This window comes from Motacilla alba, chromosome Z, assembly GCF_015832195.1.
Source record: "Motacilla alba alba isolate MOTALB_02 chromosome Z, Motacilla_alba_V1.0_pri, whole genome shotgun sequence".
Classification (NCBI taxonomy): Eukaryota; Metazoa; Chordata; class Aves; order Passeriformes; family Motacillidae; genus Motacilla; species Motacilla alba.
The window spans coordinates 38,131,767-38,253,662 of record NC_052046.1 but is presented as its reverse complement, the minus strand read 5'-3'; the positions used below and the strand labels follow the sequence as shown (position 1 = coordinate 38,253,662).

At 37.1% G+C, this 121,896-nt stretch overlaps 1 long non-coding RNA gene across 1 annotated transcript; it reads right to left on the bottom strand.

Moving 5' to 3' along the window:
• Nucleotides 1-934: 934 nt before the first annotated feature.
• On the bottom strand, nucleotides 935-106,304 carry LOC119695843. The gene is made up of 4 exons (XR_005255408.1): nucleotides 106,189-106,304; nucleotides 42,626-42,749; nucleotides 29,286-29,374; nucleotides 935-1,089 (listed from the first exon to the last, which is right to left on the bottom strand). It is a non-coding gene; the product is annotated as an uncharacterized LOC119695843 (long non-coding RNA).
• Nucleotides 106,305-121,896: the final 15,592 nt, after the last annotated feature.

The following is a 121,896-nucleotide window of genomic DNA, read 5'->3' as shown; positions in this document are numbered from 1 at the left end:
GTCCACAAAAGCCCACCCTCCCAAGGATGAGTAGATTTTTATAGGTTTTAGGAAGTTAGCATAATTGATAAAAAACACCAATTAGGAGGACAAGTAGTGATGTAATTCCCGCCCCCGGGTCAAGCCCCTTCTCTGGAGTCCCCCCCTTGCACTAGGTGGGCTTTGTCCATGAAATTTGTCCCCAAAATTTGTTGTAGGCCTTGGTTCCCAGGAGGAACTAAGATAGCAGAGGGGCCCTGCACCTCCTAGGGTTTGGAGCTCTGGAAGTTATTTTGTCTTTCTGCCTAGGGAAAGACCATTGAAAAGTACTGGGAAAACTAGCCACTAGTACACTAGGCTTCAGAGCTACAAATATATGTGTGAAAAATACAGAAAACATATTGAAGTAAAAAGGCAAAAAACCAAATTTCTTCAGTAATAGACAAATAGTTCCATCAAACTCTCTTATATCTTTGCAATTTCCATATTGTGAAGGAGTAGCTTATGGCAGAGATGAGAAAGGACAGAAGCAAAAAGGCAAGAGAAGTCAGAGATCTGAGAGCTGGACTTCTGTGCTTAAAGAAGATTCTTATGATCAGAAGAGTTACTTCCTGGAAATTATATGAGGACCTAAAGATTTATTCTTCCTTACTGGCTGCGGTGAAAAGTTTGCTTCTGTTTTACAGGTTAGAGTCTCTCTTGACAGGTGTTCCCTCTCTGTTGCCTTTTGCTAGATCTGAAGGTCCTCCACTGTGCACCAGGCCATGATGTTGTTCTGAACCTAAATCTGTCAAACCATCTTGCTGATCACTATCAATTACATAGTTAGAACACTTGTAACATAAGAGTTTTTGTTAGAAATGTTACTGTGGCTGACACAAAATATTTACATTTGGGATTTCCCAGTGAAATGTTTAGGTTTTTACCTAATATATGTTTACCTAATAGACGAGGTCCATGCTCTTACTGTTCCTCCATGAGAAAAAATTCCTCAAAGACAGCAGACAACAGGAGGGAATTATGTCAGTATCTAAGTTACTGCAACTATAAATCGGAGTGCAGAATCTAGATGATTGGAAAGAGTCCTGGAGGTCTTAAACACTCTGCATCCTGAGAAAAGAGGGAAAAAAAAAGTGAATCATGCCATTTGTACGTTTACAGGTATTTAGACCTATTAAGTGACTCCTGCTCTTTTGCTCCTCTGTCCAACATTTCCTGGTGGGCCTGGCACTTGAACTGAACTGTTTCATGAATAAACAGATGGCCTCATCTTCATGTGCCTCCAGCCTAATTCTGAAGCAAAAAAATGGTGGTGTTCTTGGGTAGATATTAACATCTTTGTATATTTTGAGTAGAAATGCAAATTATTTGCTACCTTATGCAAGCTGTTAATAAAGAAGAAAATAGTACAAAGATAAAATAATTCAGTCAATGAAAAAATAAATTCATGTGAGCAAAAAAACCTCCTTGGCACTGGATTTATAAAAATAGTTAGCTGCTGCAGAAATGACTGCTGGTCAAAGAGAACCCTTTAGTATAAGGTCAGAGCTATACGCTTGCCTTTGATGAGTCTGTACACTAGGTACTCTCCCTCAAGAGCCTGCAGTGCCAAGGAGACTCAGTAAATCAGATTCAAAGAACATTTAGTTCTGAACTCTGAATAACTTGACCTTATGTCTTACTGAACTTAGTTGTGACTTACTAAAGCAGACTTGAAATAGCAAACAGCTACACAAAGCATTTTTGGCAACTGTCCTTCTGCAAAAGCAAATTCATCAGAGATTTCTGTGTGGATTTTGTTCTGTGTATTATTTGTTTGCTTGTTTCTTTTTTACTGGGGAAGGTAAAGTTTATTTCATTGTAAGAGTGAGCTGATAAGGAAGAGACCAGATGTAATTTTAAACATCCAATGCCCATCTATTCACTTTAACAGTGGATGTTGTCAAAATGACTTCAGAAACTACTCGGTGCTGAACTCCTCTGAAAATCTCATCCTTAGAAAGCATTTTTCCTATCAGTACTTGAAACAAAACTTCTTGTTAACATGTGTACTTTAAGTATTCAGTCTAACACTCAGTCTTTTCAGAAACTTCACTTTGCATCTGACTTTCCTGTAACCTCATTCACCATTCTCCAGTGTATGTTTGACATCATTCATATTTCATTGCGACAAGTTGTCTTAATTCTAATTCAGAATACTGCTTTAAAATGTCCTTCTATATGTGATGGTTATCAAGTTTGTGAATCCTCATTAATTTACTGTAACTTAATTTTTTAAGATGAATAATATATACTTTTTTTGGTAAATGACAGTGAAATATGTGGTCTTTTCCCAGGTGTTAATATTTCTCTAGTGTCAGTATATCTTTTGATACATATCATATTTATATTCCTATTCATTTTCCCTGGAAATCAATTGTACTAGATATGTTTGCTTTTAGTTCAGTACTCATTTGACTGGGTTGCACTAGAATGTCTTTCCTCAGATTATTTAAGCTCTTTCAGAATCAAATTGTATTTGGAAATTATATGTTCAGAGGCACAAATAAATTTCATTGGATTCTGACAGACAGAGACAAATGTAAATCATAATAAAGAGCTGCAATATTCATATTGAAAAATATTCCCAAGGTGGGCATTATTATCAGTTTCTTTTCTATATCATGAACTTCGTGTTGCAAGAAAGGTTTGTAATGTTTCCCTCATCCCACCCAAAACGAAGGAGTCCCGACTGTAGCTCTCCTGTTTTACTTCTCAGCCCACACTGTCATGCTTTGTGCATTGGAATGGAGATAGCATTTTTCAGTCCAATTACTTCAGTCCAATTACTGCTGCAGCAGCAGCAGTACAGTGAGTTACTCAAGAGCTCGACATGAAGTAGATGAGCAATTCAATTTTCCGCCTTCATTTTACTCTGACTCTTCTTTTGTCTGCAAACACTTTGTCACATCCTCTTTCTGTTGTGTAAACAGTAGCCACAGTCACTACTTTTCATTAATACCAGCATTAATTTGAGAAAAATATGTCAGTAAGGCTGAGTTTCCACTGCCAATCAACACCTGAGATAATAAAAATGTTGGCGAGGGAAATTTGAGCAGAAGACATTCCTAGACAGGAAACTTCGTATCATATTGAATCAGAAATAAATTCAGCCTGCAATAATAATAAGATGTTGGTGACTGAGGACTTCATCACTGCAGGTAAAAGTGAGTGAAGGTACTCCTCATTTGAAGTATGTACCTATCCTAGGAGGGGAAAGGGAAGCAAAAGACTGAAAGGTTGAAATGAGAAAGTGAGGTAGGGAGAAAGACAACCTAGCAGCTCCTGTAATGGAGACAGGGAGGATAGACACTGTGGCTTTCTGTAGAAAGGGTTATAAGGACTTTCCCTCTTCTCTAGCCTTAAATGGCACCAAATATGTGCTCATAATTTTCAGGGATATGAGCTCTTGACTTTTGGCATCAGTTCAAGTGTGTAATTTTCAGCACACAAAATTAGGTGTAATGAAGAGTGGTATCTTCAGAATATTGACTGGCAGATGACACAACCAGAGTAGGTACAGACATAATTTTATTAGTACTTTCAAGTCCATCTAATTCTGGCACCTTCATGACTATCACATTTCTCTTTCCAACTTCACTCTGTTCTGGTGCTTCCCAGTATTCAGAAAGCCAAGACCACTACGAAGTATGAAACTGGAAGAACACTAATGCAGCCCAGGTCCATGATCCAGATTCCCTCTCTAACAGTAGTTCAGTGGCAAGCAAAGACAGAAGAGGAGCATCCAGTTTTCAATGGCTCTGCAATGACTGCCTAATGCAGTTGCAAAACTGCATCCTCAGTGACTTATACTGACTTTTATTCAAAGTCCCTTGTTCTGAGCAGGATTTTCAAAGCAATCATAAGATACTAGCAGCTTCTGAATCTGTATTGGCCAGCACCAGGAAAATGACTGTGTAAAGTAGAAAGCAGAGGAGAATCTGGCTTTGTGCTTCCAAATTCACTATGTGCAATTTTTTTGCTTTCATTTTCCCCTCCTCCTCCATAGCTGCATGCACTGTCAACTGTTAAAATGATTTAAAACATTTAAAGAACCAAACTCAATAACTTTTCTAAGGGCTCATGATGGAAAAATGATCTTGTCCTGCAGACAACCTCTTACAATGAGATTCAACAAAAAGGCTACAACATTAGCACTGATGCAATAGAAATACAAGGAAAATGTCCTTGAAAATATCTGTTTCTGTATGGGGGATGTAAATGCAGCATCATTCTGAACTTATATAGTAGGAAATATCTAAGAAGAAACTCATTAACCAGAAAATAATTTAGATTTTTGGCTGGTACTCAGAGAAAGCTGAAGGATCCTGAACTCACTACATGATAAGGACATGACTTGCATCTTGCAGGAAAAATAGTGTGTGATTGCACCTGGTATGTAATACCATAAATAAATTTAAACAGAGATTGCACCAATTGTACAGAGAACTTGAATTCATTTAATTTAAAGATGAGTCAGCATTTCTGGAATGCAGGTTTAAAAATGTTTTCCTGACAAATATGTGATATTCTTGTGAAATATAATGCAGTTCTCAGAGCAGCTGTTTTTCCATTTCCCTGAAAAGGCTGCTTGCAGCTGTTCTCCGGAATGTCCTACACTGAGCAATGGTGTGGAACATGGTGCCGAATTCAGTTGCATTACAAAACTCCTTTCCTGGTGAGCTGTTGCATAACAAAACTCCACTTGCTCAGACAGCAAATGGAACAGTGCAAAGGCTTGTCCTCTGGACCACACCCAATCTGCAGGCAGCTTTCTCTCCAGACCACTATCATTTCATGCAAAGTTGTTACTGGGACTAGTTTCTGGCCTGTACTAAATCACTATCTGTGCTTGGGACCTGTTTCATCCACAGCTGAAACATTGTCAGGGCCCTACAATTGCTCCCACTATATTGTAGAACTATCACTGTCTGGAACAGTATTAACCAAAAAAGCACAGAATGGAAGTCCAGCTGATACACGATTTTCTCAGTAGCGATACCTTCAAATGAGCTGTAAACATCAGGAGTCATCTGAAAGCCCTAGTTTATATCTCAGCTGAAAAATGAGCCCTTCAATACTTTGCACTAAGCTGAATAATTCAGTCAATAAGAGTACCACCTATTGAATTACTAATGCTATTCCTAAAGGAACCTTTTTTCTCCCTTATTGCACTGACCATGATCGTCTTAGCTTTGGAAGTTACCTGAGCATGTGCTTAAGACTTTCGCAAAGCTAAGCACATGTTTAAGCACCCTTTCATATGCAGACATATGAAAGACATCTTGCAACTGAAAATCAAGATTCAGAGCTACAAATTTGTATACCAAAGTTGCATTGCTCCTAGCTATAATTTCATTATGTCAAAATGGCATATCAATAATTCAATTGTTCCATTAGTTTTGTGTTAAGACATTAATAGAGTTAACTGAGTTTAAACATGCATAATTTATCAGTCTATAAACTAAATAGTTTAAAATGCAATATTCAGACTTACTGTGGTTATGGCTTATAAAATGTGCTGTCTACAATAGCTTAAAAATGTGCTGCCTGCATTTGCTCTGGAGCAGCTGGAACATGGAGGTGCTATAAAGCAGCAGAGAGAGAAACTACCACACCCAGGGTCTGTAGACAAAAAGGGGGAGAATTGTTGAAGTCAGGTTGTAAGATGCTGGTTGGAAGTGTGGAAAATGCAGACAGAGTAGTATATCCCAACCTTGCTGTTGCACTACACTATTTTCAATTTAATCTTTTCCCCCATTTTATGTTCTTTAGGAAGAAATCACAGTTACACAGCGGAGCTATGAATTCCTTTTAATCTGAGAGAAGCACTAGCCAAAACCCAAAATAACCATAAATTCTGATGCAATGTGTACCTCCTACTAAGCAGTTCTGCACCTCACTGCACCATGTCTACAGAGGAAATGAATGAGACATATGAATCACACTTATGTCTTACACTAAGATAATTAAATTACATGTGAGCTGCTAGGGATAAATAATTCTGAAACCTGAGTGGTCATTGATTCCAAAGTCTGACGTAAGAGTTTAAGTATATGTTGTTTTTTTTTAAACAAGCACAATTCTGAATTTTAAAGGTAACTTTGAATCTGAATGTTCATTAGACTTAAAATTGTTTTGTCATATATTCTGGAACTTTACCCTATTTTCATATTTCAGATTCTGATCCTAGTTACTAAAACCAAAATATGGGGTAACAAAGCATTTCACAATCTTAAAAAGTTACATTCAAATTTAGTTTAAAAATGCAGGCTGACATTTTTAAGGTGTGAAAGATGTTTCTATGCAGTAGTAGGAACAAATATTCTATACACCCTCAATGTTTCTGTGGTTTAGTCCTACTGAAATCTCCTTCAGCCTTCTTTTTCTATCCCTCTTTCTTCCTCATTTTTTCTTTTTATATTTCCGAATTAAGCTTTCATCTATCCTTCAAGTAAACAAATCAGGTGGATATTTTGGGGTTGACAATACTAACAAGAAGCTGCTGTTTAACACAGACAAAATGAACCTGCTTTGTCTCTTTTCTGCTCATTTAAGTTGCTCTTGTTAGTTCAACTGGGGAAGCAATATATGAGACAAATCCATAAAAGAGGTGCTCCAGATGTCTCAGAATTTATATGGATGTCTTCTTGACTCACTGCAATGGGTTGATGTCCTTCTTATGCAGGGACCCCAGAGCTGGATGCAGGGTTCCAGGTGGGCTCTCACCAGAGCAGAGCAGAGGGGCAGAATCCCCTCCCTCCCCTGCTGCCCACACTGCTTTGGATGCAGCCCAGGACACGTTTGGCTTTGTGGGCTGGGAGTGCCCATGGCTGGGTCATGTCCAGCCTCTCACCCAGCACCACCCCCAAGTCCTTCCCACAGGTCTGCTCTCCATCTGTTCATCCCCAGCCTGTGCTGATACTGAGATTTACTGTGATTTAGGTACAGCACCTTGAACTTGGCCTTATTAAATCTCATATGGTTCCCATAAGTGCACGTCTGGAACTTAAGTCCCTTAGGACAGCATCATGACCTTCTGTCATCATACTGAATAATCAACTACTGCAAAGGAACACTTCATCATGCTGTTCAGACCGTTTTTCACCACTAAAATTTGTATTTGAATTTGAAACACCAAGATAACAAAAAACCCTAAAAACCAAACCCCAAAAACCTCCCCAAAACCCCCAAAAAATAACAACCAAAAAAAAGGGCAAACCAAACCACACTGTATCAAAAAACCCCACCAAACCAAACCAAAACAAAAAAAAACTAACTACCCAAACAAAAATCTCTATAATGAAATGACAGAGTAAGAAGTAAACTTCATTTTGATTTCTTCTGTATGTTTGTGTTCATGTTTCATCTAGAGTAAAGAAAAATATTCCATCCTTTTGCTGTTCCTGATGTCAAACATTTTCTAGACAATAATTAGTGAGAGTGATTTTCCATCGCTGCTTATGGTGAAGCAAAGTTTGTGTTTTACAGTGGAAATACTTTTGTATTTCCACTGTAAAGTGGAGTACTTTTTCTATGGCTACAAAATTCAACTTGTGCAAAGGAAACCCTTTAAAATACAAATCTGGGAAGGAATATGTCAAGCTGATCCCTAATATTGTGTTTTCTTAAGTTTTCCCTGGCTTCTTTGATACGAATTATTTCAAATGCAATGAGATCACCATCTTACATCAATTCAACTTCCCTGGTCACAAGCACCATGCTCCCACTTGGTAATGACTATTCAGCTGTTTTGGGCTGTACTTTAGTCAGTATGTATACCTTTTGAGCTGTTCACATGGGATCATTTAAAGATTTTCATACCACATCAAAACACTTTTTTCAGAAATCTGACATTTGGCATTTGGGTAGAGTTCTCCATTCAACTCAGTGATACCTTGCTCTTATACATGGAACACTGTAGATCTGTGTGCCATATTAGGAATTAGTTTGCCACTGGCAGATTTTCCTCTTCAAGAAAATTGTATTAAAATAACTTTATTTTGTCCATTTATGTAATGTAAAGTACATATATTGATAAGCATTTTCTGTTACATAATTAATATTTTTTATCCATTTAAAATCCAATTTTTCCCTACAGATTCAGTCAGAGGTTTCAAAATTACTCCTGAATTTGGACAGTCTGGTTGCTATTTCTGCGTCAGTCATGTTATACTAACATTAAATGTAACAGGCCCTGAGACAGGATTTTTAATTTAAAAAAATTACTGAAAAGTATGATGGAAAGCAGGCATGTTGACTTGGATACTTAATATTTTTTATCTGTGTCAGGTAGAAGTGGTACATAAGTAATATATTTCATTCAAAATAAATTAGAGTAATACTATTATAATTGCCTTCATTTTAGACATAAAAATGGGCAAGGATAAACATATGGAATCTGAGTATGAAGTAGAGGAGAAGTGACTCAATTACTGAAAATTGTATAATATAGAGAACATGGAGATTTTCTCAGACTCATCAAAGAGTCAGTACCCTCCAGGAAGTCTCTCAAGGATGCCTAGGCTGTGATACATCTGCTGTCTAAGGTTCCTGTGCTACGTTCAATATTCCTTGTGACTTTGTTGTTACTTTTGGAGCCTGCAATAGCGCAATATTTAATTTAGAATTGCAGCTTACGACATATGCTAAGAAGTTCTTGACTTTCATCTATAATCTTCTTCAGAAAAGCATTCGAAGGAACACCTTTAGTTGAACTTTTAGAGAATGAAATCACTAAGATTCATATATCCACAAGTTTTAATCCAGTTTGGAACATTGACTTTTATTTATTCAATTAGTAGGATTTCTCCTTCTTGAGCATGCCTGGCCACAAAAACTGTTCTTGTCTCTAACCTGGAGAAAAGTCATGCAAACTCTTTTTACTGCAACTTTCTAAATAGACATGAAGTCTAAACAAATTATTCCAGTGGGGAACCCTGCTTAGGCTATGTACGCCAAGACTTCCTAAGTCTTCATTCAGGCTTGGTTTGGGGCTTTGAGTCAGGCCCTGCTCATCCCTCAAGACAGCACCAAGACTGGCACCACAATGCATCAGAACAGGAAACACCTCCACTGGCAATTCAAGCTTCCAGGATTTCCACAAGATCAAAAAATTGTGGAGATGCCACTGAAGTTAGATATTGCACAAATCACGCAAAACATCATGTAGAAACCTTGATAACTTGACTACCTCTTCAAAATTCAGAGGACGCTGTTTAGAACCAGTCCATCAAACCTCCTGATTTACTTTTGCTATTGTGAAGACAAAATCAGAAATGTTGACTTGGTGATGATATTAATTATGATGAAAAGAGCTCTCTATAGTCTAGCTGAACTGTGATGTGTGCTGTTCATGCAGTACCATTAGCCAAGTTCAGTGAATGCCACAGCTCTTCACACAATGAAATTTTGCACTAACAGTTATATTTTCAATCAAATAATTTATTTCATCACCAAACCCAGAGGTAGCAGCTACCCAGAGTAAAGCAGTACAAGCTCAAATCATAATGCTAATTTCTAATAATAACTCACTTACTAAGATTATAAAAGATAGAAAGTAGAGAAGTAATACTAGAGCCAATATAAAACTTAGGGAATTTTTATATCCTTTTTTTTCATCAAAAGGTGTTGCAATTGGAAATTCTAATTTATAGCAATAGCTCTTTCTGGAAAGAAGTAATCACACCAAGTTAATAAATTTTTAACAAAGAGAGATTTATATGGCATCAATTTCAAAGAACTTAAACCAAAGAATCTGAGCAAAAAAAGCTTATTTTAGTGTAATACAACCTCTGGTCATAAACTAGGTCAGCATTGTTCACCCAAGGCTCTTTTCTCCATCAGTGCTTTAGATATCTGATTCTGTGGATGCTTGAATGGATGCAAACCAAAACAATCTCATCAAAACCTGTGAAAATCAGTAGTAAGAAAATAAAGCCAGGAATCAATGCAATGTCCTTTTAGAAGTCCGTCTACCGCTGTCTCATTGCCAAATTCTTTTTTACCTTCACTGCGACTCCTAGTAAATGTCTTAGTCTTTTCCTCTTGACTCCTAAATTCCTCTTTCTAAATGCCAAGAGGTCTCAGATGATTCCAGGAAATAATATAATTCACAGTCATTTTGTCTTCTAGTCATCCTTAAGGCCAGTTAAAAAAAGACCTTCTAGGTGTTTTATGGTTTTATTGTTGTTTGTTTGTTTGTTTTTAATGATTACAAGACGGCCTACACACAACACACAACTGCAATAATCATAGACTTCAAACCTTTGAGAACAGGCTTTCATAGCCTTCGAAGTCTCTCTACCATTTTCTTCATCTCATCAGAAAATGATCAGTGCTACTTTGCATCAAAAGTCTAAGACAAAGATCATGTTCTAGCCACCACCAGACTTATATGGGAGGATTTAAATTAAAACCTCAGAGAAAAAACAGCAATGGCAAAAAAAATATGTTGGTGGTGTACCTGATGTACCGTCTAAGAATACTATAGAACTAGAACGCTCTATATTTGCTCAAATATCTATGTATCTCTCTTTTTAAACTCATGGCATTTAATTTCAACTGTCTTTGGGCCAAACAACAAACCTAAGTGAGAAAAACAAGCATACACTGAGCTTAGTGTCTTGTGCTAAATCCATAGCATTTCTAACTCCCTGCAGCAACTCCTCTACAATCACTTTTCTGAACAAGCTTGTCTGATTTGTAACCTCCCTGGGCTCATGTTAAGGTCTAATAGCTGTCCTAATAGTATAATCCTTCTTCACAAGTCAGCCGCTTCACAAGTTCAAGGCTCCTTGCAGCAAATAAAGAGTTTCTTAAGTCTTATGAGTTTTTCAGTATTCAGCTGGCACTGCGTCTTTGTTTGGAAAGTGAGCATAACAGCCATGAGGTGTCTGTTCTGCTGAGGGAACAGTTGCTCACAGATCCTAGCTCAACAGCTGTGAACTTTTTGTGTCATAGTCCCCATCTGCTTTTTTCAGAGGTCACATCATTAAATGATGCCCCAAATGCATGCATCCACATAAAGGCTGAGCTGTAGTCATGGAACTTAATCAGATAGCATTTCCTGTTGCTAAACTTCAATGCCATACAAATAAGTCTTTCAGTTTGGAAAAGCATCAGCTTGCACTGTCTATACCACAACATTAAACATTTAATATCAGATATGTTGTTTTCATACCTCACAAATATGTCTATAGTAGCAATTTGAGGCACTCAGGGAATTTTAGCAGACCCATAGACCTATTTTAACAAATTGTATATTTCCTTTTATCAGTCTTCATATATACTGTTACTATTTACTGATTTTTAATTTTTTTTTTTTTGTAACAGGAATGACTCCAAGGAAAACCATCCTGAATTGATAACAGAATTTTTACAACATAAGAATGTATAGATTTAATAAATCAGCCTCAGTTGTTCATATGCACCATCCGTACTTGTAATGCCACAGAGAAAATAGAAATGCTGCAACACTTTATCCAGCAACTGTGTAAGCACAAAAGAAATGCAAATTATTAGATAAAAAATTAAACATATTCAAATTAAGTAATTTTTAATTATTCTGACTTATTTCCCACAATAATAATAAAGGTAGCACCTAGTTCAAATAATTTTTTAAACTTTGCTGTTTTCTTTACTAACTCTTCAAGGCACTCCCCCAATTTTACTGATGTATCATGTTCACTAATTTAGTGCCAACTGTAAAACTTTAGAAGATAAGCTCTGTTTAAAAGACAGGGTCAGAAGGGAAGAACATCCCTCCCTCCTGCTCCTTATAACAAAAGGGGAACCATTCAGAAGAGTCATTCCAAGGATGAGCATCACACCCAGCTTTTCTCAGCACAGAATGCAGAGAAGCTATGAGAGGCAGCATGCGCAAGCAGCTGGATCACATGTGCACCATGCCAGTCCTCTTTTTCCTGTCCAGTAGGTCAACTGCTTGCATCAACATGACCACAGAATATTTGGGTTGACTCTTTGTGTTTTGGAGGATGTCAGGCAGATTTCACTGGGGTAATGAACTGTCACTTAGACACAGGAAACTATTAAGAACTTGGTTGTCTTTTCAAACTTTAGGTTACTCTTTAGTACATAAACCATCCATCCTTCATTTTAAGTCAGACTATAATAAACTGTTAAAGAAATGTACTGATCTTTTTTTTTTGGAAGAGACTTTGTAAAATTTACAGTAACTATCTAACCATTTAAAATCCTGATTTATTTTTTCACGGATGAAAACGTGGCTGCTTCCTCCAGCCGTTCAGATGTTGTTGTGCCAGTGTAGTTCCTGACACACAAGAGAGTGCTGTCACACCTAATCATTGTAATTTATGTTCCACTTAATCTACATCAACCAGCAGAAATCCAGCCCAGTAAGAGGGGTCATGCTCACCCACTGACTGCTCCTCCACAGATTGCCTGTCCTGCTCATTGCCTGATACTGCCTGAAAACAAAGGAAAACAAAATTACATTTGCTCCTAGGTCATGTATCCGTATAGGGATGAATCACTATAAGGAGAACAGAGCTCTGCAGGGAATCTTGATTAGCTAACACCAGGTACCACCTAGATACTTACTTTTGTAAAAAAATGCAACACCTCACTCCCTGGGACCTGGATTTGACCCCACTTAAGAAAGAGAGGAAGTTAGCACCTACAACTGAAAATAATGAAGCAAAAATGTGGATCAGTGCCTACAGTCATTTGTCTTTGCTGGTTAACTGAAGCACCAGTCTTTTGTTCCAGAAAAGCAACTTTTCTGCAGAAAATTTTCTCTTGGTGCAAGATATTGGTGCCAAAGAAGTCTTCAAATATGGCAGGAAGAAATAGGAAGAAATGTGGAACATAAATGTGGAACAAAGCCTTTTGTTTATGTAATTTCAATAATAGCCTTCTTTCCCAGTCACCTCCAATATACATTTTCTTTACATTTGATTTTTTTTCTCAGTCCTAAAACTTTCTTTCTTTTAAAAAAATTCATTTGTACAAGATTATTTGAAAAAATTCTTGCAATGAGTACTCCCCATCTTTTTTTCTTGTTTCTTTCTTTTAATTTTGATTCGTTTCCCACATCTTTTTGTCCTTAATCTCATAAAAAGGCATAATAAATATTTGATGCAAGTAATACAAGCTTTTTTTTTACTTAGACCGAATGACTTTTTCCCCAAGTATCAATTTGTATTCTTTGTGATACTTGATTCTCTGCATACATGTAGGCTACATAGTTAAAAGTCAGTTTAAAATTTTCTGTTATTTCTGCTCAATTTATGAGAACTGCATAATGGTTACAGTCATCTAGTGGTCAGAAAAAATGCACCAGTATGTCCTTAGAGGTGATAGTCCACATTAGCTGCTCCTGTGTCTGTAAATACTTGTTTGCAAATGTTCAATTCCCATAAAAGCCCCACACACATGCCTGAGACAATGTTTTCTTTTGAATTACAGTTGTATCCCTGATATCTGAGAGCTTTTATCTAAAGCTTTTGCACTGTGGGCACATGGAATTTTGGGACATCAAGAAAGAGGCACTTGCATTTATTTATTTGATGTGTGGTTTTCAAAATCAGAGGAAAACTTCAGGTAATCCTCATTTAGCAGTGTTGTCAGGAAGATGACTGTCCACAGCCCTACAGCACAAAGAATTAGGTAACAGTTATCTGCTCCAGTATATTTTATAATTCCAGATTGTTATTATTATTATTGTTATTATTATCATCATCATCATCATCATCATCATCATCATTATCATCATCATAACTGTGAGGCATTCTAGCCCACGCGAACAACTGAAGCGTACAATTTCTACTTTTGCTTGGTAGAACAGGTAAAACGCTAAACATGTGGAATTCATTTTTCTATCATTCTTCTTTCCCCTTATGATACTTTGTCAGTTAGGGCCAGATACAGAATTTTAGATGGTTCTGAACACTTTTTGTGCCAGTTCTATTCATGGTGTGCTTGGCCTTCCACAATAAAAGACTTGAAGATTAGCAGCTAAATAGAGGTTGATAATTTGAAATAAAAGGTAATGAAAAATCAATGCTATTCAACCCCTGATATGTGTGTGCATGTGGCTTTTATTGTGGTTTTGTTTTGTTTGTGTGTTTTGTGTGTTTTGCTTAAAAGGCGTCACAAAATAACATTGGAAACAGTGTTATGGGATATTTTCATTTTCTAACTGCAGACACAGGTGACACATCGAAGTAAAGATAAACATTTAGATTCTCTGCAATGGCCCTGTGCAGCTATTGTGAAAGTAGGGGGCAGGAGGGAGAAGGCAGCATTAATGCTTTTTGAATTATTCTGAATTCAGACAGGGATTTCAGAGAGATTCAAGAAAGATTTCAGAAAGATTTAGGAAAACTGTTACCAATTACCAAAAAATTCCCCAAAACAACAAAAAAGCCCCCAAACAAACCCAGAGGTCTCACAGAACTCCTAAAACCTGTGGTTATGGGGGATCCTACTCTCCAAAATGTTGTTGTTCTGGAGTGGCAATGGGTGAAGTTCTTTGAATTTTCCATGTGATTTTTTTAGCCCAAATTTCAAATACAGAACATATTCAGGTGTTTAGAAACCACTGACTTTCAATGACATGTAGGCTTTTAAGTGCTTAAGTCACCTAAAAATATAGAGCTCTTAGGTATTTTACAGCTTCTCTGCAACTGAGTTGATTTATATGTTTGGAAGCAGTCTTTAAACTATACTTTTGCAAGTGACTTTTTGACTTCAGAAATCCATGTCAGTATCTATGTACTGTTCAGACTGATATTTCATTTTTCATTAATGTACACTGGACTATTGATTTTTTCTCTTTCATTTTACTCCTTGCTCAGATTCCCTAGAGAAACAAGTAAAAAATACAGGGAAAATGCCTGCTAAAAATGAGGGTATACTCCTCATTTATGGGGAGAATTACATCTGGAGGAGGACCAATGACTGCTGAATTTGAAATTTCAATACTTATTAAAAGCAGCCTTCATCATCTAAAAGGCATCAATGCAGGTAAATGGAGGTTGGGCAGCCTATAGCATACATATCAGAAGAGTAAATAACTTGCTCTTCTATTGAGTCACTGATGCAAAACAATTTTTCTGTTAATTTTTTGCAGAATTATCTGGCAGTAAGTCTGTGATGCGTGATTTTAAACTTAATATTTAGAAAAATAATTAATAGAAAAGAAACGACAAAAATGGTGTATTATTTCAAGAGAGAAATCTGGAGTTCAAAAGATTTTCCTTATTTAAATATTGAGTCATTCAATAAATAAAAAATAAATATTGTTGAACTATCACATCTGAATTAGGATTATGCTACCTGTAAAATCATTGAAAGCTTCTATTAACTGTCAGAAAGAAGAAAATAGGTTTGCTATCAATGACTAATTACCTAAGTGGAAAAAATGTAGAGCTACTTTAGCTGTCTTTCTGTTCTTGATAGGCAGAAATCTGGGCTATTATAAAAATTTACATTCTGTAAATATCATCACCTGTAATAGATTCATGTCCTTTGCCAATGATAGATTTTCTCCCAGAAAAACCCATTTCTTGTGATAGATTCCAAGTGGCAGTGGTCTGGCAGTCTTGTGACACAATCTTATATCAGCGTTTGCTTCATCTGCAGCTGCAGCTGACATCTGTCACTTCCACCTTGCTCATGTTGCTGTTCCAGGAAAGCTTGCAATTTTTATGCCCGGAGTGCGTAACTCCCAGGCAAAGCACATCCATGTCCACGCCTATGCACTGCAAAGGGGAGGACAGTGCAAGCCAGTTTCATCTGCTTGAATGCCAGGTCACTTTGTCCAGCCATCATCCTGCAGCAGCCATACAAAATACCACCGTGCCAGGTGCTGTGTGTACAGCCACCTCTGACCTCCAAAGGTGCACACAAGGTGCATTCTGCAATCCAAACACTTGCATGTGTTCTTGCCTCATTCAACATTTTTGAACTTAGCTTAATTACCCTGAAAATTACCCTGTATTGTAGTGAGTGGTTAGGTGTGTGTGGCATATCTGTTAGGTCAGGTTAAAATTGCCAGCTGTGGCTCAGTTCTGCTGGCTTTGCCTCTTAATTCATACACAAGGGCAGACGTCCAGCTTTGTAATAGATGAAGGTGAAAGACAGCCATTACATTTTTCTAAATTGGTGTGAAATTTGGTGTGCAGAGATATAAATATAACTTCTTTGTGACATTTCTGGAAATCATACCCAAAAGCTGCTCCTCAAGCCTTCCAGAAATTCACAGAACTGAAAAGAAACCCTTTACCCAATCAGCAAAGCAGCTGCAATGCAACCTTCCATTTGGAATTTAAAGTACAATTAAAGCACTTGTTTACTGAAGTAAATTTAAAGTACAATTAAAACAATTAGAGAATAATGCTTCAGCTTCAAGCACCATGACACAGTGAATCACCAATACATTAAAATTATGACCAATGCTTGAATTAGCTGAATCTGTCCTAAATGAATTGAGAATAAGTATGAACTAAAAAGCCCCTACCCTTAACTTCCTGGTGGCTACAGAATTTTATCTATCTTTCAAAATATTTTCCCAGAAATGGCTTTTCAGCATCTTCAGAAGAACAAAGTGTAGTTACATCACCGGTCTCTAAAATGAACATAGTAGATAGAAGCCATATCATTCTGTGAAAAATGTGTTAACAAAAATATTTTTGTTCAAGCCTTTTATAAACATATAGCTTTTATTTTAATTTTTTTTTTCTCCTCTAAGTTCAGTATCTTGTGTCTGTTTCTTTGTTCATGTGAGTCTTCTACAGTGAATTTGTGGCTGATAACAGCTAGTGTTTGTCTGACAAGTGTGGAAGGTAGGGTCATCTCGTTCATATGTACAGAAAGTCTGGAATGAAAGTCGTCATGGCGCTCTGTCACAGTGCTTCCCTCCGAATCATGGAACATAGTTCTTTGTGTTGAATTTTTTTTCTTCAATAACTAAGGGGACTAAATGGTATCCAGCATGTGTTTTAACCACAGGAAATATGCTACCAGATGATTTAAAAAGTCATTAAAAGTGGTTCATATTCCTGCTGACCCTTCATTAGGATAGAAAAAATAAAGAATTCTTAATGGAATTTTTTCTTAGGCAGAAATAAATTTACCTCTCATCATCTAAGAAACTGGGAAGAATGGGCTCTGTGTTCATGGATCAGAAACTTGGATCATGACTAGTCTGCAGCTGGACAGGTTGGCTAATGAAAGATATGAAATACCAGCAACGAGATACTTTTTTTTAATGCTTTGCACAGATTTGATTAAAAAAGAAAAAAAAAAAAAGAAAAAAAAAAAGTAAGATGCCCCCTGTAGTCTACTATAACTACAGATACTGTCTAAGTCCTTCCTGCTTGTGTAACTACTGCCCTGGTGTGCATTGCAGTCCATAACCAAAGCCTCATCTCTCTGCCAAGACTGTGAGCAAACGGGCAAATATAGTGACTAGGGAGTGTTCAGCTAAAGAGAAGAAGTTTCAGTAGTTTTTAAATGAGAAACGTTTATTCTGGGGAACAGAGAGGACTAAGAAATAGGAAAAGTAGGGACCAGCAGAAAAGTGAAAGCTTGAAACTGGAGCTATAATGCATTTCACATCAGTGCTTGTCTGGGAAAATAAGCAGAAACCTGGCAAACTAAAAGGGTACTGGGGAAATTTTGTAAGGTTTTCAATTTCAATAGATCAAAAACATTAAAGTAGCAGCTTACGTCAAACTAAAAAGCATTTTGTTTTGGTTCTGAATTATTTAATCTCCTTCAGACCTTATTGTTCTAATAAAGACAGCTTTTAAAAGGGGGGCTGCTAAATACAAAGTCAGAAGGGTGTGTTTCTCAAAATGTTTCATTTCACCATTTGTTTAATGAAGCATTTAATTTTGAAAATGTCAAAATATTTTACTTGCATGTTTTCTGAGTAAAAATGTTTTGACATTTTGAAATCTCCTTGTGTTTGACAAAAGCATTAGCTGAGTTCAATGCTAAATGAGATTTTTAACATCTAGCTTCTCTCCCATTCTGCTCCCAGAACCCATTTTGCAAAAATAAAAATAATCCCAGATCTTTCTGAGCAAAAAATAAATTGCTAATTTATCACACAGCAGCGATGAAACAGCAGCTTCTGACAAACAGGAATGGGAAATCCACGTTTGACCTGTAACATCACTGGACTCAGGGTAGTTCAGTAGGGCTGCAGGCAAATGTTCTGGGGCTGACAAAGGTGTGACCAAGATGGCAATGGTGATGCTGGGTAGCTCTAGTGGTGAGCATAAAGACCCACTCTCAGCCCACAACACTGCACAACTCTGTGTACTTCTCCACAAGCACCAAACCTGTGGGAAATGCAAAATGTAAAATCAGAGTACAAAACCCCTCTGAACTGGTGTTGAAAACAATCTCCTCCTGAGTATCTCATTTGCACAACAAAAGACATCTAAGAATATTACTTGAAGCAATTGATGCTTAAAATGTTTGGGCTGTTTTCTCTTGCAACTATTTTTCTTTTATATATTTATAAACATATTTGGATCTGTGAGCACTTTGAAGTTCCCACTGTGCTTTAACAATCTATTTTCATTGATTATGTACTTCTGTTGCTCTGACCATTTCATTGTGTCCTACATCATCTTGTTTCTTCAAACAAAAGTCTCATATTTTCCTTTAGAGCTATCTTTTTATATTTGTCTACAGAATTTGGAGGGGGAAGATGAAGTCCAGTTCTTAAAGGACCTCTGGAAGGCCCATCCAATAGTAAAGCTAAGTTGTTTTTTCTCCAACTTGCTCACTGTTGGTTCCACATAAAACGTCTCTACAGTTGCTGTAGTGTTGGTTCCATATTCCTTCCGATGTACTTGAGTTGCTGCCATGTAGCCGCAGCAGCAGCAGCAGCAGCAGCAGTAGCAGTAATAGTATTAGTAATAATAACGATAAAGATAATGATAATAATAATAATAATAAAAATAATAAATTATATTATTATTATTTAGAAAATTAGAAAAATAAGAAACAAAACCTATAAAGGCTTACTGTGCAATTTTTTTTTTTTTTTTAGAAATAAACTACTAACTAGGGTAAGAACTGCCACGTAAGCCCCTCTATGCTCCCTTTTATTTATGAGGATGAAAACATTGTGAACAACAGATACTCCCAGAAAGGCATAGTCATGGCTCATAACTCCTGAAAAAGAGCCGGGAAATGGATCTTCACCGTTATAATGGTGACCAAGGTGCAGGAAATGGGGAGGACACAGCTCTCCCTGCTGTTCTTTCACATGTCCAATGTGTAGTGCCTGCATCCTGCCACCCTGAGGCACTGCAGGTATTGCACAAGGAGACAAATGGATGACAGCGATGAGCCTGACTCTGTGAACATCAGTCTGTCTGCCCTGTTTTTTTCTGCTGAAGCACTGCCACAGCAGTCTTCTCAGTTAACACAGAATTAATTTGTAATGATTACTTCAACATTTTATAAATTATATTGAGTGAGATAATAAATGGTAACTTCACAGATTACAGAATGCGTTGATGTCTTTACAAAAAAAATGTCATGACATGGCAATTATACTACAGCAAAACAAATTATTGCAAAGTGGCTCAAACTGTATTTCTCTCTAGTAAATGAATCATAACACTTTAACGTCCTCAGATAATCTGCAATTCAATGAACAAAAATAGAACCCAAATGACAACACAGAGAAGTTAAAGAGCTCAGGACAAAAAGATGTGAAATGAAGACAGGGAAGAGAAAGAAATAATAGACTGAGAGACAAAACACTGTGCAGAGTTTAAGCAGGATCAAAGTTGCTGTGCACTTTTCTTTTTACTACTTTTTTGATTCATTGCCTATAAGTTATTTATTATACATTAATACTAGTACAATTAGTATTTATTATACATAAATACTAATACAATTGGTATTTACAAGAAAGTGAAACCACTACCATTTTTTACATTAACTATTACTGTAGATCTAGAAGTGTATTTTAATACCTGCCAATTAAACTTCAGTTCTCATCATGTTCTATTTTGCTCAACCTGAGCTTTCTGAGTTCTGCAAATTAGGTTAAAATGATTTAGGATTTCATGAGAATGTTACACTTTGTAACTCATTAATGACTTAGCATACTCTCAGTAGTCTATAATGTAGACAGGAGGGGAAAAAAAAAGTCTCCAGGAGTGAAATATAAACAGAATTAAATACAGTGATAGCATTTGAGAATGTGGAGATATTATAGTGCTTTGGTGTGACCCTGACCAGTACTGCTATTCGCTCAGCATGGAAAGAGCAGAGGAGGTGGCAGTGCATTGGCCTCCATTGTTATCTTCACCCTTCAGGGCACATAAGGACCATAAAGACTATTTTGCATGTGTTATAATGCAAAGACATGGGCACTGTATTTCTTTGCTGACATCTAGTACTTTGTGGGATCTTTCAAATATGTTCTTCAACCATTTTAAAGATGATTCTTATTCAAGTGAAAGAAACTTCTGTGAGACTTGTAAATTCACTAGTATTAGACTATTTCTAGGTCCATTAGAAAATCAGTCTAAGAAGTAACAACTTTCTATCAACTCCTGTTTTGAATGGAAAATTATTTCCATCATAGGATTTTTACCGGTTGTGTGTAGTGGCAGAATAATCACAGCATTTGGCATCTCTCTATACTCTTATGTACCAGAAGGAAAAGTAAAGATGCTGATCCTTAGGCTAATGCATTACCATGATAACAGATGCACAGCACACAAGTGATTGAAACAAGAAGTGATGTACAAAAGTGAGATGAGACTGCTGGATTGGTTTTGTCTGTGGGACAAATACAGTTCCATAGGGAGAAATCACCTGTTTTCATTTAAAATTTGGAATCCTGTCTGCCTGCTCTCCTCATTGCTTACATTAAACTCTGCATAATTACTATAATAATGTTTCAACAAATGCACTATAATGCAAGCCTCTTCAGAGTGAAGAAGAAAATCTTTAGATGAAGGAATGAATAGTCAAAAATTGTATTATGGTATTAACTTAGTCTTGCTTTTCAATTTGTTGTTATGGTAACAAGACATCCAAAAGTGTTATATACAAGACTTTGTATCAGAATAAAGCAGTTCTTTTATCTAGGATTTTACAAGTACCACACAGAGTATAAGATGTTCATTCCATGTTTCTGTTCCTTAATTATAGAGCAATAATAACACTGTAAAACCCTGTGCACCTCTATTTTATAAAAAAACAAAGCAAGAAAACAACAATGTAAGGAAAAAACTGTTCTATAGGATTTTCCATAAAGATCCCATCCTGGCAGAATGAAAAAAACAAAAACGGAGACAAATAATTTTATCATATGAATGTTGACTTTTGATATAAGTTCAGAAGTTGTCGGAACCCAGGACACCCCTCTGGGTGCCCTGGATGGCCTGAGCCGCTGGCAGGGGGCTCTGAGACCCTGGCATGCAGCCAAGGACACGTGGGGTTTTGATCTTAGCCCATGGAGCAAATTACCAACTCTGTATGAAGAATTACAAGCCACACAAGTTTAGGTATTATAGTAGAAGTAGTCACAGAGTGAAAGAAAGAGTTATTGAGTGCTGTACAGGGGGTTTTTATGCCTTGTATACAGGGGTCTAAGTTTTGTACATGGGGGTCAGAAGTTCTAAGATGGAGGGATTTGGGTGTGCCCTGTCCTCCTTCTTTCTCCTTCCTAACCTCCATGTTCATGGTGATGTTGGCACTCACAGATTGGTTTAGAGTAGAAAGTCACCATTCAGTATAGGTAATAGGCACTGGGGAAAATACATAAACATATGATATGTAATGTATGATATAAAAGATGGCACCAGCCCCCTGGGAGGTCAGTGTGCCTCTGGCTGACCTGCTGAGCAGACCGCAGCAGCTCAGGGAGAAAATCTTTTAGATAACACACAATAAAAAACCTTGAGACTGGACGACTGAAAACTATTGAGTCTTTCTTTGAAGGCATGGGTTGGAGCAGAGACTTTTCCACCTTTCAGGGTCACCCTGACCTGGGGGAGACTCCGACAAGAAATCTTACTACCAGTGACCTATAGGAATATTCTATGTCAAGGGCAAAATCCCACAAACTCCTTATGATGTTCTAAACCTGAAGAGGATTAATATTTTAACCTCTTGAAGTGGCCACCACAGAAACATTTTCACCACAGAAACATTCTGAAGCAATTAAAAATAAAATAAAATAAAAATTTTAAAAAAAATCAAAAGTGTGTCAAAACCTGTGAGTATCATGATGGTCTCCTGACAAACAGCTGATAACTAAAGAAACATTTCTCGGCTGGAATTATCAAGCTGGAACAGTTACCTTTTTAAGAAATCAGAGAGTTTTATTTCTTTCCTCAAACTCAATCAAAGCATGAGAAGACCACAGCAACATGAATTATTCCAGGGTCATTTATAATTCATAAGTAGTGATATGGCAAAATCTGTTCTGAAGGCAAATTTATGGCAAACCAAAATAGTTTACAGTAAGAGAAACAGCCTGGACAATATTGCTCTTGAGTACCAAAATAAAGCCATCCAATTAACAGAGTGACCTGATTTAGAAATAAAATTATAAAAAAAACCAACCCCTATGGCAAGTGGCAGAAAACAGACACTGAAAGTGTCAACTGCAGCCTTCTGATAACATGGAGTACAGCTGAAAGGAGATTCAAGCAACATTACACTTCATGCATGAAAAAAGGTCTTGAAAACAGGAATACATAGTAATTTTATTTCTTAGTACTAGCTGATTATGAAACGATTAGTGCTTTTACTACATTTCTTTTGACTCATGCACATGAGAGAAGCTTCACAAGCTCTCTATAATATTGTATGAGAAATACTCCCCACTTTGAAGTGAAGCACAAAAGACCTGTGTTTTTAAAGAAAGTGCAAGAAAGGAAGTCTGGTGAAGGTTGATGGTCAGTTTACAATTTTGGGTATCTTTATCCCTGAGAAAAGCTAAGATTTTAGCTTCCATGTGGAATGAAACACTCCTTTGTCTGATGAACTCTTACTCATAGACAAGAGACTTGTAACAAAACCAAAACCTGAAAACTAAGCCATGACTTGCCTTCATAGATGAAATCTATGTTTATATCCACTGCACCTTTCCTCAGTTGTAGACCAGAAAAGGCAGCCTGCCTGTGGCTATGAATTGCTCACTGGGCTCTATAATTGTTAAAATGTAAACCAAGGAGAGAAGAAATTAAACAGTAAGGTTTACATGCTAACTATGGCCATTATTCTGAAAAAGATGCTAGGCTTATCTGCAGTTGAAAATAAAGGCCTCAGTATAGAAGGGGAGCAAACAATGTACTCACACAGAAGAATCTGTATCATAAGAGTTAGTAATTGGTGCTGTCAAAACTAATTAGCATTCTGCTGCCCAATAACAGCAAAGCCATCTGGTCTCCAATAAAATTCAGGGCACCATCAGAACAAACAGGTCATTTAGTCAGTGGTTTGACTATAAGGATTATCCTTCTATTAATGCTGATTATTTTTTGGTCTTTGCTTGTGGAAGGAGCTGTGGAGAGCTGTTACTGTGGGTGCTCTGGTGAGCACTGAAATGGCTGATAACTTCTCATATTCATGGTATTTGATGCAGAGCTCAGAAAGTGAAGGAAGTGGACAACTAAATTTCTGTTTGATGCTGATGAATTATATAATGTCACTGGTACCTGCCTCCTTGGAATTTAATGGAGAGGTTGGAGTTAAGCAATGAACTTAATAACACTGATGTCCATATTTAGGATTCAGCATGATTTTAGGAACTGCTTCCTGAACTGGGCCTTATGGAATGCATTTTTAGAATCCTGTAAGACAATTAGGCACTCAATGTCTCCTCTAACTTGCTTATATTGTGTTACAAGCTAGCAGTATAAGTAAACCAGTCCTAATATCTTACGCTTAACAGAACACACTTCCTGAATCACCTAGTTTTTTTCATTTTTTCCCTATAATCAAAAGGTATATTTGCCTTTGCACCATCTGTTAACGACAAAAGTTGCCAGAACGAAAAGAGAATGTAAATTAGGTTGTGAATATTGAAGTTCACTTTCCTTTTCACTGCTTCTGTTATTTTAAAGAGTCAATTAATTTTCTATTTATTTTTTTATGAAATACTGAGCTGGGAAACCTTTGATAATGTCTATGACTCACTGAAGTTTTCCTAATTCCTGTGACCTTTAAAGGCAGTTTTGAAAATTTGGAATTTTTTTGTCCATCCTATAAAATGAGAGGGAAGACAGGTGCCAGGAAAGACAACATGGAGCTCTTTCATTCCTCCCAGTGTTCAAGCTATTTTTCCCCAGGAATTCTATTAAATTATGCAGAAGAATAAATCTGTTGTACAAATAACATATTTTAGAATTTAAATTAAGCAGATAAGGATCATGACAGAATTTGGCTTTGTGTTATCTTTCAAAATGCATACTCATTTGTAATGGATTCTGATGAGGATGCTATAGAGTCACAGAGGAGTTTGAATTGGAAGGGATCTTTAAACGCCATTATCCCTTGTAGTGATCACAGACTTCTTCTACTAGATCAGGTTGTTTAGAGTCCTATCCAACCTGATCTTGAATATTTCCAGGGATGGGGCACCTACCACCCCTCTGGGCAACTTGTTTCAGGGTTTAAATGTGCTCATCCTAAAAAAAAATAGTCTTCCTTATATCTAGTATAAACCTACACTCTTTTCATGAAAAACTAATTTCCTTTTTCTTACCATAACAGGACCTGTTAAAAGGTTTAACAGGACCTGTCCTGGTCTTTCTTGTAAACTCACTTGAAATACCAAGAGGTCTCTTTGGAGCCCTCTCTTCTCCAGGCTGGACAACCCCAATTTTCTCAGCCATTCATCATAGGAGAGCTGAGAGGAGATGTGACCCCAGAGCTGGATGCAGGGTTCCAGGTGGGCTCTCACCAGAGCAGAGCAGAGGGGCAGAATCCCCTCCCTCCCCTACTGCCCACGCTGCTTTGGATGCAGCCCAGGACACGTTTGGCTTTGTGGGCTGGGAGTGCTCATGGCTGGGACATGTCCATCCCCACACCCACCAGTCTGTGTTGTTAACTCCCCTCAATGTGTGAAAAAATACCATAGTGAGTGGTTCTTGAATGCTTCTTCTCCAACCCATATAAACTGATACTTCATACACCTTCCACAATATTGGTGTCTAGAAAGTAAGTCATGAGCAGCCACTGAGAAAAGACCTTTAAGACTACATGAAAGGAGGCTGTTTGGACATAGGATTGTTTTCTGCTCCCAAATAACAAGAGATAGCACAAGAGGAAATAGCCTCAAGTTGCACCAGGAAAGTTGAAGCTTGGATATAAAAAAACTTCATCACTGCACGGGTTTCCAAATGCTGTAACAGCCTGACTCTAGAGGAGTCCCTGGAGTTATTTTAGACCTATAAATATGGCCCTTTTCCTATAAATAAGAACATAGCTTAGTGGGTAACTTGGCTTAGCAGTAAACTGCTAAGTTGATGGTTAGACTCAATGATCTTAAGGGTCTTTTTCAATCTGATATATTCTATGATTTATTCTCTGATATTGTGCCTCACTACTTAGATCTGTGTGGTGTTTGATCAAAGTAGGCAGCTAATCCTTGTGCTTTGCTTTCCTGAATGGCTTTCATTAGATATATCCTCTAGGGAAATCCCTAGATTCAGCTCCTGATGGAGGTACTCTTACTTTTGTTTAAGTTCCTTTTCTAGATTCTTAGGTATTCTAGAGAACAGATACAGAAGACAGCTAATCAAACTTGAATAAAAAGGAATAAAAAGAGTGTGGGACTTGGTGTTCTTCCAACTCTTTATCCATTGCTCAGTTATTTTTATAACCCCTGAATTTGCTTTTCATAGTCTGTTGACTAATAACAAAATATCACCTATTTTGGAAGACTTTGCTCATTTCAATTTGGTAAGCGTATCAACACAAAAATGACATTTCAATATCATGAGCCAGAAATTAATCTTTTAAAGATTTAAGAACAGGCACAATTCCATTTTTGTTTTGTCTTTTTTTTTCCTCATTGCATCTACTTCACATAGGTATGATATAATTAATCCAGATATAAGCTGAGATTCTCACAAAGTTGCATAAAAGCAAATAAGTAGTGAGTATAGTTTTTGATTAATTGTACAATTTATTCTACTCAAAGAAATTAATTCTTTAGTTTGTTCACTTCTACATAGTACAGAAACTTCAAATTATTAGTTCTTGTCTAGTGGACTCTGTTGTGGATACTTGCATGCAACAATACTGAATATATATGTCTGTAACAATACAAACTAACTTTTAAAATTATTTGGAAACTAGAACACATAAATCTTGTTGATTGAGACACCACTATATGCAACTGGTTATGTAATTTGAAAGAAATGTAGCTAAATTGTTGTATTTTATTTTTGAATGGGAATGATTATTAGGAATTCAGGTCTTTTTACAACTGGCTTTGCTCTAATAGCTATATGTTGTGTTCTTCTTTTCAACAGCTCACCCACTGTGTGAAGCACCTGAATATCCACCTCTGCTCTGTTTTTTATATGCAACTGACACCGTACTGATATTCATCTCTACTCTTCTGTTATCATATAACATAATTAATGCTTTCTCCACGTATATAGTGTATTTTGACACTGATTCCTCATTTAATATCACCCAGAGAAATTGTCATCAGCACTAGATAGAAAATCTCTCATTTTGGTGACAATGAGGAGTTCCATGTTGCCTCAATGAAAGCAGACAGAGCAAGTTTGCACTGAATATTAACCAGACTGCATCTGTGAAAGAGCTGTGGCAGGTGATACTTGACAACAGAGTCCAGCCAAGCCTAACAATCATAGCAGCCCCCGGAGCTCAAGCTCAGCATAAGCTCTCATTTCAGGAATCCTTTTATGTTGTGTTACACAGAACATGGATACAGGGTGATCCAGGCAGGCTCATACATTTCCAATGATTGCTGTAATAGTGAGGACACTTTTTGTGTCCCAGAAATTGTAAATTTTAAAGACAGAATAATTAGAGAAATGTGACAAATCTGCTCTTTGATCCAGGGCAACATAATCTTATACAAATAATATAAATCTATTTTGGTATCCTTCTTTGTTAAAAAACCTGATCCTTTAGAGGATCTTCAGTCAAGGCCTTTGTCAAAGCTGTGTGTTTAAAGAGCTGGACAATTGGAGAAGGGAACCAGCAGTTTTGGTGTGGGGTTACTGTTCCTGCAAGAGGAAAATTACAAACACTGCTCCTCAAGATTCAGTCTAGGACGAGGCGCTCTTATCCAACGTTTTGAGACTGCAGAGAACAAAATCCTGGGGGAACAAGATAATCAATGTATAACATCTTCTTTAAACATAGTGCTTTATCCAGAATCTCATTTAGAAAGAACCTCTCATTTTAGAATCTCAGCATTCTACATAGGTTAGAATCAGCACACCTTTTAAAAATATTGAATCCACTTAATAAATTTTTGCAAAGGAGAAATGGACAGGGTCAGTAACTTACCTCAAGAGACTGAGAGAACTGATGAGAAAAAGCAGAAACAGGAACTAGAAATATCAATCCTTACATTCTGATGTGAGGCCCAGGTAACAGCAGACAGGATTTGTATTCAGTATTACAATTACAGTTTTCAAAAGGATTCTGTATTTTTAACCAGGTGAATTTCTTTTCATGATGAATGTTCAGTTTCTTAGGAAAATGGGATTTTCCATTTAAAAAGGCTAGTGAATTTGCAATGGAAATGTTTTTGTGGAACAACTTTTTATTTTGACTGGAGTATGTTAAAAAGGAATGGCAGATTGGCCACTGCATGTCCTTATTTCCTTGTAAGACAGGTTTTTTAATGATCTGATTCTCACTGCAAGATAGGAAGTTACCACAGAAATCAGGCATGATCTGCTTCTAACTTCTTTTGGAAGGGACATAATTGAGTATCACAGACGAAGTAATCTAATTTCTGAGAACTGTCAATAACGCAATACCAAAAATTAGTGTTATATACCTATGGATTAAAACTCTATTTCAGTAGCAAAACTTAAAAATAAAAACTAAAATATAAATAAATATTTTAATAAACTTCTTTTGAAAATAAATACACCCTTGACAATAACTGTATTCCTTTTCTTCTTTCCATTGATAAATATCAGCTGTGTCTTTCTCAAATGATCACGTTGCATGTTCCCACACTTCATATAATGAATTCTTATATGAATTGTAGATTTTAAAAAATCCTATACATTCCATTTTAGGCTTCCGCTATAATCACTCTTGGTCTACTTTTTTCAGATATTATCTGTTTTAATCTTCACTCCTGCATCATTACACAAGTCAGATTTATTTTATTGCACAATCACTCACATTTCAGTTTATCCACCAAGATTTCATTACATCTTGTCTTTTTTATGCACTTTTGATATGACGAATCTCATAGAGAAACACATTTAAAGGCTGCTGCTACAACATCAGTGAACTCACCTCTCCAGAATTTGACATCTTGACTATTCCGTCAGGTGTCACTGACTTCCAGATAGTTACACAATTGATTGTTATTGATTTCAAAGCGCTGCTGACTTAAGGTTCTGACACTATTTCTCCTTACTAAAAAAAATATTCCTAGTTGTTTTTTCTGATGTTTCTCACAGTGTGCTTTAAGGGAGTCTGATTATGAAATGGATTCAGATTGCTTGTGAATGGAACGTCCTTATTAACTGCTAAATTGGGTCAAATATGGGCAGAGTTCTTTGTATCAAAGACCACCCATTTGTTTTGCTGGCTTGATCTTATCTGCTTTTAAAAGTATATTTTCACCTAGAACAGCAGTGCAGAATGCACATCTGTTGGGAATCTCTTGCAAACAGCCTTGGAAAAGACAGGTCCACTTAATAGTGTCTCGTTTATAGGGCACATGCATACTGGTTGCCTCATTATTAAATATCCCCTGATTCTCTATTCAGGCAATTATGAATTATAAAGATTACCCTTGACTAGGACTTGAGCTCAGCACTGAGAAAGAGTAATTTCATTCAATCTGATGACTCCACATGGCTATACATATCCCACAGCATGCACCCACCCTATACTGTGTGTCCTTCCCTAGTCCAGCTAGGAGACCTACTGGAAAATACCACAGGTCCCTCTGTGCTAGGAGGCTTCTTGCAAAGTTTCAGCTAAGAAAACCAGGGCAGATCATAAGTGTGCTGACAAGAATCACTTTTTACAAATCTCCCCCTACATACCTCATTTAACTTTAATGTCCATACTGTGATCCTCATCATCAGTAGTCAAAAGACAACATTAGGTGACGTCCTTCTGCCTTCCTTAATACCTGTTAGATAGAGACATGAACAAAGGCATCACTTCCAATTTCAAGGGAAAAATCAGTTGACATATGGTCACTAAACATGTTACAGCACTTTAAAGCCAGCCTTACAAGAGGAGCAAATGTAAACACCATGAGTTACAAAAAACTTTGTGAGCATTATCCTGAAAACAATGTTCAATGGTAAGAAAAAGAAAAGAAAACCAGATACTGGCATGTCCTAATCAGAAGTCCCAAAAGGATGGATGAAAAAGAATCTACCACAGTTTAACCAAATATTAGTAAAGAAAATCTGAATATCCTAATATCCTAAATAATTAATTCCTTTCCAAATCACTTCCCAAATTCCCCATTTCGCTTTGAAAAGTTTGTGCTGGTAAGAAGAAGCTCAGCATATTCATTTTTGTGCCAGTGAAGATATCCCTAGGGTGCTTCTAGAGCAGAACCACAGCTTGGAGTGCCTACCCAAAAGCCAAAAATCAGACAGGATTGCCCTGGTCCTTCAGAGGAAAAAAAAAACCACCCCCAAAAACCAGTCGGAATAAACAGATTTACTGTCACTTAACTGTCCATCATATTTCACTAAATAAAAGACAAACCTGAAAAATTCCCCCCATATTTGCCTGTTTGGCAGTACATTTGCTTCATGTTCAAATCTGAGTTCTGCCTGTTATACATGAATAAAGAATCAGTCATTATAATAAAACAGATCTATAAATACCAGAGAACTCCAGTCCCCATAATCCTCTTGCTGCAGCTTTTTCTTTAGAATGGCGTGCTTTTTGCACCACAACACTCATGGAAAAGAGTTGGGAAACATGCATCATGTCTCCATGGTTCTTGTAAGTTCAGCTTTCTCTTAAAAGCCTCCCTCTTAGCCCACTGTCAAACTACCCTGGGTCCGCAGCACTTAAATTTTCACAGTTCTGTTTCTTGTGTGTAATGTGCTTGGAGGTGCTCTGTTTGAGAGGCACAACACAGGTCCTGCTGCACTTCCTTATCCTACTCAAAAAATGAACAACAGTCCTACTCCCTGGCTGAACTGCCAATATTAAATCCTTGCCATGAATGAGCTTTGGGGTTTTTTAAAGAAACTATATGTGATTTCTACAGATATATTAAAATTGTGCCTATGAGAGACATCACATTTGAGGGGCTAAAAAATAGGAAGGTTGTTTGGAATTCCTCATTTGGCATGTCAATAATTGAGCAAAATGAAACTTGGGGAAAAGGAACTGAAACTTGTCCTTGAGAAGACATTAAAAGAGCAGTGCGCATAAACACATGAACATATGCATTATGATGCACAGCTATAATGAAGTGTGCTAGAGAAACGAAAGGCGTGGTGTGATACTTCCAGAAAAGTTGTTACATGAACTAAGATGATAGGGCAATTTCAGCAGTCATGTTTGGTCTCTGATTATTAATGGCAGCAGACAAAGCTTTTAGTTATCTATACATATGAGTAGTATGCATTGTGCAACTCGGTAGGAAATGAATGGGAAAACAGGAAGAAACTGAGAAAATAAAAATAATGTAAATATCAGGAGTAAAAGTAACCTTTGCATTCAGGTCTGTTAAACTGCAAAGGGGTTTCCTTAGGAAAGCAGTAAAAACATCATCACTTCCCTCATTTAAAACAAGATCAGAAAAACCTACAGGGCTACATCTTGCTCCAATTTGCTGAATATCATTCTGGCTTCAAAACTCTGTATTTAGTTATCCACTGACATCAGCTAAAACAGAATCTACTTCTCCTTGGGAACAATTTATTTTAGCAAGGATTAGTAGGAAGATGGAATATACAGTCCACAAGGTCTTTTTTCACTGTTAATACCTATGGCATGGAATTGAGTCTCTCATAATAAATATTGTAATAGATTTTAATATTTATTTAAATGAATTAAGTTGATGTCCTAGGAATGTTTGAGGGCACAGATAACATGGTCAATTACATTAGCAAAAATACGGCATTTTCAAATAACATTTAAATTTTCAGTGAAAATGGATACTGTTTTGAATCTTTTGTCACTGGCTTGAATGTTACTAAGCCATATTGCTATATCTGTGGTAAGAATTGTCCTGAGACCATAAAATAAACTCCACATACTTCTTGGTTTGCTTGGGTTTTCTGCCGTTGATTTTTTTCCCCCATGAATTAGATTCAGTAGCAAAATTCAAAATATGGTAGTGTGGCTAATTGAAGTTTAGCATCTTGTAGACCCATTCATTTATTTATTTAGTATGCATTGGCTTGCTCTCTTCTATAGAGGGAAGCCCTTATTTATGTAAAACAAACTCTCACACAGTTCAAGTGAAAAACATATCTTGAGAATAATTTTAAATAGAATAACATCACTTGAAAGTCTGTCACATTACATTTTAGGTAACCAGCTGTCTAATGACTTTGGTGGTCTCTCTGATAAAGTGTGCTAATTTTCAGGATGAAACTCTCTAGTTAGAACACCGACTATTCTTTAAATACAGCTGCACTTTTTGCTGCTAAAAAATAATTTAAGATAATTACTTAGAGAATCCATTCAGAGAGGATAAATGGCCTTCACATGTTTTATTTTCTGGACAGATGATGATATTTCAATGGCAATACAAATAGTTCAACATTTAAATCTCTTGCAAATTAGATTGAAATTGTCTTTTGTCTCTTAAAACCTTTATTTTTTTTTTGTCCAATGATAAAGAGAGACTCAGACAGCTGATCCATCAGCTTGATGATGGAGAGGATATCAGATAACTATAATCATTGTTGTTTAGTTAAGCTCTATTCACTGAACATACATTTCCATTCTCTTGGCCACTCTGGTATAAGGTTCCTGACGGGGTTCTTGGGCAGGAATTTTAAGTTCTTCATATCTTTGTACCAACCTATCTCCAGCTTGATTTCTTTCTACACTGACTCACCCTAGGAAAGTTCTGCACTGTGCTTGGAATAACACCTGTTCTCTGTGAACAAAATGTGTAAAACTAATACTTCCATTTGCTACTTAATAGTCCTCTTTTGAATTTTAAAATAATTTACTAATGCAGAAGGAAATAAGAAGGTACACACATTTTACTGGCTGAGAACACCTTTAAATCCCACCTCTACAGTGTTGCAGTGTGTGGTTTTCATTGTAATGCAGTTCTAGTAATCAGTTTTATAATCCTTCCTTTTTTGTACTGTTATAGCATATTTTATTACTAATGTAATGGTTCCTTTTCCCACCATGTTCTTGGTTTTGCCCAAGCTGTTCATCTCCCCAAAGACCTGCCCTTTTCTTCCCTGTTCCTTCTCCCATTGAATGTCAATCCCTCCCCAAGCCTGCCCCTTTCTCTAGAAATTTCCCTATCAATTTTGTATCCTTTGAAACTCCATTGGTTTGTTTAAGTTGTTCTCCCCACTCTGTAATCCCCTATTGGTTTAAATATTGAATTCCCCGCCTTGTGTTCCACCACACAGTTTCTCCCAATTGGTTAAAGATTGTATCCTCCCCTGGGACCTCCCCCATTTCTAAGTTGATGAGTTCTTCGGAGTCAGTGTGTTTCTGTCCCTGACCATCTGGGCAGCAAACTTCTGTATGTTTTCTTTGGAAAACATGCAGAAGACCTCTCCCTGTTCCTTGTGCCTACCGTCAGTGCAGTCCTACTCCCAACGCAGTCCACCCGTGCCATGGAGCAGCTGTGCCCTACAACCACACCCCGGATTCCACAGCTCTCTGGGGGCGGCCCACTCTTGCTGTCAGTGTTGGGAGATAGTCAGGCTGAAGAAATCTGGCACCGCAGCACTACAGATCACCTAATTTCCAAAAAACCAAATTATTAAGTGTAATTGTTAATTACTGAAAAAAGTGCTGAAAGTGTGCAGAGCTTTGCCTCTTGGTGTCAATTGAACCAGTCTGTCAGTTGATAAACACAAGTGCCTCTGGCTACAGTGAGATATCGGTCTGACACTGTGTAGAGAGAGCTGGCTCATTCGGTGTCAAACTGGTTTGGATCAGCAGTGTTTCTTAGCATGCCTACAGGGGTATAAAACAGAATAAAATAGTATAAAAGTAGTTTAAAGCTAGGGAAAAAAAATCTGAGCATACTATTGAAACTATAATTCCAAATGCTATTGATATGCGAGTTCTATTTTGTGCTCACCTACTTGCAATCATTTTTGAGGAGACCTCCTTAGTGAAGGTGTTGTAGTAAATTCCCAGGGATTATTAGCTACCTGTTCAGGAGTGAAGAAGAAGACAAAGTAAAGTTGGTTTTGAAGGGACAGAGACCACAGTGGGACAAACCCCAAATCTCCCTTCCCTTTTTTGACTAACTGGAAACAGAAGGCATGCAGCATTTTGCAGGGCATGTGTCAGGTCATTGCCAAGGACTGTGACACCTTTGCTGCCATAGCACCTTTAAAACATATTTTTGAAGGCAGAAAAAGGGAGTTGAGAGAATGAAAGGTTATCTAATTTATTCTCTTTTCCCAAAAGCAGACACAACCAGACCTACATCACATATACTGTGTTAGGTTTTAAAGGTGTTTTTTGGGGGGGAAAAATAAAGGGATAATATTTTTAGTGATTACTTACTTTTTATGTAGCATGGGTGGGTGTTTTGTTAAAAAGTCACCAGCTCTGGAATGATATTAAGGCAAGGACAAGAAAAGTTTTTACTTTGAAACATAACTGGGAGTGTAATAGCCCTTGATTTGCTTACCCTTTTGTCCTGGGATGACAGGATCTCCTAATTTGTCTTGAAACTGGAACACCTGTTTAAAAATTCCTAAGTGCAATTGGCTGCATGGGACTAAGGAGAGCTCTGTGCCTTCCTATCACTGTGTTCATATATTCTATTGATTTCAGATGATGTAATAACTTTATCATGTACTTTTGGAATTGAACATAAATGTGGTTCAGAGGGCATTATATGAATAAAGAAATAGATTCTGTCCAAGTCTAGAAATGTACTATATTTGGGTCTTCAAGACTAGTACTCAGTGCCTGCACTGGTAGCTAAAAGTCAGCTCTCAAAACCTGTGCCTGCTGCCCTTTCCCAGCCTTGTGTGAAGGCAGTGTCATGACTTTGGTCCTCTCCTAGTGCTGTCTTCTCCTGAGAGCTGCAGGCCACACAGCATCACTGTCTGTTCATAGAACCAAACAAGAAAGGGCTATATTCCTTTAAAACTCTGTAGTTACTCTGTTGATATACCCTCAGAGAGCACTCTTCATCCTACTTTTGGGGAATTTAGAAATGATGGAAACTCTAATGAAGTTGTGAGCCTAAGTAAGTTCACAAAGAAAACTGAGATAAGCACAGAAAATATATTCCTGGCCAAATAGATTTGATTTTATTGGAGGACAGTAAGAACAGCTACACTGGCTTTTATAACTGACCCATTCAGTGTGAACACAGTCATTCTGCAGAACTCATACCACTTGGTGCAGGACTGAACAATTGTACAAGTTTGAGAATAATTAACTTGACCAGTATGCCTTTTCACTGTTTCTCTTCATTCTTTCATAAAAATTCACTCCCTCAGCCCAAGTACCTTCTCCAGGATTTAGTGTGCTTTTTCAATTACATACAATGAGAAAATATTTCTGTTAGGAGGCAGAATATTGCCATTATAGAGTTGACAAATATGAGCCTTTTGGATCAGTATTGAGATTAATTCCAAACAGAATATCTTTGGGTATTTCTCCTATTTCTCAGGGTATTTCACAACTTTTGGATAGCCTGGCTTTATTTGTCTTGCCTTAATTCATTTTTCCCAATGGCATAGTTGCTAAGTGTTTTTGAAGCTGTTTAGCAGTTACTCTTCCCCATGTTTTCAGCTGGCTTAAATTTGCAGCGTGTTACACTGATTGACAGGACCAGAAAATCAACTCCAAGGATTTGCTGGCAAAAAATCCCAGATTGGAGTGTGTAATTTTGCAGTCTTTCTTCCCATTTTAGTTGTGAAGGATTTTTCACCACTGTACTAATTATATTATCATCCTAATACAAGCTTCAATCAGGCCTTTTTAGCCCTACTGCCTGGAACTTAGAGGATTCCTCTTTTTAAATAATATGAGAGAGAGAAAGAAAATCAGAGAGTTTGTGCATTATTTCATCGACCACGTTGCACAAAGTGACCGAAACTGCTAATCCACAAAGAACTTAAGGTTTCTGGTGGAATTTCAGGCTATGTTGGAAACTTTTCTTTTTTTCCCTTGCACTTCCATATAGATTAGATAGGGCCCTTACTGTTTATGATGTGCTGCTTTGGTCATGATTTAGCATCATAACCCACTCTCAGAAGACCCTGTTACGTTTATGAGATTATGGGATCAATCAGAATGGGGGTCTGGACAGTGGGAGACATGAAGAGGACTCACATCTGGCAACCTCTGCCTCTTTGGGCAGTCAGTGACTATTGAAGTAATTTTACTTTAGGTGTTGACAGTTTTCTAGGTGAAAAAATTTACTGTGCTGGCAAGGTATCCTAATGTCTCTTCTTCCAGATAATAGCAAGTATATTTGCAATTCTGTAGACAGGTTTTTATGCTTCTATAAAATGCAATAAAACTTTGAAATTCTGTGCAGAAGAAGGAGCTACACAATTTATTACCTGGTTTTACTGCTCTCTGCTCCTCAGGATCATGCCACAGCTTCCGCACTATTCTTTTTGCTGCTGGATCTGACTGTGCACTTGGCATGTACACAAGCCAACCTAAGCCATTTCAGTGATCTTAATTACTCCCAAACCTACTCACACAGGACTTTCCCTTCTCTCCTTAGCCTGTCTGGTCCTGTGGTAGGGCATGTTAGAATCTTTTTGCTTGTCTGTACCTGAGAAAACAAGGTACCTGTCTTTATATACCTGTCTTTTATCCTGTCTTGTCAAAATTATCCAGCCACCAGCTGCACCACAGTTGGAGAGCTTTGGTGAGTGGGACTCAGTCTAATCTGCTCCTGGCACCTCTTGCTCACTGCAGTGCCTTTTCTAACAGTGACAATGACGAGAACAAAAGGCCACTGCTTTCAGATCTGAACTGGCCTCCAGTAATCTCTTGAGTGAACTAACAACTCAGCTTGTCAAGATGTGAACCCTTGGGTAAGCAGACACCTGGGGGATGACATTTCCTCACCCAGGTTTGCACTGGTAAGAATACTTTGAATGCAGCTTCTGTAAATGGCCTTCCAAGCTGCAGGTGAGCTGCAGCTGCAGGTATTTCCTAGAGCTTGTGCTCATTCACTTTCCAGACAGACTGCATGTCCTCTGTGTTTAAACATTCTTAAAATACATTATTTACTATAAATGCTCTAAAAAGTATGTTACTGACTCTGCATTGATTTGGTTATTTTATAAACCTTATATATGATGGTGGTACCAAAACAAGCAATTTACATCCATTCAACCTATTTAAATGTGATTTATGTGATAAAACATATCTGCACAGTATGTATTTATATCTTTGCCCTCACAGAATTCAGTAATAAATCTTTCAGTAATCATAATAATAAATTTGAACAAATTACACGGACATTATAAAGTATAGAATGAAAATGCTGCTAGATTCTATTCCAATGTAGTTTGCTATATTCTTTTAATGGATTCAAGGAAATTACTTGTTCTGATGAGCAAAAGAGAAAGAAAATTCTTTTGCAGTGTTTTAGCTCTGCTTCCTTTTGCACTGTTGTAGTTCTGTTAAGTGTTGCTTTGACATTTGATATGCGCAGATTTTTATCACAATCTGGACACTTCTGTCATAAAAAGCTACTATGATCCCAGGTTGTTACAGAAAATAATTTCATGATAAGAGTTTTTAATGAAACATAACAAAGCAAACAATTTGAAAAAGTCAATCAGAGAGGATTGTGTTACAACAACACAACTGTTTTTCAATAAATATGGAAACCAATATCTGCTGTTCTCTTTAACATTTTGAAAATTTCCCTTGATTTAAATCTGAGTACAGAATTACTTTTATATTACTTCAGAAGGAATTTTCAGCTTAAATGTGTCTGTGTTTTGTGGCATAATTTATGACTATGTTCACAGATATGATTGTTTTTATTAAGATAATTTTCAAATTCCTTTCTTTTATGAAAACAGGAAAGGTACTAAGTGATTACAGAAAGATTTATTTCTCCTTAAATCTTTTTCTCTTAACATAAACATTTGCTCCATAACATAAATAGATCCGTGATGTGCAATACTTGTGTAAAAGAACCTAAAATGACAAAATAATAATATAGTTTGGGCTTTATGGAATCAAAATATTCAAGAACTTAACATTTGCTGAAAATCAAGGTTGCCTCAGCATCCTCATACATGATACTGAAAGATATTTGCTTGTTTTCCTCCTACCTCATTTCAAATCAAGAAGATAATGACTAGGAAAAGAATCTTACAGAGCAGATGAAAAATAATTCCTCTCAGTCTCTCAGAGGTCTGATAAGAGGAGATTCACACTATGGACAGGAATCACCACAATCCAGTGGTGGGTGAATACAGGGGAAGGAGATGCTTACACAGTTTGCTGCTACTGTAGGAGCAAAAAACCCTTTGTCTGGAGTTCTAGCAGCAATCTAGCTACACTGAGAAGCATAATAATGCCATTTTTGTCCTGCAGATATTGGTAGATTCTCATGGATGGCAGAGATCCTTTACTACTCCTGGGCATGTACAAAAAGCCTAATTTGTTAATATTTACTATATTTATACAGTAAACATATATAAAGATATGTAGGTATGCATGTCTGCATATATATTTTATATATATATATATATATATATATATATATATATATATATACATGTATGCATATACATTCTATGCTGCAGCTCTCACGAGGTTATTTTGAGATCATGGTATGATGAGGGATGAATACTTCACTCTTTTGCAAATTGATTGCATCATGGTCAACAGAATGGCTGCCTTCTTTCAAACTGCAGCCCTTTCACATTTTTTACCATCTGCTTTCTCTGCTCCCAATCCACTAAAAGACCCTGAATTTAACTGTCTGACTCCTTCATTTTTCAATAAGGCCAGTCTGTACTTTAATTCCCTTATATTAAGTTTCTAACAAGAAATGCAATCATCCAAAACATCACATCAAAATTACTGGTTTATAAGCCTAGTGATAAATGAACATAGGCACATATTCAGTCTCCCTTCCAGCATCTCAGCTTAAATGGCCATGAAGATAACACCAATGAGTAACAACATTGGAGCCTCAGAAGGAACATTGTTTTACAAAGCATTTGACTTAGGTGTTTCTCTCAGGCTTTCAGACTTTCTTTTCCTAAAGCTCCTTCACTCTCACCACACCACACAACAACCATCTGCCAACATACCCTAATATTTTCTAACACAGTACATGTACATCTCTGAAAAAATTAATGAAATAGCAGTTCTGGAGATTTTTGTTTCTCTTAGTCCGCTATTTAAGACATTGAGAATGCATCTCTCTAAACTGAATATTATCTTCACCAAGTCATTTAGCTCATGACTTGCCTCTTGATACATGCAAGACGGCATTTATTCCCAATAATAGCATAAGAGGTGTGCTACTATCAGAAAGGAAAAGGTGTGCTAAAGTACTTTAAGTTATAAAAGATAATTGTTAGTGTCCATCATACAGTTTTATGTTCAGTATGTGAAGAAAAAGACGAAGCTGTGAAAGTAGAAACTCACTGGCACAGATCCGATTGGCGCTGTTTAGCATATGGATTTCATCCTGTGTGAACATGGGAATTCTTAATAGTAGGACCTGGCAGGGCCATAATTGTCACAAATTGCTGTCATATTTGTTTATTGGGTTTTATGTGTGATTTCTGTTGTATGCAAGGTTATGTTTCACTGCCCTGAGTCTGGGGCCTCAGTCTACATTATAAAATATAACCAATTCACCCACTTACATGCATGAAATTAGAAGACATCCTAAAAACTATCACAGGCTTCGTATTCCTTTACTGTGAAAGAAAGAAAATCTCAAATCTCTCACTTTCTTACAGCTTTGACCCACTAACTACCTTGTTATACATGCAGCTGCAGGAGTTCAATAGTCAGAATTACAGATGATCTTTCACTGATCCTTTGCATATGATCTCTGTTTCATGTATATAAGTCTTCCTTTTGGTTCTAAATTCAGAAATATGTTCAGTGGTCAGTCTGCATGGTCAATCTATGATGACATGAGTCCATTGACTGAAGATATTGTGATTAACACTTCTGCAAAATAAACACACAATGCTCAAAAAAGTAATTTGGGCTTAAAATACTTGGAGTTTTTTTAATTCTCAGCGTATTTTAGGGAGATGAACACAGAGAGAGAGTTGAAGATATGCAGCCACTGCTCCAAAACATTTTTTTTCTGACAGCTGAGCAAAAATGTCATTGGATGTGTTGGATGGCTTTTCTGAACTAAATTTGCACTGTTATATGCAGAACAGAAGGAGATACTTAAAAACTACACAGCTGGCATATTTTTACACGGGAAGGTCTGAAAACCAAACTATTTAATGGTTGCTTTTTCTGTATTTAAGCATTCTTCCACACTGACCGTTAAGTTCTCTGTGTTGAGTACTTTTAAAAAAACAGTCATAGTATACCTTTGTTTCCACAAGCGTATATTGACGTAATGTTTTATTTCTGCATTCAAGTTGTGACAGCCCTTGCATTTCAATACAGTTAACTGAGTCATACTGTTACAAAACTCCAAGGAGAGAAAAATGTCAGCCCCATAAACTCAGAAATAACAGGATTGCACTCTTTTTCTTTGAAGAACACACTTCTCTTTCAACTGTATTACTTACTTAATATTTTATAGTTTTGAAATTGAAGGAAAAAGTTGATTTTGAATTCCACTGGGTGGTATATTTAGGAAGAGCTACATATATATAGCTTATAGCAGTTTTCCAGATATATGTGCCCTGTGTGTAAGGACTGAACAGATGAATATCCTTCATTTTACTTATCCTAACCATATGGTCTTTTTATAAAGAATCAGAGGAAGAAACTAAAACTTTTGCTTATGTATCATTTAGGCAAAACTGGGGAGGGTTACCGAGTATCAGCTGGTATTCAGAAGAACCTAACAGGAGTGTGTAAGAATTATGTGACAATCCTCTGCCTGGAAGTGAGGATGGTGGCCTGGGAAGTGAAAGTTTCATTCAAGACCTTTAATCACATCAAGTGTTCAAAATCATAACCATTTCTTTCTACTTCTGAGGGCAGCAACACTGACTATCACTAGAGGATATACAAGCTCTGAGCAGTTCCAAAACCAGACTACGCGAACAAGCAAGGATGCTTGGAAGATTTGGTAGTTTTCCTTTGTTTAAAGTTCTACCTAATCACATGCAGAAGTTAACGTTTGGACAGAGGCAGCATTTTGCAAGAAAGTAACTCAGAGTTTGTTCTGTGCAAATTCATAACTAAATGCCTGCATGTGAAGCAGAAATTTGATATCAGGGCACATTTTGAGAAAAGGGTAACAGAAAGAAACCCTAATCAAGGCAATAATGGATTTGGAGCAGAAGTTGATAAAAAGCAAAAAACAGAAACAAGCTACGAGAAAGGTGCAGAGCAGAAGAAATCCAGGGTGTAGAGTGAAATCCAGTCCATCGCAGATACTTACTTGAATAATCAAAAAGGTGTTTTGGAACATTTACCCTGACAAGTGCATCCCTCTCACCTGAACTGAAACAAACAGAGGCAGCTGATTGTTAAGCTTATGTAAGCCTGATTTATGCTTTGGTCATCTTTGCAGTTCCTTCTGACAATAATTTTCCTTTTTTTTTAATCTCTTTGGTATTAAATATGTTTCATAACTGAAAACATAATTTTCTTTTTATAATGTATAGGTTTGATAGAATCATTACCATGTAGTTTTAGAAACAAGCTCAGCAAGGATTTCCCTGAAAGCTCCTGCACGTTTTCTATCCCTTCAGAACTTCAGAATTTTTGTTTTATACTTTTGTATTAGTTTGGCACAGCCTGATTTCTATACTTTTAGAACACACAAAAAAAAAAAAAAAAAAAAGATGGGATTTGCAGTTGGTTTGTTTTTCCTTAAGACAGCTTTAGAATGATCCCTCCTAAAATAAAGCCATAAAGTAAAAGTGGCAAGAAAATGAACACTACAGACAAGAGCTTTCTGGCATGAAAATAAGGTCTTTGGAAGAGAGAAATAACAGCTGAAAAGAGTGAAGAGCTAAAAGAATAGTCTCCTAGTGCCACCTGAGTTGACTTGACATGTTATGTCATAAGCTTTTCAAGTAGGAAAGGGTGACAAAATGCAGTCTATGGACTCAGCTTTATCTAGGACTGAAATATACTTTCAAAATTAGCATAGCAGCATTTAAAAAATAGGAATATCTTCAGCCATTTAAATAATGAATTCTTAAAGCACATGTCACATGGTTCTTTACAAATCCTGAAAAGATCTTTACAAAGCCTGAAATCCAGTGTTTTCCTTCACATGCCTTTCTGGACTGAGAAGTTAAAGTAACAACTGCATAATAAAATCATTCTGGGAAGAGCACAATATCTTTGATGCTTACTTAATGCAGGTGAAATAACCCTTTTACTAGCTTTTCTTCTCTTAGATCTGTGATAATTTATGGTACACCCACAAATGAAGGAGAAAAGACTTAAACAACAAAAGATTTTGTAAGATTTTTCACAATGTCACCTTGTGTGGACTACATTAACCATTTCTCTAGCACTCAGTTGGCTTCTGCATCTGTTCTCATTAACAGTTGCCACAGCTCTATGCCATATTTTTGTAGCTGCTCTTTAAAGAAGAATGATAGCTTTGTTTTATTTCCAGATCTAGACTATATTGTTATTTATCTTTTGCAGTAATTTGCCTCTGCTATAGGTGTTCATATGAGGTATTTAAAAATGTTATAAATTGAGAGATGTTTTTTAAGGTAAGAGGTTCTGGACTCTAGAGATGATAATGTAAACATAAAAATATCAAATTTTACTATGTATTTCTGCACCTATTCATGTCTTTTGAGTCTCATACAGTCGCCAATGGATGCTCCTGATTAGGGAGGATTTGCATGACTGACCCTGTGAGATGTGAAATGCTCTGTAACCAACCTATGACCTTATAAAATAAATATATGCTAAGTATATGGAGATATGTGTTCACTTAGGAACTAAAAATGGAAATAAAATTCCAATTTGCTATTCCCAGGTACTTTGTGCACTAAAAGTTATTTTTAAGTCATTGTTTTGTATGGTGTGTGAGGAAAAACTAAAAGGCACTTACAGTTGAAAAGAAGACAAAACTACTCATCTAAAAGCAGGTGTGGTGGATGTTTGAGCTCTAGGATGTAGGCCCAGGATGTTCAGCTCTTCATCATGGCATCATCAGGCTGGTCAGTAGCTCTTCTCTATGAAAAAAGAAAGAAAAGAAAAGTTGATACTTTTCCCCACAAAACCATGAACTCCTGGGTCAGCATTTTTATGTCTGTATCTTCTTGCAGATAATTTCCAATATAACTTGATACAAATTCGGTTCTCATTTATGTATTTCAGTGAATGAAAACTTCCTAAAACTAGAGATGTAAACAATGTAGACTAGAATGAACAAGTTTAAATACAGCCATGCTGCATGTAGGTGTACAAGCATAAGTAACTCCACTTGGAGGTCTGATCATCCAACCAAAGGCATAGTTATCATTAAAGCAAATTAGAAGCTTTTAAAACATAAATGGCACATTTGTCTTCAGAGTACATTTCCTTCATTTATTTTGACCACCCTTAAGCTCTTTTTACTGTTGAAAAGCTTAAAAAAATGGAGGAAATTATTTCTGCTATGTGGTAATCCAACATCAGTGGAATTTGGTCAACTCTGGCTGATAAATTTAGCAAAAACAACTTGGTCATATACCACAGAGGTTTCTATTTTTCTGTCCTAATTGAAATGTAGCAATTGCCTTACTGTTTAATATTCTGTGGGATATTCATATAGACTGTAGGCACTGGGCCTTGTACTCTGGAGCAGAGAAGACTGAGAGAGCTCATCAATGCATACAAATGTCTCAAAGATGGGTGCCAAGAGGGTGGTTCCAGACTCTTTTCAGTGGTGCCCAGAGACAGAATGAGGAACAATTGCCATAAACTAATATACAAGAAGTTCCACCTCAACATGAGGAAGAGCTCCTTTACACCTAGGGTGGCAGAGCACTGGGACAGGCTAGTCAGGGAATTTGTAAAGTCTCCCTGTCTGGAGACATTCCAAACTCATGTGGACATGTTTCTGTGTAACCTGCTCTAGGTGACCCTGCCTTGGGAGGGAGGTTGGATGGGATGAAGGGATTATCTCCAGAGATTTCTTCCAACCCTAACAATTCTGTGATTAACATATATCCATGGAATATGCACAATGTACTGCAGTACAAATTAGTTAACTTCATCAGAGCTGATTTCATATTTATTTTCTGTTTTTTAATCTCAAAATATTAAAATGCAGCAATAGCTCTTTTAAAATGTGAAAGAAATTAAAGCACCAGTCAGCCTAAATAATAGGAAAAAACCTGTAAAATGTATAATTTGGTTATTTCAGCATAGAAGCTACATAAAATGTTCTTGAGAGAAACAAGCTAATGTTCTTTTCATAGTTAACTCTACTGCTGAAAACAAAGAACATGGTTAATGACCCAGCTTTCAGTTCCCATGTAACTGCAATCTCTGCTTAACTTCAGAGAATGTTTAGCATTTTTGGAACTAGTCCAGAAGCCATGGAAACTGCTGACATCAGTAAGTTCTGACTCTCTCATTCTGTTTTGTCCTGTTTTCTGGTCTTAGTTGTACAACTGTTGCTGTGTGGTCGATTGAAGCTATCTGCTTGTGTGATACACCAGTGAACACAGTGGGCCACAGAAACATATTACTTTTTGTTAAACATGTCTTTTAATAGAGTATTTTCAAAGGATGATTGAAATACCAGGAGTATCATCCTGCTTGCCCACTAAGTGAAATCACAGACAAGAGGAGTATATGGTTAGTTTTGGAGAGAAACGTACCACAGGGATTTGTTCTTATTTTAGTGCTACATATAAACAGAAGGGAATCAGCAGGTAGGGACTGGACAAAGATTTGATCCTCACGAAGCTTAAAATTAGCAGTGTGCTGGCAACATTTTTAAATAACTAGCATATGATATGGCAGGTGTGATTTAGATTCAGAATACATTATGTCCCAAGGCATGCATTGTAACAACAACAGTAGTTTTCATTGGTTGTTGGGATTTTTTTTTCAGTTTTAAAATAAAAATATAAAATTATGTAGAAAATTCCCTGTAATTTAGAGTGGTAATTCATTAAAAATATTAGTAATAAGAAGAAGATCTATTAAAAATGTGATTCAAATTTGGAGATCAGATAATTAAACTGTTACTTATATTTAGGTCTGTGCTTAATTTTAAAACATAGTAAATAATTAATTTAAAGTAAAAATAAAAATAATAAAATAAAGAGGATTCATATGCCAGTTAGACTGAAAACTTTATGATACAACAGGAGAAGAGGGTAAAAATGGAGAGGGAAGATATTAGGAAGAAGTTTTCTACTTCTACTTCTACTTTTGAGGGTTGAGAGACACTGGAACAAGCTGCCGAGAGAAGTTGCAGATGCCCCAAATCTGGCAGTGTTCAAAGACAGGTTGGATAACACCTTGGGCAGCCTGTTCTAGTGAGAAGTATCTCAGCACATGGCAGGGAGGTTGGGACTAGATGGTCTGTAAGGTCCCTTCTAATCTCTTAACTTTCTATGATTTTGTGATTCTATATGACTGCCTAGTTTGTCAAAAAGATGCTTGTACATCTAATTAGTGCTGATAGAAGCTGTCTTAAATTACTTTAGATTACAGAAATTATTCTTATAAAGTAATTTGTCATTTGTCATTTAAGCATATCATTTAGCATAATAGTTCCTGTCAAAGGCAAAGACACAGACGTGCTCATTTATTAGAGCATTGTGTCCTTGAAGCTCTGTCATGTTTTGTACAACTTCTTTTTTTTTCATTGTATATTCTTGCAGTTTTGTTTTCTTTGTCATTTTGTCTGAGACCTGAATTTAATTCCCATTTCCATAAATGTAAGGATATTTACTGACTTCTGAAGGAATTGACTAGGATTCCATTATGTTTCCTCTCCTTTGACCTCCTTAACCACAGGTCAATGCCCCAAATCTGCATTCTTAAATAACCTTCTTTTTCTTCCTAAATTTTTCTTCTGTCTTAAAATTCCATTTTTAGTGTGAAACCCAAAGTAAATAGCTTTACTACTTAACTATTATGGTCTAAAAATCATGTTTTTATTTACTCCCCTCACCAAATTATTTGTTCTTTATAAAGGAAATTGTGGTCTTTGCAGGGCAGCCAGGACAAGGGAAGAGACGAGAATCTTGACTCCATTTTTCAGAAGGCTGATTTATTATGTATATTTTATATATATTTTTTTTAATTTATATATATATATGTATATTATATATCATGTATATTATATTAAAAGTGATAAACTAAAACTATACTAAAAGAATAGAGAGAAAGGAATCATCAGAATGCTAGACAAGAATAGAATGGAATGAATAACAAAGTTTTGTGACTGACCAGAGTCTGAGCCAGCTGCATCCTTGATTAAGTAGAAACACCTAACATGGACCAATCGATGCACCTGTTGCATTCCACAGCAGCAGATAGTTACTGTTTACATTTCTTTCCTAAGGCTCTTCAGCTTCTCAGGAGAAGAAAATCCTGGCAAAAGTATTTTTATAAAAATGTCATGGTGACGGTATCACCCTTTTTATTTAAATTAAATTAAAAAGAAAAGTGTTCGTAATTTCTTTTGCTGGGCCCATGCAGAAGAGAGACAAACACTTCGAGAGGTTTATCTGTTGCCAGTCAAAATCTCAATCAAGTGCTGATGTGGAACGTTCACAGAGATTCTTCACCTGTAGAACATTAAATTCTATCATACCACTAAAACAATCTTACAATATAAGAAAATGCAAAAAATCCAACAATAATTATCAAAAATAATTTGACAGTTATCAAACAATTTTGAGAAAATTTCTGGAATGCCCTGGCAACTGCCCTTAATTGAACCACTTGGGCTGAGGCTAATTTTTAGCTTCTCAATGCTTTTGAGCTGCTAGCTTTTTCAACTTTTTTTCCTGAAAGATCAGCAACAGCAGCAGTGGGCCTCCAGAACCTGCGGGAGCCCTGGCCCTGGTGAGTGGACCAGGGAACCCAGATTCAGCCCACAGAATGGTGGCCCAGGTCCAGGTGGGGAGATCAAAGTCCCCAAACCAAACAGCAGCTGGGGCAGTGGCCCCAGCCCAGAGAACTGAGCCAAATGGCCCGGACCTGGCTCATGAGGCGGGTTCTGTGTTCCCACAACCTGGCACGACCATGCTGCAAGTGCAGCAGGAATGACTGAATGCTTCCTCCCTCCAGCACCACCAGTGCACACCGGCAGTTGCAGGAGAGAAGGTCTCCCGGGGATCTCAGTTTTGGATCTGGGGGTGTTCTGACCCCAAAGCATCCTGAAAGCAGTAAATGCAGTAAATCAAGATGTTGTTTTATGTCTATGCATACATTTCTAACTTGGCAAAAGACTTAAGAGCCATGTATCCCTTAGCAGAACTATGTTCATTATAATACCAAAAATCACATCTACAGTCAAAAAGACACCTCTCCTGGTAAGGATCTTTCCCCTGGGCATGAGTCAGTTGTGATTACAAAAGTTACATGGAAACTACCAACGAATCAAAATAGACTGTACTTGGAAAGTTACTAACCCTGAAATTCTGAATATAAATAATGGTGTAGAAAGTCCTGTTGGTATGTTTAAGTCATGGAAAATCACAGAGCACCTAGGCCTGAACAAATCTGAAATAAATAATCAATGCCTCTCCAGAGTATGTAACTACTGGCTTGTTGCATCCTGGATAATGAATCCAGTATTGTAGACAACAACAGTGTCAACAAAAGATGTAGTGCCCAGAAATCTCTTCCCTTTTCCATATTAGTCAAAGTAATCGGCAAGATAATTTTTAAACATCCATTAGCATAGTAGTGATAATGTAACCCTATTTATTTCACTGACTCTGTATTGCAGAGGAATGATCACATGCTTTGCACACCCTTTCTGCATGGCAAACAACCACTGCTTGTGGTGGGTCTGCCCCAAAAGTGGGTGTTCACTCCCTCTTGTTCTCTGGGTTTGCTGTGTTAGAGGGGGTAAGACATTGCTGGACCCAAACAAGCTTCTTTTCATGGTGGCCCATGACAGAAGTGAATCCACTAAAGACTTTGAGCTTCCTTCTCTTTGGAAATGGAGAGCACTATCCCATGCTACAGCAAGTTTTCTAATAGTCCATTCCTATTTTACATCTCCAAGTCCTAGGTATTAAGCAATAACACAGGCTTAAAATCCAAGGCTTTTCAGGGAAAATTGCTGAGGGAAAATGAGTTGATTCCTATGAAGTGGATGAAATATGGGGCTTGAGATATAAATGGTCCCAAGAATTATTAATCTTGATGGCATTTTAGAAGAGAAGAACAACTGTTCCTCTTTTCAAATTAATTTTAGGTCTCCTGTGCTATTTTTTAGTTCTAGATTCTCACAGTCTTAGATGTAAAACTTCTGGTGCTGCATATATTCATGAATTCATGAATTGTATGATGAAAATACTTTCTTCATGACTTCTAGCCAGCTGCTTGATACTGAGAAGCTTGGAGTATGCAAACATACGGGAGCAAATTTTTGCCCTGCTGCTGTGCTGTACTGAAAAGCCTCACCTAGAGCCCCTCATGACAGCTCCCAGCACCTCACTGGAGTCCATTCACAGTTGAACAGCTATCTGAACTGTGGCCTACCACAGCCTCTTGTGCTTTGGTGACTAGATACCACTAGTCACAAACAGCACTGCTGCAGCAAAGCTGCTTCTCTCTCTGCAGCACTAATGCCCCAAGCCCTGACAATGTGTTGCATGCTCTCACTGTGTGGGAAAAATCATGCAGCCATTCATGGGTGAAGGAACAATTTGTATTCAGCCTCATCATTGCAGGAAACTGTAGAGGACTGGGAAGAGCATCTCCATCTACTAGAGGCACCTGGACCAGACATCATCCTTGACAGCTCAGTTTTATCTCCCAAAAACATGTCTTAGATTTCGTTATACCCTTCTAGAAGCCTGAAATAAGCTCATCAACAAACAGAAATATTCAAAATAAAAAAGGTAATATTTTTATTAAAAGGATGACAAAGTCCTTCCTTCCTTCCGCCACTTCCTTCCTTCCTTCCGCCCCTTCCTTCCTCCCTCCCTCTACTTGTCTTCTCTTTTTCTCTTTTTCTTCTTCATTTCTTCCATTCTGTTTTGTTCAAAAACTTAAAGTCAGCTCTGTTTAATCTTAACAAGCATGGCCATTTTATATTGCTTCAGCATACCATATCTAAATGACTTTTTAAAATAGGAAACATTAATAAAATTGTTCATAACAATAAGACAAATCCTTCTAATCTCACTGCTCTCAACACAGTATACTTTGATTTCTAAAGCAAGATAGTACAAAGTCTATTTTACCATTGTGTAGTTGATGCAGAAAGAGAGACATTTTGAAGAATTTTTAACTTCAAACCTGATGTGTGCATGACTGTAATTAACTTACCTACTTCAAAGGAAAATTTTCAAAACAGATCTTATGAGAAGAAAAATGAAAATTGTACTAGGGTCGGATCTAACAAAAAATTTAATTTGTAGGATTCTCTTGACCAACTCCTCCAAACCATCAGACCTTTACTGTACAATTTCACAGTTCTTTGAATAAGACTTAATGAACACTAACTGCTTAAAACTTTTATCATACCAGATTTGTTGCGCAACTTGCCCTACACATTGTAATTGTGACTAATCATATGTGGGTTCGGCTCACACCCAGAAGGTATACTGCAGCATGTTATTGTTTATCCCACACTTTCCTCTTCAGAGGGTTTTGACACAGAGAGCTGCTACTATATTCCCTTATCTGGTAGTTTGGAGTGCAGACAGGGTGGAGAGTTATTTATCTGCTTTTCAAATGTTTGGTTCATATATACTACCTATGGATAGATTCTTCCCCTGAGAAAAAATGGAAAGAACCCATTTTATTTCTGTTACCAGAAGGCTAGATCTGTCATGGTTTGGTGCTGGCGCAAGGCCAGTGCCCCCATGAAAACATATTCTCCCTGGTATCTGCTGTGAGATGCGATCAAAAACAGAGCAAAGCAGGCCTCTACTTGTGAACAAAGGAGGAAAAAAAAAAACTTTATTACCTTACAACTATAATAAAATTAATACATAGAGCAAAATGGAAACCTTTCAAAAACATTTCTCCTCCCCCCACTCAATTTCCCACAACATAAAATAAAACCTTAGATTTTTACCCAGTCTATCACCTTCAAATAATCAACTCTCAGTCCATCTCCACCCTCCAGGCAATCACCTCTCATTTCATCAAGGAGAGAGGAGTCCCTCTTGCGCCACAGGCTTCCCCTGGAAACACAGCCGAGTCCTTTTGTGTTTCCACGTCACTCAGCACCGCCTTCGTGACTTCTTCCTTCCATGTCCAGTGCTCTCACCACTGCACATGGACCAGAGCTGCTTTTAGGGTTCTCTTTTCAAGGATGCTTCGCCCAGTTCCAGGAGAAAAATGACAGTCTCTCACTTTTTGGCACACCAGTCCCCCCCAGATTTCACCCCCTGGGGCCGAGGGGTCTCGAGAGCAAAGCTCTTCCTCTCCACTGAAGACTGAGGGCACCACCACCCTCCTCACCCATCATCTCTGCTCACATCACTCCTTTGCTGCTCTCCTTTGGCACTAAGCCATCGTCTCCCCCTAAAATGCAGTCTCTGTATTACAGGAAAAATGGTTCTGTCCACGGCCATACGAGAAAAGTCCAGCCAAAGGCCATTCCATCATCTCCTCCCACCTAAGATTCTTCTCAACTTCTCTTGGTCATTCTTCACTTGCACAACTTTGCATCACACTTGCCCATTTCCTCCTATTTCATCCCTATGTCTCTTCTCATTTAGCTTCCGGAGGATCAGCATTTGCGAGGTTCCCATCATCCCATAGAAGGGTTAAAATTACAGTCTCTGCCTGTCCAGAACTCCCACGCTGGCCCTGCTGGGCACTTTACTTGCCGTGCCCCCCTTCTCGGCCAGGCCAGTGCTATCAAATTTCAAGGTGGCACAGGCACGCTCTCTCAATCTCTCTATCTCTCCCTCCTGGGAAAGGGGGGCTGCCCGATGCCTCTCAGAGTTTCTTCCACCCTTCCACCTCTGCAGGGAACTCACTCTTGTCCTGCAGGGGCCAGGGGCCTTCACCTCCCTTCCTTGCCCAAGGCTCCGGCCTACCTCCCTCCAGCCTCGTGGCTTCCTCTCCCCCACCCAGCCCGCAGCTGGGCAGGGGAGGTCTGACCTCTCCATCCACCGGAACCAAGGGAGAGTGTTCCCCTGGGAGTTCTTTGCTTTTAACCCCTGTGTTCTCAGAGGTGTATCCATATCCTCAGTGGCCAAACCAGGTGCCAATATTCACATCTGAGCACCTATTGGTTTGACCATCACCTCCCAAAAAACTCACTTCCTTTCAAACCACATGATCACAATATACTATTTGCAAACCTATGTGTCAAATATTTGGTCAGCTTTGATAATTCTAGTGTAGCTTCCCAAAACTGGAGAATATGAAGAAAGAAAGCCTCACTCAAGGTGTCAGCCATTAAACTGTTTACTGAGGCATGGGATGATTCACAAATAGTTTGGTGAGAGCTTAGCATGATTTATCTTTATGAAATATTGTGGAGGAATAGAGAGGTATGAAAAAGATGTACTTAAACTCTGGTGTTTAAGTACACAAAAATCTTGGTGATTTTGAAAATCTTTGTTGCACTATGCAGATGCTCATAACAAGTGCAAAGTCCAAATGATCCTGCATCTCACATATTTAATTTTCTACCATTTCTTTCATACCTGATGCAATGGATACAACATGGTATTTAAAAACAGGTTCTTTCCTAGCAAGTAATACTAATAGCCTACTCAGGTGTCTCATCTGAAATTACTAGTTTCATGCTGCGCCTGTATGTACAGATTCATGAAAGAGAAGGGTGGGGTGTGTTTCTGACATGGATTTCTTTCCAGGTATGTACTACACTTCTTGATAACTCAAGTGCCTGACACAACCACCTTTCTGAAGGCAATTTCCTGACAATGGGAAGATTCATGGGGTGGCATACATGAAAACAAGCTGGTAGCAGAATTAGGTCCTGGGGAAAATACCTGACCCTCTTCCTGCAGATATAAAGAGGGTTTGCTAATTGGAAACCAATTGACTGAAGTAAATTATGTTCAGCAACAATGCATGGCCCAAAATGAGAAAAAAAAATTGGAGCAAGAGCAAGGCTGAATAAGGAAGGTAAAGAACTTGTGTCAGTTAAAAATGAAAAAAAAAAAAAAAAAAGAAAAAGAAAAAGCAGTTTTATCTATTAACACCAATAAAACTACCAAGAAGAATGTGTGCTTATGCACACATCTGTGCATTTAGAGTGGAAGAATTTCCTAGTCAGCCTTTCTCAAAGCAGCTTTGGAGTGATTTTTGGAAAAGAATAGAACCTCTTGATTTTTTGTCTTCCATTTATCACCTTTTCTTCAGTTACACTGCTAAAAACAACTAAGAGATCCAGGGAAAAGCCAAACAAATATAACAACTTGGAATCTCTCAGAAAAGAAGAGAGGAAAAACAGACAGTAAGAATTGAAACTAAAACTTAAAATAGTAACTTTTTTTTTTAGTTGTTTACCTCTTTTTGATATAACCCTATCAGAAATGTTTCTAGATCACTATCATTTACCATATTGTCACAGAGAGAACAGTCTAAAGAGACATCATCAGCAATAGCAAACATCCCCTACACCAGGGTAATCAAAAATGCACATGGATGTGAAAAAGGCTGTGTAGGTTTTTTTAAGAGAAAAATGAAGAGCCTGGAGACCTTCAGAAGTATTAGTGAAAAACAAACAAACAAGCAAACACAACAAAACAGGTTAAAAAAAATAGGCAAAATCAGGCTGGGGAAGGAAAGGCTTCTGGGGAGATGACAAGGTGCTGAAAAGAAGAAAGGAAAGTTTTGCTATCTAAGTTTAAAAAGTCTATATTTTGTATTTTTGAAGAAATATCTTTACAAAATGCCTTCTAGCTAGGTCTTTCATTCTTTTCAAAGGTCATTTCTCGTTATAATGTTAGATTTAATTTTAATCATGCAGTAAAATTTTCTGCATATGGAATATGTGAATGATAACTGTATTTTATTAAGATTGCTTAGTGTTGCAGAAGCCATATCAATCATTTAGATAGGAAAATGTCACACATGATATTTTTTTTTTTCTCTCCACCATTGCTCAAAGTACTGACATAAAACCACAGAATATGCTGAGTTGGAAGTGACCCACAAGCTACATCAAATCCAGCTCATGGCTCCTCCCCAGGAGTCACACCATGTGTCTGAGAGCATTGCCCAAATGCCCCTTGAGCTCTGTCAGGCTTGGTGCTGTGACCACTTCCCCGAGGAGCCTGTTCCAGTGCCCAGCCACCTTCTTGGTGAAGAACCTTTTCCTGACATCCAACCTAAACCTGCCCTGACACAACTTCAGGCCATTCATTTTGGGCCTGTCACTGTCACCACTGAGAAGAGATCAGTGCCTGCCCCTCCTCTTCCCCTCACAAGGAAGTTGTAACTGCAGTGGGGTCTAACCCTCAGTCTCCTCCAGGCTGAACAGACCCAAGTGACCTCAGCCACTCCTCACATTGCTTCCCCTCAAGGCCCTTCATCATCTTCATTGCCCTCCTTTGGACAGTCTCTAACAGCTCAATGTCTTTCTTGTATTGTGGCACACAGAACTGCCCTCAGGACTTGAGGTGAGGTTGCCCCAGTGCAGAGCAGGACAATCTCCTTGCCCAGCTGTGATGCTGTGCCTGATGCACCCCAGGACACGGGTGGCCCTCCTGGCTGCCAGGGCACTGCTGACTTGTATTCAACTCACCATTGACCACGATCTCCCAGTTCACTCCTCATTGTATCTCATTCCCTGTTGTCTCTTCTCTCTGTACATCCAGGGTTGCCCCATCCCAGGTGCAGAATCCGGCGCTTTTCCTTGTTAAACTTCACACAGCTGGTAATTCCCTAGCCCTCTGATTTTCAGAGGTCTTTCTGCAGGGCCTCTGTGCCTTCCAGGAAGTCAACAGCTCCTCCAAATTTAGTATCTTCAGAAACTTACTTAGTATCCCTTTGAGTTTTGCATTCAAAACATCCTAAGATTATTTCCTTTTTTTAATAGAGCAACAAAGTCAGGCTTAGAGCCACCTCATATCATCTGAGCTACCATTTTGTTATAAGGCAAGGCCAATTTTTTCCCGATCATTCCAGTTCAATAAATGATTACTAAGTTCACCTAGTGATGACACCGTTATGTCCCTATGCAGAAGCTCCTTTGGTTGGAAATATTTTCATAGTATCTAATTATGATTTTTTTTCCTCCTGCCCATTTTGGTATGTTTTTATGCCCACCTTGGTAATGTTTCTATGACTTTTCTCACTTACTCCTCTTTTTTTCTCTATAATTAAAAAGTTACCAATTTATTCACAGTCTTTCTACTCGCTGTGTTTTCTAGAACTCTATTGATTTGTTAAACTGCTCTAGACTTTTAGGCACTTAAAGTGTAGTGACTCAGATGAGATATCCCTAATAATGCACTAGTTACAGACCCCAGTTTTTGCTTGTTTTCAAATAGAAATATTTTTACAAAATAGTAACTCATGTCCAGCCCGTTATTTATTTAAACTCTTCAGATCACTTCCTGCATAGCTGTTTCTCCACAAGTTTTCTTCCTTCCATAATTAGATTTACTTGTTTTATGTTGAAATTCATGCTAATTTCACAACAGTTTCTGGTTATCCTTCCTATTTAATACTCTTAAAGTCACTGACCGGTAATTGTGATCTCATCCAAGCATCTAATCTAACTCTCTACACGATATTTTCCAGCACACTTCATAAATGCCAGTTACAGCCTGTCTGGAGAAGAATGAAATCCTCTCCATTTTTTGATATACACATGATGTACCTTACTCTCACTTTGAAACTTTTTTATGTTGTTTTTCTCTGTCTTTGGCAGCTCCTCTCACCTAAAGAGGTTTTCATCTTCACTTTCTCATTCTGCAAAGTTTTATGCAGCTTAAAAAATTGTATTACTGGCAAACTCTGGGCAAAATATCAAGCCGTCTTTCTCATACCACAACAAATATTCTTACATGTAACAAAACATCACACATTTCTCCCCTACACAACTTAGAAGTCACACGACCTTAAGATTTTTCCAGTCCTTTTTGGGACACCTCAGCTACTCTATCAGAATATCCCAAATCCTATTACATTGTAATCATGTCACATTACTATATAATCTCAGCTACAGCCATGGAGAACTTTTTGGTTTTTTAATAGTAAAATACCATTTGTGGAAGCACAGGGTGCATTTCAATGCATGCAAGTGTGTTTGTTATCTGTTATTCCAGTTAGAAGATAGAGTCTTCCATTTTAACACCCTTTACCTGACTAAGTTCCCCTTAACCTTCATAAAACAGACTGCCCTAGATGATTAGAAAACTCTCTAGAAGTGAAGCCCAGAAAAGAAGTGCAAATGATGGGAGGTTGTCCTGACCTCACAGCTTTCCAAGGGAATAAACAAAAATACAAGCAAACATTTTTCCAATTTGTGATTTTCAGTAGATAAAGAGAAAATGCTAATCATTCTAATTTCTTCCTGCTGGGGAAGCAATGCATAAATAATATATAAACATGCAAGGGTCAACAGGGTTAAGCCGCTCAAACACTAATATTGATTGCTTCCCTTTTCCCATGTGCTTACTTCTTCTTACTCAACTAGGACTAAGTAGCACTTTGCAGTTATGCTGTAAAAGTTTGCTCCCCTGAGAATGTCTTGGAGCCTCTGCTGTTGAAACAATAATTACAAGGAGGTGAAGTATTTGACTAATAAGCAGCAGGAGTCTGTAGGGGTCCAAAGCTGAATGACAAATGCCAATACCCACTTACGTTTTGTTGAATCAACAAGCCAATGTGGTGAAACCAATCCATCATCTTGTCACCAATTTTCCCTGCACTGTCAGAAGCCTGACAATTTAAAAAATATTTTAAAAAATTGTAATTACTATACATCACTCAGCAGTGATTGCAGGCACATGATAAATAGGTTCTTTTGCTTTCCCTCTCCAGCACCTGATGTCTTGCATTCTTATTTGTGCATTTTCTGAGGCTGCTGTAGATTCCAAACTAAATTTAGAGAGAGTAAAATGTACCATAAATACATATAGCTTAGATTTTAATTACTGTTCATTAAAGAAAGTTAAACTTCATGGCAAATTTAGAGATGCAGTAGGCAAAATTTGGAGTGATATAATTCTAAGTACCAAACAGTGAGCTATTCCTCTTGTTTTTCACTGGTAATAGTCCTGACCCAGTTTTGTGAACACAGTCTCAGAACAGGACACAAATCAAAGCAAAACTGGAGTTTTGGGAACTCTGTCATCCCACCATAGTTTTTTGGCTCCAAACCCAACAACAGAAGACTGACACCTGACCATGCAGAATAGAAATATTGTTACAATAATAAAATAGCTAAACTCACTGTTTAGACTTGGTAAAATCCTTGCTAAAGTTTAACTGCACAAACTTTGCTAGCCAGTAAAATCTATCCCTGACAAAATCTGTCCTTGCCCCTTTTTTTTTCTCCTAAATGCATTGAGTGCCTTGAGACCACCATGCAAGAAAGCATTTTCTTTGAATGTTTGCTCATACTTTGCATTTTAAACTCCTGCTGGATTTGTTCCTCAGGTCTGAAAGGGAAGATATTAGCAGCATAAATGCTGTAGAAAGAGAAATTTTCTATTTAGTAGAGTAAGAATTTTTTTTAGACGCTATTAGATAGCTTTAGCACAAGGCAAGAAGCAAAACAACATGTAGCTCATGTGATTGTTCTCAACTAGACAGCACCTAAACAACTAAATACAGTCAATACCCACAGTTGTTAAGTAAAAAATTGTTCCATAACATCCTCAGAGGAAATCTGCCATTCTGCAGCTTAATTTAGGAACATTTATTTTCAGCCTTCTTCATTAAAGGTCAGCGTTGCCTCTCTATATGGAGTCCAAACTAAATGCCACTCAAAAGGAGAAAAGTGAGATGAAAAGGGAGCCTGAATTTTTCACAAATAAAATGCCATTGTAAAACTGATTTTCTAAATATCTTTTTCCATTGCTATCCCAGACTTTGTGCAAGGACAGGTGGTATATGCATATAAAACACACTTCTGGATGACCGAAGGCCTTAATGTAGTCGTGACTAATGCTGCTGATGATTTGGTATTCTTCTTCATCTATTGAATTGAAAGAAGCTAAGCAATTGTAAATTATTACCTTATTTATACATTTATGTTCCAGCTGAATGGAGGATTTTAATGTAAGAATTACATTAAAAGTCCTGCTAGCTAGCAGGAATCCAAACCGAGGTGTAGATTCTAGGTATTGAGTTTTTTGTCTTTTAGCTGCTTAAAAAGAAATTATCAAGACAACATAAAAGATTTCATGGTCTCTTTCAAACATCTGAAAACCATAACAATAACCAGGATTTACTTTTAAATACATAATAGTATGTACATGCATTTATTTAAATAACCACTATGAGCAAATTATTGCTGAAAAAAGAAATCCTCCATTCTGAACTCCCGATAGTTGTGTCATTGCTGCAAAGACAGTATCACAGTTGGATAGTAGAAATGTTCTACTGTTTTCTGAACTGTGGCTTAAAAACTTCAAATACAAGAAAAAAAGGAAAATTCTACCTACTGAGGTGAATGTTTACAGACTTTTTACTTACTATTCAGAAAAAAAAATTAAGACAGCAAGAAAAAGAGAAGAAAGCTAATATTACTACTGCTTTACAGTTCATCTTGTTTCACAGGAACTACTGAATAGGATCACAGATGGAATAAATAAATGTGGTTATAACTGAACTCATTATTATTTGCCCCTACTAGAGTTGCAGAGCGTTATGGGTTTAAAATTTAAGCTTAGATACAAGATTTCAAACTTTCCTTACTGTATTTAACCCTGCAATCAAATTTTGTAACACCTTCTCCTCAATAATCTTTCTAATTTATTATAAATAAGTACTTAAAAAATATATGCTCTCTATATGCAAGGAGAATTTGTATCATGAATAAAAACTATGGAATCAAACTTTCATTTTTAGTGCATACCTTGAAACCAAGCAGGACTTAGTTCTGCTTGTCAGCGTGCTTCCAAATAGAGCTTATAAATTTAGCACTAGGGCAAGACATGAACACAGCTGGCACAAAGCACAAGGAGCTAAAAGTCAGTCATTTGCCTGCAAGAATTTAAATACCCAAGTACTAAAGCAAGCAAGACCACCATATTTCTTCAGGGCACTGCTGGTAGTCTGCTTTGCCAGCACATGCCTGTCAGTTCACTTTTTTCCTCTCTAATACACCAGCCTGTCCAAAACCATGACACCTCACAGTTACATCTTAAATGCATGCTTAGTTTTCATATAAAATTTCTGTGTTCCTTTTTCTGCCTCCCTTCCCTCTTCCCTGTTTTCCTTCCTTGAAGGAGGGCTGTTGCTATCACATTGCTTTTTGGTTGTTTTCCAGCCTCTGTGTGTAGGCATCCAGGGTGTGATTTTATGAATAATGTTTCCTGGAACACAGGGTGACTGGCATGGTCAGCAAAGGGCAGAATAATTTCAGTAGGTTCAAATCCCAAACCCTGTGTCTTCCTTGCCATTTTATTGAATAAATGCACTATGCTATAATTGCATTTTTTGCTGGGTAAAAGCATTGTCTTTCTAAAGCAGTGAAAAGAAGAAAGAGAATATAGTAGTAAACAGTGGAATGAACAGTGATCTGCCCTTGCCAGGAGACAAGCGCTAGCCTCTTGCTAACCTTGTGACATAGAACTAGGAAATAAAATTCCTCTCCTGTTGGTTTTTCCAATTGTCTTATTGTCATTAGAGGGACTAGCGCAGTCGTTTAAGGAGCATGTTTTCTGTGTTGGTGTTCTTCGGGATTTTTTAACCTGAATTTCAATATTTGTATGTAGATGCTTAGGCTGTTTAACTGATTGTGCATTAATGTGTATTTAGTTTTTGTCCTGTTGCAGCAATGAGTAATGAATCTTCCTCATATGAGTTGCGTGTTGGACTTCAAAACGGGTGAGAATGTAAAAGAACCCCGATCTGTACCATGAACAGTGAACCATGCAGTGGAAATGGCAGCTCTGCTACAAATGTTGTGACTCTGCAAGGGCCCACTACAGTGCTGCTTGTGTTGTACCTGAAACATAGTGTCTTGCTACCCTATTATTTGAAAACAGAGTGGTTCAGTTGATTTATAGAAATGCTGCTGAGTATTCTTGTCATCAAACCTGATGAATGTTAGTATGTTGCACCATGAACATTTTTTCTGCTTTTCCTTTTTTCCTCCCATTTTTAGTAGTGATTTACACTACTAAATGGCATTTTAAACAAATATGTGTCATATAATTTAATTACTCAGCTACACACATTATTTTAAAATCTAGTACAACAACACATGCTTTAGCAACTGCATTAGTGGTGTTTACACCTAAGTTTCATGGCAGAGAAGACAAAGCAAAATATCACATCTGCTACCATGTTTCTAATCATTGAATGATGTTCTTATGTGCAGTCTGTCACAGTAGAGATAACTCTTTCACTCCAGCTAAAAGGACAGTCACACATCTTTGAAGTATTTTTAGGACATTTGTCAATTCAGCAATAATGAATGCTAATAATGCTTATAATACAGGTTTTTTGTTACTTTGGTGGTTGGGAGCTGTATGGTTGTTTGGTTTGGTTTAACATTTGATTTTAAAAGATTGAATGTTTCTATTTGGAAACGCTTTTCTGATCTGGCTTTCAGATGTGGGTTTAAAAATTTCTGGTTGTTTAGCTTTAGAACTGAAAAGGAACAATGAATAATTTATTGAACGAAGTTAACATGTTTTTCAGTTCACTGATTATTTATATAAAAATCCTGATCCTCTTGAATGTACTCAGTGTTTGAATTTACCCCTTGATTTAGTGTGGGCTCTCAGTAATGTCATTTTAAATACTCAGATTCAAGTTATGTTACTTATGAGGGATGATATGGCATAATTTCACTTTGGGTTCTTTAAGCATGCATTCAAATGCTTTTCATCTGTACTGTTTTGTACACAAAATGCAAAATTAGCCCTTTGAGGCTCCAGCAACACGTTTTGCTGCTTTGACTTACAATGCCACAGGTCATAAGGATTAAGACATTTATTGCAATCTGAGCTTCTTAGAATGTAAGGTAATGCTTGTTACTAGCCACAACTCAGTCTGAGAGCACTTACCTTGACACAACTCTGAAGATTGTAACTGCCCCAGCTTGGCAGGGACTATGCATCAAGGTCTTCAGATGCCACAGCTATCAGCCTGATGCATCCACATAATGCCCTTCCATTTTCAGCCCATCCTACTGGAAGGACAGGGAAGATAGGGGCTAATGATGAACATATTCTAGTCCATGTACTCTCTTTACACTGGGTACAAATAGGGATGAGAAAGGTCCAAGTCATTTCACACAGCTTTCCAGGACTGGTCAGTCCCCAGTGCTGACTGCTCATAGTAAGTAACTAGGAATACATGTCTTAGTATATTTCACCTTTTTGTGTGGTAATGAGATTTTTAGGTGCAGATCTTTTCTGTTGAGGTTCATCTTAATAAATGGAAATGCTATTCAAGCATGCTTCCAATTCACTGAGAAGACATTTTGCTGTTGCTTAAAGAACTGGGTGTAAGTAGGACTTCCTCTGAGAACTGTCTTCCAGCTAGACCAGACTGTGTCTTATCACTGAAAGCTGTATAATTGAGAAGAAAATGGCTGTGAGGAAAAAATCATGGAGGTATAGCAAAAGAAATTAATCCCAAGGTTTAAAAAGTTGATAAAATATATTTTTTACTTCTAAAATACAACTTTTACTCCAAAACTTCTGTTTTGAGGTATTCTTCTTTGACAAATCAATGTTGCTTTGAATTTTAGTAATTAAATAGTTTTATCAAAAAATACTTGGCATGTTGGTGAGATTCCTAGTAGCACATTGAACTGAAAAGATTGAAGCCTTTCAGCTTTGCAAAGTGGTGCATATATTGTTGTCTGCATAACAGATTAATTCTAATTTTTTATCAGGAACATTTTTTCCATTTATTTTAGTTCAAGGCAGGACGTAGCTAGAAAAAGCTGCTTTCTTGAATGAAGATGGGTCTGTGAAGAGTAAAAGTTAAATGCAAGGAAGAAACGGTCACTGGAGTTTTCAAATATTTTATATTAATGTCTATGTACACCTGCAGCTATGAGCAAAAAAAATCCCGAAGTGTGTACTGTACAGTATGTACTACATACACCATATATCATATACTTAGCAGAAAAATAAAGATTTTTTTTTTTGCTGTTTTCTGACTTCTTAACAATCACCTTTTATTTACAAAAAAAGGAAAGAAACATGAAAACATAGAAATTGATCTAATGCCACAGTATATTACCTCTGGAAACAGGGTTAAGTTACAAAACTATACTGCTTTGTAAGCAACATGCCTCATTCTATCCTACTTTTTTTTTTTATTTTGCTGCCAAAGTTTGTTATATTCAGTTTTACCAATGAGAATTTAGAACCATTTTCATTGGTGACAATATTTCATCAAGTTTACAATGGGGAAAGTAGGATCAAAAGGTGAACTCTATTTTAATTGCCTTTAGCTAAGAATGGAAACAGAAATGTGATGTGTGATTTGTTTTCCGTAACTGCCTGGTAAGTTACCACACTGAACCAGGAGTGAACTCTGTCTTCAGCACAGGCCAGCAGAAGTCACTGAGAACAAAGACTGTTTAGGGGGTCTATAAACTTTTCTCACAGAATATGAGATTCTACCTCTCATTAAATACAGGCTGAAGTCTGAGTTTCAATCCTATGAAATGGCTGGTTTGTTTTCCTTATTTGTTATATTCTTGGGGGGTTTATGGCGAGTTTTTGTTTTTCTGGGAAGGGCTGCTTGTTGCATGCTTTTCCACTTTTGATCCTGCTTATTAAAATTCTTGTTCCCTAGAATTACAAATATCAGAAGTAAATGACATCTGCCCATCTCCCCACAGAAACTATCCCATAGGTCTCAGGGTATTGTATTGATTTCAGTTACTTTCACAATGTGCATGTGGGTACATGTACCTAATTGTGAGAGAGTTTTGGACACAAAAATCCTCAGAACCCACAATTCAGGTAAAAAAAATGCCATTGCACTCTCATCTCCTTTCTTTCTTAGTATCTTTAACTTCCATATTTCTTTCACTATGCACAGGACTCAGAATTCTGTGTGTATTTTAAAATGTAAAAAGCTGCAAGGAATTTCAGCTCTTCAGGGAGCAAGAAAAAGGCTATGGCTCTATTCAGGCCATATGTATCAAAAATTTCAAATCTCAAACATCTTTATGTTTCACTATCTTTTCAATGTGAAATAGTTTTCATATCCCCAAAATAAATGTAGCTTGGCAGAAATAAAAAGCTTTACTGAATTTTCTACTAGGAAGGGTTTGTATCTTCCTCTCTTACCTCTGAACACACAGTCCCATTCTGTGAGTCTGAATGAATCACCTCAAAATACAGGTGTGTATACACTGCAAATGGAACTGCCTACCCTGTGACGTAAAGAGATACAGTGCAGATTTACAGTGGGTTTATTGGAGGATGGACTCCAATCAAAATACCCTGACTTTGATGCTACCTTCTACATCTTAAAATTTCTGTCAAGCTACTTTTACAAAGAGTGACTCAGGGCTTTCATCCAGCTATTGCTCCTATGGCAACTTCTCTGATACTATATTTGCATTTTTCCTAGTATGGTACTGGTTTGAAGCACCACTGCTATGTGAAAGTGAGTATTGGTTTCTACATTCGGAGATATTTGGTAGAGGCTGTGTACTTTTTATGTTATCACCTTGCAGAGACTATAGGAAAAAAATGCAGAAGAAATGTCAGACTAAAGAGTATTTATCAAGTCATTCCATGTGAATTTTCTGGGCAAATAAATTATTACTTGTGCCAACAATTGAAAATATAATTTAATTTTCAAGCAGAATCAATAGCAGATCAACTATCTGCAAATTCATCCTGCGTATAGCAGGGAATAGGAAAAGAAATTTAAGAACACAGTCTGAGATACAGATGAGTGAAAACCTTAAGACCTGACTTTGGATGCAGTCAGCTATGTTCTAGGTAAGAAATGGCACATAAAACACATTATAAATAATCACAGCAAATAAAAAAACATTAGAAACTAAAATAATGCGCTTTCAAAATCCAGTTCACCCAAGGTTAATCTGGTATGTGCAGGCCAGTCCTAATTCCCCCTTACCCTCCTTCATAAAGTAGTAATATCATTGATAGACACTGTCTTAATTGAACATTAATTGTCTTCAAGCCCTTCCACTTGTAGCAGGGTCCTAACTATCTTTCTCTAAGTGGATTTCTTTACATCTCCACTGAGAGTCACTCAACCAGACAACCAATAACAATCAGGCCGGCACTTCCATGAAGTGTAACTCAGGAGTACCAAGCAGTTTTTCTAGGGACAGAGGTGGCACCAGATATTTTCCGCACAGTCCATTTATCGCCCATTCTGTCATTCTCTGCTTTTGTTGCTTAGACTCAAAATTTAACTCTAGTTCAGGAAAGCATTTGATAATAAAGTGAAGGTATTTTTGTATTTGGCACAATAACCAAATAAACTGTGCTTCATAAGGTTTTTAAACCTCCCTTAAATTCATAATAATTTATTTTTTCTTTTGATAGCAAAATTTGCCTTTTGCAGTTCTTCCCTGAACAGATTTCTGCAGGGCTTCGTACTGCTCTTTTTTTTTTTTTTTTTTTTTTTTTTTTAATGTTTTAACATTTAAAAATTATACAGCTATGATAGTGTCATGAAAAGATGATACCATCAGTGATAGCCTGAAAGAAAATTATGATAAAGAGCAAAAAATAATATAACTGGGATTAGGCTGAAAAAAAATCAGGTGCCTATATCATAAAATCTGTTTTCAGGATATATAATAATATCTGAGGTGCAATCTATTGACTAGGACCAGCAATTTCAAGGAGTCCAAGAGCCCTTATTGGGTTCTCCACACTTGTTTTTCTCCTGTGTGACCTTATACACATCACAGCTGCTGAATTTCAATAAAGAAATTCTCATTTTAGGTTCTTCTGCTTTGTGACTCCCATAGGTGAATGTTTTCCAGGAATCCTGGATGCCAAGAGAAGTCCTAATTCAGCACCGTAATTCATTGTCAACTGCTCTGGGCATATTCAGGTGTTTCCAGGTGTCTACAGCTCAGACACATTTTAGTCTTCAGGGCTGAGCTCTTAACCAGTGACATGAACCAAACCGCAGAAATCCTTTTACTTCAGGCAGATTTCTTTATGCAATGGCAATCTTTCTGAGCATGCAGCTGGTGCTCACCTTATTGCTCTCACACCTGTTATACAAGATGTCTTTGTGACTCCTCTGTAAAACAAGTCATGGTCTTGTCCAGCACAACCACCTCTATCTCAAAACAGTGTCTTTAAAAAAAATTAAACACTGTAGTTTAACTTCTAGGAAAATATCCTTCTATTTTTTACAAAAATCACTCTCAAGGCAGTCACCATCTTCTCACTTCACCTGAATTCAGCAGGTCCTGCTAGGATTAAGGAGACAAACATGACCGCAGATGGGAGAGTAAACTCTCAAGTGTCCAGAACACTAAATCTGTGTTTTACTTAACAAAAGGGATTTCAAAACAGAACGAGCTAATAGCTGCAAGCACATCTTCACAGGCAATAGCCATAAATTTTGAAAGCTACTCCTTCTGTGCATAATAGTTTGCAAAGACTGATTTTGTTTTATCAGCTCACTGAAAATACATTTTAATCTGCACAAATGGAGGAAAAAATATATTTCTGCAATAAAACATATGTCAACATAAACCTCTTAAAATGACAGATTTTTAAATATAGGTAAGGAAAGAGAACACTTCTGAAAGTGAAGGAAGAAGAAGCAATTCCTGTGAGGAAGTTCTTATGTGGCATTAACTTGCCATGTCTTTATAAAAATTGTCATATGGCTGCATTTGGTGGAACTTTAATGAGCAGGTAGAAGAGCTCTTTAGGCTGGCTCAGAAGAGACAGTTTCCTCTTACATGCTTCACATGTTTTCACCTGAGGGGCTGAGCCTGAGGTTAGACTGAGGATGAGAAGGCTATACATGTGAAGAAGCTGACAGGAGATTCCTTTGATACCTGGCCAAGATTCAAGAGAAAAGAATGAAAATTAGTTGCATCTCTCAGGACAAATTCCATATGTTCCATGTTTAGGTCACAGGAAAAGGGCACGTCCCTAGAAACGAGTTACTCAGAACAGGGGAAAAAAGTGCCTCTATGGCATCTCATCATCTTATTTTAATAATTGCCAAAAGGCCAATTCAGCTTTTACCATATGGCAGCATAGCCCTGAGGCTGCACTAAATTATGGCTTTATTTCCAGCAGCTAGGAATTACTAGAGCCTTGAAAGTTATTGGCTATGTCCTTTCCGCATTAATTAAGATGGAGAAATATTTCACAATTAATTTCTAAGGGAGATGTCTTATGGACTACATCTGCTGGGTAAGAGAAGATGAGTCGTGATATCTTATGTACATATTCCTAGATTTGAAATATGGGGAAATATGCTAAAATATAAGGCGTCACAACCCTGCAATATTGAGAAAACCAGGCATGAAGCACAGCTCAGATACCCTCTTTTCAGCAGTTCTGCTCCTTTAAACAGAAAAACCAGACTATTCTTTATGCACAGTCCAGAGCCCAGTCCATTCAATGACATGAGGAGACACATCACATTTACATTGAACGTTGTCTGTTTTGCTAGAACAACTAAAACAATGCCAAGTAATACTACATGTGCATCACCTCAAATTATGTGTCTTGGTAAGGTTTTTAGTTGTGGAATTCTGTGACTACTAGAAATGAAGTATACATTACCATCCATCATTTTAATCCAACACATGACGCATATCTAGATACATATAGATGCTTCAGGAAGCCAAGCCATTTATTCTAAAACGATTACACCCATCATAGCACAAAAATAAAAAAGATCCTCACATCACCTAAATTCTGAAAAGCTTCTTTCCTCTAGGAAATACATCTGAAAAGAATTGCATGGGCTGTGTGATGCAACAGTGCACCACAGTCACAGTGTGTGGCTGTGTCCAGAGCCCTTCAGCTCCATTTCATACCTACAAGGCAGAACCTCACCCTTCAGCACAGAGGGCTAAATTCACCAACCTACACTCCTAGAAATATACTGGGCAGAACTGCAAAAGGCTGAACTAAGCACAGAGTGTGATGCTGAATCATAAAGACACTAACAGTCAATTGAGATAAGGTCTAATCAGAAAGGCTTTTGCAAGAAGTAATGAGGCATCTTTACCTGTCCTCTGGAATTCTGTGCAATGGGAAAATTCATTCAGGAGTAAGCTGGTAATATATTTGGTCTCCCAAAAGTTTTTTTGATAGGGACTTAAACTCAGCTCTGAGTACAACAAAGGGATTCAACCTGCTAAAATAGTACTAATGATCAAACACATGGTTCATATAATTATTAATTTTCATCCTGAGAAAATGCTGGCAGTTAAAATCTGTGTGTCCACACTGAGAATTAGAAATATGTTTACTGATTAATTTAGGTGCATACTTGTGAAAGGACAGTGGCAAGGGAAACCAAGTGACAGAATATAAAACTGAGGAGTGATGGAGGTGATTAACTAATCCAAGTGGCTAATAAAAGTAATAACATCTTATCCCTTAAGCATTCAACTCCAGGTTTGGCTGCTGCATCATAGAAAAAGCATATTAGGATGTATTAGAAATATGGAAGTTCTGACAGCAGGAAACAGATGTTTCCTGCTTAGAGACACAGAAGAAAATGCTGTAGAAGCTATATGCCAATGAGAATTGACCTTTGGGGAAATTGGACTAGAAAGGAAGTATAAGTTGTTCGGAACAATCAAATCATAGTATGTAAAAGGAAAAAGGAGGATCGGTTTCATTTCCTCATTCAATAATCATAAATCTTGAATGTAGCCAGACAATATTGTCCGTATTTAAAAATAATCAATTACTTATTCCCAGCAACACTCAAGTAATTGACAGCACTCATTGCAAAGAGCACTATCAGGGTCAAAAACTTCCCAAGTCAGTGAAGAACTGAGCTTGAGATGAGAAAGTAGAGAAAAAAAGTAGAAAAAAAACCCTAAAGATTGAAGCATAAGTACAAAAATGCTACTGCTGCTGCTGCTACTACTACTACCACTACTACTTCTACTACTACTACTACTACTACTGCTGCTGCTGCTGCTGCTGCTGCTGCTGCTGCTGCTGTTAACTACTAAGCATAGAAATGCTCCGCTAATTATTAGCATTACAAAGAGGATGTGCTACACCTTTTTTGGAAACAATTACTAATTTGAAGAAATTTTACACTGAATTATTTGGTCCTTCTGATTTCATACATTGCGTACAAGCAGTATTTGTAAAAATTCCTGCTTCTGTTACTTCAATGTAACTGAAGAGAATAAAGCTCCTCTGAGATCATGGCCTAACATGTTAATGTTTTCCATTGTGACACTATTCTTAGAACAACTTCCACATCAGATACACTTGTATTTCACAAGTAGTTAACTCCAAAAACGATTAAATTTTCTTCATTATGATGATCCTTATGTCAAATCAGATTTTATATTTTGACAACCTGTCCAAAAACACATTCAAGATTAGACACCTTCTTTGAATTTCATAAAGGACCAGGCAAAACTGGAGATCTGGAGTCTTTTTGCTGTTGGAAAAGTCCAAGAATTAAATGCATGAAAAGTTGTCCCTATTTCCTTTCTAAAAGCAGTTTTTCAGGGAGCAATAAACCTGCACTGGTTGTAAAGAGCAGGTAAAACCGGGAGGATAAGTATGCATGACTTCCCCTAATCTGAACTAAATTATTATTCTGGATAATTTTTTACATCTATTCAGCAGTTTGCTATTTATCTAGATTCATGAATTTTAATGAAGTCATGGACCAGCACTCTCTGCTTACTAATTTTTATGAGCGGATCAAACTTCCACAAAAATTGTGTATGAGTAGTCAGTACAGCTTCATTGTCTGCTGGAATGAAATAATCCTCTGAATTGTGTTTATGTTTATTTATGATGGAGTAGGAAGTTAAATTGCAATAAGTGAATGATTAATTGCTCATTTTTGCTTAAGACTTCATGGGAAATGTGCTTACCAATATAACCATTTACTTTGTTGATCTCCAAAAATTATGGTATTTGTTATAGTTTTAAAAAATAGTACCATGGGGAATTAGAGATTGAAGGAAACTTTTTAAATTTTACATTTTAAGAAGTATGTTATATTTGAGATATCAAGTATGTCTCAGCAGGAAAACAACTAATACACAGTCTAAAAAGTATTTTCAAAAGTTTATTTCTCTGCTTGTGAGTGCAGAACTGAGTAATTCCAAAGGGAAAAGATAACATAAGAAGAAACAGGGAAAGGTGGAGAGAATAAAAGATGACTGAAATTTAAATGAGGCCATTGAGAACAAGGAGTCAATTTGTTGCTCAACTATTTACATACTTTGAGAGCCTGAATTCATTCCATCAATGGCAAACATGTCTTAAAGCTCAAAGTGTCTTAAAGTTCTTAGCTCTTGTGCAGCACATAGCTAGGATGAATATGATGTTCAGTATTCTTTTACGGAATGTGACACTAAAGATATTTCAGTAATTTCAACCACTTAGAAAGTGATATTGCAGTAAGTGCTTGCTAAAGTACTTGTAATGATAAATAAGTTAAGTGCAAAATTCAGTTAGAATCTACTAAGAAACAACTTTTTGCTGAAATTTTGGAACTAATGAATTTAAGACTTTGTGATTACTGTAACACATAAATTAAAGAAAACCCAAACTTGTTAAAATTAAGGAAGCGTGGCTTTAAAACTAAAATGATATTACAAAATAATTTTCCATATTGCTTTTGTACAATTCTTGAAACTTGCTACAACCAAGCTTTTTAGCTAGTGAAGGTGTAGTTAATACACATCCTAATTTTTTTCTTTCAAGTTCAGATTAAATGAAAAATTTCATACCCTCCTCATAAAAGTGAGAACTAAGTAAGAATACACTGCCTTTTAATACAGAAAATATGATGCATTTATATTCTACTTAGTTTAACAAATTTTTTTCAGGGTTGTTTTTACCACTACAGTGGTGTCCCTGCTGAAGAATACCTTCAGGAAAAGACCATCATACCCTTAGACAACTCTTCCTAAGGATTTTTTCTTGGGAGAGCACGTGCAGAAGTCTCTCAGCTCACCCACTGTCTCAAACGGACTCTGGCAGGACACAGTCCCACATCTCAGATGTCTCTGCAGGTTGAAACCAGCAATTGGAAGGTGACAATGTTACGGTTTCTACTGGGATGGACATGATCTCATGGCCCATAGAGTTTGACCCAAACCTATAAGTCCATGGGAAAAAAACCAAAACAAAACAAAAAACCAAACAAATGAAAAAACCGAACCAAAACAAAACAACCCCCCCCAAAAAAAACCCCACTGTTGACTTCAGTAGTCTGCACTGCTTAATTGTTATGGAGGTAATCTTGACAAAAATTCTTAGACTTCTAATTCTTAAAGAAAAAATACATATTTCCCCCATACTGAGTACATGATCAAGCAGCATTTTCTAGCTAAGCAATTCCAAAAAACCAATGTCTAATCTTTTTCCTTACTGAGGACTTCAAATCTGTAAAAAATTTCACATACATTGACAATGAGGAATCAATAAAAAATTACTATTAAATCTCAATCTTCACTGCAGTTGCCCTTTAAACAAAAATGCATTGCCTGAAGTTATTTGATATATTATAAGACTGTAAGAAAAAACAACAGGAACATACTTATGGTTCCCAGTTTTGTTTTAATAAATTCAAAATTCTTGTATCAGAATTATGTATGTATTCCTGGAGCACACAGAACAGTAGAATTTCTATCTTTGTGTAATACTACAAACATTTAATAACAGTAGTGATTTACCTGAGAACAACGTTGATTTTTTTTAGTATCCATGTATGTGCTGCCTGAAATTGCAGTATAACACAATATATAAATGCCAATAACACTCAATCAAATGTGATGAACAGGTTCCTCAGGTTCCTGGAGCTAATAATTTGTGAAATTCTTTCCCTTTTTTTTTTTTTTAAGGAAGTTAAACAAACTCATCACAAAGACATAAACTCCTCCTCCTCAAGTAGCTTTTTTGTTCAGCAAATTAAGTAGCTAAACAATCTTTGGTCGTACTAAAAATGACTGATCATGTCAATATAATTGAAAAATTTAGCTGTGTTTTTTTTCTCTTCATGATTTTGTACTGTAAAATGTTCTGAATTTACTGAAGTGACATGAAGCATTCCCAAAGAACATTGGGCTAATCTGCAAAACATAGAAATTGGTAGCAGGTACAGTTTCCATATGACCAGATTTGATAATTCTCCACTGCTTTCATATAATACAAAGTTATAATACAATGAATAGATAAAAAGTTCCAAAGTAACAGCTCCTGATAATTTCAAAAACGGGTCTCTAAAATATAATGCTTGAATTAACCATACAGATTTTTCTAAATCTTGGATGCTGACCAATATACATGATATGTTTTACTTTATGGGAAACCAGAAGTTTTAAATTACATTGTCTAAGAAGATGTATGAAATTTATGTGGGCAACAGGCACTGCATGCAGTGCATTACTTAGCAGAAGAATTAGTTTATACTGGTCTACAAACCTGTAGAGGACTATTGCACAGAGCTCTGCTGCTTGTCTTTGTTATCTATCATAATTTGAGTGCTCAGTTTTTAATTTACTTCTATCCAGCCTACTTCTAGAGGCTGTGGAGAATGGGTTTGACTCTCTAGATAAAATTGGACCAGGTGGATAAAGCAGACATAAAACGCTTCTCAGTTATAAAAATAATGTATTTTCTGATGTGAAGTAGGAAAAACCAGAGCTTAGTCTCCATGCCCATTCAAGAAAGCAATAGGCTCCTTCTCATCTCTCTTTTGTTGTCACTGTATAGCAAGCTAAACTGATTGACAGCATAGAAGTAATGTCAGGTATTACACAGACAGTTCCCCTGCTGCTTGACTTTAAATGACTATTACACCTCCTTGCTGAATTTGATGCCCTGGAAAAGAATTGTTTGTACTAGCACAGAGAATGAATCATCATTCATTACTCATCAGAGTAATCTCTCTGCTCCTTTCTGTCATGAGAGATCATTTCTTTCTCCGAGACCTCAATGACACCACAAGTCAATGCAGATTAATGAAACAAATGGAGACAAAAAATCTGCTCTGGGAAATACTTCTATGCTTGATTTTTTGGTTTTTTTTTTTTTTTTATAGAAGTACCCATTAAAATGTATAAATCCTATAACATGTAGATTTCCTCTTTTTAAACATCACTTCTTAGGTGAGAAGAAGAAAGGACAGATTGCAAATAAAATCATAGGTAAGCACTGTCATGTTGTTGGAGTAATGCTCAATGTGGATGAATTATCTCTTTAGATATACAAAATCAGTGTCAGTTGACCCCTCTAAAACATCCTCATGCCTCTAGAAAAAATAAAAAAAGAAAGCTGTGGCAAGTAAAATTATTGCAGAACTAAAACAGTAGACAGGTCATTTGCAACCTACATGGTTCTGAATACAGAGTGATTATATTGTACAGAAATAGAGTCACATAGTTAAAGCAGGAATTGAATGCAAGTTGCCCACATCAAAGAAACTTGAGTAAAATGACTGAAATTCATTTCCATTTACAGAACAGCAATATCCATGTTATATCTTACACATTCACTGTAACAAGTCTATCTGAGAAGACAATGAATAAAAATATGGAGAATAAAATAGCCTATTCATCCAGTGCTGGTTACCTCTGGTAGAGGTGAGTTCTGAAGTACTTTGATTGAGCACAGTGGGGGATCTTAACTCATCTATTATTCTCTGAGTACTGTTCTGTTCACTGTTCCAGTGAGGTCCTTTACTCTGTGTACTGTTTCTCTGAACCCCATAGGACATGCCAGAAAAACTTCATTCAGGTTTTGAAATCAGTTTGAAAGCATCATATTTAGATAACTAAGATACCTTACCTAAGCTAAGGCTCTTGCTGTACCAAGGATTCTTGAGACAATGGTCAGACAAGAAAACAGGAACTTCTGCTAAGCAAACACCCAGAAGCCCACTATTTTTATTACAAAAAGTGAAGAACTACAAAGAGAAGCAGCAGAACTCCTTGTGTCAACAGTGTGAAAAGGATGTAATATAGGATGGAGACAAAGACTGATCTCAACCTTCTCTTAAAACTTAGATAAATTTGCTTTTATTATTAGGAGGTGAGGAAGTAAGTAACTCCAGAATATATTTACTGAAAATATTAATTAATTCCTAATACTCCTTCATATGGAAAACCTAAGTATTTAAGGAACATTACTATAATATCTTTTATGTTGAAGTTAGTCAGAGAACAATTTCATTTGAAGAAATTCCTAATTGATTTGACCATAAGTTTTTCTTCAATAAAGAATGAGAAAGTGATAAGAATATGTATTTACATATGCATGTATATGCTTACATTCACAAACATAAGGAAACAGATTGCAAAAAACGGAAAAAAGAAAAAAGACTTGGTAATTCTACCTCAATATGCATACAGATACTATCAGACTAATAATATAAAAATAAGAATTAAAAAAGAAATACAAAATTCTACACAAAAAGGGCTGACCTGAACCTGCACACAACTCCTGCAAACAGCACGGAGGTACTCCAGTGAACCTGGAGTGAAAGTTCACTGCACAGTGAAGAAATAACATGCTGACACACCAAGACTTCTCCACTTCTGTCTGATTGAAGGTAAGAGAACACTAGACAACATCATGTCTTACCAACTTTATCTGCAGAGATAAACCCAGCTGCCTCTGCATAGATAAGAAATTTCAGTGATGTATGAAACAAGCAGATAAACCAGTTTCCTTTGATAGTTCTGCTTTCCTGTTGGTTCCCACTGAATGAAGAACACAGACTGTAACTAGTGTACCAACTCTGAGTTGTGTTGAAAATGAAATATTTTTCAATACGACTGGTACAAGATGCACACAGAGGAAAAAAATTGTTTTGGTCTGATGAAAACTGTATTTAGTGCTTGTTTAAATATAAGTGATAAATAATTTTGTTCTCCAAATGAAGCCACTCACTGATTCTGAACATTTCTTTACTATAATAGAGGGCAAATGCAGCCCTTGAAACCTACGTTTGGGAATCTTGAGAGTAGCTTTCAAAGTCTGTTGACTAATGCTTCTGGTAATCTAAAAATGTTAAATACATTCCATAGTGTTTTCCTAAGTGAGGTTGCATAAAATTAATAACCTAGAGTACTTAGAGGTAACTTAGAGTGTGTATAAAATACTGAATTATATAAGAATGTAATACTAATAACACTCTGTGAGAGAATTGGTAACAATTAACTGATAAGCAATTAACTGATATTTGTGATTTTTTGACATCCTTGTATGAAATATGCTATACACAGCAAGTGGTAAACATGATTATTATCATCAGTGATATCTTCCTGACTCAAATTAGATGATTGAAGGTCAAGCCCTTGAACAGTTCTGCACAGGACAAACAGTTCATCACTGAATCTTCTAAAATTTCCATTCTATTAGCATGCTAAATGAATTAGAGGAACTGCTACGTACTGCATTTTCTTACTGACTTAGATGTTTTTCTCTAACATAATTGCTGCAAAACCTGCTTTGGGATTCGTTTGCTTTCATTTACCTCAAAATTGCTTGCTTTGAAGAACTTTCCATGTTTCCATGTTCACAAAATAGTGATGGATGATCCTTGCTTATTGTTGTCTGTGCCACCACTCAGGAATATTACTAATGTTTGCATCTTTGCTGCAGTTTTAGTTTGGAGATAGGCTCACTAGCTGTATGATATTTCTCTAAGATTTTTTGCAGTAAGTTCCAAAGGCCACAGAAATTGACAAAAAAGCCTAACACATTAATACCACATTTTTTCTTGGGTCTCAGCTAGGATTTCCTGTCTTCTGTCCGTATCAGGTGATAATTGAGATTGTGAATCATGTTCGCAAAGTGATAAATCCTTTAAAAAATGAGTTTTGTCTTTAGTCGTATGGTCTTACACAAATCCTACACTTTGAAGAACAGCTCCACTTGAGGAATTGCTCAGGAAGGAATGAAAACACTTTGGTTTCAGCTTTTGCAAAAAGCCTGTGCTCTCCTGGGAGATTTAGGTTTGGCAGCAAAGATGATGGGCTTTTTCTGACATCCAGTATTTGAAGCAGGAATGCAACCTCCTAGAGAAATGTGCTATCATGACATAAGATCAATATATATGTGCATGTGTATACACATCTTAAACATAAGGTTATCAACAGTATTGTCTTCAAAGTGAAACTCATAACAACCTTAGGCACAGTGTGAAAATAACTTTTACAATTGCATAATACAGTGGTTCCATACTGCCCTGGTTTCATCAGGGATAGAGTTAGTATTCCTTCTATTTAGCAGGTACAGTTCCATGTTTTGGGTTTAGAGAAAGAATAACATTGGTAACCCAGTGATGGTTCAGTTGCTGCTGAGCAGTGCTTACACTAAGTCAAGGATGTTTCTGTTTCTCATGCTGCCCTTCCAGAAAGGTGACTTTGGGGAACAAGATGGAAGGGGACACAGCAGGACAGGTGACCCCAGGTGGCCACAGGGATATTCCATGACATATGGCCTCATGCTGAGCATGTAAATTAGGGGAAAAGCTGTCCAGGAAGTGCCTGGGCATCAAGTGGTTGGTAGTTAGCATATTATTATTATTATTATTATTATTATTATTATTATTATTATGCAATAACTAATTTTGCCTAAGGTTTGCAAAATAATTATATGGGTTTTTTTTCTATTTGTGAACACAAATCCCTCCTTCCCTCCTACTTCTTCTGGAAGATTTCTTTTGTGGCCTTGCAAAATTAGTGCAGAAAACAGATTTCTACTCACCTGGATTCCAGACTGACACCATAATCAGAGGACCTGGAGGAAGATGATATTTCAGGAAAATTATAACTTTGTAAAATTGGTATGATCCTGATTTCAGGAACCAAAATAAAGCTGAATCTCTTCATTACTTAGAGTGCATGTTTCTGCTGGAGTTAGATGTAGTTATAAAAGTAGTTTGTAGTAGTTTGTAGTTAACAAAGTAGTTATAAATCCCCATGTCCAATTGTCTCCTCTTCATCTCCAGAACTACGTTTTTATTGTCCAGATGTGATTGCTCTCCTCTTTCTTTACCCTGTAACTATCTTCCACACTCTGCTCAGTACCAGTGACTGTTGTTCTTCACAAGAAACAAGTCCATACTAAACCCACCTGTCCAGTTGGCACATATGAAAGCTTTCCCTGTTCATCCTTCTTTTTGAACAAATCTATGTAGAAGCAATCAGGCTCAGGACCATAGTCACACTTCTTAACTCCACTTCTAAACAAACCATGTGGTTTGGGAAGGAGGCATCTTGAGTGTGATCTTGCTGTTTCATTAAAACAGTGCCCCCTCTGTGGCACATTCATATGGTTTGAATGAATGCCATTACCTGTTGCCTTCGCAGGACCCCAAGCTTTGTGATTTGTGAGTAATTCTGTGATCCTGTCATAAAATTCTATCCACCCTATTGAAAATGTCAATGTAGAGGCACCACTGAAAATAAGTCCTGCATTAATATTTGTCTAAAACACAGACAGACTACTTCTAAGCCTCATGTGATTTAGGCAAACACAGAACTCCAGATTATTTCATTTAAAAAAACCCCAAATATACTAATGTTAGTTTTAGACATTTCAGTGCTCTGTCATTTCAATGCACTTCAGATTAAGAGAAAATTTGTTTATGCTGAGAAGAAAAATTTATTAACCTACAGAAAAAAATTATGTTATTTTGAAACCTTAGTCTGCTTGCATAGGTCTAATAGTGGTAATTAAGGAGAGAAAAAAAACCACAGTAAATGTACATGAAATTGCATATAAAACAGTCAAACTTTTGAGCATACAGCTCTCCAATCCTGTAATGTTTCAACATCTCTACATACCAGTAAGAAACATAGTTGAATGTGTTTTGTGACTGATTTGGCAAAATGGTTTGTAGCATCTTCTGCATACTTTCATTTCTTTGAGTAGCTTCTCCCTTGCCTTCTTGACAACGTCACAGACAATAGAAAAATTTAAGATATAGATTTTGCCCTATGGATTGCTCAGAGAAGATTTAGGAACAGCCAGTTGTAAAGTCATTAAAGTCTGTATAAGATATTTATGATTTTAACCTGGAAAAGCAGTTCTGCATGACTGCTGAAGTATCATTAGTGATTAGGGTACCATCAGGCCTGCAAATGTTGTAGCTATGTCCTCAACATATCCTTATTATCCCTCAAAGTAATTGCAACAGGTATAAAATATAGCTCCAGAATGCCGGAGGTGAGCTCCTTCAAAATATGCTTTTTTCAACCACAGTGGGGACCATCCAAACACCCACTGGCTCAAAGGGTAATGCTTTCTTTGTCATCTAAGACTCCCAAAATATTCATACCATGAGAGAAAATTCCACTGTGTAATAGAGTTTCACTGGAGTTTCAACAAGTATAGGCCTAAATGCCTTCTTTACCAGCTGATCTTACATGCTCCTTGAAGACAGGATGAAAAGTGGTACTCAGTGCAGCACTTCTCCCACACACTCTTGTAGTTGGCTTAAACTTTGATTGTCATGCAGACTCACACTTCAAAAAGGTCTGTAGCGCATGTGGAAAGGTGAACTGCCCTGAGAATTTGTTTCTTGTTTCTATGAAAATATGTTCAAGATGAAGGCTTGCTGTTTAACAAATACATTTGAACTTGACTTTGTTTAAAGAGCTCATAGAAAACTTACCCAGCAGGACAATCAACACAACAAAAAGTCATGGGCAGTATTCATTTCACTTAAAGTTCAAAGGATAAATTTAACCTCTGTTAATTATTTTTTTCCTAGTAAGATCAGAAATAACCCACATTGTCTAAACTCATGCACAGCAGAGTGCTAAAAATTTTAAAGGCCATAATTACCTTACATAATAAATGGAGGGCATGCCAGCCTTCTAAATAGTTTAGTATTTATGTCAGTAAATATATTAACATTACAGTAAAGTTGACTGCTTCTTATTTGGTTCTTCTAACATGCCTGCTTTCCATACACAAACTACTGAAAATTTAGAGAGATTTGGAAACCATTTGTGTAGCACAGAACTGAGACCTAATGGCTTTCCCTGCATATTGCATTGACTATAAAATATTGTGGCTGGGGAATAAAATTTCATTTGAGGTTTACAGAGGACCACAAAGATTCTCAATTTTCTGATGCAGAAAATCATTGTTCTTTAATGTTTAGGATCCAATATTGCACTAATGATTTGGGAATAAGAGAAGAAGTGTTTCATAGATTGTGCTGCAGATATTGATGCTATCACCTTTTCAATTCATGGTTGCCACTTAGATATGGATTAACATCTGAACAGCTGGGAAGACATGGCATATCTTACTTCTAGCTCGGAAAAGAATTTAAACTAACATTTTCTACATTAGCCAACAATACACTAGCAACTACAACATGGTACCTCTAGAGGCTTTTAAAACTTCCACTTAGATACAAGAACACCTCAGTTTGCTGCTTCAATTAACTGAAAACCAAGGTTGCTAACGGAAAAACAAAAACATCTGGTTCAACAGGCATTGATCCACACTGATGTAACTTTCACATAGGTATGTCACAATTAAATCTCTAATAACCAAATGTAATTGCTTTTCTGGGATAAGTTTTATCATTTAAGCTGATACAGTTGCAGATTTGTTAACAACAGTATAAATACAACATAAGAGTAACTCCATATATTTCAATACAGTGAGATTGATGTAAACTCAAAGTTTTTAACTTGGATCTGAAGAAGCTTGGCATATATTTTGAAATTCTACATTCTTCTAAAATGTTAATATTGATATTAATTAAATATGATTGATATTGATTGATTTGTCATATTTAACCCAGGTAAAGACTGAAAAAGAAAAAAAAAGACTCATTCACTTTTTTTAGTCAAAGAAGTTGTGTGGATTGCAAGGGTAAAGAACTTACACAGTACATGACAAGAATAAATTCAGCTATTTAGAAACTCTTGGAGAAGGAAAAAACCTCCAAATGCTATTTGGTAAATGCAAGGTAGGACTGTTTTGCTTTTATAGAGACACTCATTTCTTCTCTGAGTTTTTCATTTGCTGTGAAAATTATCAACAACTAAAACTGATTTCTCAGTACTTAGGCCTTAGTATGAGTCCATGTTGAGTACTGTAGATTTGGCAATACTAATGTCAATAAAAGAGAATTTAAAAAAAAAAGCCTACACATTTTTTTTCATTTATTCTTTAAAAGCCTTTTTTGGTTATTTTTTGTTTCTTTGTTTTTATGTGGAATCCCTTGTGATTCTGAGTATATGAATCAATTTCAAATGTAATTTTATTAAGTAAAGTGATCAAAGTGCAAGGCACAATCAGCCATTCTCAGCATTAAATTACGTACCTCACAGCCATGTTGATTACACTACTGACTTTTCATCTGGGAAATCCTTACAAATAAGAGCCATCTGTTTTCAAAAATTTTATGTAGCATTTGGTAGATCTCATACTGTTTAATGAGTACACTGAGTATTTCAAATGTTCATTTCTTCATAATTTTACAAAAGGAGGTAAAACTTTCCTTAATTCTTTGGTCATTGGATTATGTCCTTGAGCTATCTGCACCTAATTCTTGCACTGGTATTAATTAAACACATAGTCAGAAAGTTTGTGGTAAAAAAAATAAAAAAAAGAAAAGAAACCAAAAAAGAAGAACAAATATTTTAGATTTTTATATGTCTTACAGAATGAATTACTCCACCTTAATTGCTCACGTGCTCCAAGCAATCAAAGTCTCAATACTACTATTTTCCCAATATCACATTATCATAATAGCATGCAATATAAGTATCAGTAGCACAGAAGTGGTAGTTGGGATGTACATAGAAATCCATGCTGGAACCCTGATATTTGTTTGCACACAGTCTGTCTTTCCTGTGGGTCTAAATGTCTAAAGACAAAGAAACTAATCTATCATCTTTTTAGTAGGAATTTCAGGATTGCAACCATTTGGTGTTATATTGTTATAGAGCAGCTCCCTTTATAGAAGAACAGTTCCCTTTTCTTGTGCACTTGTACTTTAGTGCATTGCATGTGTAGTGCAGTAAAACAGATAACAAAAGAGGTGACCTATGCTGCAAGGCTTATGAAAGCACTTTTTTGGGGAAGATTTCCAGTCTAGTTTGCTAATCCTGTCCTTTGCTTTTGAGTTTTTGCTCTTGTTTGGAGAAGGACTAGAGAGCTGCAAGGAGTAAGTATTCACATTCAGCTACACATCAACAGAGCCAGGCATACACTGCAAAAGATCATCCTGACATCTCAAGCAAGAGACATATTGGGAGAAAAAGAAAAAAAAAAAAAAAAGAGGGGAAAAGAAAAAGTAAGTGCTTATGCCACAGGAATGAAAGCCAAATCAACACATGGAAATGTCCCTCTCAATTCCCCTGCTAAGTAGCTATTATTCTACGAGACTTGTGATATGTCATTATGAAAAATTCTGTTCATGATCAGATGTATAAATAACCTACATTCCGAATATGATAAGAAAGTAATTGTTGATGATCTAGAGTAAAAAGTGGTGGCCACCATCCAGCCCCTGGATTTATTGTATGCAGAGGACAGAGGAGAAGAAGGAAAAAAACAGACTTCATATTTTAGGAGACACACTCCATCTGAAGATGACAAATCCCACTCTTTCCTCTCTCGTGTTTCTGGTCACCTTCAGCTGAAGAGCAGGAACATTGCCTGGCCTCCCAGGTACTGCGAGGAGGCAGACACCTTGAGACCTGTTGCTTGAGGAATTCTCCCAGGCCAGGACAAAACAGGTCCATGCAACAGCACTTGCTGATGGCTTCTGGGAGAGTTTCAGCAAAGAAGCTGAACTGAGGAGATGGAGTTAGTGAACTACCCATCACACCCACAAAATCTTCCACACAAACAAATATAGAAAATAACTGATAGGAACCATATTGGTGACTATCCTGAGGGAAGAGATTACTTTAAAAATTGTTAGTTATTTATTGTTGTTATTATTCTCATTATGTTTTCAGTGTACTAGCCTTTACAGAAACAAATCTATCATTGAACTGAGAAAAAACACCCCAAAATTACAAAAGATGCCTTCCTAAAGGAGTTATGAGAATGAAATAAGATAGATATTTATATGCATTAAAAAAGAATTCTATCTTGTTTTGGTGTGTTTTGTCCTATTAGTATGATTATTGTTTGATTTGTAATGTTCTTGTGCTGTCTTTTGGTCTCTGCCCCTTTTCCCAGAACTTTCTTTACTCGTCCTTTCATGAAATGCCAATGTCTCCCTAAAACCTGCCTTCACTTGAGAAACGTCCCTGTCAGTTTTGTACTTCTTTGAACTTTATTAGTTCAATGAATCTTGGGATTCTTCATTGGTTGATATTTGAATGCCCGCCTTGTCAGTTATCTCTAGTTCTCCTAATTAGTTGAAGATTGTATCCTCCCCTCAGCCCTCCCCTTGTTTTTAAGCTTTGTCTGCCCTGAGTTCGGGGTCCTGGAGATGCTGAAGGGGAAGTGTGACACTAAATAAAATTATCCCAGGATCTGTGACTGCTGCCTTTGTTTTGCGCTGTGACTTTCCTGGCAGCTAGGAATCAGCAGAGTTTGGGAGGGGACTGTAGCCCCCGGCCACCATCTAGCTGGGGCAAGCTACAGTACTTCAACAGTGTTGAATCAGAGATGTGTAAAGCTTCATTGACACATTTTACAGATACACTGCGGTTAGTTAACTAAAATATTGTATATTCCTTTTCTTCTAGTTTTAACCATTAATAAGTCAAGTTTATTTAATGTAGATTATTATATAGACTTCACATTTTAAACCAGAACATATGTAGGCAGAATTTGTTAGGAAATAAGGAATATCTAGGCTTGTCACTATTGTCTGCAGCACTCCATTCTAAGAGCAAACATTTTACAAAATAATACAGCTTGGAGCACTACTCCACACTAAATAAAGATTTTCAGACACAAGATGAGAATTTCCAAACAAAGCATTCCTCTGCTTTGACATGAGTGACTACTAGAGAAGAATTTTAGTCTTGTACAACATCCATGGCTCTTTTTCATCAATCTTCAGCAAACCTTATTTCTACATCACCCGCACTTAGAGATCACAACTGTAGGAGTACTCTATAGCTTGACTTTGAGGGGAAAAAAAGCCCCATATATTAAAACCATGGTTAAATTTAATAAAACAAAGCCCTGTAACAGAAAATGTGAATTTGTTTGGGTCAAATATTTTAAATATTTTAGTTAGTGGCAAATTAATTTCTAGATATGTGTGTCATGTATACTCCTGAATCTCTATTTAAACTGCAAAGACTTTTTTACTCCCTAGACCACTGTCACTGCTCTTCTGTGAAAGAAAATCTTTTATAGCAGACAAGAAAGATCACTTGAAGGTCGATAATGTTAAAAATCCAGTATTCTGTGGGTAAGTCTTTGAGCAAATAATGCACTAAAAAGCATGCATAATGCAACAGGCAGCTCTTTTTCATGGTGACAGAAAACCATCTTATGTTCTCAACCATGCAAACACTTCAGATTGCTACAGAGAACTAAACCAGCTTCCCAGGAAACAGACATTGAAACACTGAAACTTTGGAACACAGCAAAGTATTAATGACTTTTTTATGTCACAAAATATGTTTCTTTGTAAATATTGTAAATCTGACAGGAATGCAAGTGGGAAAAAAAAGGATAATTTAAGTGGGCAACTAAGGCTCAAAATGTGAAGGAATTTGTTGCTTGACAAAAATGCTAGTCTTTCTTTATGGCATTTTTTTTTTTTTTTAATGCATGCAGTACACTGAAAACTACATCTGCCATACAGTTTGGCTGGTAGAAACCTACATTTGGAGCTACTACAACTGACCCATCAAAGTATAGACACTGTCCTCATTTCAGTACCCTCATCATTCTGGTTCAGCTTAGATTTGAAATTCAGAAACAGAAGACCCACATCTTTTCCTTTCTCATGGCACTCCCTCCTTCAGCAGCATTACACGTGGATGCTCTTTAGTGCAACAGACACTTGATTTGTTAGAGCAGTGAATTGCTTGGGCTTTATGTTCTCAGTTCTCATTGCCTTTGCATTGTGCAGCCATGATAAAATCCTGTGTGGTGACAGTTCCTTGATTGCTTAAGCCAAGGGGATTTCTTCCTTGCAATTAGTAGGCACTTGATTTTGATTTTGCTTCTGATACTCATAAGCAATTCACACTGTCTGGATACTGAAAAGCACTTATATGGGGAAAGATGGGCTTATGAAGACATAAGGATTCTCTATACACAAGCTATTGGTGGGCAGAAGTGACCTAGGTTTAACAACTCATTAAAATAGTGAGTCTTTTCAGAAAAGCAGACTTAGTCTGTAGGGACATTTTGTTCATTAACTCAATTCATAATCCATTTCTTCCTTAATGAAGAGGAGAAAGAACATTCATTTCAAAGATCTATGTCATCAAATTATTTGTTCTTGGCTTCTCCCTGATTGCAAAGTTACCATTCAAATGATTGAAATTATTTACAGCAAAGCACTCTGTCAGCCCACCCAATAAAGATCACCAAGCTAAATTAACCATCCGCAACAGAAAGGACAATTTCGGCCTACAGCTACAAATCAGTCAAACAATGAAGAAAAGCATAATTAAATTCTTAGACACCAAAATGAACTAATAATCCTATTATTATATATTTCTGCCTTTTTGCATGCAGTGTTAAAGTTATGGATGAAAGTGAATTTTTTTTTGAAAATATAAGGTCATTAAAATGCATTAGATCATTACTAACATGTTTAAATAAAATTTCTGTCATTACATATAGCTATATGTTGACTATACCAATGTACTTTTGCTAAGGTAAGCTCTTTTGTATAGAATAGGTTCGGAAGTTTATCCATTTAAATTAACTAAACAGAACACACAGCTATGTTTAAGTCTAAAAAAAGGGTGCATTCATGGTCAGAATTAATTTACTGGTCAGTAAATGAGTGCCTAAAACAAAATTTGCTTCTTCCAGTTTAAATGTTTTCATATTATTTGCACTTAAGAAATGCTGTCCGTTGTCATCACCAGGTAATCTTCAGCTGTTCTTATGGAAAAAAAAAAAAAAAAAAGAGGCAGTAGGGAAAAACCCATCTATTATTAACCAGATATAAATTATTCCTAATCTGCACGCAGTGCTTAATCCCTGGTTCACATAAATGCAAATTGTACTTCAGAAACAATATTTTAACAAGCCATTTGTCAGCAGCAGGCAGAAGCACAAGCTCAATATAAAATATAGAACAAACATTTCAAGCTCATTCCAAAGAACAAGGTGGTTGAAGGTGGACCCTGAGCTGCACAGAAATGCATGTTCATGTTGTGAGCCTGTTCACCAGTTTAAGGGTGAGGAAAAAAAATCTCTATAATGTGCTTCTATCAAAGTTCATACTTACCCTTATCAGTAGGAAATATATCCCTCTCATTGAATTAAAATCCTCCAGTAGGAATAAGGAAAAGAGAAAAACCAGTGAAGAAGCTGCAAGGCCTGCATGGCTGTATTTTCCTCTAAATTTGCCAAAATAAATTACCAACATCAAGAGCTTCTAAGTCTGTATCCAAAAATGTAAATAATGCCACAGTTTAAGAAATGTAATGGTAAAAATCATTACAAAAAATGTGTTCCTGAAGGCATCTTCTGCTTCCTGCCTGAAGAACCGTGTTTCAGAGAAGTTTTTCTTGTGATGAAGCTGTACCTAGGAAAGGTTTTGTAGCTGCTTCTTCCCAAGGGTAGAAGCAAACTGAAAAGCTCATTCACAGAATTCTTATGTGACACATTGGAAAAATATGAAAAAAATAGTAGAAAAAAATTTCCTAAAAGCTTTACTTGAAAAATGCTTTTTTTCCCACATGGAGTCAAACTGTGTAATTTCTGTGATATTCCATTTCTCTTCAAGTTTGAGAGAAGTCATTCCCAGCTTGGAAAGAGTTAAACACATGAAGACTACCTTTTAGCTAATGTCCTGTTCATTACAATTTGAGCAGGAATTGGATTTTCCTTCCTTCTATACATAGAAATAACAGACCAGAGAAGTTGATAACTAGTAAAACTAGCTCACTCATTAAATATGCTGATGTCTCTACTGTTGTTGTTCCTACCTACATACTGTTTGAAGGTGGCTAAATGCCACAGGAATATCCAAATATTTTCAGCTGCTATGATGAACATAATTGTCTTTTAAGGGAAACTGCACCAGATTACTGGGATCAAAGCACACTACAGAATTAAGTGTCCTCCATTAAATTCACCTCAGTCTGATCCCAGTAGTCCTGGCTTCATTGAAAAAGAAAGGTAACATTTCCAGACACTAGAAAAATTGTCAGCTCAGGACAGTCAAAATTTCTTGGAGCATTGTAAACACCTGGGCTCTCTGGCTGTAGACAGAGAGGCTCAAAGCCCTCTGGTAGCTGACCAAAGGATGTTACTTGTCACCATGAGGGAAACAAAATTAACTGCATTGGATCTTATGGTGTGAGTATATTAGAGAAGTTGAAATAAACCATTCATTACTTAACACCAGGACAGTATTCCTAGGGTGAAGCTACATATGCTGCCAAAGGCCATTTTCAAAGGCCATTTTCCCAGCAGTTCAGAAAAATTAAGCTACAGTATACTGTTAGCAAGGACAGCATACAGGGTGCAGAGGTCCGAGAGGAATTTAAACAGTGCCAAAAATGCCCAAATCCTCAATTTCTCAAGTCCATTAATACTAAGTAGACCAAAGAGTTTGCTTCTTGTTGAAGATTTACCAACATGAGACTGAAAGGCAAAGGTTTGGTATCTTTTTTAACTTTCATCTTCCATAAAATATCTGCAGACTGTGACAGGAAGGGGACATGAATTATTGGTCTAAAACAGTCTTTGAGTACTGAAGAAAATATAAACTGCAGAGAACTGACTGGTGATGCAGGAATTAAATGGCAGTTCCCTTTGTCTTGGAAACAAGACAGAAATAGTCCAGCAGACTTGAGTATCATGGTTGGTTTTTCTGTCCTTAAAAATACAGGAAGAGGTGTCAGAAAGCCATAGATGATCTACTTAACTTTCACTGACAGAAAACTCTGAAATAAATTAGGCATCTATAAACTAATTAAATAATAATTAAGTACCATGAAATTAATTAATAAAGAGCCTATAGCATGAAACTTATTAATTTCTTCCTTTGACATAATAACATATCTTGTAAATAAAGAAGTGTGTGAATATGTCATATATCTTAGCTTTAGGTCAGCTTTTGGAATTTTTAAGATGCTTCCAAGCAAGCTAGGGAAACAGGGCCAGTACAAGACTGTGATGATAAAGCTGGCTCTGTTGAAAACAACATACCAGTGTTATAAGTGGTATCAGCAAGGGCTCAGTAAATAACAGTACTTCTATTACACACTCAGTCCTAAAAACTGTTGCTTTATCAGCATAAACATTGATAATGAAAAACTGGACATGAAATTTGTCAGGGTGGTGTGAGTTCACACATAATGGAAAACAAAGCTGAGTTTAGAAAGTGGAAAAACACTTTGAATAAAAATATCTAATTCAACAAGGAAATGTGCAAAATATGTAATATTGTAGTGAGGACTAATACATCTGGATGGAGGGTGAGACATGAGGCATGGGCAGGTAGGTTTGCAGAAAAAGATCCAGTGGAAAGCAACCTCATGATGTAACTTCCAAGGAAAACACTTTCAACACAGAGGGAAATACAGAGAGGAATATTATCAGTAAAGGCAAGTGAATACCTGAGTATTCCCATTCTGGTCTATATTATAAAATCTGGACCCTGACAGTTTCAGGTATTCTGAGTCAATAAAACTACTGAGCTGTTGGAGGAAAAAAAATAAATATATGAAATGGATAAATATTTAACTCACTGAGATTTTAACAGAAGAGCAGACTGAAGGAACAAAAAAACTTTAAACAGTAAAAAAATATATTTGAAGAATGTTCAGCCAGAAATAAGAGAGTAACTTATTTGTTGTATCTTCCGGGAATGAACTAGGCTTATACTTATATTGCAAGTATTTAGACTAGAGACAGAGAAAAGATTCCTAACAGTGAGAATATCTAACAGGTGAAATGACTTGACTAAGGAGAGCATTGTGTAATCTATTTTGAGCTAATGAGCTCTCTATCATTTAAAATCAGCCCAGAAAATGTACCCCTAAAATTTCCGGATACCTTTTTAATATCCATCTTTTCACACAATAAATGCCTCAGCCTCTGATTTACTGCTGAAGTTACTGTTATTATACTGCAAAAAAAGGAAATTTTCATCTAAATATCACTGGACCTGGCAGAGCTGTACACCCCCGTGACCTGGCAGAGCTGTACACCCCTGTGTCCTTTGCGCAGCAGACACACAGCCTGCACAACACCATTTAGCATAAGCCTACTACTGAGCATATGAAATTCATCACATGTGGTGTCCTGCCTCCATGAAGTGCATTCTTAGATCATATTCTAATTTACAACAACACTTTCTCTTGGCTTCTGAAAATTGCTTGACACAGAAATACACAATGTCACAGCAATGACAATTGCTGCTCCACAACTGTTTCCTCTGAAAGTCAATTGAATTTCAATTTCTTTTAGTGAGGAAAGCCAGGAGGAGCCAATTATCATTGCTTTAACACCACAGATTCACCTCAGGCATCACTTAGGTTGCAAACAAAAATATTTCAGATCTTGCTTGCAACCTTCCTTCTGGTATGTGGCTTCAACTCCAAGTAGCACTACTGTATAGAGAGAGGATTGCACTAAATACACTTATCCATCTTGATCATATTAGCAAATATACAGATAATTGTATATTTTAAATACTACAAATAAAAAGAAACACACTCAAAATGTGATGCTGTTTGCTGTGTTTTGCAAACTATGCTGTAGCATTTTAACTGAATTCTCCCTGTGGCAAATTATTAATGAATGAAATCATGTTTCATTACATTTTGAACCTAATTTCCTAACCTGGAAGAAATTTTGGCTTTTCTCTGTGCCAGGATGAGAGTGTCAGTACACTGTGAATGCTGTATTAACAACAGCTTTTCCCTCAAGTTTATGGGATCACATACATCACTTGCTTTTGCTAAAACCACAGAACTAGGAATGCTTCTTAGGAAGCATTCTCAATTGTCTACTGACTGGCTCAGTTTCCTGCAATATTGGGAGTGTAGCTCTGAAAATCCCTAGCAGATGTGCTCCCTCAGTTTCAGTTCATTGGGACATTTGAACACTGGGCTCTCTCAGCAGAGCCAGTATAATTTTCAGTGTTAGCTGATGATGGAGGAATTGCAATCTGAAACCAAGCTCAAAGGCAAATTAAGAGCACTGTGGTTGAAAGAGAAAACTAGTTTTTGATCTTTATGATTTAGAGCTATCATTGATATGAAGCAAGCAATACAAATCAAGTTTGGTTTTGAGTTTTTTTAAATGAAGTCGTAATGGCCCTTAAATTAGCTTTCAAATCAAATTGTCAGTTCTCAGCTCAAATTGTGACAATTGTGAAGCAGCCTATGTACCTCCCAGGAAGCAAGGAAAAATGGTGGGTTATTTTCTTAGCAAGTGCTCTAATTGCAGGCTATCTCTCTCTCTCTCTCTCTCTCTTTCTCTCTATCTACTATCTATCTATCTATCTATCATCTATCTATCTATCTATCTATCTATCTATCTATCTATCTATCTATCTATCTATCTATCTATCTATCTACCTATCTGTTTCTGTTTCTGTTTCTGTTTCTGTTTCTCTCTTATAGTTGTTTGATTTCCAATATTTGCTACTATGAAGGAACAGCAGGAGTTTTTTCCCTTTTCCCAGAAAGCCTGGTCAGGGCTTGGGGCAACACTAATATACGAAAAGGCTTAGCTATAAATGTGAACATGTATAGACTTCAGAATTCCAACTTATGAAGCCCCAAGCTTCGTCCTGAAATCAAATGTCTTATCTTCATATATATATCTTCATATGTAAGTACTTCAAAATTCTTTGAAATTATTACTTAACCATTCCTCAGAACTAATTTGGAGAGGAGATTTTCAAAGAAGAACTGAAAGCAGATATTGCATCGTGCCATTTCTGTTAATTTTCTTAAAAGGTTAACACAGAGACAGAGAGAGGTAGCAGGAATTTCTTACAGGGCACTCTTTCAAGGAAAGATTAACAGATATTGCATTATTTTTTAACACAACAATTCAAACCTTGTCTGATTTAAAGGATTATTTATTAAGAATTTTTTAAAATATGTCAGACAATCAAAACTTTCTTCAGTTGTACTTCCCTTTCCCTTTTGTTAGTCATGTCTGTTAATTCAGGAACTTCATACCAAGCAATGGCTCTTTCTCTCAGTGACCATGGGAAAAAAAAACAAACTCATAGAAAAAGTCAGAAATGCTCAATGGTATGAATTGCAGAGGGTTGTGAGCTTTGAACAACATTTTTAGACATTAAGGGGAAAAAAACTCACATATTTCAAAGTGTATATATGATGTTGGAAAAAAAACCAGATCTGATCACTGTGCAGTGTGAAGGCGTAATTGCTGTTCCTGTATTATATAAGGGAAAGTAATAGATGTTACTACATACTGCATACATGGATGAACAAGCCATGCCACCAATCTATGAGCCACCTCTGTGAATCCAAACACAATGCTGATGTCTGGTGTCTTGCAGAGCACAGTGCTGGTTTAGCTCCATGGACTAAAACTGTGCTTTGAGTGTGTACTACATGGAGGAGTTTCCTGGGGTTAACACCAAGGTGTTTCTAGCCCCTCAGGACTTATCCTGGTTTCAGCCTTGATTAAGCCTGAGCTGGTGCTTACTACCCTTGGCACCACGGTGAGTTAAGTGCCACCAAGGAAATGGTTGCACTGACTTCTAAAACTGGGAAACTGCAGTAGGAAGACTGCAAAGGGGACTGTCTACAACTGGTTAAATAGTCCCTTTCACAAAAACACTAAGGGCATTCTCTACATCTGCTTTCTTCAACATCTGTATCTTCTACATGTTCTGTAGTAAGACAGCTGTAACAGCATGACCAATAAGAGAATCACAGTATCTGAATTTAGCAAAATATAACCCAGCCCACCTATATGTCCACTGGAATCACAGCTAAAGTGAGAAAATGGACTCTCCATCTATTCAGCTTTTCAGAAATAAGTGGTCCAAAATAGGCCCTAATTAAAAGCTTCTAAAAGGGAGAATATCCAGATACATAAGTCAAAGCAGAGGAAAATGGGAACTAATAGTGCATATCAATGAGAGCAAGAACTGTTACTTTGCTATCTGTGAAACTATTTTCTATTTCCAGGGAATAACAATGGTGTTTGGAGCAGACTAGAATCAGGCAACACAAGTTGGATAAGATGTTAACTGTCCTGCATTTCCTTGCACAGTTTCAGTAGAGTCTGAAGATGAAGATTACACTTTGTATTTGTGGGAGTAATGACTAGTCCTAATTTGCCCAAATATTTATCTTTTCACACTTTAGATGCCACGAAGCAAGGATGCTCTGGGAAAGAAGGTTTGAGAAATATCTCTCCTATTTTTAGATTTAAACTTCAGCAGCCTTCAAGCCTGTATATCTAGCTTTTTTTTTTTTTTTTTTTTTGTGAACATGATGAATGATCCAGCAATCCCAACTGTCTTACTAAGAATAAGTTTATATGAGAGAACACAGGAGGCCTCTTTAGCATAACAACTCCAGCGAGAGAGAGAAGCTCATAACGATCACCTCTCTGAGTGCTTTGCCAGTAAGCCAGAAAAATAAAGAAACTATTTCTGTAATGCTCCTTTCTGGCCCTTATTTTCAGGGACTTAGAGCTCATGAAAAATTTAAATGGCTCAGGAAGGCATGACAATTCCAGTATGTGGGCTGACAAGTTAATTTATGAGTGTGTATAATTGGGTGATTGCTTTTCCTCTAGAAAGATGAAACAGCTGAGCCAAGAAAGATTGGTATCTACCACTTCCAATATCCAGAGATAGATATTTTTAGGGTATGAATAGAGACAGAAACAGAGAAGAAGTCTGCAATGTTCAATACTGTACACCTGAATGCATACTTATCAGATGCAGGGTTCTAATTACCCCAGACTCTCAGGTCTGTATGGGAACTGCAGAGGGATTCAGAGTGACACTTTACCCCAGGGAGTTTCCAGCAGATTTCTGGCTATGGACAACATGAGCAGGCAGAATGTTTTCTGAGGAACTGAGGGAATAAATGATTTCTTATCCTAACCTCAGTACTGGCTCTGAAATAGAAGTATATGTGGTATAAAGCCATGACCCAACTAGTTATGCTCCTTTTGTGCACAGGATACCAGCCATGTGAAAATGACCATGTGCAGGAATCTACCCCTACTGAGATCTTAGCTGCTGCTTTCAGAGAAGCCTACGTAAAGACAGCAGTCCTGTTTTGACTACAGCCTCTAACAGTCATGCTGGAGGTGTCAGAATCTGTCTCTTACTAACTGCCAACCTATCTGGTCAAATACAATGTATTAAATAATTCTCAATTAATTACACTAGTTTCCAGGGGCAATGGTTCCAAGGAAAATGGATCTACTTTTTACTATTTTTAGTGCAACACAGCTGTGTACAACGGCTAGGTGCATAGCATCCTTTAATTTGATAAGCAAAGGCTCCATCTAAACTGTGATACCTGAGGGCGCTTTGTAATTCCCATCTCTGAGACCAGACATGAACATCTAATTCTAGCATGAATTCTACATAGCTAGGATTCCTGGTCTTCATCACAGTTTCTGCAGGAAGGAAATCCAGCAGTGTGAGGAGGGAGGGATCTGAGATGTATGCCAATATACTTCCCACTTCAGGTGACTGGGACAAAAAGGATGAAGATCTACTGTAGAGCAGACTCTTACACACAACAACAACAAAAGGTTGTATTTACTTTGATACATTGACAGCAAGCAAGAAATTATAATTAATATTATTCCAATAGTAAATATACAGCCCTTGGATTTGAAAACAACACCAATATTCTGAAAACCTCTTCTGAAGTATTTTGTCTGCAGAAATACCATGTGTTTGAATGATATCTGGGCTTACAAAATGCATACCTATGCATAGGATGCATATATACCCCATCAGTTACCAGCATTCATGTCATTCATCAGTATCTACTACCTCAGTTTTCCCTTGGACATCCTATGTCTAATTCCTCCAGCTACCTGAGCAGAGAATCTTTTACCTTGAAGTAGCCCAAGATGACCAGTTGCTTCTTTTAACAGTTTGCCATAGTCCTTGTACAAAATCCTTTGGTGATCTTAACAGTGTTTAAGGCAAGTGTGACCTTTAGGTCTCTTACACACTCACAGCAAGGATGGAAACGTCCGAGTTTTACTTTTGCATAAAAGATTTCAATTGTCAGTCTGGTAACTAACCTGTGAAATTTAAACACTTGCACAAGGTTGAATTACAGCCAAAACAAGAACTCTGTACTCCATGAAATGTTAAAACATACCAGCAAAACAACTGTGTTGATTTCACTCACTTTACTGTAAGTAAATCTGCTGCTATACTTCAACCAGCACGAAACTTTCCCTTCTGGACTACAGATCACACACAGCTTATGAGTGGGCTTGCATTTCAGTGTTCTTCAGGAGCTAATAATACCTGGTAGTGATGGGCCAGGTATTCCACACTGAAATTCCACATCACTCAAACACTTCCCGATCTCTTGAATGCTGCAACTGATTTCTTATGCAATATGCAAAAAGCTATTTCCTGTGCCTCTCTGCACCTTGAAGAGCCCTTGCCCAAGGAGCCCTTCTTCTCTTCAGCCATTCTAAATCTGATCCTCACGTTCTCTAGAATATCACAGTGAACTGACTTTGACAGATTTACATAGTTCGTGCTTGCCATTGCAGCTTGTACGTAATGTAAAATCCCAATAAAATGAGCAAAACAGTACATCTTTTGAAAAGAGTTTTTTTAAAACGCTTTAAAAAGAATAGTCATAATTATTTATGCAAAAACTTCAATAGACTATTCTGGAATTTGCTAATGAAAGACCAAAGACTTAGATCCATGGTTACTAAATAGACTCTGCAGTGGGACTGACCACAGCTTCAAATTATTTTTATCTTTTCATTTAAATGGCAATACCTGTTACTAATACAAATTAAGCTATACACTGTCAGCTTTTAAGGGCAGGCTTAAAAGCTTACATCTCAGCCTTTCAATATCCATAATTTATGGCAGAGCTGAAGCTCTTATACAGATCTTACATCCCATGGTGTAATTGACTTCAGCTACTTTTCTCACATAATAAATAAATTAGATAATATTGAAGCCTTTAAATTAACAAAAGGTTAAATAATATTTTATGAATTCCCTTGGTTATTTTCAGGCCTGCACCACATTTTCTGTAATACATCATTGCAGCAAAAACACTCTGCTGTATTGCAGCCATATTACAGTAATATTATTATGGGAGAGCTGCTGATTTGAGATGTCTAATAAACAGGTTTCAAAACCCCAGTAGCCTCCAAATGGTCAATAAAGTGTACATTACCCAGGATTACTCACTATAGCAGAGCTATAGCAGAGACACATCACTTAAACAAAAGTGAAAGTTTTCCATTCTCTTTCCAGGGACTCAGCCATGCTGGAAAAATCAGAAACAAGCCCATACCTTATTAAGATGTTTGAAAGTAGTCTCTTTTTGCATAAAAACCCCTAATACATATCCAGTATTTCCAAGTCCTCTTTTTTCAAATTTTCCTGTTACCGCAAATCACAGATGTTCTCATGGTATGTACTTAGAATGTACATAGAAATGTCTGTAGAAATGTCTTATTTGTGTATCATCTGCAAAATATCTCAGAAGGACAAGCAGCAGTGCTAGCAAACTTTTGGACTACAAATCAGAAAATATAAAAAATAACAGAGCTTCATTCTCTGTTCCCGAGAAAATAACTACTAGGACATTTCTGCTTGTAGAATATAAAATCCACTTTTAATCATCAAGCCAGCATAAGCTTTACCATCAATGTTCCATTTGCATATTATTCTGAGAATTTAAGTTACAGGTCTGAAGTCAGCACGGGCTTTTTTTTGAAGCAAAAACCCCCCAGACTAGACATTTCTTACAGTGAAAATCTGGATGTATGTTAATTCTTTAAGCATGGGCGGGCAAGGAGCAGCACCAAATGTCATCACTGAAACATTGCCCTCGTCTCCAAATTTGTAGAGTGACTCTCAAGAGGAAAAAAAAAAAAAAAGAATTACAATTGCTTTAGTTCTTTTTTTTTGCTCAAATTTGAACAACACCTGAAAAAGGTTGTAAAGGGCAATGAATAAAATGTAAATCAGGATATCTATCTGCATTATATCTACCAGTATCCATCATCTTCAGAATGGACACATTTCACAAAGATGTCTTCAACTATAAATGAAAATATTTCCCTTTTATGCATTGATAAGAACAGTATCAAACTCGCCTTTCCTCAGGCAAGACCTTGGCATATCAAGGCACATCTTGGCATATCTTTAATGCTCTTTGAATTATGCATTAATTGGGATGTCAATTGCTGCTCAATAAGTCTTGCAAAGTTTTGTTCTGCACTTGAAAACCTGTAACCTTTTCTTTCAGGAAAAGATGCACTAAATTACTTGTACGTCAGGAAGGCCTGAATTTGTGTAGTTCATCGGAAATGGTATGTGCCACCACATAACCTCTATGTAACAGAAAAAAAACCCTTAATTTTACTTCCTTTCTATTCACACATAACAAATTTATAGCTGGCTGTGATAAAGACAGTACCAAAAAACACCCCACAAAAAACCCCCCAAACAACAAAACCAACAAACAACAAAACTGCCCCAAAAAACCCACAAAAAAAGAGAAATTTATCCTGCATTTCTCATTCAATGTCATTCTAGTAGGGCTTATTTGTAAAAAAAGCTCTAAATTTCTTTATATGCTCTGAATCCCAGCACTTGAAGCAGTTAGCTTCAAAGTATTAGCTTTTGTATATTAGCTTTTCTAACAACTAATTAGAAGTAGCAGAAAAGTTTCTCTGCTTTCTGTAGGCAAACCCACAATATCCTCATCAACCTCCAGAAAACAGGTGGAGACTTTGGCCAGCTAACTGTTACTGAAATAATTTGCTTCAGCAGTTAGATATTATTCCCAGAACACATTCAGAGAATACTGACAGGAAACACTGAGCATTACAAAATGTATTATTCATTCAGAATGACTAGTTATGCCCACATATAATCCACTTGTGCAATTAACACTGACTGTGGGATTGAATTTCTGTTTGAGGTAGATCCAAACCAAATTTACTTTGCCTGAGCATGGACTGCACTAGAAAGCCATAGGCCTGCAGGACAGAGAGTCACTTTTCCCAACATCTCTCTAAACAAGAGGAAATGTTCATCATTCTCATAGGATTATGAATCTACACGAATAATCTTGATCATTGTGGGATTTTTTTAATCACCCATTTGTAACTTTCTTCCATAGGAGTACACACTTATTGTTAGAAAATTAAAATGCAATGGAGTTCATGCCAAGGTTTTTGACCTTGTCTTAGGTTACAATGTAAGATGTAACCAAAAGTATGTACTCTGTGACCATTTTCATAAGCTGTTAAAACCAGGTAGGGCAGTGCTCTTTATCTCTTCCATGACTCATCCCTGACAGCTCTCTCTGAGGGATATCTTTTGCTAATGGGCCATCAAGGTCTCCCTGCATGACTCATAAAATTACATCATCCCTCTGTGAGATGCTCCGCCCAGGGGAGGAACCAAGCATTCCTACCTGGACATAACCTGAGATTTGGAACATCACAAGCATCCTCACCCGTCCAGAGGACAGGAGCTACCTGACAACCACTGGACCTTCTGAGGAAGACGAGACCCATCTACCAGATCACTGCTTCGACAAAACCACATTTATCACTTCAAGAGGACTGCGGCGACCATTTAATTGAATTGCTACCACCACCCTGACCAACAGGGTGTCAGGTTGCATCCAGACTCTGTCAGTTTAGGCCAGTGTTTTCTGCATTTACTTTAATTTTCCTATTAAATTGTAGTTCTGATTTGGAATGTCCCACTGGTTTGTTTTCAGACTAGTACAGACCTATATGAAAAAACTGAAGTGGGATGCATTGTTGCTCCCTTGCAAAATGCAAAATGAATGTAAACAAGTAAATACTGGAATTGCTTTACAAAGCAAATCTTGGTATCAGTAACTTCTCAAAAGAAGTTACTGAAAAGTTTCTGCTCTTGCAGTTCCACTGTTTGTTGTAAAGCACTTCTGATCAATAGTTGCAGATAAGACAAGACCCTGTGTTTGCAGACATAATCTATGTCAAAGACTTGCTGCAGGAATCAATAGCAACTATGGGACTTTAAAATGAGTTAGGTGGGTTTGGGTTTTTACATTTCTTTGTCATGCAAATTACAGTGAATATCCCTCATCTACCGGATCACAGGATTACAGATTTGGCAAGACTTCCCCTCTGCGAATCCATGCTAACTATTGACTAGTCATAACTGATTACCTTCTTTTCCACAATGTGCCTGTAAAATTTTCACAGGTTATTTATTCCATAATCTTCCCAATCATCAAGGTAAACTGGTCTGTAATTATCTGTACCTTTCTTACCTTTGCCAAGAGGAGAGAGACATTTGCTCTCTTCCAGTGCTCAAGCATCATTCCTGACTACCCTGATGATTCAAATACAACTCAGAGTTTAAGTTACATGTTGGTTACAGTTTTCAGAAATGTTTTAATAAGATCATTCTGATTTCCTCAGAAAACACTGGGATAGCACACCAACAATGTTTCCCTCACTACGTTCACAAAATGTTCCTGATTGTGGTTGAAAACGCAAATATAAAAAAGCAGGGCCCTGGCCTGGTCTTATGTGTCTGGAGCTCCTTTCTGTACTCTCATGACATCGCCTGCATTGGAGTCATCACTAGCTTCTACTACAGGGACAAAGATCAAAATTACTGGAGGAGAATGCCAAACTAATGGAAGAACTGTTAAGGATTGCTTTATGCCTTGGAAACAGCCAATTAACTTCCCAGGTATTACATCTAAATCTCTATAGGACTGAGTATATTCTGTGAATTCAGCAACATGAAGGGAAGTGTCTGAGCAAATATTCCAGTTTTTATTTCTCCATAACATATTCCACTCGTTTTCAGGCTGCCCACTCCATGTGCCTGTTTGTTCAGCCTCTTTGGGATCACTCAGTCTGGATAAATCACAGATAAATAGCTTGCAGGAGCTACAGCACCTTACTACTTGATCATTGTAATCTCCTTAGCAATCCAAAATGAAACCCTTGTATTATGCAGTGGTCCCTCCAAGTATACCACAGTCAAGGGAATGTCTTGGTGAGGTTAAATGGCTTGGGATATTAGTCACATCATTCTAGCTTTTGTGTATCCCTATACATTACCTACCTGTATATTTTGGTGGAAATAAAGTTATATCATCTCACCAAAGTAATGTCTCAGAGACCTGAGATACTAACTTTATTCATTAATCAACATTTTCTACCAACTCAAGGATTTGGTACAAGTACCTTTAAGTCAATTCAAAATTTAATTACAAGTTGATTTCTTTCTGTATTTTACCTATGCATGCTATTGGACGGATATTTTTGTGTCCCTCTAAGCTCATCAACCAGTTACAGTTTCTCTTTAAGTTGTTTTGACCCTATTGCCCTTGCATGATCAACTTTTGCTAAGTTACTGTGCTCTACTGAAGAGCCTCAAAATTATTAACTGCCAATTATTAGCCTTTTCTCTAATAAGGTTAGTACTAATTACCCCTAAAATAAGCAGTGAATTATTGTCAATGATAAAGTCATCATTAACACTGATTACCTTTGCTAATTAGTTACAGCAAAAAGTAGGCCATCTGAGCAACAAATGACATTAGTGTGTCATTAAAAAGAGCCATCACAATTGGACATAACAAGCACAATTAGACACAATCCCAGTTTTACTTTGCTTCAGTATGGGCCAACAACCAGATTGAATTTAATAACTGATGAATTATTAATATTTTACTGATTTCAATCAGAGCTCTAGCTAAGGCACATTCCCTAGATGTAAAGTTCCCACTTTCCAAACCAACTCTAATACACCAAGGAGGGCTGTATATCTATTTCTACAAAGGCAAGAAGATCACATAAAATGCAGAAACAGGCAGAAGCTGAAGGTGAGTTCACTAGATTCAGTTTGGAGAGTCTAAGATTTGGACCATTTTGGGACATCTACTTTAAAATCCAGAAATATTAAAGGTATCAAATTCAAAGTTAATTTTCTTGTTTTATTCCATGCCTGATACATTAAGAAAGAACATTTTCTCTTCCTGACTATCACACACATATCAACTTTCCCTGAAAAAAAAGCCTGGAAATTTCAAGAAACAACTATTCTACTCTGACATTCCCAAAACTGAAATTTTTAATGGCTTTGAGTCATAGCCCACTTTTCTTATGTCTAATGAAAGACTCAGAATAAATTTGTTTCTGTTTCTGTCCAATTTTATCAATTCACATAGACAAGGTAATAAATAAAAGTAAACAAAGACAATAAAATTAAAACATAAAACTAAAACATAAAACTAAAAACATACTGATGCCACAAAGTTAACTTTGAACAAAGCTGACAAAGATTTTCAAGTTTAGTATCCCCTGTCCAGCATTTTTATTACAAGCAACCAATATCTACAGTGAAAGCAACAACAAAAAGTTTGATTAACAAAATATAATATAGGCCATGCTGCAAAACAAAAAACATACCACCCAAACAAAAAAGCCCAAACAAACATAGAACTAATGGCTCTGCTCAAGTACAGTAAAACAGTCTGAAAACCCTAAGAAAAATTTCCAGACCAGCTAGTCAAATCATACAGAAGGAAACACTCCACACTTTTACGCATCTATTGTTCTCAACTTCATTAAATTTGAGGTGAGCATGAATACAGTTTATCAGTTGTATAAAGCTTAGCATTGAGCCTACTTTGCATAAACATGTTGAGATGAAGATGGCGTTTCTGCAGACACCTCTATAAATCAGTTTGGATGATTCAGGAAACACATTGATACAGAAAATATAAATGCAAATAGTTTTTACATATGAAGAAAATAGCCTAAATTGTTATTTTCTTCAGTAGTTACAAAAACTAAGCAGAATGCACAAAGTGACTTCAAGTTATTTTCCATATTGCCTTACTGAGATAAAATGACAATGCAAGGGTAGGAGCAAAGCCCACAACACCAGGACAACACTTTTCACCATTTAGCATAGAGAGTTAGCATTCACAGCTGAGAGAAAGGAGAGGTAATATGAAAAATAGAAGGCAGGGGGTATGTATAGCTCTTAAAAAAAGACAGTTTGGTTTAAAAAAGCACAGTCTAACTGATAAAAATCACTGAATAAACTGCAGACTGTGAATTGTCCAATGTTATCAGTATTAGTCATTAAATGTGGGGTGTTTTGTATAGTTTTTCATTTTTTGTTTGCATTTGAGGTTCTTTAGAAGTCTTTGTTTGGTTTTATTTTGTATTTTTAATTTATGTTTGTCTGTAGAAAAGGGAGTAGTTAGCATGAAAAAGAGAAGACCAGGAAAAAGTCTTCAAATCTACTCCAGCTTCCACAGAGAGGATATTTATGCTTTTGAACAAGCCATGTAAGCCTTATATGTTCCCCATATACTCTATGAAAAATGGCTATTTACACAGAACTTCACAGAAAATTGTGGCATCTTACTAACTTAAAGTCTTTGAGATATTTGGATGAAAGTTAGTATTTCATTGCCATGTGGATTAGAGCTTCATTCTGACCATGTAATATCACAAAATCAGAAAATTCGAACAAGCCAAGTTTCAGAGATAATTTTTAATTTCTAATATTTAGAAGTTTTTAGAATATGCAGAAAAAGGAGAAAAAAAAAATGCCCCTGACTCTCACGTTTACTGGATACTGATTTTTAAAACAAGAAACAAAATATATTCTGCAGAGTTTAGCTGTGGTCCCTGCAGTCTGAAGGCACGATTGTATAAGATTTTATCACAAGTTGCTCTGTGATTTCTTCCCATTAAGGTAGTTGATTTGTGTAGTTACCTTTAACCAATAACAATTGTTTGCAATATTACATTGAATAAGGGTGAAAGTTGCAACAATGATTTTACTTTATGTGTTCTGGTTTTAGTCTATACCCTCCTCTACTTGTTTTCTTCCAAAGGCATAATGGGGGGTACTGAGTGAGTACTGAATCTAACATTTTCACATAAAAGTAATTGAATATCTCTGGATCCTGTTACCCTTTCAAAGTATCTCTTAAATATAATGCCATAATTTCACATTTGGATGGGTGCCCAGAAGTTAATGTTAAGTATGTGCCCAAAATATTGAAAGAAAATCTACATTTTTATTTCCTAATGCCCATGCTGAGGATCAATCCTATATTGCTCACATTGTAATTTTTTTCCTCTTTAAAAAGTTTCTTTCTAGTTTCTGAATAGTTATAAATTGAAGATTCAAACCTCCAGTTTCACAGCTAAATCAAAACTGTTGCAGAGGGAAGAGGGGGTGGGATGAACAAAAAGAATTTTGTTGGTCTTTATACAAAAACAAAAGGTTTCCACCCATACTGGATTGTGAATCACAGTCCATAGCTGAAATAACAGTCATTTCGCTCCTGAAATACTGAAATACTGAGCTGGAAAAGTTCGTAGTCCTAGATATGTGTGACAAGAAATTTAATAAGCAAGTTAATAACAATAGCTTATGTTCATATACCACTTCACACTGGGGTGCACAAACATCAACTAAATAATTTCAATAATACTCCGCCAAGGTATATCCTATTACACCTAAGCATTAGAGATACAATTACATGAGGGAGGTGATTCTTCCCCTCTACTCTGTTATGGCAATACCACACCGGAACACTGCATCTAGCACTGGGGTCTCAGCAGAGGAAGGACATGGATTTCTTGGAGCAAGTCCAGGGAAGGGACACCAAGATGATAAGGACAGAACATATCTCATGTCAGAAAACAAGAAGAGAACTGTGATTGTTTAGACTGGAGAAGAGAAGGCTTTGGGATGACCTAATTTCAGCTTTCCAGAATATGAAGCAAGCCTACAAGACAGATATGGAATGAGACTGTATTCAAGAACATATAATGATTAGAAAAAAGTAATAGTTTTAAATCAGAAGAGGGAAGGCTTTGATGATGTATGAGGAAGAAATTCTTTACTGCGAGGGTAGTGAGTCACTGACGAGGGTTGTCCAGGGAAGGTATGGATGCTTCCTGCCTGCAAGGTCTGACTGGAGCTCTGAGCCAAACAGTCTAGTGGAAGGTGTCCCTGTCCGTGGGAGGGGGCTTGGTTCAAAATGATTTTTAAGGTTCCTTCTGACCCAGACCATTCTACGATTCTCTAATTTGATTTCTAAATTATCTTTACCAACTAGTAGAAGTGTAGTTTATGGATCTCTATTCCATATTTTATGCTTTCAGCTAGCTAATATATTGTCATTGGTTGTTTAAATACTGAGTCATTGTTACTAAGTCTGATTAAAAGAGGAAACAAGACTTCTGATGTTAAAACTCCCTTTTATTTCAGTCCTAACATATTCTCTGTGTGGCATGATCATCAGCAAAATTTGTCAGCACTGTCCAAAATCCTGAGGATCAACTTGGAACTGCTGATCTCCATGTTATCTGTGAATCATATGATTCTATGTTTTCCCTTTCCTCATTGTCATGCAATAGATTGTAACAAATTTTGGGGCTGATGGCCATTTACTGTGGAAGCAAAGAAGCTACCTTATGAAATATTAATTCCATTGTATTCTTTGTCTAGAAATACTGTCTGTCCTTGGCTGTGATTCCCTTCACTACCAAAGTATGTAGACCAGCAAGGAACTACTCATCTCCCACCTGTCAGCCTATCTTGTCTTTATATCACATTAAAATCAGAAGCCAAAATGAAAGGATTCCTAAATATGCACTCTGTGCACTAACCTTTTAAAGCTGAAACCATGGAAACTACCACAAACTTCAGCCTCATGTATTCCTGGTAAAAAAGATGAACCCTTTCTTTTTGAGACAGACTTCCAAAAATTTCATTTGAACAGACGTCTTTCCTTCTTGTGGGAATTGTATGTCCACAAATGTTGAGGTAGCAGATTGTGAGAGTCAGGGATGTTGAAGACATTGCTACAACTTTCCTCATCTCTCAGTTTATCCTGTGCTGGGGAGGATGTACTAAGCAAAGCAGCTTGGAAACATATCCAACAGGCAGGTAAAAAACCAGATGCATGGCTGATGTGAATGACTCTCTCTGAAAGGATCCTTGGGCAGGAATGATGAGACAATAAAAGTAACCTGACAAGCCATGAACATAGTCTCTGCTCTCCTTTGGCCACAGATAAAAAGGATGCAGAAAGAGCTTCCACAATGTTTAGCAACAAAGCACAAAAGGCATATAACCAGATATAGGGAGCTGAAGTTTGCTCATTTTAACCACATGCTGTGAAGAACCTCCATACACTGCCCTATCAAAGGCTGGCAGCCAGAGTCTAGCCCATCAAATTCAGAAGCAGGAGCTCTTTCCACGGAGCCTGGAGTATGAGTACAGAATTCAATTCATCCATTGTCCTTTTTAAAATGTAATTAGAACAGGAATACAGGAATGCCAAGTAGGAGAAAAAACCTTCATAAAACTTTCATGCAATTTCTGGATATGTAGAGGCAATTGTTTATGTAGAAATGTTTCAGAATTATGTGACACACTGCAAGGTTTATGTAACTTTGAAGTATCAAAAGTACTTATGAGCAGGCACATCCCATCTCTTGGAGTCTCCTCTGGTCAGGATGACCCCGAGATGTGTTAAAAGTCTCTTTTTCCCAACCCAGCTGTCGAAGAAGGAATCAGAAGTCTTCAGCTGTAGTTCTCAAGGTTGTTTATTATTTCTTTTCTTTTACATCCATTTTCTGGCCTGCCGCTGATCTGTTCAGCAGGTCAGCCAGAGGCATACTCCCTGCCCACGAGGCTGGTTCTATCTTTTATACTAAAAACTATGTGTACTGTATTTACAATTCTGTTTCAATACCTATCCCTATGTTAGACAGCTTCTATTCTAAACCAATCTTATCTTTTAAACCAAATAAACCAACATCACCCAAATCATGGAGGCTAGAAGGAAGAAAGGACAGGGCACGCCCAAATCCCTCCATCTTGGGACTTCAAACCTCCATTCTAAAATCCCCAAAATTCTGCTTTTCACCCTGTGACAATTACTCTTATGCTACTTAAACTATTGTGACTTTTAATTCTTCATACAGAGTTGGTAATTTGCTCCATGGGCTAGGATTGAAACCCCTTGTTTCTTTGGCTGCATGCCAGGGTCTCAGAGCCCCCTGCCAGGGGCTCGGGCCATCCAGGGCACCCAGAGGGGTGTCCTGGGTTCCGACACCCATCCTTTGGCTTTTACTGATATGTAGAAATGTGGTTAATGGCATACAATGAGATTTAAGGTACTCCATCATAAGCAGAATTCCTCTCCTAACTTCCCATTTATAAAGCAAGTGACAACGTCTAGACTGGTGGCTCTTTGAAGTACAGTTTGCAAATCATTTGTCCTCAAAGTGGCAAAGCATTGAGAGATCTTTTCACCTCTAAAGGACAGTATGCCCGTCTGCAAGCTGGAACTGTATTTCAACTGCTGACTCTTCAGTCTGAAACTTCTTTGGTAGATTAGTGTAAAAAAGCAAACAGTGCTAGAAAACTGATCAGGTGATATAGTGGAATAATCAGAAAAAGCACTGTGCTACAGAGTCAAAAGTATGTTACCATTGCAGCATCCCAGCTGTCCCAAGCTTTGGTCCTGACTTCATTGTGCAATAGCTACATTGGCACATGAAAAAAAAAAAAAAAAACAAAACAATATCCACCTCAAATTGTTTGCAACTTAGGAACAAGTGAAAAACCCTGTCCTACAGCTGAGTAGAATAATGCAAAACTGCAACACTAAGCAGCAAGTTGAGTGTAGAAATGAATAAAATTACATAATCAATTCTGCTGCTGTTGAGACAGTAAACGTGCAGACCTAGATTCAAAATATTAATATGAATATGCATGCCACTAAACTGGGCTAGGAAGTTTCAGAAATAAACATGTTTACTTTAAACTTCAAGCAATTTTGCATGTATATTTGTGGGGGTCAGGGTTGGGGGATAAATGTGTTACCCAGTGGCAGAATGCTTAATTTTGTTAGGAATTTCATTTAAAAACATGTCTCTTTCCCTTTATGTCCATTGTCCAAAAGGCTGTCAATCCTGGACAGGCCTCCAGCACAGCACTGCAGATCTCAAAGTACATTTAATTAAAGCTCCATGATGATCTCTGAAACCCAAAGACAGTTTATGACCAAAAATTAGATAGGTGAATACAAATTCAATGATTTGTTTACCAAGTTGATTTTTTCCCTCTTTTCAATGAAACATGCACAGCTGAATTCGTATTTTGCTTTTGAAATTGTAGTTTTGCCCTTTCTCTTATAATGATACAATGTCTTTTGTTTGGGGACACAAGGAAAAACACTCCTAAAACTATTTAGCTGTGATTGATGATAAACTGTCTTTGATTAATCGATTTGTATCAATGGTCCTCTGACTGACAGAGCAGGAAAAAAAATAAATCATCCTTGATTTATCTTAATCCTAAAAAAAATAAATCATCCTGAATGATAGGTAGAGAATTTTCCATTCTTTTTCAAGGGAAAAAGAAATTTCTCTTCAATTAATCTCTCTTAAAGCACCAAGAAACTAACTGATTTCATTCTGACATTTCCCATGCAATATTGCAACTACTAAAGGACAAGGTTCCCCTTGCTTCAATGAAAATCTCAACAGAGTCAGCATATTTATTTGAATCACTCAGCCCCTGTGGTGTTAAGTGGTGCCTGCAGCACAGCCCTAGAAATTGTTATATGCATGGGGATAAACTTCCCATTCTCTAACTCACTGGAGAAGGAAGCTGTTGGCAGAAGCAAAGCTAGAATTGCAAAATCAGTTTGAATGCAAAAAAAAAAAGTTTGTCCAAACTGAAATAAATTGCTACTGTGCAGACATGGGATCTTCTATTCTGCTATGATGCTGGACTTGGTTGTGGCATGTGCACCACTTAACACAGGAGGGATCTAAGTCTCAGAAAGATTTTAATGAGTTTTACAAATTTTGAGTAAGAATGGATCTCACTCTCCCAGTGCAATATATGCACCTGTCTGGCTGTATTTAGCATAAACCTTTCAAATTCAGCTTCTTTCTGTGGTTATGTTTAGTTCACTTGAATGATTGTAGTATGGGTCTGCATTGCTCCATTATATTTCAATTTTCTTCTTTCCTTTAGTGCTTGGGGGAAATATCACTCCTGCCTTCTGCTATCTGAATTGCTGATAAGTTCTGGCCCCAGACTGTTTAAAACTGAAAGCCATCTGTGTAATTTAAAGACACATAAATCAAGCAAAAGAATCTCTTTAGCTAGATGAAATCTTTCAAAAATTATCAGAGAAGGGCAAAGATGACCATCACAGGGACCAGATGAAATGCGAGTTCAAATTTAAATGTTATCCACTGCTGACATCTGGGTTCTAAACTAGATACACTAAAAGAAAATCATTAGATATACCCTGGAAAAGTCCCAAATGTTGTGTTTAACCTCATTAAATTTTCATATTGCAGAGCAGTGTCTAGTTTGTTCTAAGAATGTTTCAGATCTCTTCAAATTATAATCAGAAAACAGCATGTGAGTATTTTAATTGTCCCAGATTGTTGTTCCTCTGTAAATATGGTTACAAGTGTAAAGAGACTGGATTCAGTCTGGCTGTACCCTGCCTCTTTTCCAGCTAGAGTTTTTATGAAAAGTAGTTTGTCTGGTGACTACTTCTGCTTCTTTTCAAAGCTTAGTGCTGATCTCTGTTGCTGAGGCATGATTAGTAATTTCTGCAGTACCTGTAGGAAGCTATAAAAGGGTCATACTTCTAGTTTTCTACATAAAACCAACAACATTACTAGTATTGTCCAGGGCATAAAAATCAAGACAGACTCTGCAGTGGAGAGCTGACAAGCTAAAGCTACAAAACAGGCACTTATTTTCAACAAAAGGAAAGGAGTTTATGTCAAAACTTTCCATGCAAACAATCTTGACAGCTTCACATTAAAGCAAACACCACAAATAAGGATTCATGGCTCAGCGGGAAGGGGTTCTGAGCATCCACAGTTCATAACGACATTGTTAGGTGCTGCAAGGCTAGAGCACCTATTCAGAGTCAGCCATTAACTTACTTAAGCGTAAAGTCAGTAGAGGTTATGAAGGCTTTATTGTTATTTTTCTGACAGGTGGTGCCATTGCAATGATGGAATTACGGTAATGCAAAGAACACACAGCTCAGCCAAATAACTGTAGCTGTTCTGCACTGGGGTTTTTTTACATATTTATTTTTTTTTGCATACAACAAGCTATTTTGACACAAGGCATAGGAAAACCACACCATTTAAATCCATAGTGTTATGATGAAGGGCCAAATATTTGTCACAACGCAGCATTCTGTAGCTCGTCAAGAGTCTGTGTTATGAATGCTATGTCAATTCTCATAATGAACATGCACAACAATGGCAATTTTCCTTATAAAAGCTTTCCCTTACACAGAAAAAGTTAACCTTTTTCCTCTTTGTTTCGATGAATATATTGAACAGAATCAGATTAATCCGACCTCCACGGCAAATCAGAAGAAATCCACTAGATCTGAGTTGTTACTGGGGTAATCTTCAGTGTACTAAAGCCTGTAAAGGAATCAGACTGCAACACAATGTTCTGTAGAGGAATCAGAACTTGGTCTTTATATTAAGAATGGTTGTTGCCATGTTCTGTATATAGAATTGATACTGGCTTCTGTAAGACACAATATGAACACCAGATGTAGTTTAGATCCCCATTCAGAAGCTTTGTCTATTCTGGCAAAATTATAAGAACAGCATTCTAGTCTTATTTCTAAATGACAGCTATATATAGTGTACACACACAGACACACACACACACGCACATACTTACACTACTATAATATATATAAATATATAAAAAGTATGTATGTATGCAGTAATACAATACCAGGTACTGAAGATGTTTTCCACTGAAGTGCTTTATAGGGAGATTTCCAGGTCAACTGGATATGGCCTCACGATTTCTTGAATTAAATTACCAGAAAAGCAAAAGAAACAAAATTTAGATATATACTGCATCATTCTTATATGAGCTCTGTCTTGCAGGAAAAATATTGTTGTGTGTGTCATAGTACAAAATACTTGAATGCCTAATACTGAAAGAGGCTTAAAGCTGTAATTTTTCCATTGCGTGTATCTGATAGTCAGTACAATCATCTTTCTTAAAATCTGTATCCCACAGGAATAGGTGGATTATACAATATTACAAACATGCAACAGCCTTGCACTGCATAACTCATTGCTGAGGTTTAGATAAATTTTGAGTAAAAACTTGCACATTTGAAGTAGATACTGACACAGGCCTTCAGAGTCAAAATCAGAAGGATGCCTAGCATCTTTACAGCTGAGGCAAGAGCAAAGGTGGGTAATACCATACTGAGAAAGCATACAAATACCATAATGAAAGTACAAATTCTATTTAAGCACTCCAATGAAGAGTACATGAACTGCTGAGACATCTGCATTTCTTATCCACATATAGTTACTTTTACTTCTATCTTTACCATCCAGTTCTCTTCAGCCTACTTTGATTATTTTGAATTCGTAAACTTCTAAAAGCAGCAATCCTGAACCAAAAATTGTCATGTAAGCAAAGACAGAGTACCCAGCAGAAAGGAATTCTCAAACTGCTACTGATGCCTGTATGTATTGTCTACAGCCAGAAACCACCCCAACTAAAAAACTAATGTCTAACAAGCAGCTCTGTGTAGAGGAGGAACTTCTGGTCAAAATCATGAAGTAGGAATGAAAAAATAAGGATGAATATAAGAAAGCTTAAAAGGTATTACCAGAACAAATTTATGTGCCTGTCCCCAAAACAAACAAAACACCCACATTGCATTTTGCTCCCCAGAGCCTTGAATGTCATTACTCTGTGCTCATGACAGCCCTATTGAAGCATAATATTGTTTAACCAACAACGGTTCACAACAACAGGGGCTGTCCCTCATCTACATAACAGCATTTTTATTTGCAGAAATGGAAAGTAATTGCGCCTTCTTTTCCCACAGGAAGTTTCTAATTTGGTTCCTGCTACCCCCACCTTCTGTAACCTGTTTAGTTACTATAGGTAAGACAATCTCATGAGATTTATTTTCATTCAGGGGGGATGTCATTTGTTTGCCTTCTTTTCCTTCCCTTCTTCCCTTCCTCCCTCACTCTCTCACTCCTGCCATCATTTTGGTCCCTGAAGTAAGAATAAAAATATAGTTTTTGGGAGGAAATGGAGAAAAATTTGATCCTGTTCTGAATGTCCTTCCGTCTCTGTGAGGGAACAGAAATAGAACTTACCTGTTGAGCAAACAATGACAGTGACAGAATAGCTCACAATTAGCCAATTTTGGAACAACAAGCCTGGCAAGAGCTGTTTTGGTTATCAACTTCTTCCACTGTGGTTTAAGCCTTCTGTTGAATTAGGACAGATCCTTTTACATCTACTGTTGATAGAGAAAATGGGAAAGCAGAAAATGGCTCCTGGCACATGGAGATTGAAGAAAAATCAAAATAAAAAGCAAAAATTATATTTATTTTACAAACCCATAGCTTGATCTGTTTTGCTGAGACTGACACAGGAACAAAACTTCAGTACAAAAAAAAAATCACAATTATTTCTTCCAGGTTTCACTTCAAGAAAAGATGCCTTAATCAATGGAAGTTTGTGTTAATATTACAGCATGGTAATACACAAACTTCATTTCTTTCCACCTAGCCAATCGTTCCTCTCAGCTCACTATAGACATCAGAAATTCTTTGAATATATGATGAAGAAACGAACAAATTAATCACTCTCAAGCATCTCAAAATTCAATAGTCCTACTTGTTTAGAGGCTTTTTCAATAGTCAAAAGAGAGAAAAGCATCTCCGGATGGTCTTTTAAATAACCCACTTTGACATGGTTTCTACAATGTGCTTCCTGAAGTCAAAGATTGTTTCTTGATAGAAACAGTCACCTTTTCCAGTGTAAGATTTGACTCTTTTCAATAGTTTAATTAAGGATAAGGAACGCTAGATTTTTTGTATAGTTCTTCTTTTTATTTTATCATATCCTTATGACAGCAATATTGAGAGCCTATGTTTGTATTAAAGAACTTATTAAATATTCTCCTTTAACTTCTTTTGTTATTGAAACAGGTATTGCGGTTGTCCTATTTGTTTTCTGCTATGAGCTACATGATCCAAATTGAAATACTGTGTTACTGCAGATTATTCTGGAAAGAAGAGTATTTTTTTGTAAGTTTCTTTTAACTTTTTTTTTTTTTGTTACCATGTACTCTTCAGTGTCAGGAACAGTACACACCAATTTAAAAATAGCCTAGTGATTCATTTTAAGTACAACAGAAAGTGTGGCTACCAGGGATTTTATTTCATTATCATTATTTTGGACCCTACCAATCTGATGAGTCACTATTTCTTTTCACGCCTCTCCTACTCTTTTGTAATGCAAGTAAAAGCATCAGGACATTATATGAGAAACCACCTTCTATGGGCTGCTTATTTAAAGGATTTTTTTTAAAATTAGTATTCTTAAGTTGTCCTAATTTAATGTTTTAAGTGTAAGGATACATGAAAGGCCAAAAATTAACTTCTTCTACCCCCTCAGTTTTTGAATGCAGAAAGCAAAGGAATTTCTTAATAAAGCTCTCATTTCTGATTCAGCCTTTACACAACTTTAAAGCTTTAACTTAAAAAGATGTACTTAGGCAATCAAATACTTATGTGTGAAGATGCTGAGTGATGCAGAGTCTCCAGGCAGTGGAAAGGAGAGATGATGTATTGCAAAGACCACGTCTTTTTTAAACAGTTAGATGATTATCAGTTTACACAGTTTTAAGGCACAACAAGCCCAAGTCAACCTGCTGGAGTCCTGGGTGCTGAGAATTTTAGATTTTCTGTGCTGACAGACTGTGACTCCCAGGAGAGCACTGCATTTGACCTGAGGCTGTGGAGAAGGCTTCCAAAATTGATTGACAGCACTGGGATTATGGGTGTGTAGTTGATTACAAGTGCGCAATATCACAGGGTGGAAAACTTAAGAGTTAAAGGTTTTAGAATATAGTAAATATATATAGGGAGCAAGATGGAGGTTTTAGGACTGAGGCTGGTCTGTCTTCTTTACCTTCTTCCTTCTTCTTCATAGGTTTGGGTGGTATTTCATAATTGGACAGAAAGTCCACATCGCAGACTTTGAGTGATTAGTTACTGGGTTAAAAGTGAAATTAATTTAGGTGTCATTTCTTAATTGGATAGTAAACCTTTAAAGACCTTGTAACAAAAGATAGCCATTTTGTACCTTGTTAGTGAAATACTTCAGAACTCACTGCCTGTGAGACTGTAATATAGATAAGAAGAAATAAACATCTAAGCCTGAATATGAAATACTGTCTCGAGTGCCTTCAATCCCAACCTTGACAGAGGTAGAAAAAAGAAGCTGAGCATCAACCAACCACCATACATTACAATGTGGTCATGTGGCAGCCACACAGCACATCTCTCACATCTCTCTACTCCCATTCCAGCTGAGTTACTCTCCCATAGTCCTCTTCTACTTAGCTGAAGTAGCAGGCCTTTTTAGCAGTATGATTTTACAAGAGTAACAAGGCCCGTATTTTATAAGGCTTTACCTATGTGCAACACTTACGTGTTCCACTGGTGAAAATCTAACTTCAAACTTAACCATATATTTGTACAATTTTCTGAATTACATTGCACATGAGAATTTCCTGGAACAGCTTTTTTATTTTTTAACTTAACAGAACTATATTCTCTTGCATCTACTACCTCTTTTTTAGTAGTTCTTACTTTAAAGACTGTGAATGAATTGTGAATTATTCCACTGTGTTTGGTCCGCATCTTTACTGTTGATCTTCCATTGCATATGACTAAAAAAGCCATTTATTTCTGCCAAATCTCATAGTTCTCTTCCCTGTATAAATAAGATCAATAAAGCATGTAGTTCCTCCTCCCAAAAAATTTCCCTTGTTTGACATATCTTTAGCTCATCACATTTCTTAAGATGCAGACATTTTGGCATATAGATCAGTGCTTTGAGACAAAACTTCAACATGTCATTCAAACCAGTTTTTGTGTTTGCAAATTCACTACAATTCTAAAACTGAAATGTGATCCAAACTTCATCATATTCAGAGATATAAGTGGTGTTGAGTTTTTGGGTACTTATTATTAGAATGGTCTTTGACATGGTGCTCAAAAGGTAATATTCACCCAAGTTTTTCCTTCCTGTTCTTCTCCCTCTGTCTTCCAATTTTTTTTTTCTACAAAGACTCTAAAATGAATGCATATTAGATAGACTCAAAATAGGCAGAAAAATACATAGTTCTCCCTAGGTACTGCAAAATGCACAATAATAGCACAGGGAAAGGAGTGGGGAGAGAGAGAGAGTGAGAGAGAGGGAGAGAGCACACCAGGGAAAGATGTGACTAGTTATACTCGTGATGATTTTACAGAGAATCAGAAAAAAAGTTTTCATAATGTTGATATAGGTTATTTAAAAAAGGAAGACTAGTGCATGTTTATTTTCCACTGAGTAACTTCCAAAAGATACTAGCAACGACAAGGCAAACATATTAGTTAAACTAAGGCCAGCATCTCGGGATTTAGTCTTCTCCCACACATATAGGTCTCATATACCTATATATATGAAGTAACCCTTTTACTGACTTTTTGTTTCCTCATGCATGAACTAGGCAGCAAATCACTCAAAAAACAGAACACGTAGTATTTAAAATCAGCATACTTGCAATTAGCTCAATACATAAGTCAAGATCTTTACTGGGTTTAGGGATGTCTGGCAATACAGGACTTTGGTGTGCTACTGCTCCTGTGGCCCTTGCCCGTTTTGCCAGTTTGGACAAGAAACTTTGATTAGCAGCATAAAAAAAAAAGATGTAATAAGACAGACCTGACTTACAGAATCCTTTGAGGCTTCATTAACTGTCCGTGAAGCTCCATTGATCCCAGCATAAAAAAAGTCTTCTCTGCAAGTCAGTGCTTCTCTGCTTGCATCTGTCTTGCTTCTGGTTTCCTGGTGGGGTTTTTAGTCACAGTAACCCAATCCTCTGAGTTTTTCTTATAAACAAACTTTGTCTCTTCCTGCTTAATATATCCAAGAGTATAGAAATTTTAGATTACTTCTAGTATGTCACCAAACTGAAATTAACTTACTGGACAGAAATAAAACAGATTCAAAATAATACAGATTGAGTACTACCACTTCATCACTCTTAAAATTAGAATAAATAAAGAAAAAAAAATGTAGTCTTTTCTGTAGGGCTTTTAAGTGTTTCTTATTAAGGAGAACTCTTTCATATCACCAAGCACCGGGTTTATAAAAAAAATTTAACCATTACAAATTAGAATCCATACCTATACATAAAGTAGTTGAGCTAAGAATTCATCAAAGACATGCAATATTGTAAGAAATAATTAAAAATATTTTTAATTGATTTGCAATCTAGTTTTCAATTATAACTGCTCATTCTGTCAAAACAAGCATACAATTCAATATGTGCCAAGAATATTTCAAGTAATCTTGATCAAGATCTTCCTAACTTTCAGATATACACCAGGTATCCTAGAAAAAACCTCCCTATTAACAAATTCAGACAGAGCTCAAAATCCTTGAGGAAAACCAGTATGTTTTCAAAGTTGTTAACATTTTTGGTCTAGCAGTAGAAGCATTTCCTGAAAGATTTATGGTAACTAGCCCATACTTCTGCACCTTGTTCCTACTGATGAAAGAAGTAAATAAACTATTTACTTTCCACTACTGGACACATTATAGGAATTCAAGATAGGATTTCCAGTCCTCAAAACAGCTAAGACAAATACCCCAAAAAGGCTTCAAGAATGAGAGAATCAGCTGGTGAATTGGAAGACTTGAGGAGAGCCAGACAGCCCAATAAAAAACTGAAACAGGTGTCAAGTAAATTTTTTGTTGATGCCATTAGCTCCAAGATGAGCCATTAGCTACAAGGGAGGCCATGTAAATAGTACATAGTACACTTATCTGCAACTTGATTTGGTTTTTCTGACTATCAGTGATCAGGATCAAGGGATTTCTTTCTTGTGCATTGCCCTCTTTCAAAGATGCCAAATAAAAATGCTATTTTGTATATTTTCATTATAACCTTTCTGAATATACAGTCCGCTCTGTCTTGCCATCTAACTTTGGTCTTATTTGCCCATTTTGCTAAATTTATAACTAAGTCGAAGCTGTAGCAATCAAATCCCTAAGGTTAGGAAATGCAGAAAAAGAAACAAACATTACCATGCACATAGGCAATACAACAATTACTTATCTTCTTATTCAGTTATTTCTATTTTTTATACAGTTTTTCTGCAGGTATTTTGACTATCAGAGTTTGAACTACCTAGATACAAGAATTCATGCTTACAAAACACATCACTTGATAACCAAAACTGGACAACCATGAAGATAATGGTCTCTACCACATAATTAGAGAATCACCTTCAAAACTTTGTCATCATAAATTTTTTTACTTCCTTCCTTTTTTACCTTTGAAGATCAATAAATGTGTCAAACAAAAGACCTAGTCTTTTGACCACAGAAATTCTTAAATTTCTTAAATTTCATCTAGATATGATAAAGACTCATCTTTTTTGTTGACCAGGACATTTTATTTCTTCTCACATGATAGAAACCTAGCAGTCTGTGTTCATTCCAGGGAAAAGAAATTTTTAAAGTTTTACAAGCTGATACCTCAACAACTAAATATTGCCAATTGCAGTAAAAGAAGCATGAAATGAATGCAAATATTTTCACCAATATCAGTTGAAAGCTATCATTAGCCCATTTTTAAATTGTATATTCATAAATGGAAGGAGTGGCAAAGTAAATAATTTCTAAAAGATCTATTTTTTCCAATGAAGAAATAATTTTCTAAAAGAAACCAAATTTTCTTTTTATGAAGTCATGCTGCTTAATTCTTGTAATTTCCTCATTTTCTATTGCAGTGATTTTAAATATCTTTTAATCCAAAACACCCACTGTATCTATGTCTTACTGAGTTATGATTCTTTGATCCAGCTGTTAAATGTTTCATAAAATAAATATACAGAAAATACTTGAAATTCCTTCCAGATCTTCTACACAATGGCTGTTTAAACAAAAGACTATGTATATTTTCATATTTTTGGGCATAACATAATTCTATTATGTGATTCTATCTGAATTAATTAATTACTTTGTCTTGTTAAAGACTGACTTGAGAACAGCCTCCCATTTTCGTCAGCTCCTTTAAGACTTTCTGAAAATGCTGTGACTCTATTTTTATCCCAGATTTTCTACATCATGCAGTTAAAGACTTTTTAAAGGGAAGAACATTATAATGTTAGATTTTATGGCTTTTTCATCTATTCTGTTTCAGCTCTTGCAATTCATCGTTCTCTATTTAGCCAGTAAAGACAACACATTGTTTTTTGCACACCAGGCTCTATTTTTTATTCAGATGAATGATCCCTCATATAGATTTCTCTTTGGAATTTTTTCAACATATATATTTGCCATTGTTTCTAATTTTGAGTGAGTGTCCAAATAAATGATGGAATGGTCAGAAGAGCTTTATTAAACATATGACAGAAATACAGAACTTGGCATTAGATTGGATTAATCAAATCCTAATGAAAAAAATCACATTTGTAATATTAATTTTAGGTTTAGTACTTTTTTTGGTATTACCTTCACATATACATGATGATTTTTATTTTATCAACATAAATTACAGAAGGAAAATGTACAGAATTGAAACTGCAGAAATCCAGCACACCTGAAGTAAGACTTGGAAAGCAAACAAATTTTACAGACTTTTTTTATTTATCCCATGTTCAGGTAAAACACTCAGTGATTTAACCAGCAGTTTTATAGTAAGAACTTTTGTATTTTTATATTTGAAGCTAACCTCTGATTTCCAGAAGTTTCTGGATACATTGCTCCTTGACCTTCCACAATATTAAACATATCAGAGTGCTAAATGATATATGTGAAAAATCTGGTCTACTATAAGAAGATTAAAAATAAAGGAAATAATTATTAATAAATTTATATGACATAGTGCTTATTTTACAAGTTGAAGTGGAGTTTTGTATTAAGTTCAGTACCTACTTTATTTCACTGGGATTGGAACTGATATTTATGCATTGATACAGACATACATTCACAAAAAATCATACATAGAATTACAGAATCACAGATCAATTAGCTTGGAAAAGACCTTTGAGATCATTGAGTCCAGCCTATGATGTAACACCACCTTGTTGACTAGACTGTGTCATTTAATGCCACAATCCAGTCTCTTCTTAAACACCTCCAGGGATGGTGACTCTACCTACCTACCACCTTCCCAGGCAGCTCATTACAATGCCCAATCACCCTTTCTGTGAAAAAAAAGTGCCCAGCCTAAACCTCCCCTGGCACAGCTGAAAACTGTGTCCACTTGTTCTATTTCTGGCCTGGGAGAAGAAACTGACCCTGACCTGGTGTCATGGTTTGGCGCTGGCCCAATGCCAGTGCCCCCATGAAAACATATCCTCCCTGGTGTCTGCTGTGAGATGCGATCAGAGACAGAGCAAAGCAGGCCTCCACTTGTGAACAAAGAAAAGAAAAAAACTTTATTATCATATAACTACAATAAAATGAACACACAGAGCAAAATGGAAACCTTTCAAAATGTTTCTCCTCCCCCCACTCAATTTCCCACAGAATAAAACAAAACCTTAGATCTTTATCCAGTCCATCACCCTTCAAATAATCAACTCTTAGTCCATCTCCACCCTTCCGACAATCACCTCTCATTTCATCAAGGAAAGAGGAATCCCTCTTGCGCCACAGGTTTCCCCTGGAAACACAGCCGAGTCCAGCTGTGTTTCCACGTCACTCAGCAACCACACTTCCTGACTTCTTCCTTCCATGTTCAGTGCTCTCACCACTGCACATGGACCAGAGCTGCTTTTAGGGTTCCCTTTTCAAGGATGCTTCGCCCAGTTCCAGGAGAAAACGACAGTCTCTCACTTTTTTGGGACACTAGTCCCCCCCAATATTTCACCCCCTGGGGCCGAGGGGTCTCGAGAGCACCGTCACCTCCTCACCTGTCGTCTCCGCTCACATCACTCCTTTGGCACCAAGCCACCGCCTCCCCCTAAAATGCAGTCTCTGTATTACAGGAAAGGTTCTGTCCATGGCCATACAAGAAAAGTCCAGCCAAAAGCCACTCCATCATCTCCTCCACCTAGGATTCTTCTCAACTTCTCTCAGTCATTCTTCACCTTCACAGCTTTCATCACACTTGCGTATTTCCTCTTACTTTATCCCCGTCTCTCTTCTCCTTCAACTCCCGGAGGATCAGCATTTGCAAGGTTTCCATCATCCCACAGAAGGGTTAAAATCACAGTCTCTACTCATCCAGAACTCCCACACTGGCTCTGCCGGGCACTCTTCTCGCCTGCCCCCCCTTCTCCTTCTCGGCCAGGCCAGTGCTATCAAATTTCAAGGTAGCACTGGCACCTCTCTCTCTCTCTCTCCCTCCTGGGAAAGGGGGGCTGCCCGATGCCTCTCCGAGTTCTTCCACCCTTCCATAATCTGTGGGAGACTCACACTCGTCCTGCCAGGGCCAGGGGCCTTCACCTCCCTTCCTTGCCCAAGGCTCCGGCCTACCTCCCTCGGCCTCGTGGCTTCACCTCCCCCGCCCAGCCCGCAGCTGGGCAGGGGAGGTCTGACCTCTCCATCCACCGGAACCAAGAGAGAGTTCTCCTGGGAGTTCCTTGCTTTTAACCCCTGTGTTCTCAGAGGCGTATCCATATCCTCAATGGCCAAACCAGGTGCCAATATTCACATCTGAGCACCTATTGGTTTTACCACCACCTCCCAAAAACTCACTTCCTCTCAAACCACAACACCTGGCTATACCCTCCTTTCAGGCAGTTATAGAGAGTGATAAGGTGTGCCCTGAGTATCCTTTTCTCCAGGCTAAACATCCCACCTCCCTCAGCCTCTCCGTATAGGACTTCAGTTCTGTGCCCTTCAACAGGTCTGTTTCATTTCTCTGGACTTGATCCAGGACTTCAATGTCCTTCCCAAACTGGGAGACCTAGAATTAGACACAGAATTTAAGGTGTGGCTTCACCAGCGCCCAGCATAGGGGAAGAATGACTTCCCCTGTCCTGCTGGCCACTCTATTGCTGATTCAGGCCAGGATGCTGTTGGCCTTTTCGGCCACCTGGGCACACTGTTTACCCTGCTGCCTCTGGCTCATGATCAGCCTGCTGCCAGTCAATACCCTCAGGCTCCTTTCTGCCTGGCTGCTGTTCAGCCATTCTGCACCCAGCCTGTAGTGCTGCAGAGGTTGCTGTGGCGAAAGAGCAGGACTTAGCCCTTGGTTTATATATGTACATTCTAATATTGTTGTTTACAGCAGTAATATATTAACAGACTTCATAATGAGAGAACTGTGGAGGAAATTAATAAATACATTACTGTAATAGAACTAAAAACATACACTTTAAAATTATCTTTTTCAAAATGGGGCCTTGTGGTGGTCAACTTTTATTGTAATATTTCTTTCAGCTGTTCTGTTATATTCAATATATTCTCAATAGTTTCTTCCTACCCACCCCACCCTCCTCCAGTTGGGTTGGTCCATCATTGTTTCCTCCCCTTTCCCTGTCAGTTCAAGTACCTACCCCTTAATTCCGATCCTTCTATGGCTGTCATTGTAACCCTGCCCCTGTCATTTAATGTAATCCCAGCCTCTCCTTCCACCACCCTCTGTGTCATTTGTGTGATCCCTGAGATCCCATTGGTTCTGAGAGAATATTCTCCTCCCCTCATACCCCTCATTGGTTGTAAGATTCTATATCCCCGCCCTGTACTCCTCCTCTGACTCTTCTTGATTGGTTGATGCATTGTGTCCTCCCCTGAGACCTCCTCCCTTCATTAGTTGTTGCACAAGTAATAAGGTGGTTCTTTGTAAACTCTTTTGGAGACTCACACAAAGGACCCCTCTTGCTCCTTTGTCTCAACCCTCGATGCCATTAACCATCTGTCCGCAGTTGGGATCTGCCCCCCAGCTGCACCGCTACCCATGCTGGTCAGTGACCAGGCAGGAAGTGGCCACCCGGTGGCATGTTCCCTGGGGAGAAGGTGAGCTAGCCTGGAAAAGCTTTCTCCCAGAGACTGGACCCTGCATCAGGGCCTAAATTCAGAAGTTTTGAATATTTAAAACCAGTATTGTCTACGAGTAGGTAAAACATGATTACCATATAGCTATATATATCTGTATGTATATAACATTCTAGACTTCAATACACACAGTTAACATTTGTGAACAGCTAGTGTGTGGACTGAAGCTACTATGCCATCATGATACTCATATGTCTATTTACACCACTTAAAAAGTAAAAAATGGACCAAAAGCTTTTTATAGACCTAAGCCCACTAGAATTAAGAGCCATATATTTGATAGATGAGAAACTGACATTTCTCTCATTCTTTTTAGTCTGAATTATGTGTCCAATTGGTGGTGCTGGGAATAGGGGATAAAGAAAATTAAGGGCATGGAACCAAGGGGACACAAACTACCTGCTCATTTTGAAAGATCGTTCTCTAGAAGGAATAATTTTGCTCTGCAAAACATGTACTTGTAGAAACTGTTCATAAGAAAACAGCTGAGAATCTAAGAATATTTGCCTTGATGTACAAAATCTGCACTTTTGACTACCCAATCCCACTAAAAGAAGAAATCAATGTAAATATTTTTATTAATACCAGTTGAAAGCTATCACTGTCGTTCCTACTGTTTATTATATAGTCACAAATATGAGTGTTAATCTTTGTTAAGGTGAATGGAAAAGGCAATGCCTTAGCAATTTTGAATTAAATAGAAAACCAGCACTAAAATATTTTTTCATTCAAGAAGTGTAAATGTAGGTTAATACTGAAGTTCTGATATCTGCTATATGCAGAAACTTGAAACATAAAAAAAAAAAAAAAAAAAAAAGGAAATACCATGGCAAGTTCTCCACAAAACAAAAATGTTAACAGCTATAGGTGTCAGTTTCATAGCAGGAAGTTTACACAGTCTATGACAAATACAATTGTTTTGGACTTTTTCTTAACTCGTTTTGGAAATAAAAGCTACATAATGTAGGAGTTATCCTTCTCTCATAGAGCAGTCTTCAAGAGTTTTTACAGCGTTTGCTTCAATAGTTGCTTCCTAGCTTTGAGTTTATTGTATTTAATAGTGTTGTTAATAAAGAAATCAAGCATAACTGTGCCCACAGTGAAATTTTTAGTACTGTAATGCTCGAAACCCTGGCAAATTAAAAGCAGCATTTATAAATTTTTAAGGCGGGTGGATTAGACTTTATAAAACAGAAAGCTAATTTAATGGACAAATGCCCTATGTAAAATCACAGAAAACAGAGCTACCCTGTTTACTCACATGACCCATAGACAGCTGTGATGTTCAAAGACACAGCAAATTCAGATACACCATGCCTACTAGAACTCAGTGAAAACTAGTTCAATCTTTGGTTATATCTTTGAAATTTCTCTTTTAACTTTTGGTTCCATGGTGCCATTTTTCTTTTAAATTTAGCTCAAGGTATTCTATTTCTGCTAATTTTAGTAGGTGAATTACCTGCCTGTGCAGAAACCGAGTAATGACATCTCAAGAGCTGGTAGCCAATATAGTTAAGCTTGTTATGATATTAATATGCTTAATTATTTCTGAACTGTTTGAAATGAGATGGGGTTGAACTGTCAGCCTGTTCTGTGGAAAACAGAAAATCTACTCTTTTCAGCTTAAAGAAACTACAATAGCCAATTAATTTCTTCTTAAAGGCATTGCTTGCCATTATCAAGAGATACCTTCTGAAAATCAGTTGTCCAAGTGTCCTAGATAACACAAAATGTTATTGTATTCCATATCTATCTGTGCTCCAAATTGTTACTGGTTCTTCAAGACCCTGTGGCTGCAGATGGAACTGTGGGACCAGGGGATTGCTGTGTCCTTTTGAAAGTCAGGGTTGCTCATGAGATCCTCTCTTGCCTTCTGGCTCCTGCTCTTTCCCTTTCATTCTTGCCTGTAGAGAGATGAAGCAGTGCAAGTGGAGGCTCCTCTTTTGTTTTCTTTTGTTTTGTTTTTTTTTCCCCTCAGGGGCTGCTTGGGGAAGGTCTCCCAAGAGGCAACAGTAGCAACACATAATGCTGAATTTCACAATCAAAATCTGTTTCACAGTGAATTTCTCTACACCTGGCCAAGTACCTGTCAGGGCCAGGGGGTGTCGTTTTCAGTTTTTGGGGAGACTGGCTCTTCCCCCCAACACACCAACTACTCAGGAACAGCTACACTAGCACACAGTGAACTGGAGGCTGACTCTGCAGGGCCAGATATCCCCAAACAACACCAGAAGTTCCCATCCGCCGCCACTACTGCTCTGTAAGCTCCTACCTGTTTTGTTAGTTCCAGTGGGAAGACTGAACCAAGCAGGGTTTGTCTGCCATTTCCTCCCTCTCTCTTTCAAGGCACGCAGTTCCTTGAAAATGGAGGGTGCCACTGTGTCAGAGGGGTTCTTATTCTATTTTTTTTTCCTCCTGCAGTGATCCATGAAATTTCAGCAGCTTTGTAACTAGTGATTATTAGTGGTTTTTTTTTTTCTTGCCTTGTGCTACTTCAGGTTTTGGTTGGTTGTTTCTTTTTAAGTTTTTTGTTTTTAATTAAACTGCTTTTTATCTACTTTCATTTGTCCTTACTAATAGAAAGAGATTGGTTAAAACTAAGGGGGTGGTAACTCATTTTGGAGTGACTGCTGCCTTAAACTATCAACTCTGGGAAACAGACAGATACAGAACAGTCTATTAAACATAAAAATGCACTGCAACCTCTCCCTTTTTCTTGTTTAAAAGAAAGGGCTTAGATATTACAGAGTTCTTTCTTCTCCAGGTTATGCTTCTTCTTCCTAGAGTTGTTCAACTTGAATTTTAACTCAGTTAACTTTTTCTATGGGAGATGTGGTGCTTTGTATACTTTATATGATTATACATTTTAGAATGGAAGAGGTTACTGAAATGTCATTTATAAAACCCCTTAACTGTTTTTTGCATTAGTAACTGTTAATTAGCTTTTGCATTTATAACTGTTTAAAGTTACTAGTTTGAGCTATTAAAAGTGTTCAAGTTAATGAGATAAATGTTACAAAATCATTATAAAGGTATACTAGTTATTTAGTACATTCCAATTGAATGCTTAATAATCCTGTAAAATAGTTAACAAAATAAGAACCATACTATTTTTACAATCCTTTTTTCTTAACCTAATTATATTATTTGTAAGTTTAATGATCTCTTTCAAGTACCACACTTTCAAAGGTCCCAGTACAGTTTTCTCTCACCAACAGCATGCAGAACTTTACAGACGATTTCTAACCCACTCCAGGGAACTTGTAACTTGATACCATAGCAACTGTGCATACTAATGGCAGACCTTCCCACCAAAAACCTGAGAGATATCATCACACCCCAGTGACAGCACACTATTGGAAAGAAGATCTTACCTCATCATCTACTAGCACCAATCACTAGAGACTACGGGGGCGGAACTGCAAGTATAGACTGAGTGGACTGAGAATATAAAAGGGGCAACCTGACCTGAAGTCTTTTACTGTTCCTTTGACTGTGAGTTACCTGCAGCAGGGGACCCAACACTGCATACTTCAGTCGATATGTCTTCTTAGAGACCTTTTTACAGATTTGAGGGCAGACTAACTGCATTTACTGCAGTGCTGTCAGGTTCTTGCCTTGCAGCCAAACGCTGGTTCGGCTAGAGGTTTCCTCAATCCTCGGGCCCGGGACTTTATTTTTTTCTTCTTTTTTTCCTTCTCCTTTTATCATTTTCTCCCATTTGTTTTTCCCTTTTAAATAAATATCCTTTTTTTGTTCAAATCTCCGAAGTTGTGTCTTTTTTACCACAAAAACAAGGAATATAACTAAAAGGATCTAAAGAACTCAGAAACAAGTTTTTGCAATTGAAATCAGCCATCCTGACAGTCCCCAACCCTTAAAGATGTTGCTCAGCTAGCCCTCTGTTTCCTGCTTGATGTTTTCTGTAAGTTCTTGCATCTTGTTGATGGAAGTGTGGACAGTCTGGCTCTTTGAGGGACTCAACAGAGTCACTCAAAATCCTCATATACTGTGTACAAGGACAAGGAAGTTGATGGCAGCATGGTTCTATAAGGTGGCTTTCGACATGGGGTTGTCCATGGTTGCCATCGACAGGCACATATGGTCTTCCTTTAGTGCCTGGGCCAGGTTGATCCATATGTTATTCTGTGGTTGAGGGACAATCCACACATGCAAGGACTGGCATAGAAGGATTATGGTCCAGGTGATGTTCAACAGCATATCGAGAAGCAGGATGGTGTCTTTCTATAGGGAAAATGTAAATGAACATTACTGAAAGACACTGGGTGTGATATTACAAAAAGGAACATAAGGGGGCAAGTTGACAGAGGAATTGGGTTCTCCAATTCCTTAGTGCTGGCGCCTGTGGCGGGAGGCTACAGT